Genomic DNA, 108,948 nt, shown 5'->3' on the forward strand with positions numbered 1-108,948 from the left:
GCAATGTATTTTCAGTACGTAGCCCCCCTCATGAAAGTTATTTTGAGTAAAATTTGAAGGACAAAAAAAGATGACAGCAGACAAAGCGGAAATACGAGTCCCAGACATTGTATCAGATAGATGGCTTCCCGCTGTTAACGCTTCGAGGAAGCCACACGAGCCGTGGAATCATCTTCAAAGGTATGGAAACTCATAGTCTAGCTAGTAAAAAGCCTGAAAGTGTTGCCATAAATCATCAATGCATATTGCAGTATTATTGCCCACCAGCCAACCCGATTATCTGGGACTTGTGCACTGACGCTAGCACCCGTTATTGACACTGACACCTTTGTCATAATTGAGACGGTATCTCAAGCCCTCAAGAACGCCCCGGAGGCATATCAATCACGTTGAACCCTTCTGCAAGAAGGGCCAAGAAGGTGACCAAATTCTGTGGAACGGAATTCCCTCTTCTGTGGGCTTTGCAGGCTGGTATCCCATCCAGGACAGAATTTTCCGACTGCAATGCTCCGTTGAAAGGCGACTTTGACTTCAGTTCGCTTCGCTTGTGCGGCCAGAGGCGGCTGCACAAAAATGCAATTATAATGCCGGCAGCTGGCAACTGCAACTGCCACTGCGAGTGCAACTCTTTGCATATCAAAGAGCCAGACTGGGGAGTCTGTCCCTGAGGCGATGTGTACAGAAACGGGCAAAGGCACTGGGACAGGGGCAGGGACAGGCACGGGCACGGGGACAGGCACGGGGACAGGGACAGGGAAACGTGCTCGGGGACGTTAAAGTCGTCGGATCTGTATGAGCGGAAGAAAAATTCCTGAATCAAATACCAATGTCTTCCGTTCGGTTCATTCAGTTTAGTTCCAATTTGGCCAATAAGAAATTTGCTTGAGTGGCAATATTGCATGGATCCAAGGGCGGCATTCAATGTTTTTGTGTTTGCCTCCACTCAATGCTGTCCTAATGCCCACTCGGAGCCATGTCTTGGCTAAAGGATTATTGATTCCAGTGGCCTGTTGTAAGCGGCGCACAATGGAGCCGGGCCGTCTAATCGAGTGGCTCTCGCCCACTCAAGTGGCTCGGAGATGATGAGGAAACCACAGCAACGAGGCCCAGACCACACCACACCACACCAGCCCAGACCAGTCCAGCCCAGAAGGGAAATACAAGTCACAAAATATGGAAAGGAAATCAATTTCTCCTTTTGTTTAACCCCACAAAGGTGGGTCGAGCTGTAGTGTGCAACTGAGATCCAAGACGAGCTTCTAATTGTTCCCCAGTTTGCCGCACGTCGTTGACGTTGACGTTGCCGTTGCCGTTGCCGTTGGAGGCGACATGGAGGCACAAAGAATCAATCAGAGCCACAAATCGAATCAAGGTTCAATGGAAGTCTCCCAAAAATAGACCACCAGCCCTGCCAAACGCACAGGATTTAAAAGGGGACCCAGGCTCCTCGCAACAAAGGACATAAATGAAACTGATAAGGAAATTGCATTTTCCGAGTGGCTCCGTGTACATGCCCTGACAGGCCATACCACACCATATCCAATATTGTTGTACCCGTGCACGTGGATATAGAAAAGTTAATGACTTTTGGCATTTTTCGCTGGCAAGTCAACGACCAACTGGCAAAGCCAAGAAGTAAAATCAAAAGCATCAAAAAGAAACCGCATAGCTTAAATCATAAAACAAATTTTCTCGATACTCTACTCGAATGAGTGGCGTTGCATTTTCAAAGGACTTTGTCGGCGAACATTTGTCGAAATTGCCATTAAAGGAACTCAATCTCCAAAGCCCCATGGACCATGGTTCATATTTGTTTCCCGATCCATTGGCTTTAGTAATGCCCCATATCTTAATATATGGTACATGTACGTATAGATGTTATATTGATATTATAAATGAAATCTTTAGGTATATAGTCCATCGTTCCATTGACAGACAAGTTTTTAGATGTATGTTTTTTAATATGGGATCATACATCATGTAAGACATAATGTTCCAATCTTTTGGATTCTGCTCTATAGAATTTTGAACCAATTGAAAGAAAAAGAGCAACGATACGTCGGCTCTGGTAGACGTGTAAGCCACATCCTGACAGCGGTGATTGAGTGAGTTCATCGTGGATGAAGATGTGTCCGTGGATGGGGACTGTTGAATGTAGCGGTAAAGAGTCAAGCACCTTTCGGGCGACGGGCATAAAACTTTGCCGCTGAACAGCTGAGCGCCATGCCCACCAGTGGCAGTGCATTCCAGGAGGCGCCAAGTCAAAACAAAGCGCGATGCTAAAAGATTAAAAAACGCTTAAGCAGCGCTGCCCAACACAGTAACAAAAGCAACAATATGGCAGCAATAACAGTAGCACCAACACCAGCACCAGCACAAGCACCAGCGCCAGCATGCTGCAGCAGCGGCACCAGCACGAAATTCGATACAATACACGAAGAGCTCTACCGATGAAATCACGACTAAAAAGCTACTCATTAAAGCTATTAAAGCTACTCAAAAGCTGCGACTTACCGTTTGTTATTGTGCACTGACTGTCCTATTGTTGTGTAGGTGTGAGCGAGAGAGTGCTTTGGGAGGGAGACGACTCGCTCAGAGAGGATCAAAACGGACAAGAAAAAGATAGCGCGTGTTGAGCGTGTTCCTCTGCGGCAATGTGTGTGGGCTAGAGTGACGAGGGGGCTTGGAAAATATGCAACACCAATTTGATCTATGTGGCTGCTTTCGGATCTTCAAAGAACATAAAGGTAGTGCACGATAGAGATTTCATTCTGTACGTATCATGGCCTCAGGCGCATAGATACCCGTATACCCTAGAACTTTACGCGTACCGGGTATCAGGGCGCCCTTGTAAACAACAGGCGAAGCTAACGTCGGCGCCGGCGCAGAGATGCCGCGGATAAAACGCCAAAGCGGGGCAGAGCGGATAAAAAACGTACGGATAGCAATCAACATGGGGCGGATAGGGCCAGCTGGGAACACTCGCCTCCGTTTGTGGCGGTTGCCGCACGAGAACAGCCGACGGACAGCCGATACAGAGCCGAACCGGCATCCGATGTTGGGCGAATATCCAGTGCTGCTGTCCCCGCTGCTGTTGCTGCTGCAGCGCTGCCACCGCCGAATCCGACAGAGGAAACTTTTTCGAATAAAACCAAAAAATTGGTTTGTTTTGATTCAGTCGTTGCGGGTTTTTTAAGGCGAACACAGCCAAGCCAAGAGCAGTGCAACGGAACCAAACCGAAACCAAAACTAAACCATACAGAATTCCGGCTAGATAAATAACATTTTTGAAATTTTCAAAATACTAAAAACAGGAAACTAAAACAACAAACAATCCCAAGAAACTCATCCAAAAAACCAAAAAATAACAAAAGCTGAAATATTTTTTTCGAAATTTTTCTTTCTGTGTTGCGCGTTCCGATCCGATCCGAATCCGAATCCGAATCCAAGAAAAGTGAAAGAGTGTGGCATGGCCAGAAATTGATCAGGTAAATAATGTTGCTGCTGTATAAATTCATTTCTTTCATTTGGAAGGGAAACAAATCTGGCCACAGTCCGAGCTGACAGCAAAACAATGGCAAATATTTATTGTGGCGTCTCCGACGGGCATAAACAATGCCGAAAGAGAATCCGAAGGGAAAGTTTCCCGCATTCCTGTGCGAAATCAAATAACATGATTTGTATCGTACTTCCTCCAGTCAGAGTCCAGCCCCATGAATCTCCGGCCATTTATCAAGTCGAATTGCCCCAGAAAACTCCCCGATAGGAATTGAATGAAAACGCATCGATTATGATCGAATCTGTCGCCTGAATGATTTTCAAAATGCAGAAAATACTGTGTCCCGCACCACAGAATGTGAATAGTTCCTTGCGTCCCTTCGAGCAATCGCTTGACACGATGATTTTGAATTGATTTAATTTATGCTGGAGTCATGGTCGTCGTCATTCCAAGCAAAGCTCTAAATTGGATTAAGATAATCTATGGAAAATTTGTTGTGTATTTCTCTGAAACAGGGCCAATGTGATTTAAAGCTCTTATTTGTTCTAACAAAGGGAAACTATTAAAATTATAAATTAAGAAAAAACTCCAATCAAAAATGTTCTGAATTGATTTCTGAAATCAACATTAAGTGCAGTTTATGTGGAAACTTCGTAACTATGCAAATTCTTTTGTCGACCACACTCTTCACCTTTAATATCTCTTGGTAAAGTTTAAGTACTGAAATCCTAGACAATTTTTTTGCGGCTCCTTTATTCGTCAGCCGTGGTTATTTCCGTACAAACTTTTCGAAAAAACAGCTTAGAGTAAAATGAAATAAAATAAGGAAACCAAAAAAGCAAGGAACAAAATTGATAAAGAAGAAATCATAAAAACTAAGCAACTTCTTCTAGTTGGAAACTTGTCAGGCAGTAAACTTGCACTTTGCCTTGACTTTACTAAAGCTGCTCTGGTCGTGGCTCTAGGTCTGGCTATGGTTCTGGCTCTGCCTCTGGCTCTGGTTCTGGTTCTTGGTTGACCGTTGGGGTCGTTGCGCTGCAGGAAGTTGTCCGCCGAAGAGGAAGTGAAAACTTCGGGAAGAGAACAGCCTGAAGAGTATCCAAGGTTCGTGTTGGCAGGAGATGCTCCTTTGTTGTACTGGCAACTGTCGAAAGAGCGCTTTTCATATGACAGGATGCTGGCCCGGCTTCCTTTCATATCGTTGAACATTTTAATACACCCACCTCGTAGACCCCTTGGGGCATCGATTTTTGATTCAGAAACAGCGACAATGGCTAGGACAGGGGACAGGGGACAGGGGACAGCGGGGAACGGACAGAGGACAGAGGACAACGCCAACTGGCAATTATCAGAGCCAGAACCGTGCTCAGACTGGGAGAGAGCAAACCACCAGCTGGAGCTGGGGAAACCTATTAAAATTATATTTAATGCACTTACCCGAGATGGCGATTAGGTCAACGGGCAATGGCCAGGGTCCTCGCTGCTCGTTCAGGTCGGAGCTGCGGGAAATTGGAAAATTGCTGATGCACTTGCAATGAATTAATTTGATTCGGTCGAGAATGCTCCAAGATTCGCACTTCCCATTGCAATGGTGGCATCTACTTCACATTCTCTACATATGTATGTATGTATCTCCGCTCCACACACACAGACACACACACTCATTAGTATTAATGAACAGTTAAGGCCGAAAGGGAATCGGGAAACTTCCAACACTGAAAGAGATAAATGAGGAAACTCAATTAGAGACAACTTGGCTTCCCTGTGGGATATTTAAGCCTGATACGGGAGGCCAAAGTGCGGAGAGACTCGGTGCACACAATATGTTCTTATTACAAATATTATTTCGGGAGCAACTGGGAAACGCGGTACGTTGAAGGTTTGTAGGCCCAAGCCTGGATTGGGAATCGCTTTTCAATCCATTAAATTTGGGAGCTGCCCGCTGCCTTTGTTAATTATGTACGAGTATGTAGCATTTTTTCCACATAATTAATTTGACACAAAATCGATTTCCATTTACGATGCACCCAATTGCAGATGGAATGGCATCTGAACTTCGGCATCCCATATTGAAGAGCTTATCGGCCGCCAACAGACCCTGTCCGCGGATGCGAGTAAATGACCAGTAAAGGGGCACTCGCCACCAAAACAAAAACATGAAAATCCTTTCGAGTTTTGACCTGTGGCCGGCGAAAGCACTGCCCTATGCAAACCCCAAGATATCCTTGCTAATCTGTCGACTACAGGGCTGCTGCATGATATAATGGCGGCTCAAATGTATGAAATGCGAGCAACAAAAATGAATCGGGCCAGAAGAGTATAAGTTTTAAAGCCCTAGTGGACGCCAAAGGGCTGCCTTTGGCTGACGAAAGCTCCGAAAGAGTGTACAAAAACACAGAGACCAAGAGGGAAAACCGGATGGTGGAAAATGCAACACGCACAGGGGCAAAAGTCGTGAAGGCAATGGGCGCGGGACAACCCTTTTGGGTTTTGGCCACCATCCTGTGCGCCGACCTGGTGCCCTTTGCCCCACCATCACCTCCCAGCCGTCGCATTGAACTGGCCAAAATGTTTGGGCGGGCTTCATGCGAAAGTTATTGAAAGAAAAACATTAAGAAGAGGTCTCCCACAAGCAGATTCGTAGCCACGAATGGGGCTGCCAGTTTGCGGTCGGTCAGTTGGCTTACTTTGCTCTTGGCCACTTTTTTGTGCCGGCTAAAATTTGTTTGCTGCTAGCGCTAGCTGGGCAACCAGAAAGGCTCCCCCTAATCCCAGTGAGTGTTTTTTCCAGTCTTTTCTCTTTTTTCCTTTTTTCTCTTTTTTTCGGCCGTTTCTGGGGGGGCTTCTCTTCCCTTTGGGGTCTACTTAATGGCACCTGTGGCTCCTGCTTCTGCTAATCACGATTTTAATGACTTCTTACCTTTGGCCCTTTGTTGTCCTTGATGTTGTTTATGGATGTCGGTGAAAGGTTTATCAAGCATCGCTCCCCCTCTCCGACCTGCCCACAGTAAAAGGGTTACAATTAATTTTTTAAATGCTTTACAACCGAACTTTGTCCTTGTCCTTGTTGTGTTTCTGTTTCTTGTTTTTTGCTTTCTTTTTGTTTTTTGCTTTCTTTTTGTTGCTTGTTTTTTTTCGGTTCTTTTGATTAAGTGCTAAAATTGGCATTGAAGAAGCTTGGAATGAAAGTCCATTTAGAAGGGGCCGGCTTTAGGGGTCCTCCAGACGGTTTCCACTATTATCTTAAGTGCGTCTTCCATTAGCGCGGAGAGATTTCGGATCAGGGACTTCCAAGAAAATAGTAGGGAAATCGACTCAATAAATCTTACTTTTCTGGAATATTCATTAAAGTTTGGATAATGAAATACTATACCATATGTACACACATCCAGTTGATGATCTGATCTGTCCTCATCTTGTATGTATGCCGTTAAACATATAGAAATCTGATTCCCTCGAACAGAGCCTCGAGAACGACGAAAATCTCTACCAACCAACTTCGATGATGGCCAAAATCGAAAACATAATCAACTTTTTGATCCCATTACGAGGCTGTCAGTCTCTAGACTGGCGAATGGGGATAGGGATGGGGAGACGCGTCCCCAGTGAAACATTAGACCGCTTGGGCCGTCCATCACCATCTGGCCTTCAGTAATTTAATCGCTTAAATTTAATTCCTCAGCAAACAGGCAAACCGGCAAACCGGCAAAAAAACAGGCAGAGTCCGGACGGGCAATATGTAATTTCAATAATTTATTTTGCTTTTTTTTGGGACAGTTTTTTACTCTGGCATTCCTTTTTTTTCTCCATACAAGAAATATTTCTGGTAATAGAAGACGAGAGCGGAGAGCCTGTAGGGCCAGTCAATATTGGTACAGCACATTGTTTGCTCACACTTATATGCATATGTATATATTTAACTGTATATGTGTATGTATATCGAGTATATAGACTATGCAAACGATGCTGGCCAAAAGATGAAATATGTTAAACCGACAACATATTGAATTTAGATTTAGTGTCTCCGAAAAGCAAAGCAAAGCCCCCCCAAAGCTGGCAGAGTGGTGGTCGGGGCACGTGGCGTCTAGCGTGTGGCAGGGGCAACTGTAAACAACATTGATGCTGTCATACTCGTAGGCCCCGTATTCAGGTTCAGGCTGAGGCTCAGGCTCGGGTTCATTGACACCAAAGCGAAAGCATCAGCGGAGGGGGGACCGGAGATATGTACGTAAGGAAGAGTATATATTACACAATATGTGCCCTTGAATATTCCCTTAAAGAGCATCGCTTACGAGATTATTTGCCATTAAAAAAGCACTCTTTTCGTTTTTATTAATTATATTGAGGATCTTCTTTCCATTCCATAAATCTTCTTCCGCATCGGCATCAGCGCCTCCTCCACAGCAAACTTAAAAAAAAGAAAACTCTGCCTTTGCAGTGGATGTGTTTTTCTTACCCCGTTGGGCTAATAATATCCTACAGCTTCCCCTTCCTTCACAGTTTGCGTGTGCAATATGTCCGGGGCCACATCCTTGAAGGTTAGCAATCATTATACGGCCCACTAAATGCCGATGAAAAGAAAACATCAGCCAAGTGAAGAAAAGAAATGAGTGAGGGAATTTGTTCAGCTTTCCCTTTGATGAGGCAGCCAAACAATGAATGGAAAAGTGTGGCAAGGTGAGGGATTTCAGGGCCCGAAACCCCAGAGCCCAGAGCCCAGACCCCAGACCCCAGACCCCAGAGCCCTACCCAGCATCCTGTGCCGCGTGTGGTTTCCGGCAGAGATTCCACTGGCTGACTGGCTGGCAGGCTGGCAACAGGTTGGGCTTCCTTCACAGCCTGCAACTGGGACTGGCACTGAGACCCCTCCTGGATATACGAGGATATCCTTATAGGATGCGGTTTCTGCGCTCCAGCTGAAAGAGCTACATGTGTGGCGTTGTCTCAGGGAACGTCTCGTGGATCGCACAAAGGACAAAGGAGGGCGGATTTGAATAGAAGAACTCTCGTTGATGCTTTAAATTGAGCGCAAATTTTCCCACAGCGATTCCTACGAATGAGGGCAAAGTAAAGGTCCCAGAACTAAGGATGTTGTTCTCGTTTCCCCCATTTTGTTGAATAGCGAGCGAGCTGAAATTTCGCATTAGCTCGCACAAGTGGCTTTTCTGAGTATTTTTTAATTAAAGATGGAGCTACTTTTATTCAATTGCAAAGTTATTCGATGAAATGCAAAAGGGGAATAGTCTTCCCACAGCTTGAGTAATCTTTTGTTGTCCGCAACAATTCATATTTGATTATCTCTGGCTCCTGGCCTCAGAATAATTGCCCTCACGTACTAGATATCTAGGAGAGCGCAAATAAAATCAAACATTAATTGTGGAAAGCACCTTGAGTGGCCATCGGGAGGCTGAACGAACACACATCTTTGTTCACTAAAGCAACTATTCCAATATCCTGCAACAGTTGTCAATTAAAACAGCATGTCCTTGACAATGCGCTTACAAGATTCCAATCAGAGAGGCCCGAGTGCAGAGTGCAGAGTGCATCCTGCTCATTCAGGCCAGAACAATTGTTCGAATCTACAGCTAATGAGTGCAATAAATCACAGTTTATGTGTTTTGGTTGACTTGATTGTGTATTCATGTCTATGCACAATTATTGCGAATTTAATTTATTGATAAACATTAGTCCAGTGGCTGGTGGCTCTCTGGCTCTGGTCTAGAGTCTTGTATTTTGATAGTTGATGCACTGTAATTTTCAACAAATTGAAATTGAAAGCAATCTATATATTATATACGATTCGCATAAACAATCGACAATCGCCAATCGCCGTTCCCCTAGACAGCGTATCGGGTATAGCCACCTGATTTATGGGCATAAACATACGAGTATATATACATACATATGTCTATTTTTATGCATTTATTCAGACCATAATTCATATTTGTTGGAGGGCGTCTAATTAGCACATCGTTAGACTCTGAAACGCCTTTTGTATCTCCTTTTGTCTCCCCCCGTTAATTGTGCAAATTTATTTGTAGCGAAAATTCCATTTTAAGGGGTACAGAGAGAGAAGAGCACGAGGCACTGAGACAGCATTCGATTTTTGGTGGGTATATAAACGCATTACGCATACGCACTGTGTCCATGACGGACAAATTAATTGAATCAACAATCGAATTAATCAATGTGCACCGCAACATACGCACACACACGAAACAAAATCTGCAAAAGAAATTAATGACAGAAAAAATACTGGAGGAGGAGAAAAAAAGGTGCTTGCGGCTCGGCTGGTTCTGTGTGGGCCAATCAATCAATTTTATTTAATCATTTATTTAATCAAATTTACTGATTATGCAACCGGCCACAGAAACGACTACGTATCCTCCAGATCCATTTATAGGCAGCACAGGCACCATAGGCACCATAGGCACCACTGGCAGGCGACGGCAAGTCAGCCTGACACGAACACAAATCAAATATAATAAAGTGCTTCGGTTTGGTTGGCTTTCTCCTGCCTTTTGCCTTCTGCCTTCTGCCACCTTCCAATTTCGCAGTATTCAATGCTTCTTCCCTATCTGGTCCAACCCCACAACATTACCCGCTCCTCCTCCATCTGGTTAGCCCTATTCCTATCCTTATCCCGGCCCCCGTTCAGAGCTGTGTTTTGTTTTATCGACAAGCTTGTCGTTTCGTCACCTAAAAATTGTCAATATTTCGCATTGGGGTTTCTCCCCCAAGCATTTGGCTGTTTTTGTGGGTTTGCTGTGTGCCTTTGGCATATCAACTGTCCAGGGTATCTAAAAACAGAGGAAAGGGTTCAAGTTTACATTGCCCTAAGATGGAGCAATCGAAAAGGGAAGCAGATATACATTGAAATCATTAAATGAAAGCGAAGCTTTTCGGAAATTTCCAGGGGTATTCCCAACTTCTAGTGCATTAGCCTGCTGTTTCATTTCCTTTATTTATTTTCTTGTCACTTTTCCAATCTGATGATGATGTCTTTGGCTTGTAATATGAGTATTTATGTGGCGAAGGGGAAACAGATGTGCAACATATGTGGGTTGAAGCAGCGTGAAGCGAAGTGTGAGCTGGAATTTCAATCAAACGCATTTTCGTTTCTTGTTTGTTGTCTTGCAAATAAATTTTCCTTGCTGTAAAATGGGAATTAATTGGCATTGTTTATGGCCCTGTCTCTACGCCGTTTTGTCGCCCGGCCTTTTACCCCGGGCGATGGGAAACTAAATTACACAATTTGACATGACTGCAGGCAGCTCTGTCCAGTTGGCCCCAACGCAAGCATTCAGAGATTCATTCCGGTAGTTCGTGACTCGCGGGACTCGCGGGACTCGCATGTCCTGATGGCTTGTCAGCAGTTTTAGATTTATTGATATTGGGGTTTGATTCATGCGCTCGTGTGGTGTTTGCTCATAAATTGTATGGCGCTTTCCATCGAGTTTATCAAGCCCTCAAGTGTGTGTCCTCTGGCCAATGATTTGATCAGCTCGGAACATTCGGATTCCTGAGACGCAGCTCACACACAAGTATACTCGCTTCATTTCCCGAATTTCGATGACACAATTCTTATAATCAACGCAATTAAAACACCCAGTATCTGAGCATTTCTCTTCCTAAAATCCTTGAACCTTAAACATACTTTTCCTGGTCCCCTGTAAAAAAAGAGAGGAAGAAAGAAGAAAGAAAAAGCAGTAAAGCTGTTAACATAAACAATATCCAGTTGAGATTGCTGACTGTGCGACAAAAAGCGACAACTATCAAACGGCGCTCCGCTCGTCCTGTTTATCCACCTCCCCTTCCCCTTGGGTCCAGGCCCTGGCACTGGCACTGGCACACATGGCGTATGTGTAACATTTTGCGCTTCGCTTGCTGGTTTTTTCTAACAAGCTGCTGTTTACGGACTCTTCTTACTGCCTCGACCAGACCATACCCTTTGCTATGCATATTGGCGGGAAGACTGGGGAGTTTGAGCCACCCAGAATCGTTTAAGTGTTGATGGAATCACGCAAGGATTTATGTGAACCTATCCTTTTGGGTGTCACACAGCTTTCAGCGGTATCAAATATGCCTTGAGGTTGCGGAGGGTAGGGCATATTTGTCTGGGAGCGTCGCATAATAGATGCTCATTAAAAATTGTCAGCCATCAGCCTCCCACTCAGCCCCAAGCCGCCCACTGCACAGGAACGCTAAATGAGAACGCCTTGGTGACCTTCCCGGGTGTTGATGATGGTGATGATGATGACGATGGTGTTGATGATGGTGCTGCTCTGTCAAGGTGTTAAGGTGGGCGTGTCCAGGCAACGACATTGATTTTTTGCTGCTGCTGCTGTTCCTCTGTCGACTGCTGGTCCACAGGTGTCTTGACACTAATGTGCTAATGCCATCTAGATAAACTGTGGGTAAACGGGACAAGATACAGATGTAAACTGCGGTGTGTTCTGGTTTCGGTTAGGTCAGGGACAGGGTTTAGTGTGGCACTTTAATTCGCTTCAATCGAATCCAGGCATTGCGGTGGAAGTGCATTACCAGCCGCCTTTCTTTCTTCCGCCTCCTGCTCCTCATATCGTGCCGTAGCCAGAGACCGGGCACCCAATGGCTGTTACTGAAATGCAGCAGAACATAAACATAACTTTGGCCAGGCCCTGCTGCGCAGACAAGCAGGCAAGTTTCGCTGCCAGATTCAGATTCAGCTCCAGCTCCAGCTCCAGACCGTCTCTTGGCTACTTAAAACAATGAACGCAAACTGTTCGGCTTGATTAAGGCTCAGTTGCTTCACTAATCATCATGCTGCAAACAACAAACTACGGATGCTATGTGGGCAAATAAGGAAAAAAGTTTCTGACGCTTTAAAGGAAGCAAAACATCCAGGAAATTGCTTGAAAGTTTTCTATCGACAATCCGGAATAAGCATACAGAATTGACCACGTTTTGGGGAACTATTATTGTACTTCCGATTATGATTTAATGATGATTTAAGGAGCTGATAGGATGTTATTGATTTAGTGATCTAATTTATGCGACACCAAGTTTGTTTGATTAAAGACCTAAGAAAACATTGACATGCCCTACGGTTCCCAAGAGCTGCCTACCCTCTCATTCCTCTCATGCCTCTCATTCCTTTCATACCGCTCATACGACGATGTGGAAACAAATTTCGCTTTGAGATATAAACCGTCTGTCATTAAAAACCAACGAAACCACATCTAATAAAAAATTTCCACACGCTGCCGTACAAAATAGAGATGTGTCCGTATAGATATGAGCGAATAGTAGTTGCTGCGGTGCAAAGATTGGTGTACCCCGGACAGGGCACGGGGCACAGGACCACAGGAACTAAATTATGATTGTGGAGCAGCAGTTTGGGGCCCAGGCGCACATAAACCGAGCATAAAATGTAACTCGAGTAAACAGAGATAAACGCATGTACACACTACCAGAGCCACCAGAACCACAGCCACTCAGACAATGTATTAATTTGTGTACTGCGGAGGGCGTGGAGGGAGTGGCAAGTGCGGGAAAAGTGCCAAGTTTTATGGGGGGAACGCTTCAATTATTTTTTGAGGTTTGCCCAGGATTCACCATCCAAGAATGATGTAGAATAACTTCCGACTATAAAGTACCGGCTACTGGAAGGTCTCTAAGAGTTCGTCGAAGTAAAGCTTAAACATATCTGAAACTATATAAACTTCTTGCAGCTTCAAAGATACAGATACTGTCGAAAGAATATAGATCAGGATACACTTTATAGATATAAGAACGTTTTGTTCTGTCTCCGAAATACACCAAAACACCCTTCAGCTCTACGAGTACGGGGTAGAAGTAGTTGGAATCGCACCCCCCGACAATTATGTACGCCAATTAGTTGCCCCAAAAAGATATATGTGTGTGTGTGTGTGTGTGTGGGTGGGTGTATGAAAATATATAGACTTGCCACAATTATTTAAGCTGAAGCATGTATAGGCCAGGGGATAAGAATAACGTTCAATTGGGGCACAACTGAAGGCAGTCGGAGGCGAGGGCGTGGCGATGGCGAGGGCAGGGTAGGCAATTGATTGCCATTGTTGCTGCTCTGCCTGTGGCTATGGCTGTGGCTGTGGCTGTGGCTGCGGCTGTGGCTGCTGGTGATGTTACGACCTCTTCATTGGCATATGCAGGCATTATAAAAAAGTTTATGTGCGGGTTTTATGAAAAGTAAAACTGAATTTGCATATGAGCTTGGCCTGAATGGTCCTGGTACTGGTACTGGTGCTGCTGCTGGTTCTGCTGCTGGTGCTGCTGCTGGTGCTGCTGCTGGTACTGCTGCTGGTGCTGCTGGGCTTTCTGGCAAACAGCAAAATGAAGGCTGAAATGAATGGCAGCCTCGCCGTATGACATAACATGCCATTGTCGCAGACATCCAAGCAAGCACACAAATATGTGTGCATACATATGTACATACACATGTATGAGAGTGCGGGTTACACGGTCCCACACGGACGACAAACGACAAACGACAGACGGATAGACAGCTGGCCAGACAGACAGCCTTGGCTGTGATTTGGTTTTGTTAACGTTAACGTTGTGCCAGCCTCAATTTGGCCAGAGGCTGTTACTGTTACACTTACTGCTACCCGACGCCTCTATCTCTCGTGTCTAGCTGGTGTCACATGTTCATTATTGTTGCTTTCATTGTAATTGAAGGACATTTGCTTCTCGGCTGTGACAGGTACCGAAACTACCAGGCACACACACACAGTCTCCAGTTGGAGCCTCGGAGCCGGAGTTGTCCTTGGCAAAAAGTTGGCAGCGGAATCGAGCCATACTCCTTGGCATGGCTGGTGCCTAGTGCACTGGAATCGCAACTGGAATGCATCCAACTGCTTGTCAGTTGAATGTGATTGAGTGGCGATATTTTATGGCGACTGTTTATCGTTAGGGTAGCGATCCCTACCGAGTTTTTTCTGCACAATCATTCTCTGCCCCTCTCGTCCCCCCCTGACACCTTTTCCTGGGGTCGTATGGCACACATTGCGTATACGCAACGTGGCCGCGCTGGGGTACTGGCACTGACAAGGGCTGCCTGCCCAGCCAGCAACGTATATTTCTTATAATTTATTGTGCTTTGCAACAATTCCATGTCCGCCCTGCTTTACATTCCCATTTCAGCGGGCATTATATATATGGCTGCAACAATTTTGAAGTGGCAACACGCGCCAGAAGATTTTGCTTTTGCCCAGACTGAAGCAGGACCCAGAACCAGACTCAGAGATAGATCAAGTGCGGCGCGGGATGTAGTGGAAGGTGGGAGGTGGAAGAGGCCACCGGCCATAAATATGAAAATTCTTTGAAATTATACTTTTTATTATCGCTCAAAATAACAAAAGCGACCTGAGATTTGCATTCGAGTGAGCATTCCCAACGCAAGTTTCATCCACTTGAATGCCAAGTTGTGGCATAAAAATTAATGAACTTCAAAAAGATTGCCCAGCGCCCCCCGGGAGGGAGCGACCCGACCCCGGTGCGATATGCGGGCTCGAGTGCCAGGGACAGCAATCACAGTTCGCCAGCCAGATGAGCACTGGAATTACGCTAATACCAGTCAACATCAGCCCCTCAGACAGAGCGCGGGAGGGGTGAGGATGCTACAGCACAATAAAACATTTACAAGGGGCCCAGTGGGGACGGGGGCGAGAGCTCATGAAAAACAATTGAAAGGAAACACTTGGGAGGGAAACACTCCGGAGAAAGCCAGCGACAGCCAGCGCCAGCCAGCAGCAGCGGAAGACGTGGCAAACCAGCTGAAAAATTACGCACATCGCCAAGTGGAAGGGCTGCTAAATGAGCGTGTGGCCCGCAGCAGAAGCAGCATCGTTGTTGCAACTGGCTGCACGCCGCATACTGCGTGCCGCATCCTCCAACTGGCAGCAGCCACTTAAGTGGCTACAGAAGCAATTCCGGCTGATTGCCAGCAGAGATAAGATACCGAAAATGAAAAAGCATCGCAACGAGCACAGAGCTCAAGGCAACGCATTGCAACGTGCCCGGCAACGGCTACCCAGCGCTCAAAGGTATGCTATAGTTTACAGCGGAATCTGTAAACTTGTCGGAAACGGAGTCCTGATTGCCAAGGAAAATGAGCTCACCAAGTTGGGTCATTTATTCTGCACCTACTCGAACAGATCCAAAGATATATTCCGGGAAAGAAAACCAACCCGAAACCGAAACAGGGACGCTAGACCAGACCATCCAGACTGATGTCTCCTTCTGCATTATTATTTGCTCTTGAATCATGCGCAAATAAAGTGGAACAGTTTCTCAAACAAAAGAAAAACAATAAGCTGATTTCCACAGAAAACCATTTCGTTTAGACAGCGACTGCCGGCAGACGGGGCGGCGGGGAAGAGCAGCAAAATCAACAGCATAGCTGGTCGCCCATCCCCGAAATGGTCTGTCCTTGTCTCCTCTAGGTGTAGGAGTATCTGTATCTTTGCGTTCCCTTACATGTGCCAGTATTATGGACAAATTTCAGCTGAATTGAACAACATAAATATGTAAATTTGTCTTTGCCTCTAACAAAAACACCAAAGAAAGAGAGGAGGCGGTGAAGGGGAGGTCCTGGGAATGAGGTAGAGAAACAAGTGGTGCGTAAAACTGATGACGAGACACGTTGACAATCGAGTATGGCTACAAAGACAACTTGCGAGCCATTAAAATGTACCCAGAAAAGGAAGAAACATCCATAAGAAGAATATATGAATATATATATGGTCAAGGCTCCGACTGTAGCATACCCGGTGCTGAATTTTGATAGTTATGCGATAGAGAAATAAATACGTGGAGTTCATTGAAAAGTCCACTGATGATGTGATACTCGAAAAGGAATGTGCCAGGGAAGTCTACGCGGAACAAACTAAAGTGCCTCTCAAATTCAAATAGAATATACCCGCTGTATTCTCAACGAATACAGAGTGAGATCAAAGACACTCCCAGGCCACCGTCTGTCTGGGAATAAAGTGAGAAGACTTTTGTTTGATTTTTATGATTTTATCTTAACGATGCGCTTATTAAATGAACAGATTATTCTCGCATCTGCAGTGTGGATCGATTGAGGGAGAAAGGTTGGAAGTGGATGCTTGGCCCGCCATCACGCAGCTGAAAAAAGCCTGGATCCGACAAGTAGTGCCTCCCAGCAGATCCCCTGAAATACGAGGCGTACCCTAGGCTCTTTCTCATAACATAATTCACATTTTGGTTGTCTCCTTGATAATTTCGGCGTCCGGCCCCCTTCTGGATGGTTTCGACCCATTGACAAATACAAAACTAGTACGGCCACGCCCTTGCATTGGCCAAGCAGCTGCTGGCCGAGAAACACGCCCCAAGACTTAATCAAAAGCAAGAACCAAACCGAACCGACAGCTAGGAGAAAGGAAGGGGAAAGGAAGGAAGAAAGAAATGCCCAAGCGGCCATGACAGTAAACACCTTCGGGGGCCAAGAACCCATTCCATTACAGTCGCATCTTGCCTCTTGCCTCTTGCCTCTTCCTTCCCTTTCGCCCTTGTGGCACACTTGGCCATCTCATTTATCAAGTAGCAAGCAAACAAACACGCGCCCATTGTTATTATTGGCATTATTGCAAAACAAACGATGCCACATCGGGCACGGAGCACTGGGGCACTGGGGCACTGTGGCACCGGGGGACTGGGGCCCTGGGGCCCTGGGGGACCAGCCAGATACAAATTGCTCAATTCAAAAATGTGTAATTTGGGGCTGTCACATTTGCCACGCCTCGTCAGGCCACCCCCCATTCGTTGTATCACCTCCGATTGCGTGACCAAAAACAAACGAAAGCCAAAAGAAGAAGCAAGGAAGAGTTAACAAAAGGAATCAGCGGAATCACGACTACCAAATACCTCTGTGATCAGATGGTTTTAGTCAGTGAGATAGACAACTATAATAATGGCCAGAAGTGATCCGTAGATGCATCCATAGATTCCATACAATCGGACTGTACTCTACTGAAGATCCCGAGAAGGAAAGAGAACTACAATACCCCCACAAAAACCGAGTGTGTTAGAGCAGGACCTCAGTACAGGAATGAGCCTCAAATGAGCTGGAAAGCGGGATCGAGTAAAAGGAGACACGTTCCGTGTATTCCGTTCTTGTACGCCACCTACTGCCCGGACATGCATAGTTTTTTTTGGTTGGTATTTCTTGCGTTTGAGAGAAGGCTCAGAGACATCATTAATAATGCCGGAGACAGGTCAAGTGGGCATCGGGGGACCATCTTAATATGAATAAATTAAATGTATTATTTGTGGCACTTGTTTTCGGCCCCCATCCCCGTCCCCGTCACCGTCCCCATTCCGGTCTGTTCTGCATAAAACATTAAGCACATTAAGCACCAAACGAGTTCTCAACCTCATCCTCATCCCAGCACCAACGCCCCCCAACCAGGGGTATACGGATCTGGCCCCCACTTTTGCATCAATTGAGACGTTTAACAAAAGGTCCAGCGCCGCCGTTTACCTTTTCCAGTGTGCCTGAGTATGTGTAATGAATGTATAACACGCTATGCATCTCCTCGACAGCTCCAAGCGGGCACAGTGGGCCACTCACATTGGAAATGTCCAAGGAAATTGAGTTGCCTTTCTTTTCTTTTACTTGACGTTTCTGTTCGATCTTCTTGTCGATCGCTGAATGAGTCCTATGTCGGTGAAGGGTTAATATCGCAGTATCGTTGAGGGTACTTAGTGTATTGCCTTACAGCAGCTGAATCATAGAGCTGTCCCACTCAAAATGCATATTCAGATCAGTTATCGATACGGTATGGTAACGTTTCTCACCCGCAAAAGCCTTTGAGCCACTGTGCTCGTATTTGCTGGGTCTCCCTTGTTTTTTATCTCCATCTGGTGCCGGGGGAAAGGTTTAGTTTGCGTTTTAGTACTCAATTTTGTCTATGCCATCGAGAGATGGTCGCTCATCCACGCCACACACGCAGATATATACTGTGCATGTGTGTATGTGTTTTTGGCACTGACCAGAGGAAGTAAGGCCCACTCCACTTCCGTGCGACCCTCCTACCCTTTCCCCGGGATACCCCATCTGCCCCCTCGTTGCGCCACCTTTTCTAACCCTGGCAGCGGAATTCGCCAGCTGTGCCTCTCTTTGAATGAAATTTTGTTTGATTTTTTTCTTCTAACGTTTTATTATATGTTTTTTGTAAATATATGCGAGTATTATTATTTTTGTACGAGCATTTCTTCGGCTCGTTCAGGGCTCGTTTAGACATCGTTTTGTCATTTTGTGTGCGTGTGTGCGTGTGTGTGTGTGGGTGGCCCTTAAATGTCAAACCCTTTTCAAAAATAGTCTGAAAAAGGCCACAGAATTTCGCTCGCCCGTTGCCCAGGACATTGGGGCAGTGGTGGCAACACGCATCGTAAATTTTCCGCTCGTTTTTCCCTTGCGTCTTTGTGTGGGGAGAATACGGGTGGGTGGGTATGGCCAGAGCATTGGTCAGACGAACAACAAATAAAATTGTATTATTAACACATTTGAAATGCCAAAGTAATGTTTGGTCAAACGTTGCTAATATGCCTAGCTCCCCCTCTCTGTTCCCCCCTTTGTCCAAGAACCAAGAACCAAGAACCTAGAACCTTTCATGCAAATTGTTTACCTTACTCCAGCTTTTGATCCTCCGTTCTGTGACGGCCAGCCATGTCTGCACATTAGTCTCTCAGACACGCACAGATTTCTGGACAGCCATGGACAAGGACCCTCCTCCGGCCGCACAGCATTCCGGCTGACTGGCAACAGTCATTCGTTGTGTCTCTCGGCTTGTGTCAGTCCGGCTGCCACTTTCAATCCGAAACAATGTCACCCTTTGGCCAAGAAAGTGCAATTACTTTCGTGTTGGGGAATCGCTTAGCGAAATCAAACAAAGACGGCGGACGGCGGACGCCGGACGGCAGTCAGCAGACGGCAGACAATTGTCTTCTCGAGTCTCTGATTTCAGACAGCAATTAAAGGGGAGGCTGGGTTCTGGGTTCTGGGTTCTGGGTCTAGGTTCTGGATTCTGGTGTCTTCTGTCTGCCATCTGAAAGGCAGAGTAATAGTTCTTAAAATGAAAAGTTGTCCGACAAATGAATGTCTAGAAGCTGCACAAAGGAACGAAAACATTCGTAACTTTACAGGAAAATTGTTTTCCTCCTCTCAGAATGGGGAATGCAGCATGGAATGTGCAGTGAAAGTTTTAAATTCATTACAAAGATTACTCTGTGAGAGCTGTGAGGTCCGATTTTCCATGGAGTTTACTATTATGCAAGGACTGGTTATGCATGGCGTGCGGGTAATCTGCTCTCAGGCAAATCTCCTTCCCTGGCTGTCACACATGGCGTATGAGCAACTTGTTTTCCAGGCCTGTCACATCTCCGACAGCACATAAATAGCCATAAGTCCAACGTGTGTGCCTGTGTCCAACGGAAGGGCTAACCAAAATTTGTCTGACAAGCTGACAAGAATTTTGAGCACTCTGCTCTGCTTTTACGAGTGTATACCAGAGTGTATATATTTTTTGTGATTTTTCTTTGGATAGTTCGATTAACACTTTCGGCAACTGGCTTTTTGGCCAGCTCTGGCCATGTCGTTGCGTGCGACAGGCCACATGACAGCGGCCACAAAAAGACACAGAGCATTGCACTGCCACTCCTCAGCAAAGAGCCGAACAAAGAAGCAGCACTTACGGACCCAGCCAGATCCTTCTCCCCGTTCTCTTGGGCTACACTTTGGCTGCTTGTTTTGCATGTTCACACATTGACCCTCATTTTCCGAAAGGGGATGCAGAATTTATGGCCATTTGAGTGGAGTCGGGCCGAGGTCTGAAGGTTGAGCACGCAGCTTGTGGCAATTAGCAGTACACCCCACAGGCAGCAACAGCAACAGCAGCAGCAGCAACAGCAACAGCAAAATAAAATATTCTGTTGACCTTATTTAAAATTTAATGACTTGCCTGGGAATGGGGAGGAGGAGGCGGAGAAGGAACCGAGGTTTCAGCAATTTATTTGCTCTCGGCGAACCCGAAAATAAATTAGAAATTAACCCCTTGCAGCCCATTAGTCATCGACCCCGAGTTCTCGAATTCATCAAGCGGAGGAGAGACTGACTGGGGTCCAGACGGAAAGTGAATCCGAATTTATGCACAAATTATTGGTGGGTGACGCCTGACAGGGGATACCAGAGGTCGTTGCTGTTCCACTGGCTTCCAGCTGTCTCTAAACAGGACGGTGGCGAGAGGCTCTTATCAGCCGGCAAACAGACCGACCCAGACTGGCCACTGGACAACACCATACTCGTGGTGCTTGTAGAGGACAGAGTACCCACCGGGCGTATGAGTGATGTATGAGCCCTCCAGTCCGCTGTCCGCTGTCCAGTTAATTGCAGATCCCCCGTTTCCTCCCCGCTTACGCTACTCTCAAATGCAGAAACAAGAAATGTGGAATTAAAAACAATTTTAATGCTTGTCCTCATCTCTCTCTCTCTCTCTTGATTGCAGCTCTGATTTTGTGGCCGCCAAAAAGGAAAAAACGCCAACAACTACAACAGAAAAAGCGGAAAGCGGTAAGCAGACGAAGGAACTAGACTAAAATTAAAAATTCAAGCTGAGTGGTTCAACGACTGCGAGCGAATTCGCGTCCCTTGCAAACTATCTGCATAAAATGGTTTCCATGTCGAAAGGAGATGGCGGGGGGGAAATGCATTTTGCGAGTTTATGCATGTGTACAAACCCGTGCGAGTACTTTCGGCAATCTACGAGTGGTTCATGGACAGAAGAAAGTGTGCGGAGAACCCTAATGGAAGCAGAAATTCGAATAAGAGTAATTATCAAAGGGAATGGGGCAATATGGGATATGAGGAATGTCCGATTGATTGGAGTCAACCATGACATCAAATTGAACTTTTGTTATAGGTTTAAGTATAATACTCAAAGAGTGATAGTTTTCTGTAAGTGTTTGTCCTGCTTCCAATGCAAGTCTTTTTAATTTCAACTTATCAAACGAATCGTTATGCCCAAACTCCATCATTGGCCGGCCACCCACAGAGTCGCAGCGAAAACTGGCGATGAAAGACAGATTAGTCCCCAATCGAAATTGAATCCAATTTTCATTCAATGGTTCATTCATTACTGAATAACAGATCCCGAGAGCTCTGCTGTGGCACGGGGGCAAATCAATTCAATCGAAACGATGCTCGCAATTCGATTGCAACATTTGTGCGCCGCATAAAAGAAACGAAATATATTAAATATTAATGTGTATATATTCCAGAGTACATACACATATGTAAAGTATGTTCACACACACACACACACGAATATATATATACATATATAATAACAATAAAATGAGCAGATTAAAAAAATGTTTCAGTGCAGTCACTCCAGAGGTTGCCGGCTGCTGGTTTTGCTGGCTCTGCTCGGCTCTGCTGGGTTCTGGTCAATCGTAAATCTTGGGGTCTCCCATCTTGATTGGCGTTTTGAATGCCAGTTCGCCTGTCCTCAACAATAGGCGACAGATGTGGGCGTTGCCTGGCAGAGCTACAGTGGGGGAGTGTAAGTGCGGCATGTGGCTGAACGATGGCAACAGTGTTGGACAATGAACGACCCGGCAGCGTCATGACCTCTGTTTGCTCGTCTGTCTGCTGACGAGCGGCGAGGCGAGGCGAGTCTTTCTCGATTTTAAAATGCTCCACAAGCAAGCGGCAAGTGCTGCTCTCGCAGGCATCAAGAAATTTATTTGCAACACGCGCCAGTCTGGCCCAGATAGTCCATGCCCACAGATAATCCCGCAAAAAGGCATTTAGTTGACTCTAAATGCCAAATGGTCTAAACTTATATGGGATTCCCCTCCCTCCCCGCCTCAAACAGCTCCTCTCGCACATCGCACATCCTCTCTGTGGATCAGCCATTAAAAAAGTTGCAAAACTGGGGACAAATCCCGAGCGAGTGGCACTGCCACTGCCACTGCGAGTGCTCTTCGCAATTAGCAAACGGTTTTACGAGTCCCACTAAAATTGTTCGGCATTTCGCACTGGTCATATGCAAGGAAAGTTTTCTTAAAGTTTTTGGAGTTGTTGTTGGAGCTGTCGGAGTATATGTTTGTCCTACAAAATGATGAATCCATTCATTCCGTTGTCCTGTACATATAATAGATGGAGTGCAGACACAACTTTGCTTTTGTGGCTTGTAACATTAAATGCAACGTTGAAATGCGTCGAAACCATATTATACTCGTATATGGATTGAATGCCACACTGTACATATCTGGGAATTGTGGCTTAAACTCCCAGAGAAAAAAACACCCGAGTTTCGAGTTACATGAGATTTAAATATTTCTGCCATTACATCCGAGATTCGAGAGTGGAAATATTCAAAAATAGTTTCACTTAAATATTTTGATATTCGAATTAAATATTTTTTCCACAAATTTGCTACAAATTTTTTAAACTTAATCTATACCGTAGACTATTTAATATGGGATTATAGGAATATTTATTTGAAATATTTTCAATTTTAATCTTTCAGTGTACATACGCATGGGTCATATTTGGATTAGTTCTTATGCTACTTATCGCACAACTGATGTGGGTTCCCTCTATTAGCCAATTCTCCATTCGTTCCTAATCTTTCCTGGGCGCTGCGCTTCCTCTCCGCTCCCACTGGCCTGCACACACACAAAAGTTTACAACAATTATCAGAGTTTTGCCACAATGAAGCCATAAAGCATGGGGCCACGCCAGGCCGAAACATTGTTTCAGCCAGATGAAGGCGTTGATGTTTGCCATTTGATGAATTCCCAGCACGTGCCGCAGCGAGCTGTGGCAGGGAGCGTGCCGCACCCGTCCCAGTATGCAGAGGATAGTGGGGCTCTGGTTCGGGTGGGCCAACCCAACCCCAAGGGTTGACGTGGCAGGACAGACTGGCAACAGACTATTAGGTGAACTTTTTAATGCGCAACTTTTGTGTGCTGTCAATTTGGGCCACGAACTGCGAGGGCATCTAGATGATTGCCAGCAGGCCGCGGAACAATGAAACTGCACCACTGCCCTACGAAGCTGGTGCGGTGGTGCGGTGGTGCAAGGCGTGGCTGTGCGCTATGCGGTAATTGTACCCAGTTCTCCTGGCATATTGTGCTTGTGCAGAAGCAAAAGCAATCCCTTTCGACCCAAAATATCATGAGGTTGCGGACGTACGTGGTATCGCATTGTCGAGGCACAAGTGTGGCACTCTTTCCTTGTTGGAACTGAGCGCCAGTAACGAATGGGATAAAATTGCTTCCTCCTTCGGCCTCCCTCTCATACATACTCGCACAATAGTGTCTGTGTGTCATTAATAAGGAGAGAGGAGGTGAGTGGCTGGCTGACTGGGTGGCGGGGTGGCGGGGTGGCTAGGGCTTCCCCTACCATTCTATGATTTATAGCCGTAATTAAAATCTATGCCGATGCCTCGGGGGCTGCTGCATGTGTCTCAAATAAGCCGCTAAGGCTTTTGTCAAAAGATACAAAGGCACTCGCTGCGGCTTTGGCAGGGATAGTGGTGCAGGGAGAGCTTAAAGCCAGCTGGCCAAAAGGCAAATCCTTTTATGCCGGAATTTAATTAAGGCAAATCTCACTAAACACACTTCCACGTCCACATCCGCATCCGCATCCGCCGCACACACAGATCCGTTCGGGGAACACTGAAAGCGGCCACTGACAACACCGGGAGCGGGAGCGGGAGCGGGAGCCAGGAGGCTTGGGCGAGGCCTTATTGTTCTTGGCCTTTGGACAAACATCCAAGCCAGTCCCCGCCTCCTACTGTGCTCCTGGGTCCTGGCTCCTGGCTCCCGGGTCCTGGGCTGCTGCTATCTTTCGTGTACAGCCTGCATATTTGTTGAGTTGTTGAGTGCTCGAACCGGACACGGCTAAAAAAAACCGCAACACTAACAAATAAGCTCAGGCCAATGGGTCGGGCAGTCGACCAGGGAATGCTCTGGCCTGGACTCTCCATCGATGGTCCCCGTTACATGGGAAGTCATCGAGGAGCAGGACCAGGCTACCCGCACGGTGATGCCGTGCCACAGAAACAGTTTCCCAGTTAACAGCCATACACATTCACCCACACAAGCACAAAGAGCACACACACACACACACACACTATGCGGACTGTTATATGGCCCAATAATAGAGAAATCTGTGCATATCATCGACAATAAATTGCTTGAAACTGACTGCTTTACTGCCTTTTGATATACTCCTGAAAGGGCTGCCCACACTAGTGCTCTCTGCTGTTATTCCACTCTCCAGTTGGGGCCCACACGGCGTATGGGTGATATTTATTGTCAAAGTGGAAGTCAAAAAGTGGAAGGTGTGGAGTTGCTCGAAATGCTGAGAAAATGCGTACACTGATGACGGCTCCAGGCGGCACTCGGGAGAAAGGTGATGATTAAATGGGGGACATCTCCTTCTTCCTTTTATGGCCATCATTTCATTAGGCAATGTCCAAAAAGGATGCACCTCAAAGGGAAATTTGTTCCGTGACTTACTAGAGGGAGGGAAAATGAGAGTGGGAGGACTCCATGGACTCGATTCGATGGAGTCATTTTGAATGCAAATGGATCTGTACCCACTTGGGGGGCCCGCCCTGCAAAGTCTGTCTGGCCTGACAACTGGGCTGCCTGGCAGGCAAGTTCCTAAATAGTTAATTACTTTGGCTTTTCCAACAACTTTTCAACAATAAGAACAACAACAACAACAGCAACAACAATATGAAGAATGTTGGCCAAGAAATGCTTTTGCGGCTGAGGCCTCTTGCGCCTTGGCATCTGTCAACGAACCCCGTCTCCGTGTCCGTCTCCGTCTCCGAACGGCCACTCAGGGTCAGAAACGGGGACTACTTGAAACTTTCAAAAAAGGTTTCTGGGGAGAACGACTCTGACTCTTACACTGGCCACGGCCTCGGTCTCAGCCTCGGCTTCTGCCCCGGCGCCGTAAATTACTTTTAGCTTTGTGGCGACATAAAAAATTAATAAATTTCATTTAATTGCCGCAAAAGTAACTCAAAAATCCATAGCACAGCACTGGGGAGGGGATGAAATGGTTCCAGTCGAGAGCGATAGCGATAGCGATAGCGAGAGACATCTAATTCAATTACCGTTAGCCCGGCTCTGCCCCATGCCACAATCCCCAGCGTCTCAATATAAAAACTCAATTTAATGGGTGTCAAGTTTTCGCTATGTGTGAGTTTCGGTGTCTGTGTATTAGTGCGGGTGAGAGTGTTACGTTCGAGGTCCTCCCGCGTCCCTTGAAAGCCTGTCAACAGCATTCAACGATGCGGAGCGCGTGGCAGCAGGAAGAGGAGGGGCTGGATGACCACGAACAAGAAGGAGAAAACGGTGCCAGGAATCACAAAAACAAGGGGAACAAGGACATTTCCTTTTCCACAAGAAAATTGGAGAGAGAAAAGCGCATGCCACAGCCATCGAGGAAGATCGGTGGGAGCTTGCACCACGAATCAGCCCGATCGAAGTAACGAGCTCCCTCTATATGGAGCCAGTCCAGTGTTGCTCAGTTGGAACAGTCTCCAAATTAGTCAAGTGAACTCCGGAGGCAGGATTCAAAGTCAAGCGAAGAGGCGGCGACGAAGAAACAAAGGACCCAATGGCATTTCTATAGAAATTAACAGTTCATGGACCCACATAACGTATACGTATACGTATACGTACGTCGTATAATTATGCCCACTTGGCGACAATGGCGATGGCGATGACGACGGCGGCGCTTCAATGAAGTGGAAGTGGTATCTCTGTGCAGAAGATGTGTGCGCATCATTCAACGAAATTTGTCACGATTACCAAACTCGATATACATTTCAGACGGTGCGACGACCTGCCTCAGGGAAGGCGAGAGACACTGAGACGAGAAGAGAAGGAGAAGGCCAAAGAGAGAGGCCATAAGATGAGCAAGCCAAGAGAGCATCCAGTGCGGTGAATGGGAACGTGGGGGAAGCAGGGGACGCAGGGAGGAGACACTGCCAAATGGCGTAATTGATTCACTTCGATTGATTTTGGTCAGCAGCTGCGTCTGCTGGTTAGTGACTTTTCCCACTTTCCTCCTCACTTCTGGCCATCGCACACAGCTTGCCACGTACTTCTGTGGCCTGCGACAAATGCTCATTATGAGGCATCAAACTAGTTAGGTAGTTAGGGCAACTCTGGTGATGTGTCCGGCACAGGCGTGCACAGGGCGCCGCAAAAGGAGCAAAATGGTATGGAGAACGGACGGATGCCAGAACTGTCAGAACATAGACGTGCCAGAGCCAGTTCGTGTCTGACTGAAATGAATATCAGTGTGTGCAGTGTTGACCTAGAAAGTCTTTCCTAATTGTGGAAAATTTAGAAGAAATCAAAAGCTAGAATGTATTCTCATCGCAGGGGGGCCATATCTATATCTATATATATTTATTCCGAATCATGAAAGAGTGTCCAGTGCTCAACTAAACGCCCCTGTTAGGCTCTGTGTGTGTGTGCTGGTACAGTAAACACTCCCATAGGAGGAATAAGCCAAGATTGTGGGCCAAATGATTGTCCAGCTGTGGCAGGTGTCCGTCCGTGCGACGTGTCCACCAATTTCGAGCTCCGATACGAGGCCCGTATTCATGAGAAGCAACAATTGACGCAGTCCAGGGCCACCTTTGCATCGGGGTAGACCGACTTGAGCATAGACTCTGCCTACACTAGATTCTCATAAAGTGCTTTTCTTTGGGAAGATTATCTTTCCTTCCTCGCACATTTCTGTAAGGGAAACAAAGAATCGGAATCGGAATTTCGTAAAATTCCTTCCATTTCTATTGAAGAGTATTTGGTAATCAGCAGAGGTTTCCTTTGGGCTTGATGATTATTATTTTAGCTGGTTTCGCTGGCCGCCTTCGGTTTCCAGTTCATATTTATGTGGCCACTGGGAGCTGTTTACCGAGACCTAAGTGATTTCATACGCCATAAGAAAGTGGCGGCTGCCAGACCCAGTCCCAGTCCCAGTACCAGTCGTAGGTCCTTTTCCCTTCCCGTTCCCGTTCCAGATCCTGGCTCGGTTCAGGGTTGGTCAGTTGTTGGTCGGCTGCCATGATGTGGCTGTCCAATGGATTGTTTTTTGTTTTTTGTTGTTTTTTTTTTGATTATCGTTATTATTATTCTCGTCAGTTTCACAGTTGATACTCTGCCACAGTCTCTCCCCCTGAATCTCCCTCTCCGTTTCTCTGTTCTGTTTTTTTCTGCTTTGCTCTGTTTGTTGGCCAGGTATTTATGAACAGGGCCCAGAGCTGGAGACGAGACTGAAACAACATTTAGTTCATTGCTCGCTGCCTGCCATTTTGATTCGTTTCTACTTCGCTGACATCTTTTTCATGTTTACTTTTGACTTAATTAGGGAGCAGCCTCCTCCTTCTCCTGCCCCCTGACTCGCCACTCCGACTGCCACGTGCCTCGTCTATGCCCACGCCCTCTGGTTCATTTCGACCCACAATTCGTGACAATATTTAAGGGTCTTCCATCTTCTGGCTCTTTGTTCAGCCGCTGATGCTGATGCTGTCTCTGTTCTGTTCTGTTCTGTTGTGCTCTGTTCTGCTGAAAACTTCCACGACTTATGAACTGTACCAGGAATAATAAATGAAGCGAGATATGAGAGTGTTCGACTGTGAAATACGCTTTAGACAATCCAAAAGAGCAAAGGAATAGGAACAGAAGAGTGAGAGGGAGAGGGAGAATATAATCGATGAGGAGAGGCCTGCTTTGAGGATTAATTGTTAATATTTTCATCTATTTAGAGCATGTGTTGAAGCACATTCTCAGGCTTCTTGGTATAATAGATTCCGTCGTTTTTCCTGTACTTAACTAATTCGATACAAATGAAAAGTTCTTTGTTTTCTTTACTTTCCCGTTGGACTATTAAAGGCAATTTGGAGAAGTAACATCCAGCCAAAGTTTCCACTGGACTTGTGCCAGTATCTTAAAGATATCTTTCATTTCCATTCTCCATTTTCCATTTCACACTGCCTGGGGCCAAGCGGGACACGAACAGCTACAGATAGATAAATATCTTTGCATAATTAAATCCAATTGGGCACACAACTCGAAGCTGTTGTCCGTTGGCCGTTGTGGCAGGAGAAGGAGGAGGAGGAGGAGCAGCAGAGCCGCGATGAAGTCAATCAAAAGTTGGCCAAGAGGCAGAAAAAACGGGAAATATACGGCAGAAGGCAGACAGCAGACAGCAGAGAACAGAAAGAAGAGAGAGTCCAAAAGCGAATGAAGCGCCAACGAAGGAAGACTAATTGGAAGCCGGTGCGCCAGGCATAAACTAATTAAATCAAATTATATAGATCTGTTCTCCCCCTTCCTCCGACCCCTCCACCTCCTCCTCCGCCTCCTCCGCCTCTTAAATGAGCTCCATTTCGACTCGCATTCGAGTCCCAGTCGCAGTCGCATACCATATATCATTGACAAGATCGTAAATCGCTTGGCACTGCGGGCCCGCCTGCTGCTGCTCGATGCCAGCATATCTTTTCGATATACATAGGAATATTTGTACATACATATGTATGTACGTGTATGTGCACCGTCTCAGAGGTGGAGGTCGAGGTGGAGCATGTCTTTGTTTATCCAATTCCGATTCCAATTCGGTTGCCATTCGTATTAAAATTGATTTAGTAAACCCATTGACGCAATTCAATTAGGAGAAACACTTGGACTGTTGCCACACACATGCATGCCACACATATGCATATAGAAGTGTATGCAGTGTAGAAGAGAAGGTGCCACCGTTGTCGCTCACCAGGGTCTGCATCATCATCATCATCAGAATCCTTGAAAGCATCTCTCAAAATGCTGCAAGCTTTATATTCATATTTCGCAAAATGTTCATTCATTTTGCATATGCGTCGGATGGCGGGTTAGTGGTTACTAAAGGGCATGGCATGGCATGGCAGGGCAGGGCCAGAGGTTGGCAAGACAAACACCCCAATGGCAAGCGATTGTTTATAGTGCAGGAAACTAAAACATTTTGCTTTAAGCGAGCACAGAGCGGAATGTGCAAGCGGAAATCGGATAAGAAAATGGGAGCTTGCGAGCTATGAAAGTGTACAAAAGAAATAAATTAAAGCTTAGAGTCTGGCAAAGGAGAGGAATGAGCAAGGAATGCTGGGAAGGTAAATGTTTTGATGATTAAAGGTCAGCAATGGACAATAGAATGGGAATTATGAGCAATCCTTGGAATGCAATGGACGGGGCACTGGGGCCCTTGGGCTTTGAAGGAGGATGCCGAGCTGCTGTTCAAAGAACACACATTTTACTCCCTTTACAGAGGTACATATGAAGCCCAAATAAATACTCGGAACTGCAATGTGTTGGCAGAGCCATAACTCCGGCCGTACAACGGCAGTGATTCACTGAATACCGGGCCCCCACTCCCCCAAAGGGAGCAGGAGGACAGTATGAATAGTTACAGGAGAAAAGAGTAAATAGCCATGAGGGCTCCAATTATTTTCCAGCTGAAAATGAATTTGGAAAGTAAATATATTTGTCGGGTGAAAAAGTGGGTACTCGTTTGTGATTTTTTCCAGTGACTTTTGCCTCCAGTTGTGCATCCGAATTCATATACTCAATTTCAATAAAACATTTTTGCGGCTAAATTCAGGAATCACAAACCCCAAAAAGCCCCAAAAAACTTCCATTTTGAGTTATTTATTGCTTTTGCGGCTTTCCTTTTAAGTGCCTGCAGCACTTTCAGAGCGGAATGAGGAATGGAATGTTTTAATTGAGAGAAAAAAGATGCCGGGTATGAAAAAATATCGGAATATATTCAACAATTTGCTCGCCCATAAATCGGATACATTCCACCGAAAAAGAGACCACCAGAGACCACCACCTCTCGTATAAAATGCCTGTCAAATTTGAGTGACGGACGGAGACGGACGTAGACGGACGGAGTGGGGGAAGGTGCCCGGCCCGTAATCTTTGCTGCTGTCTGCTGCTGATGGACACTATTTGTTATTAGATTTTGTGGCACGTTTGTACACAATCCTAATGACGTCATCAGTGCTAATCAGGCCACAGTGAGACATGTACAGATAGACAGATGGACAGATGGACAGATAGGGGGACAGATCCAGAGGAACGGCCAGAGCCAGGTGTACTCGTACTGGTAGTGTGATAAATGTCGGACAATCACATTTGATGGCTGGAGATCAGTTTTTCAATTTGGTTCGGCGGTAGCCCAGGAATGTTGGCAGATCATTAAACCAATTTCTGGCGCTGCTGCTCCTCCTTGGGGCTCATCCTTGGGGCTCATCCTTGTCTCCATCTGTCCAGTGTCATTGTTTAATTTTGCGTAAAATCGAACAGGTAAACAACAAGGACCTGCAAGATGACCAGCGACGGCGACAGCAACGGCGACAGCGCCGCAGTCCTGGTCATGCTGGAAACTATTTCAATTTGGTAGCCAAGTGGCTTTCCAGCACATTAAACCAGGTCCAGAGACGAGACGAGACGAGACCAGACCTGGCCACCTCCCCAAGTGGCTGCAACAAAAGCGAACGAAATTTGTGTAACATTAGCGGATTTTTCGTTGGCGCAATTTTCGTGTTTTATTTTTTTGTATCTTTTGACCGGCTGCGAGAGTGCAAGCGAGAAGGGGCCCAAAGAGCGAGAGAGGGAGTGGGGGAAAGGGATACATAAGCCCCGACCAGGGAAGGGCTGGGTGGGTTGGTGGCCTGCCTCTGGTCTAGGGCTTATCGCACAAGCTCCATAACTAGACCAGGGCAAAAAGTTTTCGGTACAAGTTTTCGGGGATTAGTTCGAGTTTGGTTATGTCCGCAGGCTTTGCCAACTTTCGAGATGTTTTCTGAAGATTAATTATGCGATCCTGCCATCAGTTTAAGCCCATTGCCCATGGCTCAATCGAAGCTCTTTCCCAAGATAATCAACGATCAAAGAGGGTCCTGGAGCAAGGGCGATCTCTCTACAGACGATGCCGCATCGCTTGGATACAACTGAATTTAAGTTTCATACAAATTATTTGTGTTTCCTGCTCTCAACTTCGTTATGGCTTAAATTTGTATCTAACTTTTTCTCGTTTATTTGTTGTTTGTGGTCTGTGTATCTGTGTGTGTGTGTGCGTGTGTGTGTGTGTGGGGAAATGTGGAAAATATACTACATTCATTTTTCCTTACGCTTGTTTGCTGTTCGGCTCTGCACTCAGAGGGCCGAACACTTTAGCCACTTTTGAATGGAGGCGGCCCAAAAGATTTAGCCTGGCTTCTATCTCTATCTATCTCTCTCTCTCTCTGGCTCTCTCTTTCTCTATCTGTACGGGTGTACAGATGTCTGTGTAGGTGGAAAAAACTCGTACATTTTCTACAAACATTTGGCAAATTGTTATAGAAAAAGCTCGCACACGCATGGGAATACACACATAAACGAGTGTGTGTGTGTGTGTGTGTGTGTCTAGTAGATGGGCATGCATGTATGTGTTTGTGAGGATAAGTTTGGTTACGAAACTCGACTACAACATATGTTAACGACGCATTTGCCTTTGGATGTCTGCTGGATGTGTTCTTCCTCAGCTTCTTCTTCGTCTACTCAAAATACCCTGTACTGGCATGTGGGCCATGATAAGCATCTCGATTTTCAGATTCGGTGGGATATTAAAAGTCTCCGATATAAGTCTCCGATAGCATCGTTGCATCTGTTCTACTGAGTATCCCTGAGTCGATCCCTTGCCAGCACCCAAAATCGTTGTTGTTTCATGGCATACCCAGCACGTGCCGCCAGCGTCTGCACAGACACACAGTGCCACAGGAGCATATCCTACTACGGGGCTCCCATTACAAACATCAAGAAGAGCCGCTCCGAACTCGACGAAATTGAAATGCTCTCGAAAGGGATAGATTCCTGAAAGAGGCTCTTGCAAACATCAGAGACTTTCGCGATGTATATTATTGGCATACTTATATTGGGTATGTATGCAGATATTGCAGCACTTACTCGTGCTCCTCTTATGGAGTGCAGGATTGGGCGCACTTTGATGGCGAATTGGACGAGTTCTTTGTAATGCCCCGCCCGAGAGGGGCATCCCTACGGGCTCGAAGTCAGAACATGCCCGCAGCGAGGTCCCTCGGGCTGCCACATCTTGTTCCGAGTTGGTAAATAGATTTGTAAACCCACCAAATTGCGTTTAGCCTGCATTGGCCCTGCACCTCCCGCCGTATTTCCCTTTTTGTGGCATTTTATAATCTCATTTTGCGGCCGAGCGAAAAGCAAGGCCGTCGCGTTAAATATTACGAGTACGACGGGTTCCATTCGTCTTTCTTTCACTCCTTGCAATGGGGCTGAATCAGTCAGATCTCGTTGAATCCGAATGAATGGGATAATTATGCGATGAAGTGCATTCAAGTGCAAAAGGGACCTAATGAAGCTGAATTGAATAATAAGTATTGAATGAGGAAGTGAATTTAAATGGAAAGCACTGCGCGTAGAATACAAAAATGAACTTGAACTGAGCTCAGTTCTGTTCTGTTCGCTGTGGAAAAGTATACGAGATGTGTTTAAGTGAAATTTCAAAGAACATTTAATGGGATTGTGGTACGAGCTTAAAGGGAAATGGGCCGCAGCCCACATGAATTCAAATAAGAATGGGAATGGACTGCAAATTGGCGACAAGCGAGAATTAAATTGCGAAAAAACATATTGAATTTAATTGGAAAATATCATTGGAAATGGGGAAACAAGTCCGTGGCTGCCAAAAGGACACAAAAGGTTAATTTTGAATAGAAATATTAGCCCATATTTTGTCAGCCTTTTCATACGCTCGTTCCACTGTACAGGTCTCCGTCTCTCCCTCTCACTCTCTCTTTCACCTGTTCTGTCCATCGCTCACCATGTCGCTGGCTCCGGTTCTGGTTGTGGTTCTGTCTCCGTCTCGGCCTCTCTGGGTGATGGCCTGTCAGCGTAGCCATTTGCATATTTTGCAGTTGCTAACTGTGAGCGTAACGGTAACTTTAGCTGTAATGGCAACACGGCGAATACTTAACCTGGCCTGAGCGCCCGGCTTTGCGATGTAAATGCGTGCCATTCGGAATAACGAACTGCATTCCACACGCACTCCCACACCCCGATAATATATATATGTATATATATATATTCAGCTGTCCTTGGCGCCTCCTTCGAGCTTTCTTTCACGCCCTGCAGTTCGTTGAACCGTGGCTGTCGGGGGGCAATTTTTGGTTTACCCGTACCTTCGTGGCCATCGCATTTGAGCGTTGGGCGTTGAGCGTTGGGCGTGGAGCGTGGAGCGAGCTTTTCCAACTTCATTTCCGGCGCAATGCTCCAAGAAGGGGCTGCCTTTTTATGGCTTACTCGGTGGCATTCAAATTGAATTGCCAATAAAACGAAAGAGCTGAAAGTACAGACAGCGCTGTGAGAAGTGGGTAAGGAGGGCTGCCACTGCAGCAGCTGTTTAAATATAACCATTCACTCGGCTCCCAGTCCGGGCTCCGCAGCTCCAGAGCCAATCCAAGCGGTGAATGATTCATTTTGGACAATTGGCCAAGGATGTGGCAGGAAGCATACAGCTTAAATGTTATATGATGGCCCAGTGGAAGGATTCATGGGCACTGATATGCGCACTTAATCAGACAATCGCAGGATCGATCAGCAGTGGTATTTCAGCTAACTTTATTTGCATTAAGTGGGCTTCGATACAATTCAGTTGATATTCTGGGAAAAACACTTCGAATCACTTTGCTCTTGCCAATCTGTTGGAGTCCTCTACTGGCTGTACTGTGCTCTTAGCCAAACAGCTTTTGCCTGATGGCAAAGTGAAATTCGGCCGTAAAGAGGAGTCTGATACGAGTAGAGCTGCTACCTTTGGAGTTGTATAAATTTTCGATTGGGATTCATTTGCCAAAGGACTGTCAGGTCGTGGCAGACATCTAATCCTTTTTATATGTTCGGTTCTGTTCGGTTCTGTTCGGTGCTTGGTGTTCAGGTGCCCCCGAAATCTAGCCGGGGTTTTTTCGGAGGATTGGGGCCAATTTGTGTGCGGCAGCTTATCACTTATCTAGGTGGCTTTCACGCGGCTCCCAGCCTCAGAGACTGGAGCGTGGACTGTGGGCCGTGGGTGGTTATGCTCTGGCATCGCCCATTAAATCCGAGGAGAGTGGCAGTGGCAGGCTTCCAGCTATAGCTTTCGCTCCAGCGATGCGTGCAGAGTGGCTACCAAAAGTTTTTGGCTCTAGGTTTGCCCCAGGAGGAGGTTGTTGGAGTGGGAGAGGGAGAGGCAGGCATATCTTAGCCAGAGGGCAGTTAGCCATTGTTGTTGATGCCTTTTTATTTTAATTCCCAAATCGAAAAAGTTTCGCTTTGGCGATTACACGAAAGCAAACTCTAAACGCTTTAAGCGATGCTCCACTTATTGCGGGCCGTGTGGCAAGGGGATCTGCCCTGGAGGGGGGCGGCTAGAAGCGTATGTGTACTCCCAATTCCACATGTCTGGGAAGTTTCTTTCTGGGTGCCGTGCTCTTGGAGCTCATGTCGCATGCCCCACTGTAGGCCCTGGGCTGGGGGTTGGGCGTGCAACCCTTAAGCGATTACAAGCGATTAAGTCTACAAGTTGGCGGCAGATTTGTCAAGCACCGTGTTGCCACAACATCTGAACAAGCCCCGCCATAACTGAGAAGAGGTGACATTAAATGCAATGCGCTCCACTATATCTTAAGCCATGGAACTGGAGGCGCTGTGGGCTGAGGGTGAGGGTGAGTGTACGCCTCCAACCCCCTTCTCAGCCATCTTGAGGGTGTGTCTGTGTGTGCGGAATGAAAATGAGCCGCATTAGATTTCCCCCAGCGAGCCGGCTAAATTTTCCACATTTTCATTTATTATTTTGGGGAATTAATTATGTGCCTGGGCCAAGGCACTGTCCTGCGTCCGCGAAGCCCCATATTAGGGGTATGCATGCCTGATGTGGCCGCTGGCTGTGAAATTTATTCATTGCACCACAAGAAAAGCAAAGAAAAGCTAAGAAAAGCGAGCAAAGGCGAGGAAAAGCGACGAAAAACCAGCACAAACAGCAGCCAAGAAAAACAAACGGAAACCATTAAAAAAAATGGTCCTTCTTGACAGAGCAATATTTAGTGGGGGGTGCAGGAAGAGAGAGTCACCAAAATGGAAAATTACTTAAGCCATTCGAAGGCACACACCACACACACACACACACATAGACAGAGCCATAGCCAGGGCCAGAGCCGGAGGGCCTCCCACTGCTCATCATACCCTTCCAAAGGGAATCATGGTTTTTGAAGAAGGAACGATCGTGCTTGAATATTCCACGCACTAAACATAATTCCACCAAATGTTTATCATAGCAAAGATGGATCTGCTTGCCTTATTTTCCTCTTCGTCTAGCCCAGGGGCATGCAGCACAGCCCCTAGTTGAGTTCCGTGTGTGTGTGTGTGTATGTGTGTGCGTGGGAGGAGCGGGCTTTAACAGCATTTTTCATATTATTTTTTGTTTTTTTACGCTGGCGCTGGTAAAAAGTACAATTAAGTGCCAGCCCTCTTGCCCGACGACGCCCCGTCTCTGGTCGTGTCCTCGAGGACATCGTTTTATTTGATCGACTTTTTCGCTGTTGTTCCTGAATGCCTGAATGCCCGGATGGATGTTGGCTTCGCCTGCAATGAAAACAAGCTCTCCACACAGGGCGTCAGCGTGTGAAAACGGGCGTGGCGTGTCCCGTCCACAGAGAGCTGTGCGAAAATAAAATCAGAATTGATGAAGAGCGAACCACCGAAGCGTGGACCACCGTTTTGCACCAGCAAATGAACATCCAATTCCTGTTTATGAGCTTCGCTTTTGATTGCTGGAGAAGTACTGAAAGTTTTCGAGGAAAATTATTTTTGTGACAGCTCCGGGAAATGGTGCAGATGAAATTTATCGGTAAAATACTTTTGCAACTTTGTCCTGGGAATCGTGAGAATAACAGACTCGTATAAATGGGTTGATTTTCATGAATCATTTACGAGTATATCCATGTAGATACCTTTTATCCACACTCCCGCTCGCTCATATGAGAGTAATATTTTCAACAGATAACAGGTAACAATGAAGTTGCTCTTTAATATACGTAAATATCTGCCATTGACCATGTGTACTTATTTATGTATGCATCACGGCAGGTAATGCCTCATTGCTGCCCATTGGGGGGCGTTGGAGGGGAGGCTTGTCCATTGTGTGGCCTTTGGGTGCCGGCGCACTAAGGGGCGTCAAAGGAAACCATACGAGCATAAATTGAAAATTCATTTGGGCAGAGATGTCCTTGAGGCGGGACCAACATCAAGAACCACTGATGTAAGGACTTGGCGGAAGGAGGAGGACTTGGAGGAGGTTGATGCGGAAGCAAAGACGGAGAGGGAGGCCGAGACAGAGACAGAGACAGAGAGAGAGAGAGAGGCCGAGGCATTTTAATGACAGTTTTAGTTCCACTAATCGCTTTATGATGATGACTCGACTATGCAAAAGTGCGAGCGCGTGCAAGAGTGTGCACGCGTGTGCCTCTTTCCCGAACAGAGACAGTACGTGTGTGTGTGTGTGTGTGCGAGACTGTACGTCTCCCGAGGCTGCTGTTTTGCTGGTGCTACTGTGGAGAGCAGTTGTTTGCAAGTAAGATTCCCATCTGGTTGTCCTAGTTAAAGTTTTCCATCATCGTCTTGCCTGCACGTGGTAATGGATCAAAGATGGCGGCTAATGGGAGGCCCCGGGAAGGCAAGAGGCAAGAGGCAGGAGGCACGAGGCACGAGACTGAAGGCTGAATGCTGAATGCTGGCCAGATACAAAATAGATCAGAGCGTGTCAAGAGCAAAAAGCTGAAGCTAACATAATTAGTGCGAGACGAGGCAATCGATATGCCAGACTTAATTAAGCGAGCTCCATCCGGCGGCAATCTGGGATTTCTTTAATGCGGCATCTGCTTAAAACTTGCCACATTCAATCAAAGTTGCAGATTAGTTCACAGATGGCGATGCAGCCATGGATTATGTGTACTAGATTGGCTATTGGGTGCACCATGGAACTTGTAATGAGTTCTGTCGTCTGTTTGGCTAAGGAGGATATTGTATCAGATCTGTATGTTCCCGCTGCCAAAGCCTCTTCATCGACATTTCTCAAAGCCAAAGGTACAGTGTGTTTGTTCACCGCCCAATTCAATTTCAGAAATGGCTTCCCTCTTAAGGCAAAAAGCTGTCAGATTGTACCCATCGCGAAACCCATTGAATCCATCAAATATTCAGAACTCTCCAATGCACTCACAATGGCCAATTGCACCGAATATCGAAGCAAGAACGAAGAGAAACGACAGACATTGGCTGGGATTTCCCTTCTGGAGAGAGGTTTCCCCAATGCTAATTGCGGCCCGGACTCTCAAACCGAAGAATATTAAAAAACCAAAAGATTTCCGCTTTGAAATGTTTCCGTTGTGGTCGTTTTGCGGCATTTGATGGCGCTGGATGGCGCACTGTTGCAGGCTACTGTGTTCGATTCCATACCATTCCGTTCCGTTCCAGTCTTCAGTCCGCTTTGCAATCTTGACTGCACGTTGCATATTCGCATCGTGGCATTTCACTCATAACTTGATTATACCGTTCCCCCAATACCGTTTTTACTGGGCAATCGAATGCAAGTTGACGTTGAATCGGTTGCAGATAATTCGATAATTTATTCCATTGCTTCCCAGTGCCTTTTTGTCTTTTTCCGACAATCTCTGAACTATTCATCACTCCTCCTCTCACTCGCACAATCCATAATGAATGGAATGGAAATTTGTTATTTAAAGTGCAAAGTTCTCCATTTGCTACGTACTTCTCGCAATCGTTTCGATAAAATGTTGTTTATTTGCTCGATTATTTCACATTTCAGTGAATCGGAATCACCTCCATCTGGTGTTTATCTGAGTTCAGCTGTGTTCATCATTTTCCGTTTTCGTTTCGATTCTTAATTCAAAATCACAATTATACTTCGATAATGGACCATTCCTCTCTGGCTTTCAGTCCCTTTTTTGTCTCCGTCGAGGCCCAAACTTTAATCGCATTAGGCATGTCGAACATGCTGCCACCATGAAATGTGCCAATGAATGAGTTTTTCGGTCTCTGCCATATTCAATTTTATTTCCGACCACGAACCATGACCCAAAACCCCAACCCCAGCCCCGGCGCCCCATTTTCTCGCTTTTCTATGTGGGTCAATGTGACCCAGAAGCACAGAAAAAAAAACACAGCCCGAAGAAATGAAAATAGAAAATGGAAAAGAGAGGAGAGAGATCTAAAAAGTTGCCTGATTCCTTGCAAGATACTTATTCGTATGTGCGGTTGTGTGTCAGCTGTCGGTCTGCGAATGCGAATGCGAAAAATAAAACCATTAAAAAGGCAGCATAAACATGACATAAACATGCGAAATGCTCTGTTATTAGTTTGGCTCTGAGATCATGGTCGAAAGGGCCCTGTCCGACACAATGTTTACGGCCAAAGTTGCGGTCTCTTTGCGCAAAGGATGATGGCTCCCAGATAACTGGCAAATCGGTTACTAAAATAACACAATCATAATGATAACATAACGAGCATACTTGATTCGAATGCTGCAAACGCAACGCAAATTAGCCAATTATTTAGAGATTAATATCTGAACTAATATTTGATGATGATTAGGGGAATCTCTGGACCAATTTGCATACTCATTTGACTCATTTGTAGGAGTATGCCGGAGGCATTGCGACTTTGATGGTGGGAACCCAACATCCAGGACAGCACACTGGCCAATAAGTCCCCGTTTGTATGCGGTTTAAATGACAAATGCTTAAGAATTTATCAACTTTATCAACGATTATATATACTCGTATGTATTAGAAATATTCCTCATTTTCGACTTATGGCTTGGTTAATTGTAGAAGACTTAGCTTGGAACTGGAAAGATGCATCGGTAGCAGCTGCCTCCAATTCCAGAGACTTCAAGTAAGTCATCAGAACAGTGGGGTAATATTTGGTTTGAGTTTGGAGGCTTTTATCACTGAATGTTATGGCTCGCTTTTCTGTGTTCTGTGTTCGATTGAAGTGACAATTCTAGGATAGATTATATTGAAGGGATGTCCACTGCACTTTAATGCAGACAAAAAAGAAGTAATCGAAGCGGAGCAGCTATCGGAATAATCAAAATCACATAAACGATTCAAATTCATTTGTTGTTAAGCCCAGACCTGACTTTGATTGCATTGCAATAAATTACTTACTTGGACTGTTCCGAACCTTTTAGCAAATCGAAATCGAAATCGATGAAACAAATTGCAGCTGGACTGGCTCTCTATTTTCGGCTTGTCGTACTCGAAGGCTCCCCGTTTGCCAAGTGGAAACGATTTTGGGCATATTTTTATAATGCCAAAGTTTGACCATTAAGCAAGTTGGCCGCCCCACCCCCACCCCCACAAAACGCGGGGCAAGCAGGTCAATGGGAATACTTATCCGTAATACAGTCCATCCCCCAAGGCGAAACTTTCCCGATGAACTTTTATTTGTGTGCAAAACTAAAAAATGTATTTCTCTTTCAGGCAAGCACAACGAATCGGGAGTGGAGCCCAACTCCGGCCGAGTGGGGGGCAGGACAAGTCCAGGAAGAGCCAATAACATAGCCATCCTCCAGCTCCGGCTCCATCGTCGCTCCATCAGAGTCATGTCCGAGTGGGCATGGGCGGCGATCAAGGGGTGCTAATTGAATTGCAGGAAATGTCAACGGCAGTCACGAAAACCGTCGCCGCCGCCGCTGCGGCCGTGCTGGGGTCCAGCATGGACAATAACTCTGCCTATTCGTACGATATATCCGCAACGGACGTGCTCTATCAGTGGAGTGCCAATGCGGCGGCAGCCGCCGCCGGCGGGGCACGTATCGCCCACACCATGCCGCCCTCAGTGGCGACCCTGCCCCCAGCCACGAATCACGGCTCCATGCATCAGTCCGTGCCGCTTCCCGGAATCGGACAACGCCTCGCTCCCAACGAGACGCAGTTCGGACTGCTCGACTACGGGATGAGCAGCATGAACGACAGCCTGGACTACGCCTCCTACCAGCAGCAGATGGGCGAGGACGGGCAGTGCCGGCAGATGGACGCCAACGTGAGCTACTGGAACCTCACCTGCGACTCGCCCCTGGACTACGCCCTGCCTCTATACGGCTACTGCATGCCCTTCCTGCTGATAATCACCATCATATCGAACACCCTGATCGTCCTAGTCCTCAGCAAGAAGAGCATGGCCACGCCGACAAACTTTGTGCTCATGGGTAAGTAGGGGATCTGGAGATCCGGAGTGCTTAAAATGTAGTACAATTCCCCATCCTCTTCGCATTGCAATCGAAGTTCAATCGTTCTACATGCACTCTGCACCTGCAACCGGCAATGCAACTTGGGCTTGGGCTCCCTTCAAGGCCACTTCGGTGAGATGTGGTGGGGCCTTGGCCTCTGCCTTGACACTCGTTCCCTTACCATTGTCTTGGTGCTCCTCCTTCCCCTTCCCCTTCCCCTTCCCCGTCCCCTTCCCGTTCCCCTTCCCCTTCCGTTTGTTTCGCTTTCGCTTTTATGATTATTATTTATTTTTATTCCATGTCATTTCATGCCCACAGAGTCCCGGCACGTCGCCGCCCCCTTTTGGCGCTTAATGTGCCACAATGTTAAATCAGGCAGAAGTTTTGTGAGATTTCAAAATAGCTGGCAGTGTGCGTGCCTCGCCATCGGTTCCCCAAGCCCCCATTCGACACAGTCCCATTCCCAGTCCCAGTTCCAGTCTCACTCCCGACCCACATCGCGTAATGCTGAGATATTCTAATAGCGTGTGTAATGCTAATGGCTGCTGGCTGGCTGCTGGCTGTCTGGTTTGGGTGGTGCTCTCTGTGTGTGGTATTTGCCACTGATTTATGAAAAGTCGCTACTGGAGCGGCGCTACTCGAAGGCGGGAGGCGGTAGCCGGGAAGCCTGGAAGGAGGCCTGCGAATGAGTGACTGTAAGTGGCTTACACGAGTACTCGAGAGTAAATCCCATCGAAACATTCGATCCGATTTGAGCCTGCAGAGTGTCAGGGCTGTCGGGAGTTTACATTTTAAATTATTCGTGCACCGGCAATGGGTTAGGCACGTTTAAGTGACACCAACACCAACACCAGCTCCCCCTTATCCTCCTGCTCCTCCTACTCGTTCCGGACTCGTGTCAGGAGCAGGCCAAGGCTAATCGCATTCGCTTGGGGTTCGTTCGGGTTCGACGTCAAATGACAGCAGTCCAAACATGAAATGAACTCTGCGCGTTCCAGCAATAAAAAGCGGTAGCTTCGAAGCCTTGGACACCCTAGAATATCCCTACTATATAAAGGATAAAGTCCGACTATGGATGGAAATTCGATCCAGTTTAATGGGCTTCCTCCATAAAAGCTATGAGGGCTAATGTATGCTATAGTGACCAGTGGCCAATCCACAATAAACGTCCACTTTTATTCGCTGGGGAACATCCTTTTAAAGAGTAAATCACTGGCCTGGCTGCTTCTAGCTGTAACCAAAATGGAAACACAAATGAGCACAGACACTGTGACACACAGAACACGACACAGTTCGTCCGTCTGGCAGTCTGTCCGTCCCGTCCCGCCCCGTCCCGTCCTGTCAGTCCAGTCAGTGCACAAAGGTCAGGTCATCGGTGTGAAGTCAGTTAAATACTCCGGTTCAAATGTCACTGGGCCAGCAGCAGAACTGCCAGTATAGGCAGAACAGCCATGGCTGCCGATAGATCCAATGGATATTAAGACCGAGGAAGTTCTGTGGATGGATTGGGTCTACTCAGAGTGGAAGGAACGTACCTGAAATTTCAATGAATTATCTTATTGGATTATTTATAAATATTTAATTGGAAAACCATTCTACCCAGTCAAATAATCAAAGCAAGTCGGCTTAAAAGTTGTAATTTCCAAATGAAAAATAATTATTTGCAAATTCAAATAGCACACAAAATCATAGGCTGGGAGGTGCAGTACATAATAAATAATTGATTGACCTATCATGGCCAGCGGATCGATTAGGGGTCCCGAATGTCGGACTGCAGATGCGACCGGCATTTGCACAGACAAAATCAACATCAACATCAACATCAAAATCAAAATATCAACATAAACCTCAACGATGCTGTAATGACCAATCGCCAACAATCTGAAATGATTTGCATAGCCATTACCATAATTTCTAATTCCGATTTGAACTTTATTTCTCGCCCTGTTTAGGCATGGCTATATGCGATATGCTGACGGTTATATTCCCGGCACCGGGACTCTGGTATATGTACACATTTGGCAATCATTATAAGCCTCTGCATCCGGTCTCCATGTGTCTGGCCTACAGCATTTTCAACGAGGTGAGTAAACAATGTAGCTATCCTTCTCTCTCTCTCTCTCTCTCTCTCTCTATCTATGTTGGTCTCTGTCTGTTGCTTGGGCACCATCTCCTTCTTTTTGTTTGCCAGAAACTAATTGCCAAGGCTGGCCACAGTGGAATGAGCGGAAACTGTTTGTTTTGGCTTCTGGCCACGTTTCATCCCACTCCATGCCACTTCTCACCACTCCACACTACTCTACTCTGCTCTGCTCTGCTCTACTCTACTCTCTCTCCGATCCACTCCACTACACTCAGCAGCACACTTCATTCCAATGTTCCCCTGGCTTGGAGGCGACGCTCATTGACCTAAATAAAATGCTTCGCTGAAGCTTTTTGTGTCTCCATCTCGCTACACCTTGGTTTCGGTCTCCCTCTTGGTCCTTTGTTTCTGGCTGATGTATGAGGCAATGTTTTGTGCTTTGTAGTTCTGCTGTTTCACTTTCACCCACTCCCAGCCCCCATTCTGTTCACGTTATCGTTATCGTTATCACATTTGATGCTACGTTACTTTCGCAGCTCTCACCCTTCGGTGTGCTTGTGTCATTTCTGTCAGCATAATGAAAGAATGAAAAACGCTGCTAGTGCCACTTGCCATTGCCACCTGCTGCCCCCTTATCCGAACAGTCCATCTAGCCCCTTACACCACCATCCCGCTGGCTCATTCATTCAGCCATTCACAACACTTATTCATTCGTGAGCTTTTTTCCACCATTACCATGCAGACTTCTGCCCCTTGCACGTTTTCCTTGATTAATCAACATTTTCAATTTATGGCACTCGCTGAGGGGGGTGCCGAGGGTTGGCAAAGGGGGGGTGGGGCAGCTGATGGGCTGAGGCGGGGTAGGAGAAAAGCAAAACTGTTTACTCACTTCAATGGAGTAGTGTCAAGCTGATAAAATGCCCTTACTTTCGCCCTTACTCCTAACCCCTCCCACCACACCCTAAGCCGCGTACCCTTGATCGCACTCTGCGGCACAGTGGGTCAATGGAGCCAGGAAAATGGTAAGAAAATAGCTGTATTTTTGAGCAGATTCAGAATATAATGGAAAATGTATGATTAATCGGGATCTGCCAGTAGCAGCTCCGTTTGTGATATGCCTTTATCTGGAAATAGTCTGCAATTGCTTGCAACATTTTGTGGATCATTGCGAACCACTGTACCGGTCTGTTGTTGTTGCTGTAGTTGCTACGTGCTGCTGGTGGACTCTCAGGGGATTTGTAGCAGCTAAATTCCATGCTGTGCCCCTGCCCTGCTCCAGAATGCTCTAGATGGATGGCTGAATGGGTGGATGATGGTGGTTGGGGTGGGCTGGGCGCTCATACGATTGTTGGGGATGAGATGGCCGGTGGGGGGGGGGGGAGCGTAAACGGGTAGAACAAAGTCGTTTGGCATTGCGACTAGGACTATCTCTGCGTATGACTGCCATAAAATTCAACTCACATCCAACGAAGCTCCACTCCTCGTTCGGTAATAACCGCCAGGCGGCCATTGCAGGCTGAGAGTTGAAGATTTCATTTCGTTTCTTCGGGAATTTATATGCTCCAGCTATCTCTCTTTCTCCATCTTTCTCTCTCTGTCCCTCTCTGGCTCTCCCTGTCTCCCTTTCGCTCGTCTCCCTTTGAGTGGCGCGCATAATGGCCATGTTAATGTAACGAGGCAGGACGGCGGATGGGGCTAAACCATTTCATTGTAAAATACTCGTACAACGCACACACACACACATAAGGAAAGAGAGGACCGCAGTCCGGAGTTTATCTGTCCGTGTCCGTGTCCGTGTAATTGCAGTACAGTCAGACACATAAACCGGATTAGGCCACAGATTGTGCATTATATGGCTAAGCTCAATGTCAAACACACACACAGACACACACTCAGTGGCAGAGAGGCAGAGGGCCAGCACTGAATGCGGTTGAGGCAGATGGAATGTGGCAAAACACCTGACTGAGCACCTGTCTGCCGCAGAGCCTCACTCATTATGGTCCATAAATGGAGCAGACACCTGTCCAAGTGGAGGCCGTGGCTGCCGAAATGGCCATCCAATGGTGGGGCAGGGATGCCAGGTGCCGGCTAATGCAACCAAATGCCACACGCAGAGATGCTCTCCTGGCAACTGGAATTATCTGCTTGTGCAGAGAACGGTCTTTGGCCACACTCGAGACGAGAGCTCCTCTGGCCAGGGAAAATTCGCGGTCAAGGCAATCGCTTCTGCTGCTTTTGTGTGCCCAAGGGCAATCCTGATGCCACCCTTTCTGGGTCCTATGTGAACACACATACATACCTTGTGCATGCTCGTAAATCTGTTTCATTATGTACAAGTTATCATTTAATAGGAAACCCATTTTATATTCCTCTGCCAAGCGATCTGGGAGGAGCAGAGAGTGAGATACAAGACCCACCTCTTTTGCAATTTTTCTTCGATTCCGCTCCTCGATTCCTCCTGAAAGTATGCCATAAAAATGATCATATTTGGAACCTGAATTGATAATATCTTTAAAGGATATATCCCATGATTGATGAGGAAATTACTTGCGGCATCTACTTCAGTACAACCTTCCCCACTTTACTTGTTCTTCCTGTTCTAAATATGCATCTGCATTCAAAAAGCACTGACATGTTGATGGAAGAATGGGCTTTCTGCCTCTCTTGAGAAGTATCTCGTATCTTAAGTGATGTATGCTCCCAAAAGTATGCTAATAAAATCACTGCTCCAACAAAGCCTAAATATTAACACAAACCCACCCAAATGCATTGCCATATATTATATTGTATATTGATCTGATCCACGGAGCTTTCACCATTGACTAACGATTCGGGTTTTGTTCTTTTTGTGTGCTTACAGATTATGCCAGCCATGTGCCACACCATCTCCGTGTGGCTAACCCTGGCCCTGGCCGTGCAAAGGTAAATATGCAATTAGGCTAATAAAAGTGAAGCCAGACGCCCACACCTCTACCGGACCATGGACATGGTTAAGCTGTAACTGAATAAATGCCTACTGACTACACACTGACTGAACTGACTGACTGACTCACTGACTGCCTGACTGCCTGACTGACTGACTGACTCGTTGACTTGTCAATGGTGGCAATAAATCAGTTTTTGTGTCGTCGTCGTCGTCGCATTCTGGGGAAAAATAAAATGTCAATGCCTCGTCGCCTTGGGCATACAAATTATGCCGAGTGGAAGTGAGTGCGCGGGAGAGCAGGCAAACAAACAAATGGCTTCACCTTGGCCTGGTCCTGCTCCCGCTCCTTATGTCGCAGGCTGATGCTTCCACAGGCAACGCTGCGTATGAGTAATGCGAGTTATACATTGAGCCGGCAGCTGACAGCCAAGACATCACACAGACATCCCAGACAGCTCGGAGAACAGACAATCAATCGATTGATGGGAAATTCCCTGTTCCCTGTTCCCGCTGCCTCCGAAACCAACTGTCATTTGGGGGCGCACACACAGAAGGAGGGTGGGGCTGCCGTATACCATATTGAAAGGGTCTTTAAAATCAAATTGGCCCGCTACTCAGGCTGACCCATGGGGCCATAAATAAGCCAACTAATGCACAAACAGACGACCGTCGCACAAGAGCCTCTAAATATTTTATGGAACAAAACAATATAGCCACCGAAAAAGAGATCCCATTCAACAGTGGGACAGTGCAGAAAAAAAACAGTGAAGGGGAAACAATAAACTAATTTCAAATAGGCAACATAAATTTCAAGTCATCTCCAGGACCCGTCCCCCGCGAGTGTGTGTGTGTGTGTGTGTGTGTGTGTGTAAGAGTATAAAATATTCCTTTCAAGAGCCCGTCTCCCACACCAATAAAAGAAGGAAAAAAATCCAACTTACATTCGAGAACCGAAGCTTCGAATACCCTTTGAATACATATTTTGCATAAAATGCACATAAATTTAAGGTGAAGACGAACAACAGATCGTTCATTTGGAAGCTGTTTGATATAGTACTGAAATTTAGATGTGGAGAATCCTCTAAGCACACTGTAAGGTCTCCCACGCTTCAATAGCTGTAAAACATAGCGATAGGATCGCAGAAAATATAACTTATGAGCTGTCTGCGCCAAAAAAGAGCTGTCAAAGTTTTTAGATATCCCACTTTTTAATGAAAGATGTCATGAGAGATTCGCTTACTACTCGTATATGGGGAATTAATCCTCTAGCTCGCGAGAGATGCTTTAAGGAAGGGTATGGCAAGAGGGCGAAACTGTGACACACAGGAAAGTCGGCCAACGCATTGTTCTATTAACTCATGTGTAGGATCATAAATTTTACAGCCTGGCAAATAAATTTGCCAACGGCAGGCCAACATTGTGGAGTGGAGCGCTGAAAAAATTCTATGAGAATAGTCATAAATATTTGCGCCATTATGCGACTTTGGGCCGCTTTCAAGTGGTCGCCAGTGAAGAGGGAACTATGGGTCGCCAAATAGCTAAATAATATACGAGTAGATCTCAAAGCGGTACGGGAGGTACAGCCATGGGTTTGGTTGGGAGCGGGGCGGTGGGGGGGGGACAGCATCGTCTCTCGCCAGGACGCTCTCTAAAATGCGTTGAAAATTGCCGGAGGACAAATATCGCGATGAAAACATTCAACATTTATTGTTATTACTGTTTTTGTTGTTGTCAACTTATTGTATTTCAAGTGTTTTTATGGCCTTTGTCGTGGGTATAGTAGGACAATGGGAGAGGCGATGGGTGCGAGTGTGGGTGAGTGTGTGGTGGGAACCTGGTACCGAGTACCGGGTACCCGAGTACGGGGTACCCGGTTGGATAATGCTTTCAAGTGCCTCGAATGAACTGACTGAGTGAGTGAGTGACGCTCTCCATAAAAATTTCATATTGCACACATTTTTATTATACACAAATTTTTTCCCTTCCCTTCCTTTTATTTTATTTTTGTTTTTGTTTTTTGTTTGTTGTACATAAACTCTCAGCATTGGCATACTTTTTGAGTGGTGGTGCTGGAAAATCCATTGAAGCAACTGTGCATTGGGGAAGGTCCTTCTCCTTCCCATCGATTGAACCCATTCAAGGGTTCAAGCATATACAATTTTAGCTATGAAAAACGAGAAGGCTGGAATGCGTTTGATAAGCCTAACGGGATAAATCAATCAACATTTCTAGTGGATTTGATTGAATCTGCTGTCTGATGAGGGAAGGGGTTTCATTGCAGAGGAACCAACCCTCAAGGAAGAATTCATTATACTGTTTCCACAGATAGTTTTCCCAAATGCACCTTGTTGTTTCCTTAAGCTGCTTTCCAATCGGAATTCCAACTTGATTTCACATCTCATTTAATCGCTCTCGAAGGCCCATTGAGGCTTCAACGGAAATTCCTCCACTTAGCATATCTTGTCCAACCCGGGGATCCCGGAAAGCGGATCCTGGACTCCGGTTGCCGGATGCCGGATGCCGGACATTGACTGTCTAGAAAGATGTTCGCCTTGATTGATTTATTGTCTCGTTAATGGGAGGTGTAAGGGTTGAGAGAAGGGATTGCTTCGGCTCGGCTCGGCTCGGTTTGGTTGGGGCAGCCTTTTTGGCCAAATTAACTAAATGGTTAAGAGAGAGAGAGCAACAACAAGGAAGAGCGGCAGAAAGAATAACATAGGCCAGCTCAATGTTATTCATTTATTAATATCAATTCCATTTAGGGCTAAACGCCAGGCAATCGTTTCGTCCTGCGTCCTTTGTTCGGATTTCCATTGCCGTTGCCGTTGTCGTTGTCGTTGCCGTTGCCATTGCCATTGCTTTCAACTTTAATGAAATCCCCGCTTGACAAAGGTTCAATGAAAGATTGATTGAAAAACATTTTCAAGTGCCGGCGCAATGGGCGTGGCCATAATTATGCGCATAAATTAGGCCAAAGCCGAGGACCTTGAGCATCCTCCTTCTGCCCCCTCTGCCCCCATCTCTGAGCATCAAAGTTCGTTCGCTTCTCTGAGACTCTGATTCGGTGGTTGGGTGGAAGACGCGGGGCTAAGTATTCTGTCCTAGAGGGCCTGTTCTGGCCAACTATAAAACGGCATAAAAGTCGCCAAGAAACTTTTCGTCAAATCTCCCACAGGGAACGACTTCAGGCTCAGCCGGAGATGGCTGCGAAATTGACACTGAGCGATGCGAAGCGATTGGGATGGAGACGGTGATGGTGATGGTGGTGGCGATGGCGATGGTGATGGGGGCCCTTGACAAATTACTCAAATTATGAAATTATAGGGCACCAACTTGATTAGCTTTTCAGATTGCCTTTGATTGCTTCTTTCCCCAATCGCAAATGGCTCTCCCCCTCCTCCTTCTCCACCCTGCCCCCTCCGTCCAAAGGCTGTCGAGAATTTGGCTAATTCGTTGTCACCACATTGCGATCGTAAATTCGCACCTGGGAAATTGGTTTATCCTCGGTTGACGTTGCCCTGGCTATAAAATTACATTAGGAAAATGCGCTCAGACGCACAGGCCGTCGTGCCCGTTGTCAGGCCTTAATGTCGCAATATGGCCAAAAGATGGAGCCCGATTGGAGGAGGCTCGGATTGTATTGTATCTTTAAACAAGAGCGACAGTTAGGGCCTGCCAGATTAAGTCCAATGAATGGCGTTTGATGCTCGTATATTTTCCGCTTTTGCAGCAATTCCATTTCGCAGATATCCAGTGGAGCACTCGACGCTTGGTCTCTGATTTGTGTTGGGTTTTTAATGGGTTTTCCAATGATTCGCCATTAAACACTCAAGGGAATCCATCATAGAGTCTGATGGCGGCTTAAACATGGTTGGTCACCCCGCAAAGTGCTTTGAAATGTTTGATGAAGTGCCTGCTCAAAGAGATGGCAGCCAACACTGCACTCTTGAATAAATGAAAACAATTTCGCAGAAAAACAGACTCTATGGAAACGTTTTTCAAACGTTTATATATTATATATTAATGGACAGACACACACCCGACTGCACAGTACAATAAAATGCCTACGACCAAAGACTTCTCTGACACCTGCCCCTCTCTCTGTCTCTCTCTATCTCTCTCTCTCTCTCTCTCTCTCGCAGATATATCTACGTGTGCCACGCCCCCATGGCCCGCACCTGGTGCACTATGCCGCGGGTGAAGCGCTGCACGGTGTACATCGCACTGCTGGCGTTCCTGCACCAGCTGCCACGATTCTTCGACCGCACCTTTCTGCCCCTTCAGATCGAGTGGAACGGAAACGAGACGGAGGTGTGTCACCTGGAGACGTCGATGTGGGTGCACGAGTACATCGGCATGGACCTGTACTACACGAGCTACTACCTGTTCCGGGTGCTGTTCGTGCACCTGCTGCCGTGCATCATCCTGGTGACGCTCAACATCCTGCTGTTCGCGGCGATGCGGCAGGCCCAGGAGCGGCGGAAGCTGCTGTTCCGCGAGAACCGCAAGAAGGAGTGCAAGAAGCTGCGCGAGTCCAACTGCACCACGCTGATGCTGATCGTGGTGGTGACCGTGTTCCTCATCGCCGAGATACCCATTGCCGTGGTCACGGCCATGCACATCGTGAGCTCGCTGATCATCGAGTTCCTCGACTACGGCATCGCCAACATCTTCATCATGCTGACCAACTTCTTCCTGGTGGTGAGCTACCCGATCAACTTTGGCATCTACTGCGGCATGTCGCGCCAGTTCCGCGAGACCTTCAAGGAGATATTCCTCGGCCGCATCATCGCCAAGAAGGACAGCTCCTCCAAGTACTCGATCGTCAATGGACCCCGCACCTGCACCAATACCAACGAGACGGTCCTATAGTAATTGGTGATGTTGGTGCCGCGGCGTGGCAGCAGCGATCAGCATCGCACCACCGCCGTCCGCACCGCCGGCCATGCCACAGACCGCCACAGTGGGCACTGTGGCGCAGGCGGTACGCCGCAGCACCAACATCTGCTCCAGCACTACCAGCAGCGACGAGTGAGCACAATGGACATCATAACCGAGGAGCGCAATGTCTAAACAGATGGCCATCGCATCCAAAGCCAAAGCCCTCGGCTTCACGACGAGAACGTATTACACACACATACATATGTAGTTTCCCTTCCATTAGTCTGGGAGATCTGGGTCTAGACGAGCCCGACGACACCGAACGAACACTCACAAATCTCAAAGGCTAATCGAAAGAAAACAACATTTTGTGGATCTTCAGATTTGCCGATTCACACCAAGATCCAATCACCCGAATACCCGAAAAAATATACAATGCATATAAAAATAATCGAATAGTCGAATAGGCGAATAGTCGAATAGTCGATGTTATAACTCCAGTTGCAGTTCCCCCAAATAGAGCCCCAATAGAGTCTCTCGACTTCAGATCTGTGTGTGTTTATTGTGTGTTGATGTTAATGTTGATCTTAATGTTGATGTCTCATACTCGTACTCTGCATTGATGTTCAGGTTAAGTCAATATATCGTTCTGTACACGCGTTAGCGTTAACCAACCCAGTGTCTAGGTTTAAGGAGGAAGAGAAGGAAGGGACTACCGTACCGTATGGGAGATGGGAGATGGGAGGTGGTAGATGGAAGATGGAAGGGACTTGAGAGGTGATAGCTGAGATAGCCCAGAGCAGGCGTAACGTAATGATTACAATAAACTTAAGATCAAATAATTAGGCTACGTTCAGAATTATCTACAGGAAACCCACAGAGAACCCCAGAACTATCAGAAAACTGAAGAAAATCAAATAATCATTAACAAATAAAATCTAATTTAAGTGTCTACTGAATATTGAAACGAGGCTTAAGCGAAGTGAACCCTTTATTTTTGGCGCAACTTTTTGTGCGACATTTGTGAAGTATTTTTGTAATTTCGGATCATCCTTGGGTGAGAAGGCTAATCGTAAGGACATGGACACAAATGGCACTCGTTTAAATCCGTAAACCTTTGAGCCCCAGAGTTTACCGATTTGAATGAAATCCAGAACATAACACTACACAACAAAACACCGAGCAGAATAGAACACAGAACACGCGGAGCAGAGCAGAGCAGAGCAGAGCCCCATCAGTCATAACGAATTTCCAGTTGGTCTACTCGTATATATTGCAGTAGGATCTAAGTTTTTTTTGCTAGGATTAGGGAACCAGAATAAACCATAACGATTCAATGTTGATATGTGTACAAGTATTTTACAATTAAAATTACAATTACAATTACGATTACGATTACAATTGCAGTTTCCAGTTTAAAAGTTTTTAGGTGTATGTTGAAAACTAGATGATTAAGCCAGCAGCAAAGCAAACCAACTAAAATTAAAACTAAAACTAAAACCAAAACTAAAACTAAAAGCAGACACAGAAGTATAAACAAAACACTACGAGTTCTCGTGTAACCATAACTAAAAATTGTCTGTCTGAATGGAATGTGTTAACTACTTATACTACATACATACATACTATATATTCTGTATATGTACATACTATATATATACTTTGTGACAGACAGCAGCTGCGCTCGGGTTTCATTTCATCTGATTACTCGTACAGTTCTCGGACTCTTTTTTGTACATACACACGGGTACATGCATAATTTGTATATTTATTTTGATGGTGCATCCAATATTGAATGAATAAACGATTTAAATGTCAGACAACCTCTATTGCTTTTCGGTTTTATTCCAGTCCTACGCCCAGTTACATTGAAACTAAAATACTCCCATCCCATACTCCAGAACCGTGTCTCATGGGCGGATCTAGGAACTAAAAGGGCATACTAAAAGGTATATTTTCACTATCAGTAGTGCTAGCAACAGGCTGGGAATCCCCAAATTACTTGGCCCTGCATTGGCACCGAATCGGGGTTAATACAGCTGACAGCGCGTCCTTGAACCACGCCGCACCGACTTACAGCCATAGGCCTGACGGAAGGGATCGAAGCTGGCCATGGCGTCGTTGACGCGCTTCCTGTCGCTGCCGTGCTCCTCGCTGTCCTCCAGGTTCCTGTCGTCCGAGCAGAAGAACTGGGCAAAGTTGAAGAAGAAGAGCTGCTTCTGGGCTGGAGTGCACCGGCCAGGCCCGCCCCCCGCCTCGAAGTAGGCACCGTAGGCCAGATCGAGGCCATTCAGATCGGCGAACTTCTCGTCGGCGATGAAAATGCCGTGACGTCGATGCAGGCACAATACCTGCGACAAGAACCGCCGACTCGTGAGCATTGATAAGCTTTTGGACCTGTTGGGCTGACCGAAGGCATCGAAGTGCACATCGACGGGTGCAAAGCCGTGGGAGAGCTCGTGCCCCAGTATGAAGCCCAGGGAGCTGTAGGTGAGTACCTGGCGCTGCTCAGGCCGGTAGAGCGGCGCCTCCAGCAATGAGAGCGGCACGAGCAGCGCATTTCCCATGGGCATAAAAAAGGGCGAGGCATAGCTCCCGTAGCCGTGCACTTTGACCGGGTGCAGGTCGTACTTGGTGGCTGGATTCTCCGCCTGCCCCCGGGAGTGCTCCATCACGGCCAGCAGGTTGCCAAAGTAGTCGGTGGCGTTGATCCGGAGCTGCTTGTAGTGCTGCTCCACGCGCTCCTCCACAGACTCCACGGCCTCCGCGCTTGGAAGGATACTCAGCCGCAGGCTCATCCTCTCCAGCTTCTCGAGCAAGAAGCGCTGTGTGGCCGCCGAGAACTTGTTGCGATTGGCCTTCAGCCTCAGGCCAAATCGCTGCTTCAGCTCTCCGAACAGGCTCTGCAGCGTGCCATTGGCCTGCAGGCGGGGGTGGTGCTGCTCCACCAGCCAGACGGCGGCGTGGGTGATGAACAGGCGGCCCTGGGCAGCGCACTCCAGGCGGGTGAAGCTCCACGGCGCCCGCTCGCCATCGCGGTGCAGGGAACGAAGCAGCAGGTAGTGAAGGAGAAAGCGAGGGGGCTGGTTGGCCAGGTATTGCGACAGATGTGTAACGTAGGACAGGCCCGTCTCGAAGGTGGGCCACGGCAGCATCCAGTATGCCGGAACCGGAAACAGCGTACCCGCATTGTAGGTCGTCGTATCCGGTAGCCAACCCAGAGCGTCTTTTTCGACCTTGGCGGTGATCGCCTCCTCTAGTTCCTTCACCTTTGGCCACACCTTATCTGGGGTCTCCTCGGGGGCGGGAAGCCTGCGCCAGAGCTGGTCGAACTGCTCCCGGCTCAAGGGCTGGTGCAAGCTCGCGTTTCGGTCGCCCTCCGCCGAGGGCCGTAAAATAAGCTGCGCCCAAACGGTGGCCAGATTGCTGTCGGTTACCTCTAGAAGGACGTCGGTCTGGAATAGAGCCGTCAGGGCGACGGCCAGCTCGTTGCCATCCACTTCGGCCATCCCGCAAAGCTTCAGCACAAACTCCGCCGAGGGCGTCGCCTCGAGTGGGGTCCGGCAGGCGGTGTAGTAGTCCCGCAGCATTCGCACAAAGCGGGGCTCCTTGGCTGCTGGGGGCGGTGGCTGGTCCAGCAGCTTGGCCAGCTTCCCGTGGTACACATGGTCCAGCTGTTCGAGGAGACTGCGGTACGGCCGACCCTGGTGCGTCCACATCCAGTTGCCGCAGGCATACTCATAGAAGTCTTTACAGGGATCGGCCAGACGGTTCATGTGTCGCCTCAAAGAGCTGGGCAGCTGGGCCCGCCTGCACAGGCACGGGCTCGGGAAGGAGAGGATTGCCGTCGTCATCAGCAGCAGCTGCACATCGACACGCATCTTGACCGAGACTCGCTCTCAAACTGAGCCGATTGTTTGCGCTACACTTTCGAGAGCCAATCCACGGACAGGTCATGTTCGGGGTTATCTGTAGATCAAACAAACGTGCTGGGTCTGTGGGCCCGGGGAAGCCCTGCCCACATGGGAGAGACTGCTGTTTTGGCGAAATCAAGATCACTGATCGACCGAGTGGTCATCGTCAGAGAGGAATCTGATTATTGCCAGCTTCCAGCTCTTTCGGAGCTTTTTTGAACACTAGACTGATCGGACGGATTATGAATCGGGTAAAAATAATAACAACATTTATTACGCGACGTATGAAGATGAGGCTTTAAGAGAATAGGGTACAGGTGTCGGGAATCGATATCGAAAGTAGGTAGAGATATAAATAGAGATGCATCTAACCAGTAGATTTGGCTACAAAACGGTCGAGAGCTGTAATACTTCAAGAATTGATTAATTAGTATATGTCTGTATAAGTCATAAGTCATAAAAGGCTGCAAATATTCTCCCGCACAATAATTGGCAAACAGTTATGAATCGGCCTCGTATGTCACACAGTTGTACCGACAGATGTACATGTACAATACACTTGTATTTGCCCCCCCTCCCCCCTTGTATTTCGAAAACTGTGAGCGGAACTACTTCTAAGCCGAGCTATGTGTACGAACATGAACAAAACAATCATGGCCGGTTCTTTTCCGCTTATTTTTGCATAGCGTTTTGGAAAAGTTAGCTGCTGAAATTTGCAGCTGCAAAGTGGAAAAACACTTTGAATGCTTTCTGCATTTGATAACTCGAAACTTTTCAGCGACACTAACATGTGGAATATGAAACTTTAGCTCTCAGGAAAAGTGTTGAAAATGGCCGGAGACGGCCGGAGATGTCTGCGGGGGATGGCTGGGGCTGACTGCAATGGAAAATGTGGCACAAATAAGGCTGCGACACTTTCTCATTTATTTTTAATGCATTTTGCCAAAATTGTTGCAGCTCCACTCCCATCCTCATCCCAGAAGAATAGAGGGGGGAATAGCGGGGTGACTGCACTCGAAAGTTTTCATCAAAGTTTCATCAAAAAACTCTCGCCATACGTGTGTGGCTTTTTGCCACAAATCTGGTAAAATTTTGGAGGCTGTTGAGTCTGGAGCACGGGACCCCGAGGGAGCCAGGTTTCTTGGCCTTGGCTTGGATGAGATGGCAGCAATTTATAATGCCTGCAGGAGAAAATGGCTGAGGGGAGGGCGGGTCAAAATGAGTGTAATATGTGGGAGAAACAACACCAAAGAATGTACAATTTTAAGCCTTTTTTTTGGGAGGGGACAGGCTGTAGGCAGAAGAAAAGGCTGCACAAGCCTCATTTATTTCACTCAAAATTGATTGACGCCCTCCAACGCACACACACACATACGCATGAGTAGATACACACACACACTCGTCTGCGGGCATCACGAGAATGGAGAAGAGAAGAGGAGACAATGAGAGGGCAACAGATAATCAATCAGAATGCTGCTTATTGGCTTTTCAAAATGCGTCTAACAAAATAAATAAAAGTCAAAGCGACAATGTGGCATGTTATGCTATGCCCCAGTCCATCTCCCCGTCCCTGCCTCTGCCTTTGCCCTGGGCCCACATCAACCACGAATCATTTGCTGGAATCCCCTCCCCAGCTGTTGTCTGGTCCAGGGCCCAGGGAGCAAGAACAACAACCAGTCAACTTCAATCCGATTGGGGGCCGATACCCACTTGGTCTGTTGGTCTGTTGGTCCACTGCCCGGCCCGTCCTAATGCCAATTTAATACTGTGTGTGGCTTATGCCTGTCTATATCTCTTGCTCCCCATCTTCCACCCCATTCTTCCCCCCGTGTGGATCCGTGCGTACGGGTATGTGTTTGGTTTTGTGCTAAGCCCTCTCATAAGACCCAAATATCGGCAGATGTACTCGTATATCGCACTCGTAATCAAAGGAAATTAGGTATATCAGTTCCTAGGCTTTTTGCCGTCTTGATGCCGGCTGTTTTCAGCATTAGCTAATTTAATTTACATCCCATCGAAGAATTCAAAAGTGGCTTGAAGTCGCTGAATCAAGGGAAAACCAAGCCAACCTTCAGATTTCAGCAAAGCAATGCTGAATCATTGGCTTGTGAAGGGAGCCTTAGATTCCTGTCCATAAATCGAATATGCAATCATATGACTGAGGACCTGACCTGGTCGTTGACTGGAAGGGAGGCTACGCCTTTTCCGTTTATTCCGGGAAAAAGTTCTGTACTTGAACATTTCGGAGATTCAGAGTCCTCCCCTCTGTCCCTCTGTCCTTCTGGAAACCACATCTGCTCTGCGGTCTCCTGATTGTCTGTTGATTTACAATTAATTGTCGCCATTCTTGCGTTGACCTCACATTAAATATTTCACACGCTATACAGAACTTAATTTGTTATAAATACAAACCGCATAACTGCGAAACACGGACCACTGGAACTAGTGCCAAAACATTATAGCCAACACATGTGCAAGCGAGTATATTTTTGTGAAAATTAAAAGCGAAAACTGTTCGAAATGGATCTTTGCAAAGTTTTTAAACGGAGTTTGAACGTGTTCAAAAAAATACCATGTGGATCCGACCAAGATTCAGACGAGTTACGGGAGAGGCACCGACCAAGGGGCATGCTCCCCATTCCGGAATTGTTCATTTTTCATTTTTAATTTAAATAAATGCGGCCGGCTACTATTGCTGGTGTTGGTTCTACTGTGGGTGCCTTTATTAAGGCTCTACGTTCATTTGTCAGTGGTTTGTCTGAGCATTTTTGCGGGTAGTCGGTAGTCGGTTGTCGGTTGTCGGGTTTTATGTTTAATTGCGAAAGAAATGTGCCATTTGCCCGTTGTTTTAGGCATTCCGTTTTAGTTTATGTTTATGTTTATGGTTTGCCCATTTTGTAATTTAGTAATTTTCACCGAGGGCCAGCCAGGGCCGAACTAGCAAAATGGGGAATGTTTTCAAGGGCCAAAGTAGAGTGATGAGGATTGTCTGGTAGATTACGAGCAAGTCTCTTATTTTTTTCGCAATTAAGTTTTAAATGTCTTTTCTACCAAAAAACGAGTGTCCCCCTCTGTCACCCATGCCGTTTATTGTGCTCCAGACTCGAATCAATTTTCCGCTTTTATTGTTAATGATTAATTTCGATTGGGGGAAAGTGCAATCATGGTGGCGATAACTGCCCGTCATCCATCATTCTTAAATAGTCCAGCCATGACAATCGAGTATTCTGGCCGGGTGTCAGGCCGTGCAGTGACTCTGCAGATTGCACCTCCCCTCCCTGTAACGTGTACGTGTACCACTCCAGAGCCACCCAACAACCACCTCTGTTGCCAAGTGGCAAATTATGAACTTGGGGCTTGGGGTTTGGGGTTTGGGGTTTCATTGGTTCATAAATTAAGGACTCCATTCGCATGCATGGAGCTCGCGAGGGTGCGGACACCACCACCCCACCCAACCGCAGGGGTTCCGACGCGGCGGCCATTAGCCTTAGCCTGGCCTGCCCCTTAGCTGTAGCTGTAGCTGTCCCTATATGGCATACCGCACGCAACTCAGGAATGTCCAGCTGTCGAAATGGACACTCACGGACGGACACTCACACTGCCGGACATCTGTCACGAGCCCACAATCAAAGGTGTTCCTAATTTATGAATCAACGCAATTAGCTTTAATAACGTGCTGCTGCCGCTGTCGCTGCTGCTGTGCCTCGCCGCAGTCCAAAATTAGCTAAACATATGCGAATAGGGGCGTGGGAGTGGGAGTGGGCGTGGGAGTGGGAGTGGGAGGGGACGGTTGACTCAACATTTTGCCTTTATTCGCATTCATTAAGTTGGACCGAAATGACAAACGGTTTCGGGCAAGTGTCCAACAGTTGGAGATGATTGCCAAACATTTGGAACCGCACAAAATCAAATCGAAGTGGTATCGGAATTGGGTTGCCCTGAACCCCATATAAAAATGGTAGAGCGATGGGGAAGGGCACGGAAAATACAGAAGAAAACAAAGGAGGAAATTTCTAAGTCGAAACTAGGGATATGCTGGATCCTAATCTTATTCTCAGTGTATTCTGAGCTGCCCACTACGAGATTGTTCGCAGTGTTGGCTTCCGTAGCATTCCCTTAGAGTTACCGTTCGTTGTTGTCCACTGCCCGTCCTATTGCTGTGCATGATGGATCTTGTCCACTGTCTGTCCCATTGCTGTGTAGGTGTGAGGGAGGCAGACTACCCGTTCAGAGAGAAGAAGAAGAGAGCGCGCGCTGACAGTGTTCCTCTGCGGCAGATGTGTGTGTGCTAGAAAGAGAAGGAGCCACACGGTAACCACAACGCTCTGATAGTAGCTCAGTGATTGGAGTTGTCGTACAGTTGCCTCGCGGAGTCACTCGCTGTTTGACGTGCTGCAATGGAAAAAGATCGGAATTCTAATAAAAACCAACCAAAGAGGTAGGAGTTAGACAACAATTAACAGCAACAAATCAATGGGAAACATAACCCACCTTCATACGTACGAGTATGTGTGCAAAAGTGGAAAACATCTTGCGGTAAGACGACTACATATGTAATTTGATGAAAACCCAGAAATAGCTTGGATAACCCGAACCACTTTCATACATTTCTTTGGCCCTGAAGACGCATCCCACACCGGAATGCCACTGGGGCTCTAGGGAGGAGCCACCGCCTGAGCACTTGGGTGTGAAGCTACCTTTAGCTGGCAAGTAATCGCAGTGTCTCGACCACAGCCGGATTTGTTTGATTCGTATTTGGTTTGATTAAGAGAACGGAGCGTTTTAATTAACGCAGCCATGGCAATGGCAAGTACAACAGAAACAAGAAGTTTCAGCATTTTCCGGCGACTTGTACAAGTTGCCAGGAAAGTCATTCGAGCCCTACCCCCTGCCACAGCCACGGCCACAGGCACGGCCACAGCTCCTCGCGACAAGTTCGTGCTGATGATGATTGTTGTTTCCAGTGTTTCAAAGATGTTGCAAGTAATTTGCAAAACTTTTGCCTGTTGCCCGGACACCGTGGCGTATGTGTAATGTGTGTAATTCAATAACTTTCTGCTCGAAATGAAAACCAAAACACAATGCCTCGAGGCTCGAGTGCTGTGTTAGGAGTAAACAATAAACATATATACTATATTCATTTTGCCCAGCGACTTGAATATGCAATTTCAGTCAATTTACCCTGCCATCTATCAATTAGATTAGTGCTTGATGAAAAGTTAGGTCCGCTTTCCACGATTCAAGCAACTTGGCCAAATAGAAACGAACTCCCATCGACTGCGAGCCCCCACACAATTGTAATTTGAGTTGTTATTACTTTCTGGGGCTCCATCTCCAACCACAGCCCCACAGTTCCACCCGTTGTCTGGGGCGATGCAAAGACCGGTGCAAACAAAAAAGCAACGGCGGTCATTAGTGGGGATTTCCATGGGGGCTCTCCGTATCTTGTCAGTTGGGGCGGCGAAGACATTGTACAGTTAATGATACCTGGAACTCGACAGAAATAGAAACACGGAATCGAGACAAATGTCCCACAGCCCCACAGTATCTATAGCCTGAAGAACATGAAGGAGAGCTTTAGACTCCCACCAGGTTCGTCGAACCGAGCAGCATTGAGTACCCACAAACGGCACTTGTGGCACACAGAGATGTGTAAACACAGAGATTGTTGTATTCAACAGTAGCACTCGAATAAGATCCGCAAGCCGGGACCTTTTAATCGAGGCTATTAGCATTCGATTCGGACAAGCTCTGAAGCTATTAAATCCGATGGTTCAATAACTGAAGGTATCGATCTAGTATCGACTAGGAAACGAGACACTTGGCGACGTTTTTGTACAATTTGTCTTTTGGTTAAAGTTTGAAATGTTTTCAGTTTATTACTCAAATTAAGGATATACAAAAAAATGTTTGGTGGTCGGGATACATAGGGATGTACATATATTGTATGCATGGACCAGAGCTTATCAGGACCTGCGTGCGCGCCCTTAGGCGGACAAAGTGGGGGGGCGGGGGCGAGGAGTGGTTATCCTGGGGCGTCTGGTGGTTGTCGGCAGGTTAATGCAGGGCCGCTGCTTGTCGCCCACCTGCATGTCTCCGCAGCGACGCTTGGCCGTGCGCAGCCAGTCTGAAAGGATAGTTTTTCGTTGTTTTATGGACTCTTAAGGATAAAATAATATTGGGGGGCGTGTATTAGTGTACTCACTGTTGCGGGGCTGGCTGTGGCAGTTCTGGTTGCGGAGCTGGCAGGTGTTGGCCAGGATCTTGCAGTCCCTATTGTTGCGACTCCGGACGCAGATCTCCTGCCTGGGCTGGGTCCTCCTGCAGACCACGGGGCGTGCGGGGCAGGGCGCCCAGCAGGGCCGCCTGTTGGCCGCGCCGACGGCGCGCACGGTCCTGCAGTCAATGTCGCGTGTGTGCCTGATATCGGCAGGCTTGGCCTCGCGATTCGCCTGGATCAATTCGCAGATGTTGTTGAAGCGCTGGCAGTCGCCCCGCGGTGTCCTGCCACAGACCCTGGGGCTGGTGCGGGAGCAGACCGCAGGCGGGGAGCAGGGCCATGGACGACCGATGATCGGAGGAAGGGTGCTGATGGATCGTCTTGTGGTCGTCCTTGGTGTGACGGTAGTGAGGCCGCTAGCCAGGCAGATGAGGGCCACTCCTGTGAGGGGAGGAGGGGAGGAAAAGAGACTCTTAAATCATCCTGTGGTGGATCCTTGAGGCACTCTATCCTTACCAAAGATCAGTGTCAGTTGTTGGCTGCGCATTTTGCTTGTCTCTCGCGGATGGCTTGGCTGTGCTGAAGGAGCTGTTGGTTCTGATACTCTTTGGCCCAACCGCCCTGCCTATTTATACTAGCAGTAAAGGCAATGCCAACAATTACCTGGAAGAGAACTCCCAACAATTCTCTGCGGCACGCGTCAGCTCTGCTTTTGTTCAGCGTTCAAGCTCGTCAAGGCATTGACCCGATCGAAATGGCCAGAGAGACAGCTGTTGCATAACTGGAGCATCAGCATTCGGTCAGCGATACAGGGAAAAGTTCTGTTCCATGAGAGTCTAGAATGGTTGAAAAATGTATGATCCAGACAGCTCTAGGGAAAGAAATACTCCCGCTCCAGAGCTGTTTCCACTGGCACAAAAATGTAGGAGCTGCCACGAGAAACCCCCACCGAATCGTGTGATTGGGTGTCAGATTTCGCACGTTATAGGAATCCCATTTAACGCGTGCAACAACAGCCACAGTGCAAACAACAAAACAGATGCCAGATGGCAGGTGGCAGGTGGGTGCAACGGGATCAGGCGATCGATGGGGCTATAAATAGGCAAGTTCGCCAGCAAATAGGCATCAATCAGCATCTAGCAGTTGATTAAACAGAAGATCCGCTCATCAATCAATCGCATCATGTCCAAGCTCAGCATTTGCCTCCTGCTCGTCGTCCTGGTGGTGGCCATTGAGGCCGATGGCGACGGTCGCCGCCCCTGCGAAGGCCGCTGCACCATCCGGGACCTGAGCAGCCCCAGGCTCCTCTGCGTACGGGATCGCCGCACCAACACCTGCACCAAGCTACGGCCCTGCCGCCTTCGCGAGCTGAACTGCCGCCGCCGCGACTCTGGCCTGGCACCGCTCAAGGAGTCCTGCACGACCCGATGCCGCAATATCCTGGGCGGCAGCGGCGTCAGCGGCCAGTGCGCCAAGCGGATCCGCACCCAGTCCGGGTCCACGGACTCCAAGAGGGTGCGCGATTGTCGCCAACGTCGTTGCATCGATGACAAGATCGCCGGCTGCTGGAAGAATGCCCAGGGAGCCTGCATCGTGCAGACCCGCTGCGAGGCAAGCCGCAAGAACTGCGTCAACCCGTCCAACCAATGGAGCCGCACTAGTGAGTGGCGTTGCCGTGGCAATGTCCAGGGTGGCGGAGCACGCAGGTGCCGCTCACGGCCCATCATCATCAAGGATTAGACGCTCACTCCAATCCAAAATGCAACTGAAACCGCAACGACCAACGAAAATCTCGAAAATAACTTATATTTCTCACTCCCTTCCCACTAATTGTCTTTGAAACTGAAAATACCCATAAATTTCGTCGAAAATCCATCAACTTTCTCGAACTATTCCAATTAGTTTTTGTTCGACGACGCCGAATCCTATTAGTGCAGTGATTAAAACTTTTTGAAATCTATAGGTGTCATTCGTTATTCTTAGCTATTCCAATTATAAATGCCCAAGCAGGCTTCTGTGTTGGTACAGCTGGGTCTTTGGATGCCTAAAATGCTGTACAATACCCAAAACTGAACCCTGAATTCAATGGGGAATGTACTGCTACTGGTACTGGCCTCTTTGACTAGTAAGTGTAATTACATATGTGTTAATCATAACCAGCAATCTGCAGCTGTAGCTTAGACCTTTCGCCACTGCCGATGTTAAGTGGCTCCACGTCCCCATCCTCCCACTGGATTACTCGCGACCTTTGCTCTGGCCTTTTCCAAATGCAGTTGTAAATATTTAAATGGAATTAGACATTTGCTGTATTGGCTGTGTCTGCAGTGGCCATGTGTGCCAGTGTGTGTGTGTGGCTGGCGTTATTTAATTTCACGCTCGGCGTGCACAACCCCCAACCCGTCGCCGCCACGGACCACCGCCTGGTGAGGGTGAGGGTGAGGATGAGGGTGAAGGTTAGGTTGAGTGGCATGTGGCACTGCAGCATTCTGCTGTAATTCAGTTAGAGTCCAGTTAGTTGCTAATGTTTTCTAATTTGATTAAGCCCTCCACATACACGTGTACGGGCTGGCATAGCACTCTGTCTGTGGCAGCCACCGTGGCAGAATATAGCACAAAATTTGCATTTCAGCATAAAGTGGCAAGTGCAATTTTCATACTAACACCGGTGGCAGGACGAGGTGGCTCGGGCTGGAAGGGCTGGCTGGCTGGCAGCCGGGGCCGGGACAGTTGACAGCCCCAGACCGGGACTGAGGTTGCATCTCGCTGCCTGCCTCACAGCCGGCTGTCCTTCTTTATGGCCATTCCGCGGCCAGAGCAGCAGCAGGTGATACGACAACAAAGCTGCAGCAAAGCAAACTCCCACGGCCGCCAACACCCAGACACAAAGAATAACAATGTGTGGGCGTGGGTGTGGGTGTGGCGCGGTGGGTCTGTGCATCTGTGGATCTGTGGGCAACGCGTGGCGCGTGTACTTAAGCGAGGATAAGAGCCGGATCCGGGGCAACCACTGTGCCCTCCCCCGCCCTAGAGTGGTTAGCACAAAGCGGGACTTCTCGTGTTTCACGTAGCGTAAGCCGGCCAAATGTCGCTGCGGCACTTGCAACACAGTAGTGAGAAAAATAGGCAGGGCTGGGGCTGGGGCTGGGGCTGGGGCTGGGGCTGGGGACCGTGAAAGTGCCTGACACATTATGATGGCGATGGCGATGGCGATGGCGATGTGAGTCAAGTGGCAGTGTCAGGCGAGTCGCGTTTCCCATGGCTATACTCAGACGATACCCCGGTATCGGTGGGTAGCATTTAAGTTTGACTTTTTCGCACGCATAGGAGCCATGTAAACGCTTCGTTACTTGTAAATAAAATCTATATCAGAGCCTTTAGTCACAAAACATTTTGCTCGAAGCGTGGGTGTTGGATAAACCCAATATATTTATTTTGAAATTCGATGGTATGTTCGCCATGGGATAAGAACCTGTAGAAGCTCGTAAAACTGTGCTATCCGTGGCCATTTATGGTGCTCCTGTACTAAGCTTTCGACACGCACTGTGCGCAAATAACTCAATTAAAATGCTCTTTTCATGCCAGAGACCGACCTCCCATGACCTATAGCTGTCGGGGGAATCCCATGGCCCATGCCTAAGGAAGGCTTTGGCATACATTTAACCCCATCGCCGGAGAAAGTGCAAATTTGTTCACACAAAGCTGAAACGATGGCCAGAGGGCGCACATTACCGGGGACCGGGGGGCGGGGGGAAGACATCAGTGGCAAAGGGACACAGGAAGGACCCAGGCTAGAACTGCATACCAATGCCAGATAGCGACAGAAAGTGTCCCTCCGCATGTCTAGACGCCCTAGATGGAGGATATACGATACGATGCGATGCGATACAGTGTATCCCTCAGACATGCATGAACACACACTCGTACATGCACAATTATAAAGTGCTGCTGCGAACGGAAATTGGGGGCCCAACAAAGCAGTATCGTTGCCCAAAATGTGCCACCGAAGGAGAGGCAGGAGGCATGAGGCATGAGGCATGAGGCAGGAGGCAGGAGAGATGGCGGCTCCGATCCCGGATAGTGCTTACAATTTAATTTCCTAGCGACAGAGACACTGCAAACGGACTGCAGGATGCTCGAAAACTACGTCCGCTGATTGCGCCACGGAAATGAAATTAGATGGGAGCGAAGAAGAAGGACCTGAAAAGTATGCCTAATCAGCAGGAGGATGCCGTTGCCGTTTTCGTTGCCGTTGCCGTTGCCGTTGCCGTCGGCCAAGGCCACGTAATGAGTCGGTAATGAAAAGTTGTATGTGACCCGACTGGAGAAACTTGGCGCTGACAAATTGTTGTAAAATGTAATTACTTGCAAATGAGTTTTGGGACAGCAGCCAAGATCATTAGGCAAATTAAGAAGCTTCCCAATGGAGTCCCAACTATGCAATGCTGTCCCATGCATACATATATCAGGCAGTCAGAGACTGGCAACTTGCAGACACTTTTGATTCTGGCATCAGCCTGGCACTCAGCCGAATTCGCCGAAACATTCCAATTCCGCACAAAAATCTGTAATAGGATATGACGTGAATGAATCGAAGGTCGCGAGGTATTGGTATTTACGCATTGACTTAATCGGGCTCATCGAACTGGAAACTCTGGCCAAGTTCATCCGAGAGACCCTGAATAGTAAAAATCATTTGCATTAAATTCCAGTCCAGGATTAATTCAAGCGACAATCAGCGCAGCGCCCCCACAGTATCGGCCACACGTGGCACTGATGGCCCTTCGGTCATGGTTTCAGCCTCAAATGGCGGTGGTGATCCGATCCATGGAATATACCCTAAATTACAACAGCAATTATAGTTCGCGTAGGTATGTGCTCCCAATGGTAGACCATTCTAGGGTACGCTGAGAGAGCTCTTCCCCACAATCGTGCAATCACTTGCGCTTATCACTTATCAAGCAGTAGAGAAACTCCTTCCAGTCTGCTGACCAAATAACAGGATAGAAAGAGATAGTCTGCTAACCCTTTCAAATACCTGTAGAACTCGCTTTGCATACAGGGTATCTGCAGTGCGATAAGCTTAGTATTCTTCCTCTATATGTCGTAATTTTTTATTCAGTTGCCCGCCGCCTATCAAAATGTCAAATGTGGGCCGTAATACTCTCCGATAGTTCTCCCATTTGGTTCTCTTAATTGGATTTATTACGAATATTGGAGCATTCGCAGGCAACGGGAATGAAAATTGATGATGAAAAAACGTCGAGCTGTGTTGTGAAAACAAACAAAACTCATTTTCATATGCAAAGAGTGTCCCTTTCCCTTTCCATCTCCATCTCGATTTCCATTTCCCTGGGCGTTCTCCGTACCCCTTCCCCGGCCCTTGGGCGTGCGTGCATCCGCATATATTTAAAACTTTTTTACACAATTCTTTGTTTATTTATTTAGTTGTGTCCGTGTTTGTCTTCTCTCTTTCTGCCTCAGAAAACCAAAACAAAGCAACAAAAAAACAAAAACAAAACCAAAAGACAAAACAAAGCAAAACAAAACGCCACGAAAACAGAAGAACAACACAATATTTTGCATAATTTTTTAATTTACTTTTCGGGCTAAAAATAGCGTGTTAACAAAAAAAAACGACCTCAGAAATGCGGATCGGGATTGTTTTTATGCTTTTGAAATCGATGCTTAAATGGAAAGCGGGCAAGGCAGGGTGGGGCAAGGGAGGGGGTCTACGAAAACGAAGGAGGCCACTCCGTACACTGGGGAAAAAACATGGAAGGTAGGAGAAGCGAGCAGCACAGATCTCAAGTTCAGGATGTCATTGAATTTTTGTGTGTAAGGATGCCTCTGGGGCTCCTGTCCTTGGGATCCTTAGAAATTTACTTTCATTTTCCAAGCCTGTTCCGTTGATCGAGTTTTGTTCATTGCAATACCACTACCTCTCTGGGGAATCTTTTACCATATATTTTCTATTACTCATCTACGAAGGCTATCGTTTTCTTCCGTGTTCCGACTCCACCTCATTTCCCTGTCGTTTTTGGGCCAGGCTTTTTATAAGCAAGACAAATGGTTGCCACTGCAGCAGAAAGGAACTGCAACCGGGCCAAAGACACAAATTGACATTAGCCCGGGAGCAGGAAGAACCCGTAGAGCCCGAAGCGTGACTCAAAGCCAGAGCAGGGACGAGACCCGGAGCTGGAGATGGAAGCGAAGACGAAATAGGGGCAGACTAACAGATGGAGTGTGCTGGAGCTGGGGACGGGGACGGGGACGGGGCGATCCCTTAGTGGCAAGTCATAAATGTCAGGGGCTCCTTAGGCGTGGCCAGGACCCGGACCCGGACGGATTCGGGTTCCTCAAGACATACACACGGGTAAGGGTACGGCTTCGAGCATATTCAGCTGACAAATAACTGAAAATGTGATTGATGACGGCCCTGACACGCTGACACATATAAATGCCCGCAAATGGAGCACGAGACGCTGCCGCTGACGTGTCGCACAGTCTCACAGTCCCATATACTCGTAGGGCTACGGGATAGATCCGGATTCCGGAGCACATATCCTCCAGCCATCGCTTTTGTTTTTGCACTGGGAGTGCGTGATTTTTGTGCCCGCATCATTACTCAACATTCTAAGTGCTTTTGGGAATAGGACTGGGGATTGGGGACTATGGACTATGGACTATGGACTGGGACCTGCGATTCGTCCTGGGGCTGGGGCTCTCAGTTTAACCTACGATTATTGCCATTCATTGCCGAGACTAAAGTATGTCAACAATCTTCTTATCCACATCCCCGTCCACATCATCATCTCCATTCCCATTCCCATTCCCATTGCTGGTTAAACTGCTCCTTAGTGGAGTGGGGAGAGGGGAGAATGGAGAATGGAGAGTGGAGAGAGAGACAACTTTGTTGGATACCTTCGCTAAATGAATGCAATTTGTAGTCCAAGAACGTTGGGCCCCGGGCTTTCATTTACATTAAGTAATTACCTGGAAAGAGCGGGCGCTTTCAGTGGGGAAATGCGGCTGCCACTTTTTTACCCTGGTTGCGGCTCCGGCTCAGGCTCAGGCTCTGGCCCCATACCGCAGGCTGTTTCAACAGCTTGATGGGAGTTTGTAAAGATAATGTGAAGTGATTCAAGTGTCTATGCTTTAAAGGCAAATCTAGTTCACTTCTGAAGCCTGAAGCTTGAAGCGGGCTCCCACTAGAGGTCCCTCTATACAGCTCTTTTGCCATTTTGCCATCGGGTCATGGCTATAATTAGATACGTACAGATGTATGTAGGTTGGAAGTCGAATTAGCTTGGAAGAAGTATGTATGTGGTACTTGTGTGTATGTGTGATAGGTATTTGCCATTAAAATAAGTTGACTTATGTGTGTCATGGCATGGGCTTAAGGGGCTCTTTATCTCCCTCCCTCCTCACGGCTCATCTTCATTCAGCTCAAGTAGTCCTCCCACCACCACCACCGTTTCGAAGCACTCCCAAAAAAACAACGTGTACAAATTGCCAGCAATTTTTGAAACATGACCGTACCAGCCCCCGCACCCGCACCCGCACCCGCAGCCGAGCCTCAACCCGAGCCCCACCCACACTCACACATATCAACCCCTCTTGTAGTCCATCACCCCCTGGACCCCTCTCTCATCCATTCCGGACCCCAGCCCTCCTACCAGACATCCCCAGAGCAATAGAAACACTTCAAAACTGATGACACTGTCAATTTAGATGGCAGCGGTCCTCTACGGCACATATGTGGCACGAGTATACTACTATCCCATCGTGATCACAGCGCTCCGCTTCCCACTCGCAGACAGATGATGAACCTCTCACTCTCGTAGGGCACCACCTCCGAGCGCACCGCCCACTATGGCCCATCTACGCCCCCAAAGATGGTTACTCTGTGATGCATTGCAATGACATTTTCATGCTTTATCTGCGGCATAAATTGATGTTTCCCCCACCACGCCTGCTGTCAGCCAACCACCCACACTTGGTGGGGTCCCTACCCCCATTCTTGCCATCCTCTGGCCACAATGTTGTTGTTCGACATAAAAATGCAGTCAATTCTCTTGACAAATTTTACTTTTATTACACGCTTTGTTGATGGGACTTTGTGTACATGACATTTGCACATCATCGATGTCCGTGAATATACGAGTATGTGTGTGTGTGTGTGTGTGTGAGTGTGTGAGTGTCAGTGAGTGCTGACAACATTGGGAAACAAGAGCCAAATCATGAAGACTTTCTGCATCGACATCCAAACTTTGCACATGACTTGGCCAGAGCTTGTTCATTCATTGAAATTGGTGAATTTTTGTGCCAGAAAAATAGTATTTAAAGAAACCATCACGGACTTTATGGCCATTCATAGGGTGTTGCCAAGCCCCAAATGTGAGATAGCTCAAGTTACGAGGATTTCCTCCTCTGAATAATTTGTACAGCTACTATAATTACAGATATCTTTGGAGATGATGCCTCTTGGTGTTTAGATTAATAATAATAAGCTTCAACTATATAGGAAAGCTCTCGGATTTCTATGTCATACTTTTATGCGCTGCAGAAAATGATTTGAGACGAGACGTTCTGTTCGTTCGCTTTTGAATTCAATTCCATTTGCCGTGCGCTTTCCATTCGTCTCCGGCTGAAAGGCAATCGATTACGGCGTAGACGCGGCTCATTGTTGCTCGCTCGCTCGCGCCCACCCGCCCAATCGCCCAGTCGCTCAGTCGTCACCTGATTAGCATAATTTGATGTGTGAGCCAAGGACAGGAGTGCCAACAGCAGGCCCAAGGAACTGCTGGAGCTGGGGAGTGGCTAAGGGGGGCCGCGTTTTCAATCTTGCCAGAAAATTGTTCGATTTTCAACACGAGAACATTTTTGAATCAGCGCCATTGCCATTGCCATCGTCGTCGTCGTCGTCGTCGTCGACGACATGTCATCATCAGCACAAGCGCCACGCGACAACTTCATTTTGTGGGGCCTCGGGCCTTCCTCCCGCCTCCCGCCGCACGCCTCCGGGAATAACGGCAAAGACAGCCCCGGGATCGACATCGACGTTGGCAAGTGACAGTTGAGAAGCCGCGCAGGAATAACTTTAAAACTGAAAAGATGTGCTATTGAACTCAGAGTTAAACAAAGACCTTCCCGGAGCAATTTCACCAGAGATTCTCCATTGCAAGATGTTGAATCTTCTAAAGTATTAAGTATAAAATGTAAATCTCTATCAACTCTTTTTTGGAACCCCGGCCCAACTGCCGGGGGCTCGATCCAATGTCCAATGAGTTTCTTAGGAATTGGAGGTGTCAATGTGAATGTTGATTGATGAACAGGCTCCAGCCCCACAGCCCCAACCTGTTTTACGTAGCACCTCCAGCACCGCGACTCTGAACGACATATGGGCGCTGTCGTCTGCCCTGTCAACGCAATGCCAACGACCATCTTCCCAGTAAGAAAGCGTGACTGGATGAGGTCTGTGGATGACCCTTTAAAACACATTTAAGACATGCGAGCGCCATTAAAGCCGCGCAGGAAGTTGTCGGCGAGCAGAACCATTAAATTTGATATACGACAATAAGCGTGGATAATGCGTTAAAGGAGCTCAAGCAGAAGCCAGAAGGGGAGTCAGACACAGTCCCGCACGAAAGAAAATGAAGATGAAACCGGGCCAAGCAGCGTCGTACAGTCAAAGCCATAAATTAATGGCCCCACCAGCGACAGCAAACTAAATAGAATGAGCCAAGTCGGACAGTCAGACAAGATGGGCGGACCCGGTCTCAAAGTGAAAAGAAATGCAGGTAAAGTGCATTTCCAGCCAACGTGTAGGTCAGCGGTAAGACCCCCTGCCGTGCACCGATAGCACAGTGGGGCAAAGCCATGTGAAACCAAGTAGATCTGCCAATGCCTGATGGTGGAGAATGATGAGAATATACCTTGCATTGACTACTTTCGGAATGGGTCCTTGTAGGACGAAACTCAAATCCCTCTCATTAGGAGTTGTTCTCAATCCTCTGCCGAGTAGCTCCCAAGTATCACCCAAAAAGCTTCCACTGTTCCACTGTTGCCTGATTATTCTGGTTCTTCTTGGCCTCCTCCTCCAACCCTCACTTAAGCTCCTTTCCGACTGCACTGCCTTAAGCCAAGAGCTGGAGCCAAAACCAAAGCCAAACGGAATCGGGCAGTTCAATAATAGAAATAGCCACGGCTTAAGCCTTTAAGTTGCCAATTACAATGAAAATTGATTTTATTTCGCTCTTTCTCGCTGTTGGTATTTGGTATTTCTTTTCTCCCTCTGAATCTCTTCCACTTCTTTTTTATTTGGGCATTGTTTTGGTTCAGTCTGGCCCCCAGTCCCAGCCCCAGTCCCAGTCCTCTCCTGAGCCACTCCTGGACCTCCAACTCCCCCGTTACTGGGCTTTTATGAAAGACACAGATGGCTGGGCATCGTTCCAGGGCTCCCCCCGAATGATGTTCTCGCTGCTGCTGATGCTTCTGCTGCTTCTGCTTCTTCTGCTGCTGCTTTTGTTTCGATGTCTGCTGCTGCTGCTGCTGGGTTGTCTGCTGGCAAAGTGCCGAATGTACATAATGCCAGTGGATTAGGGCTTAGTTTATCAGCGTTTCCACTGCCAATGTCAAGGTCAAGCTCATAAGCGCGTATGACAACAGCATTAAGCTTTGCTCTGTTTGCGTGTCCCCGTCGGTGTCTGTATGCGTGTTCACTGTATAGTGTACAGTGTACAGTGTCTGCGTCTGTGTGTGTGTGTGCCTGCTTTAGCATTGGAAATAAATTTGATATTAGCCACTTTAGTGGGCCGCTTGCAGTCGCCAGCTGTTGAGCTATTAACATACAATTATGCCAAAATGCCAATCAAATGCAGACAGCACCGGACAGAGCCGAACGTGTTGGCAGCAGCCCCCGCAACGGCCCCCGGGGACTATCTGAGGACTACTACTGGCTGGCCTTGTCCTTGGCCCTGGCCATTTATCATGGTAATAGGCAAACGCGTGCTAGAATCGTTGTTTTGATTTAACGATCCCGTTTTGCTGCAATCAAAGTATCTCAGACGCACACTCAACCCCGCGTGTGGACACTGGACACTAGACAGTAGACACTGGACAGTGGACACTGGACTGCTCACTTGTCTGAGCAGCCAATAAAAAAGTAAAGATACCCCAGACGGGAAAGAAATTGAAATGTTCTCATCAGCTAGCCGAAGCCTGCATATGCTTCAAGGATCTCGATCTCCATCCCTAAGTGGGTGTTTTCCTGAGCTGGAATACTGGCTGTATACCCACGTAGCTTGTTAGCAAAAGCTCGAACTTCATTGAGATTTTATCCAACTTTGCGAATCTATGGTTTATTCGCTTGTTGGAATATTAACCATAAAAGAAGTCATCTTTATCTCTATCGTTACATCTTTTACCACATACCGGATCTTCGGATCATTAGGGATTACCCAACTCGATGGCCAGCCACGCAGACTCTTTGGACTTTGAAAGGGTACACCCGCGTCGAGACGTCGAAATCTTCTTATTTACTTAATGTGCAAGTGGCAATAAAACTTTCGCTTGCCGCGTGCAGGGTCTGTGCCTGTGTCTGTGTCTGCCACAACGGCAGCGTCTGCGCCAGCGTCGCTGCAGATGCGGCAAATAAAGTGCTAAGCAGTTTTTTATGATTATGACGAAAGGCTTTTTGGGGGTAGCCATTGCCGTAGTCGTAGCACGTGTCTGTGGGCTTGAATCTGTGCGCCAGTGTTTGTCCTCGCCTCTGAATGGCTGTTTGGGTTGCTGTGGCTGTGGCTGTGGCTGTGGCTGCTGTTGCGGTGCCCTAAAGTATGCCACAATATGATGTGCCATGCGAGACACTTCGCCGACATTGTGTGTGGCTCAAAGCGCAGCATCGATTCATGGCTCATTCCGCGGTGACTGCACTTAATCGTAGTGCCTCCTGGAGAATCCACAGCAGCAGCTTACTCGAGTTGATAGATGCATAGATGCAGCCTGCAGTTCTCACTACAGTGTGTCCCTTTGTAGCGACTTAAGGCAAAGTCCATTATAATGCAAACATTCAATGGCTTGGAAGGCGTGTGGGTGGGGGTGTGGCTGTGGCTATGGAGTGAGATATGGCGAAGGCCCAACATTAACTAATTGTGTGATTCGAGCTGTTTGCACTCCGATGTTATTGAATTCCCTCAAAGATAGAGTTAAGAGGGCTGATATTTTCCAAAGGAATTTGCTTAAAAGGAAAACTATTTACTTGACAAATCTCAATTACAAATATCGAAGTCTGCTTTTGAACAGAGTTTTTCCCCTAGCTAAAGGCTTAAGCTCCTTAGCTCTTATTTTCCAGAAATGTCAAGTATTTTGGAGAATTTAATCGTCCATCGACTGTAAATTGTAGCGCAATATAAGAATAAAATCGCTCCGCTAGTGGGTAAAAACGAGCTATTAGGTAGCTCTGGGTAGGTTAGGTTTCCCGCTATCCAGCATTGCACCCACTCCCTCCGAATTGAGAGAGTCTCCAGGACATCCCATACGCATACAATCCGTTGGAATATCTGATTGCTTATCTGTGATGTGCTCTGGCAAATTGAAAACTCTTAATATAATTTGTAATTGGATCACAAAACATCGTTTGCCGGGTCGGTCGTGCAGAGACGGGAAGCAGGGAGCAGGGAGCAGGGAGCAGGAGAAAACTGCCAGTTGGCATAACTGATAATTTGATTACTATATGCAGCAGGATGCTGCTGCAGTGTGTGCCTGGGGCAGGGGTGGAGCTTGAGTGGGGGCTTGAGTGGGGGTCTGAGTGAGGGAGGGCGAGGGTCGAGTCATGAGCTTGGGTTTCCTCTGCTGCTTCCAACTTGTCTGCCTTGGGTGCCGTACTCGCAGATACTCGTATCTCGCTGCCAATTTTCCCCCCTCTGTGCATGTGTGCATCTATGTGATAACATCCTTGAATGTATGCGAGTTTTGTACTTACTCTGTGAAGAAAATTGTTGCTCAAGTCATTTTTGCTCTTCTTATTTAGGAAATTGTGTAATTGCATTGCGAAAAGGGAGACAGATGCAGAGACAGTGAGACAGAGAGAGAGAGAGAGAGTGACAGCTGCCAGCATGCTATGCGGGAGGTCTGAAGGATAGTTGGATTGATGATTCCGCCTCTTGTTGCATTATTCATTGAATTCATTAAGCAGCGGACTCCCCGCCAGCAAATCACACTCAAATCAAATTAATGACTCTGATGAAGCGCCTTTGACTGGATCTGCATTTGCATTCGCATTCGCAAACCCACTCCCCTATCATTTCCATTCCCATTCGATTACCGCCAGCTCCACTTATCCATTCACATTCCCATGCACTGCATATCCACATCCACTCCCACTTCAGCCCCCAGCCATTTTCGCAGAGAAAAGCGATCCAAGAGAACACCTGCCGAACAGACGGCAACGGCATCGAAATGGAAGCTCACTTTGCGGATTATCATTACAAATGGATGGTCATGTCGGCCCCAATAACGTTTAGTCATCAAAAAACTATCAAACTTCGCCGCCGATTCGTGACTGCGGATGGGGGGTTTACGTTTTTATGGTGAAGACGTTCTGTAAGCTGCAAAATTCAAATTTCATAGCCTGACAAAGGGGACAAAGGGAACAAAGGGAAGGACCATCTTTAATGTGAAATGTGAAGTGTGAAGGAAAATCTGTGCGAGCTATTGCCAGTCGTTTGCTGCCAGATCAGATTCCGGAGAGCAGCGCACACATCTCTGCATTTCCGCATGTCGCATGGATGTTACTTTTGCAATCCAATCCCCAAGCTGCCGCAGCTGGACCTGGCCGCCAAGAAGGATCCTTGCTGCAGCCAGTCATCTTGCAGGTGTGACACCCTCGATCAATCGCAGCGCGTGACTTTCGATATCCCTCTTCAGCCAAACTCAAGAAAGGCGCCATCAGTCAGCCGGCTCTCCATTTAGCCTGAATAACATATATCACCAGCGCAGCATTGACTCGTTTAATAACTGAAAATCCCCAAAACCAAAAAATCACAACGCAATCAAGGACATGCAAGCTGCATAGCAAGCAGGACAGATGTCTGCTGGGTCTCCGCTACTATTTCGTGCACTGAGAGAAAGTGTGTGCTTCCACTGGAGGGCGCTTAAAATGCTTCCATCTATCTAAGACCCCATTTTCATTCGTTTATTAAAATCTATCATTTATTGGTAAATCGAGTTCTGATTCTTGGTGGCGTTTCCCCGAGTGCATCCCGAATAGATTCCGCATCTCACATGCAAACGTGAATTCCCCCTGGCTTTTTTGACTACGTGGCAGCGGTCTACGTGACCGTCCACTCCTCCACTCCGCCACTCTGGCGGTCTGCCACTCCGACTTGCACTGTCAGATCGACTTGGCGTTGGACTTGGACGCAATCTATGCTGGCACGCTCACAATTGAAAATATATTTTCTCGCTCGTTACCTGGCCCCTGGAGGAGCGCCCCGGGGGAGGGCATAACACTTCCTGGGCTCATGGCAGACAACTTTTCAGAGCAGGGCCAACTACAAGCTCACTGAGCACTTACATAAGTGCCAAATATCGCCTTGGAGTAACAACAGTCGTAAATCCTGGCGATGCAGCTTGCACCGGACGGCGGACGTGGCAGTTCCCAGTCAGCCATATCGCAAAATAAATTCATCAAAAATCACGCTGAGAAAATTGCTTGCTGGAAAATGTGCGAACGCAGCCGAATCAACGAGGAAGAAGATACAGATTACAGAACCTGGAGGAGCAGTAGATAGAGATAGCATGAGGAAAAGCGGAAATACAGGAAGATGCCAGCAGTAGATACAAAAGGGAGGGGACTCGGTGCTCGGAGTCAGTGGGTTGGGTGGACAGGGCCAATAAAATGCCAATTAAATTGATTTGAAACTCAACATTTTTGAAATTGATTGAGACAGGAGAGACCTACGTACATATAGACGAGTACTGCATCGATCTATCGCGCCAATGCCATTAATGAGCTGTGCCCCCCGCCCCTTGCAGCTCTCGACCTGGTGGGCCAGCAATTGATTGATTGATTGATTGATGGATTGATTGGCGGCAAAAGTAATCGGACAAAACGGGGAGCAATTCATTAGCATAAATAACACGAAGGCGGCGTAAGAGGAACCGAACTTCGAATGCCCTTTCCTCAGAGTTTCGATATTTAAAAGATTTGAAAGTAATTTTTGTTATTCTCTGCCTTTTCTCTATAAGAAATCATTTCAAAAGAGGCTTGCATCAAATGACCGCAACCTCCTACTGCATGAAAATAATGACACTATGTATTTTATGTCACTATCAATGTGCTGAAATACATTCTCTTACATTGATGGAAGGAAGACGGATTTAACGAGAGTTATTATTCAGTTTTCATGCAATACTCGTATCCTTAAGAGATGCAAACCAGACCAGAGACAGATAGTCGTGCAAATACTCGTCGGGGATGGAAATGGAATGGCATCCTGTTGCAGTTGGTCCATTTGATTGATGACGATGGCACTTGAGTGCACACGATAATCATTTATAAGGCGCATAAATGTTTGCTGCGACTTTGTTGTCATTCGTTCTTGATGGGGGTTTTCTGGGTCTGGGTCTGGGGTCTGAGGTCTGAGGTCTGAGTTCTGGGCGGGACAGCCCTGGGCAGATGGCGGCTGTCGACTGTCGGCTGTCGGCCACACCATGCGCACAATTCACAGAGGAATGAAAAAAATCACATAAAAAACAACATTAAGATGGAGCAGCCGAGGGAGAGGAAAAACTCAGATTCAAATTCACTTGGCAGATATGCTGAGGTCGTTGGAATTATGCTGAGAACTGTCTTACAGGGGTTTCTCCGAGGGCTGCTGTCTTACGGAGGTTTCTTCAGGGGGCTGCTGGTCGTGTCAGCTGCAGAGTCTGGCCACTGGATCGTCCTGACTGTCAGTGCACGAAATTTGCATTCGAATGGAGTGTGAAGTGCGTGTATTTGACAGATACCAAGCTGCCAGTTCTTTGTTGTTTTATGTCTTCGATGCCCGTCTCTGGCAAAACTGACTCTCGTACTCTTCCTATCGCCTTGAGAAATGACTTCCACAGCTGGTCGAATAGTATAATTAATTATCTCCTCAGAGAAGGAGCCAGAGCCAGCGAAAGATTCCCAACTTTCTACTTTCTTTCGACACTATCTATCCACTAATTGGGCAAGCCAGAACCAGAGTTTATCCATTCTGCGGCAATGAGGAAGTTTGTCATCGCTTAAGCGCAGGGAAAACCCCATCATCATGGTCCTGGCCATGTCTCCTGGTTCCTGCCAAAGCAAACAAAAACACGCTGATGCAGCAGTTGCCAATTACTGCGACTGCTTTTCTAATTAGATGCACTCCCCCAGACCCCACCCAGACCCCACCCATACCCCTACTGCGATGCATGGCATGCGTGGAAGCCCATAGTAGGGGCATCACACTCAGGGCATTTCGAGTTGCATGCAAGCGAGAGCTCAGTCATGTGCATGAATCATGGACTGGAAAAAACTTCCATACATTATTCGAATTAGCAAAATCAAATTTCGGTTGCGTTTTGTTCGATTTTGAAAAAGACCCACCACTTGGCTCTCAAGATGGGATCGAAGGTTAATTGGGTCATGTTCCAAATGGTCCACGGTGATGTCCGCTTGAGGGACTGAAAGGAGAGCGCTCTCCCGGCTCTCACAATGGTACAGTCGATGTAATCAACATTGTTTCCATTCCATTCCCATTCCCTCTCCGATTCCCTCGCCCATTCCCAGTCACACGATTCCCTGGAGTGGACACCATTCGCATCAGCCCCACTGCGCATTCACGTTCTCGATTATGATTTCTTGTTTATCGCTGAGTGAATCGCGTTCCACTCCAAAAGCAATAAGAGGACCCACATCTATTTTTAGAATGCGCTTCGTTCAAACAAGCTTTTCATGGATTTCCATGCCGTTTTTTCTTTCATGTTCGTATTACCCGCGACAGGCCGCTCTTTTCTGTGCAGTTCTCTGATAAATTGCTCAAGTGCATTTTGTTTGAGTCGGCATTAGACAATCATTCGCTTTGAGTCCGCCTCCAGCTCAATTTTCGCTGTGATTATGTTTTATGTTCACACTTTGCTTTCTGTCATTTCCTGTCTGTTGTTCTGCCTAGTTCCATTTCCGCCCAGAAGACCTCTGGTTACAGTGCAAATCTCTGGATTGGACCGGGTGTGGGTATGCCGTTCCTTCTCTATTTCTGACGTTTCTCTTCCCATTTGTCTCCTGCCATGCCGCATCTGAATTTGACGGCAAGCAATTGTCCCTGCGGCCTTGGGCGGAATGAGTGGACCACCCAGCCACCCAGCCACCCACCTCTCAACCCGTAATCTTTCCATTGAACCATCACGAACCGGGCACCCATTCCCCCCTCCCCATTCACCCATATGAATCAATTAATATAACTTGATTTTCTGTCACGTAGGAATGTGTTTCGATCTGCCCTACTTTCCTCGGGGTTATCAACGAACTGCGAGGAAGTTGAACATGTGCCAGAGACAGAAATAGATGTATACCTGCGGTCAAAGTAGGTCAAAGGAATCTACCAGCAACTCTATAGATATATCCATATCTCTGCTGGGGTCAAACTACCCACGATATCAGAAGAATTGATTGCGGAATAAAATCGTATGTATCGTCGGGGAATGGAAATCTATTATACATACATATGTGCTGTTTTCAGCCACAATGTACCCCATGAAATTGGTCAAGATTGAGGAAGGGTATGCACTGTTCGCTGCTTTCAACTCACATCTTCGGGGCCTGCCTCTCTGTTTGTGCTTTTGTGTGACGTGTGGCATGAATCACGCTGCAAGTGCATTTCATTTGGATTTTCTCATTTGCTTAAGCACTGTGGCCTCACATCACCAGATCCACCAACAGCGTTGCGGGGGATTACGTACTTGGTTTCTCAATCAATTAACGAACAGCTACGATAACACTAAGCGATCGGACAGCGGCTCTCCCACCCACCCGCTCTCTTACTCTCTCTCTCTCTCTACTTTAATGATAAGGTCGCACCCGCATATGAATCGAATTGGGTTGAATAGATAGAGTTGAGTTCAGATATTATCGCTCAACAGAGCGAAACCGTCATTGCACAGTGGGACGACTATGAGTGGTGAGAGGGAGGCCTCCTCCAGTGAGTGAGTCACGCCTCTGCTGCTTACATCACCCAGGGGGAGACCAGTCAAGGAGTCGCAAAAACAGTAGCCATGCATGCAAAATAATTACCCCACCCTATTATAATAAACTTTACACAATTCTGAATACACAAACACAATGAGCGTCCGTTGATGGAGATCCAGTGGCAGAGCCACCAGCTGATTTTCGGTACCATTTCAGCAGAGATTGGCCCACTGTGCCATATGGTTTGGCTCTCAGTTGGGCTGGAGAGCGCTCTCCCGCCCGCTCAAGACCTTCATGGTGCTCTGCCTCTGGGCTCTCTCACTCAACGCTCCCCCACTCGGGGCTCTCTCTCTCTCTCTCTCGCTCTCGCTCACATTTGTAGTTTTTGTTATGGCATTTTTTCCGACGTCGCGTCGTCCAGCACACAAAATCGTTCTGAGTGCCGTTCAGTGGCGTTCTGTGCGTGCCCGTGAGCGCGCAATGTGAAAATATTTTCGCCGGGCTGTCGTCGTTGAAACCTTATCGAGTTGCTATTTCGTTTCGTTGTCGATTTTGTGCCTTTGCTGGAATGTCCATTATGTCCGCCAGCCAGGACTACGATCGGAAGTATGTGCGCAGCATGGGGGGCATCTGCAAGATCGCCTGCATGGTAAGTTCCGTTCCACTTCCATCCAACAGATTGGCCCCACTCTAAAGCTCTCTCTCTGTATGTCTCTCTCTCTCTCTGTCTCTCCCTCCAGCTGAGCAGCTTCATCGGCTTCCTGTTCATTCTGTGCGGCCCGGTGCGAGTGAGCAACTTTCGGGGCAGCTTCTACTTGGTCGTGGCGGCGGTGGGATTCACGGCCACACTGGCGCTGCTGCTTGCCCGCTACCTGCGTCTGTGGCAACGTTATTTCAGTCGATGCGACTCAACGGTCTGGTCTCTCGGTGTCCACTCCACGCTGGCGGTGTCGTACTTTGTTGCCTCCGGCCTGGTGCTCTCTCTGGACATTGGGGCCTATACGGCAGCAGCGGTAAGCCCCCAGCACCCCAGTGCAAGGTGTATTTACAGTCTCTGTATGCGACTGTGGCTAGAGTGCCCCATTTGGCTCAAATACACTTTGCCTCTGTGATTTCCAAAGCCTATTCCGACGCTAAAGTCCACCTCCTTCTCTCTGTTGCAGTTCTTTGGTTTGACGGCCTTCAGCATCAATGGCCTGGAGGCTTATGCCCACTATCGACGCAGCCGTCAACGCGAGGTGGCCACCCAAACAGTGTAGCCCCCTCGCCACCAAAAGCTTTGATCGCTCTTAGTACTTTAAGCCCGCTCTCATTGGAGGAGTCTGGAGAGACTGCCGCAAAAAAAAAAGAAAAGAAAAAGAGCAAGGTGTGTTAGTGCAAGGTGGGGTTTTGGCAGTCTGCCTCCTCGAGACGTGCGCCACTCTCTCGTGCTGTCTCGTGCAGGTGTGAGCCCGCTCTGCGAATGCCTCACCTTTTACTCACACACTGTGAGAGCAAGAGTCAGTGCTAATTTGAGTGCCACACTGCTCTTTTGTTTGCATTCAAGTCTGTTAGTTAAGTGTACAAAAGTGAAGATACATGCTGTTGCCCGAACAGTTATTCGATTATGTTATCTAATAGTCGCTAGAATGTAGGTCAAGCATAGAACATTAAGAAGAAGGAGGAGAAGAAAGAGAACGGAGCCAGAGTCGCAGCCAAAGTCTAACTTAAGCTTCAGATAAACGGACAAAGTGGAAAGAAAAGCAAAAGAATCAAAGAGAGGATGGGAGTACACGGTTAGAGAGCAGAGGTTAAGCGGATGATAGAAAGAGAGAGAGACAGAGAGCAAATGCCAAAGAGATAAATCTTGTCATACCCTTGCAGAGGTTCCTTTGATTTTGAAGAAATTCTTTCAAACTATCACTATATACTAAACCGGTATTCGGTATTCGGTATCAACAGCCAAATTGTTTCCGTCGGTTAACTGCCCCGAAGAAACCCTTATTTTATTCTAGACGCTAAGATCGGAGCGCCCTACCATATGTTTATCCAAAATCAATCAACACTTCGCGTTGTTTTACATAATTCAACCAAATAACATACAATCTGATCAGCATTTCAAATAGCCCCCATTGTAATCAACGAACTGAAAGGCTTTGGGCCCGAAGATACAATTTTTCGTTTGTGTTTTGGCTTTGTGTCTGCATCTTGTCATCCTATACTTGTCCTCTTTCTTCTGATAACTGGTTCGCAAGGCAGAATAATATTTAATTTTTTTTTTTTATTACTCTAGACGTTGTTTATAGCTAGTTCTTGTTTAAGTCAGTCACAAATACCGCTTACAGTACAAGCGAGTAGCACTATTTACTACCACGAAATCTGTTCTTTTGTATATACATATGTATGTCTGACGCACCAAAACTCTTTATATTTTTATACAAATTTCACAAAACAAGCTTAAGATTTGTGAAAGAAATCCATATGTCTGTGAATAACTATATACAATAAACGCAATGACTTCTTCGAGTATGAATGTAATTTAAAGAAGATTCCTTTTTAACGGTTCGCTAGTAGTATAAGAACCTTATATACTTTGTGGCTTCAGACGGTAGACAGTAATGATCTAGCGACCGATTTGGCCATCTATACTATAATGACTGATTGGTGAGTAATTTCCATCTCTCCCCTGCAGCGTGGGACCTATTTTATTGTGGGAACTATTAATATTGTGTACATATGTATCTTATAGCAGATCAGAAGAAGCAAAGAAACTAGACGATTCTCTGTTTTTATTTATTACTTCTTTTATTACTAACAGTCTCAGATATATGTCTAGCCGTCATTGTACTTTAAAAGGGTATACCTACAAATAGAGAGTCCCATGATTAGCTCAACAGAATATTGCCATCTGCCATTCACTCTCTTTCACATCACACCTTGGTGGAACCTTTCTGGGGCATGATGGGCGGGTGGGTAGTGTCCTGTCGCTGGGGCTGGCACTTCACTCGAGCGCGACTCTTATCTATTTCTGTTTTTGTTCGGTAAGCTGTTGCCATTGTTGGCTTTTAAAATCTTTCTGTGTGCTCTCGTGGCCCCGCCAAGCTCTCACCCAAAACCCACTCTGAAAACATAAATTCACCTTGGTGTTTTCTTTTGCAGCGGTGCTTTCTTTGTTAGTGTTATTATTATTGTTTACTCTGCGGCTGTGGCTGTGGCAGTGGTTGTGGCAGTGGTTGTGGTTGTGGCTGCCGGCACATTATTATTACTTTTGTTGCCAGTTTGATGAAGTTTTCGCCCCGATTCTTGTCTATTTTCGGGGCGATTTATTCATAAATTGCTGGTGCTCGCGCTGTTCGCTTTTGCTGATGGCCCTGGTGGAACATAAGCAAATTTTCGGCACTCTGCTGAGTATATTTAACAATCTAATGAAGTGCGCAATGTATTCATGAATCTGACACCCCAAGCTCATTCCAAAACTGGCAGCTTGCAAATCAAATTAGGACCAACGAATGCCAGAAACTTCGCACACGCCGGGCGGAGGCCCTTCGAATGTGGCCCACATGTCGTATGATTAATTTCAATCGATTTAACGTCAGAGTTGAGGCACGAACCCGTTCACTCATCGTACGTACTGAAACTGCATTAGGCAGCCCGGCAGTGCAGTGCAGTGCAGTGCATGGCCGTGGTCTGGCCGTAGGCCCTGTGTTGCCACGGCACTAACGGACTACTCCACATCTCGGACGCCCATCCGTCAGTCTTTGAGCTAAATGGTCATTTAATTATTTCTTTGCTGGCAGCTCTTAGCACTTCCAATACTCCGACATAATGTGCCATAATTCCTTGGTACTCCTCCCCTCGGATCCCTGGCAGCGACTCCTTGGCCATGCAAGTCACGTACAATGAAATTAATTAGTCTTGTTTGCCAGCTAGTCGGCCTCCTCATGACGGAGTGGCAGTCCGCAGTCGACAGTTGGTAGTCGGCAGTCGGTAGTCGGTAGCCGGTAGCCGGCTCCCGCAATGATTGAAGTGCAATCATGTGGGATAAGTAGGTATTGAATTGGCGGCAGTTCTGTGGCCTCTACTTTTGAAGCCTCTTCCTTGGAGATTCGTGCGCGCAGAGGCGCACAGATGACGACTGGAGTTCCTGTTGTGGAATGATTTATGTAATTGGAAAAGGGTCTAGTCTGCCATCTACCATCATCAGCGCTTCTGAGTGTTGCTTAATATTAAGAAATGGAAACGTTTTCGATTCGTTAGCTCCTACCTGGCGGCAATTCATCTGCTGCTCAGATACCCAATGAATTCTTTATCATAGGACTAAACATCTTAAAATTTAATCGACTTTCCGTTTATCTTCCCTCGATTTTGCCCATGGCTGCTTACTTTATTCGCTCAAGAGTTCGCTTAGGATTGGTTTCCACGGACATCTTTGCTTATTTATATTATTCTTATATCATTCCTATTTTGCCCCCGGCTTAATTAGCTGTCGACAGATCTGAGATACAACTTCAGTGGAGACATGACAAAGCGGAAAACGAATAAAGTCCTCAAAGTCGGCGGCCATAATGGCGAAACGAGGTCAAACAGCTTTTAGCCAAAAATAATTTATAATTATGTGCGCCGCTGGCAGTGGGTGCTGCTGAAAGCTAAAATCGGAAAAGGTGGCGGCGCCTTTAATTAATGAAATCATTTTCAGATCGAACACGCATTTAATCAAAGTCAGTCCCAAGGAGAAGGGAAGCAGTGCCAAGGGGATATCGGAGCAAGCCGGTTGCCTATGCAATTTGTCTAGCCGTGCCCCATCTCATTCCAGTAATCCTAACCCATCCCATTTCCTTCAATTTCATTCTGTTCCGGAGCGGATCCCTCGTGTTGCGGCTCCTGAAGTGACGCCCTGAAGTGTGTGTGGGGAAAACCCTGGCCACAGGAATGCAAATGCTTGGGAAACGAAAGAATCCTGGCTGTCTTTTTCTCTTCAGCATTCGGCATTTAATCTTGAGGAGCGGAGCCCGTAATTGTCGCACATCCCTTGGCCGTGCCCCTACTCCCGGATCCTTGTTCTCGGCTCCAGTCCGCCCTCGGGCCACTCTGCGCTAATTTGAAATGGAAAATTAATTGCACAAATTGCTTGCAATTTATATTTTTGCCACACAAAAGGCGACTCAGTGCCCCGCGCACTGCCGGCGACTCAGTTTTTGACGCTTTCGCTTATTATTGCTTAAATGGCCAATTGATGTTCCTAATTAGGGCAACGGCCCAAAAGCGAAGAGCAAAGAACGAATTGGGAACGAAAGAAAATCCCCGGAAAAACAATGAAGAGGAAGACCGCAGGCCCGAAGACACAGGGGAATATTTGTAAAGAGCTCTGGGCATCCTAGTACTTAATGGCAGCTCCCCTCGAAATGGGTCTTGTTATGAATTGGTTATCCCTGGCAATCATTTAAAGATACTCGTACAAGATGTTCCGCCAGCAATAATGAACAACCTTAAACGGAGAAAATTTACATTGTAAATATATAGATACAATTTCTTACCCTGATTTGAATGTGCTCTTGTACTATATCAATTTGATTCTCAAAACACCCCAAAATCAGCAAGGTATATCAATATATTCATTCCGAATCATTGATACACAGTCCAACGATGGAAGGATGGTTCCAATCTGTTATAGTAAACACAGTAAAGTTCGGAACATTGAAAACCTATCTATCAATCATGTAACAAAATTAACTTCTTCATATTCATTTTCTTTCTTCATGCTTAATTTCGAGACCTGGAATGACGCTGCGAAAATATCCCAACGAAATAATTTTTTTCTTTGAAATCATTTCAGAACCAGAAACGATTTTAGAAGCTATGTATGTATGTTGGACGCTTTATAAATTTCAATTGAATAAAGGAATCTACTTGGAAAATTTTAAATTTGCGCAGTTCCTTTGAGCTTTAATAGTTTTAAATAGTTGTGCCACAAACCGAATCGTACCCGATTTCCCCCCGCCAGACGGAGTGCTGTCCAAGAATTACTGAGGCGAATTCTAGACAGACCAAGACCTTTCTCAGAAGACAGAAGCGGTCCCCTTGCAAGATCCGAACCTAACCAGCCATCGTCTTCCTTCGACCTGGCCATTGAAAACAAGCACTTTGACTATGGCAGACCAGAGAAAGGCCACGCGGGCTTCAGATTAAAGATAGATATAGTTGTTGTTAGGCTTAAGATAGATACAAATGTTTTCCACTTATTTATTCATTAATACTAATCTAAGTTTTGATGAATAAAATGATTGAAAAATTATCCTTACAAACACTCTGGAAAATATGACTTGGTGGGGTGGTTTGAATCCATACCAAAGGATTTTTCCAATTACAGGAACATATGGAACGGCCAGATATATGACTGGAGAAAATATACTTGTCATTGGTGCAAGATAAGGACTCCATCACATCATTGATGTTATTCCAATCGCAGGTAGCCATCGCACGTTCCGATCGGACAAGAAATGGCGGATTTATGCCATAACAAAACTATTACAACAACCACATCCGGTTATTACAACAAGAACCACTTTCTATTTGGTGGCACTCGAAACCGAGATTTTTCGGTCTTCAGATTTTCTGATACCAGGCGAACAGAAAGCAGAAGAAGGCCACCGGTTTCTTTTTTCATTTTTCAAGTTTTAACGTCCCTAAAAGTATGCAACGATTTTTCGCAGTCGCTGAAGTTGCTTGTTGTTGAATTCTCGATCTGGTATCTCAGATCGAAAATTTCTAGTTTTTGACCATTTGACGTCAGATCTCTTTTGCATTATTTCGTTGGATATATTTATGGGCCGATCGGGGCGGGACAAGTCTTTTCGTGATCTTCGCGATCGGGAGAGTCCTACAAATCGACTGCCATAAAGAAGACAGAGATAAAGCGTACAGAAAAAAACAGTATTATAATGATATGCAAATCCGCATCTTCGGGTGGCTATATCTCTGACATATAGAGCCAGATCGGTGAAGGACTTACTTTCCCAGGATCGCGAGGATTCAGGCTGTCGATCGGCATCAAAATCTCGACTTCGAAAATGCGGCCGATTTTTTGAAAATTTAATGATGGTTACATCATGATTTTTTGCGAAAATCGTGAAAAAGTGAATGTCCTTTTTTCTGATGGCAGTCGATTGGCAGGACTCTGCCGATCACGAAACGGCATGCCACGCCCCGATCGGCTGCCGTATTGCAGAGATATAGCTTACAGAAAAACCCAGTATCTTTAAGATATGAATATCCGAATCTTCGGAAGGCTATATCTCTGACAAATTGGGCCAGATCGGTGAGGGACCTACATTCCCAGGACCGTGGGGATCCAGACTGTGGATCGGCATCAAAATCTCGACTTCGAAAATGAGGCCGATTTTTTGAAAATTTAATGATGGTTACATCATGATTTTTTGCGAAAATCGTGAAAAAGTGAATGTCCTTTTTTCTGATGGCAGTCGATTGGCAGGACTCTGCCGATCACGAAACGGCATGCCACGCCCCGATCGGCTGCCGTATTGCAGAGATATAGCTTACAGAAAAACCCAGTATCTTTAAGATATGAATATCCGAATCTTCGGAGGGCTATATCTCTGACAAATTGGGCCAGATCGGTGACGGACCTACATTCCCAGGACCGTGGGGATCCAGACTGTCGATCGGCATCAAAATCTCGATTTCGAAAATGAGGCCGATTTTTTGAAAATTTAATGATGGTTACATCATGATTTTTTGCGAAAATCGTGAAAAAGTGAATGTCCTTTTTTCTGATGGCAGTCGATTGGCAGGACTCTGCCGATCACGAAACGGCATGCCACGCCCCGATCGGCTGCCGTATTGCAGAGATATAGCTTACAGAAAAACCCAGTATCTTTAAGATATGAATATCCGAATCTTCGGAGGGCTATATCTCTGACAAATTGGGCCAGATCGGTGACGGACCTACATTCCCAGGACCGTGGGGATCCAGACTGCCGATCGGCATCAAAATCTCGATTTCGAAAATGAGGCCGATTTTTTGAAAATTTAATGATGGTTACATCATGATTTTTTGCGAAAATCGTGAAAAAGTGAATGTCCTTTTTTCTGATGGCAGTCGATTGGCAGGACTCTGCCGATCACGAAACGGCATGCCACGCCCCGATCGGCTGCCGTATTGCAGAGATATAGCTTACAGAAAAACCCAGTATCTTTAAGATATGAATATCCGAATCTTCGGAAGGCTATATCTCTGACAAATTGGGCCTGATCGTCCTTTTTTCTGATGGCAGTCGATTGGCAGGACTCTGCCGATCACGAAACGGCATGCCACGCCCCGATCGGCTGCCGTATTGCAGAGATATAGCTTACAGAAAAACCCAGTATCTTTAAGATATGAATATCCGAATCTTCGGAAGGCTATATCTCTGACAAATTGGGCCTGATCGTCCTTTTTTCTGATGGCAGTCAATTGGCAGGACTCTGCCGATCACGAAACGGCATGCCACGCCCCGATCGGCTGCCGTATTGCAGAGATATAGCTTACAGAAAAACCCAGTATCTTTAAGATATGAATATCCGAATCTTCGGAGGGCTATATCTCTGACAAATTGGGCCAGATCGGTGAGGGACCTACATTCCCAGGACCGTGGGGATCCAGACTGTCGATCGGCATCAAAATCTCGATTTCGAAAATGAGGCCGATTTTTTGAAAATTTAATGATGGTTACATCATGATTTTTTGCGAAAATCGTGAAAAAGTGAATGTCCTTTTTTCTGATGGCAGTCGATTGGCAGGACTCTGCCGATCACGAAACGGCATGCCACGCCCCGATCGGCTGCCGTATTGCAGAGATATAGCTTACAGAAAAACCCAGTATCTTTAAGATATGAATATCCGAATCTTCGGAGGGCTATATCTCTGACAAATTGGGCCAGATCGGTGAGGGAATTACATTCCCAGGACCATGGGGATCCAGACTGTCGATCGGCATCAAAATCTCGACTTCGAAAATGAGGCCGATTTTTTGAAAATTTAATGATGGTTACATCATGATTTTTTGCGAAAATCGTGAAAAAGTGAATGTCCTTTTTTCTGATGGCAGTCGATTGGCAGGACTCTGCCGATCACGAAACGGCATGCCACGCCCCGATCGGCTGCCGTATTGCAGAGATATAGCTTACAGAAAAACCCAGTATCTTTAAGATATGAATATCCGAATCTTCGGAAGGCTATATCTCTGACAAATTGGGCCTGATCGTCCTTTTTTCTGATGGCAGTCAATTGGCAGGACTCTGCCGATCACGAAACGGCATGCCACGCCCCGATCGGCTGCCGTATTGCAGAGATATAGCTTACAGAAAAACCCAGTATCTTTAAGATATGAATATCCGAATCTTCGGAAGGCTATATCTCTGACAAATTGGGCCTGATCGTCCTTTTTTCTGATGGCAGTCAATTGGCAGGACTCTGCCGATCACGAAACGGCATGCCACGCCCCGATCGGCTGCCGTATTGCAGAGATATAGCTTACAGAAAAACCCAGTATCTTTAAGATATGAATATCCGAATCTTCGGAGGGCTATATCTCTGACAAACTGGGCCAGATCGGTGACGGACCTACATTCCCAGGACCGTGGGGATCCAGACTGTCGATCGGCATCAAAATCTCGATTTCGAAAATGAGGCCGATTTTTTGAAAATTTAATGATGGTTACATCATGATTTTTTGCGAAAATCGTGAAAAAGTGAATGTCCTTTTTTCTGATGGCAGTCGATTGGCAGGACTCTGCCGATCACGAAACGGCATGCCACGCCCCGATCGGCTGCCGTATTGCAGAGATATAGCTTACAGAAAAACCCAGTATCTTTAAGATATGAATATCCGAATCTTCGGAAGGCTATATCTCTGACAAATTGGGCCTGATCGTCCTTTTTTCTGATGGCAGTCAATTGGCAGGACTCTGCCGATCACGAAACGGCATGCCACGCCCCGATCGGCTGCCGTATTGCAGAGATATAGCTTACAGAAAAACCCAGTATCTTTAAGATATGAATATCCGAATCTTCGGAGGGCTATATCTCTGACAAATTGGGCCAGATCGGTGAGGGAATTACATTCCCAGGACCATGGGGATCCAGACTGTCGATCGGCATCAAAATCTCGACTTCGAAAATGAGGCCGATTTTTTGAAAATTTAATGATGGTTACATCATGATTTTTTGCGAAAATCGTGAAAAAGTGAATGTCCTTTTTTCTGATGGCAGTCGATTGGCAGGACTCTGCCGATCACGAAACGGCATGCCACGCCCCGATCGGCTGCCGTATTGCAGAGATATAGCTTACAGAAAAACCCAGTATCTTTAAGATATGAATATCCGAATCTTCGGAAGGCTATATCTCTGACAAATTGGGCCTGATCGTCCTTTTTTCTGATGGCAGTCAATTGGCAGGACTCTGCCGATCACGAAACGGCATGCCACGCCCCGATCGGCTGCCGTATTGCAGAGATATAGCTTACAGAAAAACCCAGTATCTTTAAGATATGAATATCCGAATCTTCGGAAGGCTATATCTCTGACAAATTGGGCCTGATCGTCCTTTTTTCTGATGGCAGTCAATTGGCAGGACTCTGCCGATCACGAAACGGCATGCCACGCCCCGATCGGCTGCCGTATTGCAGAGATATAGCTTACAGAAAAACCCAGTATCTTTAAGATATGAATATCCGAATCTTCGGAGGGCTATATCTCTGACAAACTGGGCCAGATCGGTGAGGGACCTACATTCCCAGGACCGTGGGGATCCAGACTGTCGATCGGCATCAAAATCTCGATTTCGAAAATGAGGCCGATTTTTTGAAAATTTAATGATGGTTACATCATGATTTTTTGCGAAAATCGTGAAAAAGTGAATGTCCTTTTTTCTGATGGCAGTCGATTGGCAGGACTCTGCCGATCACGAAACGGCATGCCACGCCCCGATCGGCTGCCGTATTGCAGAGATATAGCTTACAGAAAAACCCAGTATCTTTAAGATATGAATATCCGAATCTTCGGAGGGCTATATCTCTGACAAATTGGGCCAGATCGGTGAGGGAATTACATTCCCAGGACCATGGGGATCCAGACTGTCGATCGGCATCAAAATCTCGACTTCGAAAATGAGGCCGATTTTTTGAAAATTTAATGATGGTTACATCATGATTTTTTGCGAAAATCGTGAAAAAGTGAATGTCCTTTTTTCTGATGGCAGTCGATTGGCAGGACTCTGCCGATCACGAAACGGCATGCCACGCCCCGATCGGCTGCCGTATTGCAGAGATATAGCTTACAGAAAAACCCAGTATCTTTAAGATATGAATATCCGAATCTTCGGAGGGCTATATCTCTGACAAATTGGGCCAGATCGGTGAAGGACTTACTTTCCCAGGACCGTGGGGATCCAGACTGTCGATCGGCATCAAAATCTCGACTTCGAAAATGAGGCCGATTTTTTGAAAATTTAATGATGGTTGTTACATCATGATTTTTTGCGAAAATCGTGAAAAAGTGAATGTCCTTTTTTCTGATGGAAGTCGATTGGCAGGACTCTGCCGATCACGAAACGGCATGCCACGCCCCGATCGGCTGCCGTATTGCAGAGATATAGCTTACAGAAAAACCCAGTATCTTTAAGATATGAATATCCGAATCTTTGGAAGGCTATATCTCTGACAAATTGGGCCAGATCGGTGAGGGATCTACTTTCCCAGGACCGTGGGGATCCAGACTGTCGATCGGCATCAAAATCTCGACTTCGAAAATGAGGCCGATTTTTTGAAAATTTAATGATGGTTATTACATCATGATTTTTTGCGAAAATCGTGAAAAAGTGAATGTCCTTTTTTCTGATGGAAGTCGATTGGCAGGACTCTGCCGATCACGAAACGGCATGCCACGCCCCGATCGGCTGCCGTATTGCAGAGATATAGCTTACAGAAAAACCCAGTATCTTTAAGATATGAATATCCGAATCTTCGGAAGGCTATATCTCTGACAAATTGGGCCTGATCGTCCTTTTTTCTGATGGCAGTCGATTGGCAGGACTCTGCCGATCACGAAACGGCATGCCACGCCCCGATCGGCTGCCGTATTGCAGAGATATAGCTTACAGAAAAACCCAGTATCTTTAAGATATGAATATCCGAATCTTCGGAAGGCTATATCTCTGACAAATTGGGCCTGATTGTCCTTTTTTCTGATGGCAGTCGATTGGCAGGACTCTGCCGATCACGAAACGGCATGCCACGCCCCGATCGGCTGCCGTATTGCAGAGATATAGCTTACAGAAAAACCCAGTATCTTTAAGATATGAATATCCGAATCTTCGGAAGGCTATATCTCTGACAAATTGGGCCAGATCGGTGAAGGACTTACTTTCCCAGGATCGCGAGGATTCAGGCTGTCGATCGGCATCAAAATCTCGACTTCGAAAATGCGGCCGATTTTTTGAAAATTTAATGATGGTTACATCATGATTTTTTGCGAAAATCGTGAAAAAGTGAATGTCCTTTTTTCTGATGGCAGTCGATTGGCAGGACTCTGCCGATCACGAAACGGCATGCCACGCCCCGATCGGCTGCCGTATTGCAGAGATATAGCTTACAGAAAAACCCAGTATCTTTAAGATATGAATATCCGAATCTTCGGAAGGCTATATCTCTGACAAACTGGGCCAGATCGGTGAGGGACCTACATTCCCAGGACCGTGGGGATCCAGACTGTCGATCGGCATCAAAATCTCGACTTCGAAAATGATCACGAAACGGCATGCCACGCCCCGATCGGCTGCCGTATTGCAGAGATATAGCTTACAGAAAAACCCAGTATCTTTAAGATATGAATATCCGAATCTTCGGAAGGCTATATCTCTGACAAATTGGGCCAGATCGGTGAGGGACCTACATTCCCAGGACCGTGGGGATCCAGACTGTGGATCGGCATTAAAATCTCGACTTCGAAAATGAGGCCGATTTTTTGAAAATTTAATGATGGTTACATCATGATTTTTTGCGAAAATCGTGAAAAAGTGAATGTCCTTTTTTCTGATGGCAGTCAATTGGCAAGAGTCTGCCGAGCAGGAAAGGGCATGCCACGCCCCGATCGGCTGCCGTATTGCAGAGATATAGCTTACAGAAAAACCCAGTATCTTTAAGATATGAATATCCGAATCTTTGGAAGGCTATATCTCTGACAAATTGGGCCAGATCGGTGAAGGACTTACTTTCCCAGGATCGCGAGGATTCAGGCTGTCGATCGGCATCAAAATCTCGACTTCGAAAATGCGGCCGATTTTTTGAAAATTTAATGATGGTTACATCATGATTTTTTGCGAAAATCGTGAAAAAGTGAATGTCCTTTTTTCTGATGGCAGTCGATTGGCAGGACTCTGCCGATCACGAAACGGCATGCCACGCCCCGATCGGCTGCCGTATTGCAGAGATATAGCTTACAGAAAAACCCAGTATCTTTAAGATATGAATATCCGAATCTTCGGAAGGCTATATCTCTGACAAATTGGGCCAGATCGGTGAAGGACTTACTTTCCCAGGATCGCGAGGATTCAGGCTGTCGATCGGCATCAAAATCTCGACTTCGAAAATGCGGCCGATTTTTTGAAAATTTAATGATGGTTACATCATGATTTTTTGCGAAAATCGTGAAAAAGTGAATGTCCTTTTTTCTGATGGCAGTCGATTGGCAGGACTCTGCCGATCACGAAACGGCATGCCACGCCCCGATCGGCTGCCGTATTGCAGAGATATAGCTTACAGAAAAACCCAGTATCTTTAAGATATGAATATCCGAATCTTTGGAAGGCTATATCTCTGACAAATTGGGCCTGATCGTCCTTTTTTCTGATGGAAGTCGATTGGCAGGACTCTGCCGATCACGAAACGGCATGCCACGCCCCGATCGGCTGCCGTATTGCAGAGATATAGCTTACAGAAAAACCCAGTATCTTTAAGATATGAATATCCGAATCTTCGGAGGGCTATATCTCTGACAAATTGGGCCAGATCGGTGAGGGACCTATATTCCCAGGACCGTGGGGATCCAGACTGTCGATCGGCATCAAAGTCTCGACTTCGAAAATGATCACGAAACGGCATGCCACGCCCCGATCGGCTGCCGTATTGCAGAGATATAGCTTACAGAAAAACCCAGTATCTTTAAGATATGAATATCCGAATCTTCGGAAGGCTATATCTCTGACAAATTGGGCCAGATCGGTGAGGGACCTACATTCCCAGGACCGTGGGGATCCAGACTGTGGATCGGCATCAAAATCTCGACTTCGAAAATGAGGCCGATTTTTTGAAAATTTAATGATGGTTACATCATGATTTTTTGCGAAAATCGTGAAAAAGTGAATGTCCTTTTTTCTGATGGCAGTCGATTGGCAGGACTCTGCCGATCACGAAACGGCATGCTACGCCCCGATCGGCTGCCGTATTGCAGAGATATAGCTTACAGAAAAACCCAGTATCTTTAAGATATGAATATCCGAATCTTCGGAAGGCTATATCTCTGACAAACTGGGCCAGATCGGTGAGGGACCTACATTCCCAGGACCGTGGGGATCCAGACTGTCGATCGGCATCAAAATCTCGACTTCGAAAATGAGGCCGATTTTTTGAAAATTTAATGATGGTTACATCATGATTTTTTGCGAAAATCGTGAAAAAGTGAATGTCCTTTTTTCTGATGGCAGTCGATTGGCAGGACTCTGCCGATCACGAAACGGCATGCCACGCCCCGATCGGCTGCCGTATTGCAGAGATATAGCTTACAGAAAAACCCAGTATCTTTAAGATATGAATATCCGAATCTTCGGAGGGCTATATCTCTGACAAATTGGGCCAGATCGGTGAGGGACCTATATTCCCAGGACCGTGGGGATCCAGACTGTCGATCGGCATCAAAATCTCGACTTCGAAAATGCGGCCGATTTTTTGAAAATTTAATGATGGTTACATCATGATTTTTTGCGAAAATCGTGAAAAAGTGAATGTCCTTTTTTCTGATGGCAGTCGATTGGCAGGACTCTGCCGATCACGAAACGGCATGCCACGCCCCGATCGGCTGCCGTATTGCAGAGATATAGCTTACAGAAAAACCCAGTATCTTTAAGATATGAATATCCGAATCTTTGGAAGGCTATATCTCTGACAAATTGGGCCTGATCGTCCTTTTTTCTGATGGAAGTCGATTGGCAGGACTCTGCCGATCACGAAACGGCATGCCACGCCCCGATCGGCTGCCGTATTGCAGAGATATAGCTTACAGAAAAACCCAGTATCTTTAAGATATGAATATCCGAATCTTCGGAGGGCTATATCTCTGACAAATTGGGCCAGATCGGTGAGGGACCTATATTCCCAGGACCGTGGGGATCCAGACTGTCGATCGGCATCAAAGTCTCGACTTCGAAAATGATCACGAAACGGCATGCCACGCCCCGATCGGCTGCCGTATTGCAGAGATATAGCTTACAGAAAAACCCAGTATCTTTAAGATATGAATATCCGAATCTTCGGAAGGCTATATCTCTGACAAATTGGGCCAGATCGGTGAGGGACCTACATTCCCAGGACCGTGGGGATCCAGACTGTGGATCGGCATCAAAATCTCGACTTCGAAAATGAGGCCGATTTTTTGAAAATTTAATGATGGTTACATCATGATTTTTTGCGAAAATCGTGAAAAAGTGAATGTCCTTTTTTCTGATGGCAGTCGATTGGCAGGACTCTGCCGATCACGAAACGGCATGCTACGCCCCGATCGGCTGCCGTATTGCAGAGATATAGCTTACAGAAAAACCCAGTATCTTTAAGATATGAATATCCGAATCTTCGGAAGGCTATATCTCTGACAAACTGGGCCAGATCGGTGAGGGACCTACATTCCCAGGACCGTGGGGATCCAGACTGTCGATCGGCATCAAAATCTCGACTTCGAAAATGAGGCCGATTTTTTGAAAATTTAATGATGGTTACATCATGATTTTTTGCGAAAATCGTGAAAAAGTGAATGTCCTTTTTTCTGATGGCAGTCGATTGGCAGGACTCTGCCGATCACGAAACGGCATGCCACGCCCCGATCGGCTGCCGTATTGCAGAGATATAGCTTACAGAAAAACCCAGTATCTTTAAGATATGAATATCCGAATCTTCGGAAGGCTATATCTCTGACAAATTGGGCCAGATCGGTGAGGGACCTACATTCCCAGGACCGTGGGGATTCAGGCTGTCGATCGGCATCAAAATCTCGACTTCGAAAATGCGGCCGATTTTTTGAAAATTTAATGATGGTTACATCATGATTTTTTGCGAAAATCGTGAAAAAGTGAATGTCCTTTTTTCTGATGGCAGTCGATTGGCAGGACTCTGCCGATCACGAAACGGCATGCTACGCCCCGATCGGCTGCCGTATTGCAGAGATATAGCTTACAGAAAAACCCAGTATCTTTAAGATATGAATATCCGAATCTTCGGAAGGCTATATCTCTGACAAACTGGGCCAGATCGGTGAGGGACCTACATTCCCAGGACCGTGGGGATCCAGACTGTCGATCGGCATCAAAATCTCGACTTCGAAAATGAGGCCGATTTTTTGAAAATTTAATGATGGTTACATCATGATTTTTTGCGAAAATCGTGAAAAAGTGAATGTCCTTTTTTCTGATGGCAGTCGATTGGCAGGACTCTGCCGATCACGAAACGGCATGCTACGCCCCGATCGGCTGCCGTATTGCAGAGATATAGCTTACAGAAAAACCCAGTATCTTTAAGATATGAATATCCGAATCTTCGGAAGGCTATATCTCTGACAAACTGGGCCAGATCGGTGAGGGACCTACATTCCCAGGACCGTGGGGATCCAGACTGTCGATCGGCATCAAAATCTCGACTTCGAAAATGAGGCCGATTTTTTGAAAATTTAATGATGGTTACATCATGATTTTTTGCGAAAATCGTGAAAAAGTGAATGTCCTTTTTTCTGATGGCAGTCGATTGGCAGGACTCTGCCGATCACGAAACGGCATGCCACGCCCCGATCGGCTGCCGTATTGCAGAGATATAGCTTACAGAAAAACCCAGTATCTTTAAGATATGAATATCCGAATCTTTGGAAGGCTATATCTCTGACAAATTGGGCCTGATCGTCCTTTTTTCTGATGGAAGTCGATTGGCAGGACTCTGCCGATCACGAAACGGCATGCCACGCCCCGATCGGCTGCCGTATTGCAGAGATATAGCTTACAGAAAAACCCAGTATCTTTAAGATATGAATATCCGAATCTTCGGAGGGCTATATCTCTGACAAATTGGGCCAGATCGGTGAGGGACCTATATTCCCAGGACCGTGGGGATCCAGACTGTCGATCGGCATCAAAGTCTCGACTTCGAAAATGATCACGAAACGGCATGCCACGCCCCGATCGGCTGCCGTATTGCAGAGATATAGCTTACAGAAAAACCCAGTATCTTTAAGATATGAATATCCGAATCTTCGGAAGGCTATATCTCTGACAAATTGGGCCAGATCGGTGAGGGACCTACATTCCCAGGACCGTGGGGATCCAGACTGTCGATCGGCATCAAAATCTCGACTTCGAAAATGAGGCCGATTTTTTGAAAATTTAATGATGTAACCATCATGATTTTTTGCGAAAATCGTGAAAAAGTTAATGTCCTTTTTTCTGATGGCAGTCAATTTGCAGGACTCTCCCCATCACGAAAAGAGTTGCCACGTCCCAATCGGCTGCCGCATTGCAGAGATATAGCGTACAGAAAAAACGAGTATTACAAAGAAATGCAAATCCTAATCTTCGGAAGGCTAGGGGCTCGTACAATTTTTTAAAAAACAGCGGCCTTCTGCTGCTTTCTGTTCGCCTGGTATCAGCAAATCTGAAAACCGAAAAACCGGATTCGAGTGCCACCAAATGGAAAGTGGTTCTTGTTGTAATAACCGGATGTGGTTGTTGTAATAATTTTGTTATGGCATAAATCCGCCATTTCTTGTCCGATCGGATCGAGCGATGGCTCAGGTGGGCGTCTATCACTGGTCCCTGCTGCAGTGGAAGGGACACGATATTGTCGACTCAGCGACACAGCAGCGGCATCATGGCTATGGCCCGCAACAGGACAGCCAGCGGCTGCCACGGTCCAGTCCTTCCGAGCGGCCATGGCAGTGGCTGTACCAGGCCAGGTCGCCCAGGCCAAAGGCCACAGCCGATGTCAGCCGGTCAAGCGCCTGGAGTGAACAGCACACCTCGAGCACACACTCGCTCATATGAACCGGAAGACCAGAAGGGTGAAGCCGCGGTGTCTGCTGGCACGCAAGAGGTATTCCTGGCCTCCTGACGAGGCGACCTGCGAAAATGAAAGGATGAGTTAAATAAAGTAAATTAATAAATAATAACTTAATAACTTTTCTGGCGGTGTAGCAGGAGGATATCGCGGCATAGCAGTCTGTAGCCTGAGAGGGTCTCGGCCAATCGAGCTTAGGGAATAAAGGAAAACTTACCCGGTAAAAGCCGATGAGGTAAATATTGCCACAGGAGGGAAGACGATGCACCTGCGAAGCACGTACTTCGCTGAAGTGAATGCTTTGGAGAATCTGCAAATGGCCGAAGAAGATATACCCGTTGACATTCTTGATATTCCTGAGCCTTAAAGTTGTTTATGTACCTTCTGATAATAAGTGTTATTAACTGCCTCGTTGGCCTTAGTTCCAGCATAGTTATAGACAGTGCCATTACATATCAGAAACAGTTCGTTTGCTCCTGACCTGACCTCGGGTCGTGCGGTTTCTGTATCTGGTATAAAACTAAACCAAATGAATTCTTCTGCAGTGCAGAATCAATTGATGTTGCAGGCACCCGGAGGCGCGGAGATAATTAAATCGAAACAACCAGTAAAATGTGGAATTTTACTATGCCCCAAACAAGTGCGCTTAAAGCACGTCCAGGTTGTGCGTGGGGTGGGGCAGTGCGTATACGTGGCAGAGCAGACTTCTGTTGCATCCATAGCCCACGCGAGGACGGGCATACAGAAAAGTTCAATTCCATTTTCCCTTCGGTTTGTCCCTGCTCCATAACCAGCGGCTTTTGCGGGATTCTGACTACCGACCGACTGGCAAATACCCGGAATGGGTGGAGGTGGCGCCAGGAAAGCATCAAGGCCGACCACCTGTCATAGGCAACACAGGCTTTTATGGAGCCTATACCTAGAACAGTGAGTGAGACTAACGGTTCACCGGTTCACAAACTGAAATCGCCAGATGTTCGGTAAGCAAAGACTGTTTTCACATAATTAAATACTGTTAATATACATATTTTTCATATTGTTCTCTATTTTTTATGTATTTCTTTTGTACCCTGACTCTCAATAAATATATATTTGGTAATAAACACATTTATTTTTCTGGCTTTGTGACTGCTTACAGGTCTTACAGGTCCAAAAAAAAACCAGGATGCCTTCATATGACTGCCGCGACAAAGACCACGTCGTTCGGAATGACCTAATCCTGGCTGAGAGTCAAGAACAGGGCCTTCCTCATGCAGGTGTGTGCCCCTTTGGAGCATCTTATCTCTGTTGATAGTGTAGTAACCATAACTAGTGAACAATCTGTTCACTATGAAAGGTCACACATGACTCACTAACAGACGGCGGGGTAAGACTCGAGCAGCGCCTTCTAGCCATCGTGTTTACTTTTTGCTGGTTGAAAAACTTGCTATTTACACATGAAAGGTTCTTGTATAGACTATAAATACAAGTAAATTTCATGTAGTATACGCAGCAGAATGTAGAATTCATGTAAAGTTATTTTATTACCTAAAATTGCATTGCCGTGTCGGAGAACTGCCACCACTAACGATCTGTTATCGCGCAGTCTATCGAAGAACATTCATCTCAATTTCGGAACAAAACACAAAAGCTGTGGAACCTAATCCCGAACCTTTCAGGACCTCTAGCTGCTGCTGACTGCCTCCAACGGTGCCCCATACATGTGGTTGGTGCTCCCCATCAAAGCCACTTCTCGTTGGGCCGCCAGGATAGTCCACCCAACAGGACCTCTCATTAAAAATAGCTGAGTTATGTTACTGAATTAAGAGCTGGGGCTCCTCGTAGCTTTTGCCCGCCCATTTAAAATAGCTGAATTATCTTACTAAATTAAGTAGTATACTAAATACAGAAAATCTATCTTAATTATATTTCACTTTTATAGCCCAACCACGAGGGAGAAAAAACGGATCGCTTCTGGTGTACGCATTGGTTAACTGGATAAACTGCAAGATGTCGGCCACATTTGAGGAAAGGAGCACTCCACGAAACTCGAAATACGAGCTATTAACTTTGCTTAAGCTGAGTGGGGTTGAAGATTGGGCCAAATTCAACGCCAATAGCTTTCTCAGATGAAGGACTTCATTGTTATATAACTCCCCCCGTTCTTTGGGACGCGTGCCCGTCGTTATCTGCGAAATATGGTGCTTCCATGTATCCCTGTCGAAAGTGGTCTCGTACATTTTGGCCCATCTATTCGCCACGTCCCTGTACATGGTGACCATGTTGTTTCGCATGTGGGCTACGTCCCACAGGACTGGGAAGTAGTTGGATACCTACTACAGGGGCCGCTAATTGGCCCTGCCCTGCGTGACGCCCACCACGTTCCGGGCTAAGCCGAGGTTGAGAATCGAAGTAACACGAACGAGATTCATTTATTTTTGATACTAGAGCTTTTTATTTTCCATATTCTTCTTCGATTTATTTCAGTTGTTCAGTCAGCCATTGGTAACATACAGTTCCTAATATCTAAGAAAGCGATCATCCTTTACTATATTTTACAGCATACTATTTATGGCATGGTATGCTGGTATTTTCTTTAATGTGCTATAGTTTACTTCCATAGTATCTAGAGTCCATAGGGTTCATAGATTTAAAGCAAAGTATCGAAAATCCATCCTCCTTGCCAACGCCAACATGGATGATGTTGCAGCGAATTACTCCCTCATACTCCTTATACTCAACATCTCCTCATCTATCTCCTCATAGTGCTCCTCCTCATATCCCTTCTTGGGAGCCAGAAGTGCATTCTGAGCTACCGCATCTGACTTGAGCTGCATTGGCTGTGCTTTTCCACTGCAAGGGCCTTCCTTCCTAATGCGTTACACCGTAGAGAGTTTGAACCCCCTTTGATACAGTCTTCGATCAAGAGAAGGGCTCCTAAAGGGTGCACGCTTTGGTGGAAATTATCACCAGTGTTTTTTGTGCTCTGTATTTTCCAGCAAGGAAGCATCCTCGTACTTCTGGTGCTTATACTCAGAAGAAACAAAAGAGGAAAACCAACTTAATATTCTAGCAAAATTTAATTACTTCCCTCCACGATCTCCACGCGGCAACCCAATCCAAGCCAATTCCATGGAAACTTGAAAGACGCAAGAAATGATAATGAGTAATTACGAATAAAGTGATTCATAATTCCCCAGTTTATGTTCATCAATCGCAGGTTGATGCTCTTTCCGGCCGATTTGCTACATTTTATGAGCTCCGACCATTCACACCCATTCATTTCAGACATACTGCTCGTTAGGTCTGCAATCAGCTCGTTTCGCCAGTGTTTGGATGCGATATTGATTGATTTTATGGTTTATGGGGTACTCAATGGTCCCTCAAACGGAGTGGGATGGCGAGCGGCTATCGGCTTTCGGGCCAACAAATTTGTGGAAAAACTATTGCTCATCTTATTTGAACGGATCCAGAGATTGGGAGATGGATCGGCATCGCCATCGGCATCGGCATCGGAATGACATCATCTTCCACGTCGGCATTGTGAATGAAATCAATCGCATGAATGACCTAATAAAATACAGCAATAAATTCCATGAATCAACTACAGTGGAAAATTGCAGTCTATAAAATTCCCAATGCACGGGCCCCCCGCTGCATAGCCCGCACCACATCACATGAGTGTCGCCGGGTGAAAGGGTGAGAGCACGGACTCGGACTCGGACGCGGACGTGGACTCGGACTCGGACTGGGGCACATGGCAACGCTGCATTTCATCAGAAACAGACGCGGTGTCGCCAGCCGCCAGCCTCCAGCGGAGGCACAATCGCCAACATCATCACCCCCAATCAAACCCTATCCGCAACCCAATCCCTATACCCATTCTCATCCCCATACTCCACACATTCTCAATTAGACGCTTAGCATCGGCAACGGCATCGGCATCGGCATCGAGTGACGTTGACGCTATGTTAATTAATCAATGGAAAATGCCGTTTCTCTCTTAATCACTCTTAAATGGTTTGACACCCACCCAACCCAACCACATAGACAAACACTCGCCCACCCAACGCCCACCACCCACCACCCAACACCCACCACCTAGCCAACAGCCAAACCATCGCTGATTGTCTGTGAGTTACGCATATTCGGAAATTGAAATTTGTTTAAATCATAAGAACCATGTGATCTTTGATCCGATCCGATCCGCAGCAAAAAAAAGCTGGTTCAATAATTATATTCTTCATTTTCAGAGCAAAGACACAGAATGCAGAATGCTTCTGCATATTTGAAAACCACATTGCAGGAAATACTTACGTTGAACTCTATTTATTGAATCAATCACCTCAGCCTCAACCTCAGTGGATACGGTGGGTGGCCCCACCAATCCATCGATTACGCATCGGTTCCTGCGGTTTTAGTAGTTTTATTTTTGGCTTAATTCGCCAATGTTTGTTTGTTAATTGCCCGCGGCGTTGGCTTCCTCGGCAACGACGCTCTCGACGGATAATTGGGGGGAATATAACAATTTCGGGCAGATTACTCATACGCCCGGTTGTCCACTTTGCTGTTACAAGCTTGTAAAGCGCCAGGGGCCAAACGAGTTTGGGTCTGGCTCACTACTTTTACGTACTCATACTCGTACCCTCCGACTCGATCGTTTCCTCCTGCCCATGCTTTTTTATGCGTTTTTGATGATGTGTGATATATGGACACGCAATGAAATGGCAAACGGCAGCAGAGCCACAATTATTATGCAAATGCGACGTTTTATTTTACGAGCCATAAAAAAAAGAGACATGGCAGAAACATTGTGTGTAGGCAAATAGAAATGGCAGGCAAATTAATTGAAGCTAATTACAAGACAGCATCCAGGAGGTAGAGGTGGAGGTGGAGAAGGAGGAGGGGGAGGCGGAGGCCAAGATTACGACCACTTGGACCACACGTGCTGCTGGAACTGATGACGGAGATGAAGCCAAAGCTGTAGCTCGGTCTCTGGCTGGGGCTAGGGCTGGGGCTAAGGCTGTGGGCACCCGGAAGATGATGCGGCAGATTTGCTGCTGCCGACAGATAGTTGGCCCTGCGTTGATTAAAGCAAGTTGCAACAATAAATGCAGTTTCATTGAAGTTAATCAGCCAAGGCAGTCGCTGAACTCGCCTCCAGCCACCAGCCTCCAGTCGAACAAAAAAACTACACAAATTAAGACGAAGTGAAGGCTATCTGCGCAGCTCGAAGATACAGATACCCTTGCGGATCGATTGCTCAAAATATCGCCCAATATCTTATGATTCAATTCTATATTAGGCTATAACTTTGAGGAGGAGAAGCTATATTCCCATTTTCCATACTTCAGAGTGATGCTATCTTTACAGGCAATAAATAGAAAGATCTTTCAGATATATTGGGATATGAGAAACTAATTTTTAACGAAAAATCATTATACTCTTTGAGAGGGTATTACAAATTGAATGAGGCGTGCGAATGAGATGGTTTGCGGGGCGGAGGGGACTTGAAAGAGGGAAAGTAGGGGTACTCTTGCAGGGTCAATCTTTAGCATATCTTTTGTTCGAACTGTAAGCGGTTGTTTTTCATTTGATTGGAATTTATCGCTCGCCGCTTGCATATTTATGCTCTTGTCAAGCAAACCACATCTGCCAGGCCCCCACCGAACCACCAGCCAGCACCACCCAGCACCAGGCAGCACCACCCGAGGGAACTGCGACTGCATTAAGATGAGACAGACCGATAATGACATTTGTACCCGTCCTCCTCGCTGTATTGTCTGCCATTTGAATTGGAATTGAAATGACTTTGCTGCAATGTCGTTGAACAGTCGAGCCCCGGATCGAGGGCCAATAAATAAAGTCACATTTGCAACTGGGCGCCGTCAAAGAGCAGAAGAAGATGATGGTGAGCAATGGGATCGATGGGGCAAAAATAGATGGTGACAGCGAAAGAAGCTTTCCATAAATTCGCAGTAAGTATGCCTTCAGGTTTCCTGGAAAACCGAAACACCCAATTTGGCTGATGGCTGATGGGAAACCCATTGTTTTCCGAATGAATCAAGCTGAATAAAAAGAACATAGTTCGCGAGCAGGCGGGAAAGGGAAAGCCCAGAGAAAGTCTAGAGGCTTTGAGTATAAAGAGCCAATAGAGCCAAATCTTAGCTCAATTACGAGTGCAATGGATGGCTTAACTTTATTTTATATTCCAATAAGGCAATGCCTACTCTTTGCGTATGATTTGTAGCCGAAAAGGCGACAATTAGTAGGCTGTGGAATCGATTAAAAGCAGATTTTTGAGCACCAAAAATGTGCTAGAAAAATATTGTGTGAAATATTCAGTTCACATTTATTTTTCAGTGGGTCGAAAAGCAAATGAAAAATACACAAAATACAATTTTTTTTGTTTGACATTTTAAAATGGGTAAGTGTAAATATTCCAATGATATAAATCCAATAATAATGTTTGCAAAAAGCTTCCCAGTTTGCTCACCTGGGAATGCCACTACCACCACAGTTAAATGATTTATAATAACGTTGGGTTTCCATAATGGAAACCCCTATCCTACACTCCTACTCATGGCCACATTTGTTTAATCGTTTCTTAAACATGGGTAAGTAAAAATATATCCCGATGAAATAAATATAATGATAATTATTGCAAAAATTTCCTCAGCATCCCCTACTTATGGCGGAATTTGTTTAATCGTTTCTTAAACATGCGTAAGTGAAAATAAATATAATGCAATAAATATAATGATAATCATTGCAATATTTCCTCAGAATACTGCTCGCTTCCAATAGCCCGCTACCAAATGCTACACTAAACTACCGCACCTATTGCGGTACCAAGTCTAGGATATTCGGTGTCTTCCACAGAGACGACTACATCTTCATTTGCGGCTGGACCGCAATGATAGAGGATACAATACAACTTTAATGAAATGAGCCCACGTTCTTGTTATCAATAAATAAAATAGCATTTACTTTGAAGTATTTCTCTATGGGTTTGAGGGATGAGATGTTCCGAAACTAAATGTCCTATGTCGATGACATATGTATGTTTCCATAGCTACTGAATCTAAGGCTATTCGTTATCCAACAGACATCGTTCTCCAGAAGCTTTCTCTGCGTTTGTGTTGTTGCTAGCGAGGGGTTCGGTTCAGTGCTCGAGGGTTCATCGTAACTCATAGAATCCTCACCCATCCGGTGGGACATGCCTTTCTTGCACTTTTTGAACTTGTCCGATGGCATGAATGGAATTTCTTTGAGCCCCGTGCAACCCATAAATGTTTTGTTGACCCCCAAAGTGGCAAAATGCATTCTAAAAATATGAAAATATGCAGAAGGAAAACGGTGCTAATGGCCTTAAGTGCACCACGATCTGTGGCCGATCGATCTTTGGCTTTCCGCACCGCCACATTTCCACTCTGCCACTTTTCCACCGGTGCAGCGCGCTCGCTGACGGCGACTGGCGGCGTACGTGCGCTCGTGCTTGGACAGAGCTGTCCCACTTGAGGCCACTGTACTTTGCTTTTTCCCATTGTGTCAATTAGAAAACTATCAGCGGCAAATCGGTGATTGGTGATCGTTGATCGTTGATCGGTGGTCCGTGGTCGGTGGGAGCCGGTGGGACGGCTGACAGCAGCATTTGGCCAAGTGCCGATTGGTCATAATTTATGCAGCGATGCAAATATTTTCACTAGGGGACGATCAATCCACTCCAAGCCGATCCGATCCGATCCATCCGTCCATCTATCTATCCATCCATCCCAGTCGGACTATCGATCACCCGGCCACAGGCGACCGAGGCGGACCAACCCCGAGAAATGTCAAATAAATAACCCAAACAGGCAATAAAAATACAAGACGGAGCGGAGCGGAGCAGGAGGCCAAGGAGGAGCCCTCGAGTGGAGGTGCAAATGTGGGCACTTTAATGAAAACAATAAATCTTCATCACATCACATCTCAGCGAATCGATTCGAATCGAATTGAAACGGAGAACGGAGACGCAGAGCAATCAAGTGCCCAGAGGCGTGGGAGCGTGGGGGATTTTTGACTGACTCCATTTTCAAAATGAGAATATATGACAAGAAGCAAAGGGTAGAGGACATCACTGGTACTCTGTTTAAGCGATTCTGTTTAGATCAGACTGTCTGATCGGTGGATAAATGATATGGATATGCTATATATACACAGGGATTCGTACAGAAAAAGCGGGACTGAATCCGACACGACTTGAACTCCCCTCTGGTCCCTCCTCCATTGCATTTTCTTTGCACTACGCATCTGCAACAGTTGATTATTTATTGAGATAGAAGTGCACTTGTAAACTTACACAAAACGAAGCTCGTCAATTTATGGAGCTCTCGACACCCCGGATACCTACCCCACTCCGCCGCTCCACCTTCACCGCCCCTCTGTCACCAGAGGGCAGGAAAATTGAAACGGAAGCACAAATTTTGATTAATTGAAATGGAAATACAAAACAAAAAAGAAAGAGATACAAAAACAAAACAAAAGTAAAATCCAGAGAGCCAGAGGTGTGGGCGTTGGAGGGGCAGGCACTCACGTAATTGGTCCCAGGGTGGGTGTGTCCATCTCCGCCAGCGGAGCAGATCAGCAGAAGCTGCCAGAGGGGCAGCATTGGCGTCATCGCCCCGCCACTGACGCCAAAATAGCCGAAGGGGAGGGGGATGGGGAGGAGGAGTAGGAGGAGGCTGTTGTCTGTGCGGCCGCTTCTGTTCGATTTTTGAGTTGTCAGCCAACGATTATGCAATTTATTTTCATAAGTACGGGACCCCATCTCCCCACCCCATCCCCATCCCCATCCGCATCCACCATCAATCCCCAACGCCATCCCCAGAGCGATGAATGTGCCCGCCAAGGTCGCACAGTCGAATGCAAATCCATCGATATTCATTCCGGCATTCATCGCTGGGTCGTTTGTCAGTCGAGGGGCAGTAGAGAATCTCTCTCTAATTGAAGAGACCTGAGTTATGTACCGACCATTATCGTCGCTTATCGATGAGATCACTTCCCTTCCCAATAGTGGCGGAGATACCGATCTCCGCTGCGGGCTTGCCTCGCGGGCGTTATCGATACAAACCGATAGCCGCTAAGCGATCACACCTCACACCTCATGCTGGGTTTCGGGGTATCCAGTATCCACCACACACGTGATTTTCATGTTTTCGCTGACTTATTTATCGTTTGTTGATGGAAATGCGGGTGTGGTCACGGTCCCAGTCCCAGTCCCGCCCTAACCCCCGGGCACGCGCCCACACATCCCAGATGGGAGGGGGTGGAGAGAGTGGGCAGGGGAACGGCGAGATGGCGACAATTGGCATTCACCGTCGCAATTAATCATCATCACCGTCCGATTGACAAACAAACCAGAAATAAATCAAAATCAAAATCAAGACCATAAACGACAAAGGCAGCAAATTGCATCGGCCGAGCCGCCATATACCCGTACTCGTACTCGTACTCGCACTTAGAACCCATGCCACAACATCGAAACAATTCATCAAATATGCGCACTCAAATAAGTAAATCAATCAATGGTTATGGCTATGGCTATGGTTCCCTCGGCCCTGGCTCTGGCTCTGGCTCTGGTCCCTGGCCGCTCTGGTATTCCACTTCCAGAGAACGTGGATGGCCCGTCGTAATCCTGGACGGGGTGCAACGGGGCAAGCAAGTGCAACAAGTCCTGCCACCACCAGATGACGCACGTTTCGCGGCACCGAGGAAAAACCCGACCCGGGCATGATTCCCGAAAAATAAGAAAAAGAGAGACCAACACAATAACCGATTGTTGTCCATTATTGTTGGAACATGATGATCTAGAAACGGCGAGGTTCTCCTCGCATTATTCTCACGCATCCGCTGCGACCATATGGGTTGAATCTGGCGGAAATTCCCAGTGACAGGTAGAGCAGGTCGATGTCGATCCAGGTCCAGGTCCTGGTCCAGGTCCCGGCCTCGGCCTCGGATCCGAGCACGGACTCGGATTTGGCTATCGCGGCGGCTCGCAACGCCCGCCAAGAAGCCAATTTAAATAAGCAGCATAAACAAAAGCGACAACGTTTTATGACCACCTCACTCGTGGTCCTTTTTCGGTCCCTGGCTCGGGTCTATGTCCGTGGCCGTGTCCTTGCACAAGGTCCCGATGTTGCGCCAAGCCAACCGCACAGGTTCGCCCGCCTGCCAGTGGCTGGGCTTTTCCCACGCCGACCGACGACCGACGACCGACATTGCCCATCGCTTATCTGCGCCCCTTTTATGAGGCTGCATCTGTTTTCGCACTTTCTGTTTCGCCTGATTCGGTTTTATGTGGTGGGAATTTCCGTATTCCCATCCTACCTGTTCGACTGTCTGTCTGTCTGTCTGTCCGTGTGTCCTGAACTCTGAACTCCCACCGAGCTTCTGAGGAGGTTTCCATATAACTGATTGAATACTTGATATAATAAGAATTCCAACGATCTGCGCGGAGATCATATAGGTTTTTTTGGGTTGGATACAAAGTCACAAAATTCAACGGGTTCAATTCAATTCTTCCACAAGGGTTTGTTGCGGGATCAATTGGGATCTAGGGTTAGAGATCATAAAAAATCAAAATCCCTTGGATTTGAATTGCATTTTGGGATGACTTCAACGGAAGGCATAAAAAAGTACATCTTATAGGTATATTACCACCGTTCGATGCAATTCCATCAGCTCTCTCTATTTTGGGGATCACTTTATCCCACAACAAGGGACAATCTTTTCAAACACATGCTATTTGGCTTGGCTTTGCCTCTGATCCCCCAAACAGACGCAGATCTTGTCATGTTTTTCGTTACCTGAACTATGGAAAATTCGATCTGGAATGCGTAGATGATTTGGCTGATCTACCGATTGATATAATCTCTTTTGTCTATAAAACAGCCCACACCAAGATTCAATCGAAATCCCCGAGAGATCGAGAGACCGATCGGACTTTTATGATCGATACCAAGTCCATGTCCATGTCGATGTCAGTCATCCATTTGTGTTGTGTGTTGGCTTCTAATGCCTTAAACCCAAATCCATTTCAGCCTTTGACCATATAATCCAACAGATACATCATACGTATATGGCACTTGAAAGCACCCCGTCTGCATGCCAATCCCCATCCCCACCCCCACCTCTGCGATCGCACTTGTCGCTGGCGCTGGCGCTGCCGATGGCGCCGGCGCCGTCAGGGTCGTCAATTTTGAGCGACATCTCGTATTGGTAGCGAAATACGAATACTCGTACGATACAGGCACACAAATGTACACATAGTATACAAAAAGCCCGAAAATCAAACAAGGGAATTATTTTGGTGGGGGGAGGGTCGAAACTATAGGCGCCAGACGGGCATTAAAAAAGAAACAAAACCAAAACGAAACGAAACGAAACCAAAGAAATAAGAGGAAGGAAGCCAGGGACAGAGACAGGAATTGGCAGAGGGAAGCGGGATCTGGAATGGGGATGGGAA

The 108,948-nt window shown here is 46.8% G+C and overlaps 5 protein-coding genes and 1 long non-coding RNA gene across 6 annotated transcripts; 4 read left to right on the plus strand and 2 right to left on the minus strand.

The window, feature by feature from the left end:
- The first annotated feature begins 3,212 nt into the window (after positions 1 to 3,212).
- On the plus strand, positions 3,213 to 52,618 carry SPR (Sex peptide receptor). The gene is made up of 6 exons (XM_015185888.2): positions 3,213 to 3,488; positions 21,046 to 21,110; positions 40,162 to 40,889; positions 42,863 to 42,993; positions 45,854 to 45,915; positions 50,062 to 52,618. Exons 3-6 carry the CDS (start codon positions 40,298 to 40,300, stop codon positions 50,789 to 50,791), a joined length of 1,515 nt encoding a protein of 504 aa, XP_015041374.2. The 5' UTR covers positions 3,213 to 3,488; positions 21,046 to 21,110; positions 40,162 to 40,297; the 3' UTR covers positions 50,792 to 52,618.
- Positions 52,614 to 54,715, minus strand: frma (fra mauro). The gene has a single exon (XM_001355674.3). It carries the CDS (start codon positions 54,679 to 54,681, stop codon positions 52,831 to 52,833), a length of 1,851 nt encoding a protein of 616 aa, XP_001355710.2. The 5' UTR covers positions 54,682 to 54,715; the 3' UTR covers positions 52,614 to 52,830.
- Positions 54,716 to 60,640: 5,925 nt separating this feature from the next.
- On the minus strand, positions 60,641 to 61,554 carry LOC4815495 (uncharacterized). The gene is made up of 3 exons (XM_001355673.3): positions 61,451 to 61,554; positions 60,920 to 61,375; positions 60,641 to 60,841 (listed from the first exon to the last, which is right to left on the minus strand). The coding sequence occupies exons 1-3, from the start codon at positions 61,479 to 61,481 to the stop codon at positions 60,702 to 60,704; spliced, it is 627 nt and encodes a 208-aa protein (XP_001355709.2). The 5' UTR covers positions 61,482 to 61,554; the 3' UTR covers positions 60,641 to 60,701.
- A 507-nt stretch (positions 61,555 to 62,061) lies between these two features.
- On the plus strand, positions 62,062 to 62,894 carry LOC4815708 (uncharacterized). Its single transcript, XM_001355672.3, has one exon. The coding sequence runs from the start codon at positions 62,117 to 62,119 to the stop codon at positions 62,672 to 62,674; it is 558 nt and encodes a 185-aa protein (XP_001355708.2). The 5' UTR covers positions 62,062 to 62,116; the 3' UTR covers positions 62,675 to 62,894.
- Positions 62,895 to 79,561: 16,667 nt separating this feature from the next.
- On the plus strand, positions 79,562 to 81,639 carry LOC4815707 (uncharacterized). Its single transcript, XM_001355671.4, has 3 exons — positions 79,562 to 79,776; positions 79,868 to 80,140; positions 80,291 to 81,639. The coding sequence occupies exons 1-3, from the start codon at positions 79,696 to 79,698 to the stop codon at positions 80,384 to 80,386; spliced, it is 450 nt and encodes a 149-aa protein (XP_001355707.2). The 5' UTR covers positions 79,562 to 79,695; the 3' UTR covers positions 80,387 to 81,639.
- Positions 81,640 to 103,683: 22,044 nt separating this feature from the next.
- Positions 103,684 to 104,413, plus strand: LOC26532330 (uncharacterized). The gene is made up of 4 exons (XR_004470349.1): positions 103,684 to 103,869; positions 103,922 to 104,059; positions 104,122 to 104,168; positions 104,229 to 104,413. It is a non-coding gene; the product is annotated as an uncharacterized lncRNA (long non-coding RNA).
- Positions 104,414 to 108,948: the final 4,535 nt, after the last annotated feature.

This window comes from Drosophila pseudoobscura, chromosome X (genome assembly GCF_009870125.1).
Source record: "Drosophila pseudoobscura strain MV-25-SWS-2005 chromosome X, UCI_Dpse_MV25, whole genome shotgun sequence".
In the NCBI taxonomy this organism is placed as follows: domain Eukaryota; kingdom Metazoa; phylum Arthropoda; class Insecta; order Diptera; family Drosophilidae; genus Drosophila; species Drosophila pseudoobscura.

What these genes read in the sequence shown, in the direction of transcription:
- SPR (XM_015185888.2), top strand. Translation starts at nt 40,298, where the DNA reads ATGGGCGGCGATCAAGGGGTGCTAATTGAATTGCAGGAAATGTCAACG. An exon ending in GACAAACTTTGTGCTCATGG is followed by an intron (nt 40,890 to 42,862) that starts GTAAGTAGGGGA and finishes CGCCCTGTTTAG; the next exon opens with GCATGGCTATATGCGATATG. An exon ending in CCTACAGCATTTTCAACGAG is followed by an intron (nt 42,994 to 45,853) that starts GTGAGTAAACAA and finishes GTGTGCTTACAG; the next exon opens with ATTATGCCAGCCATGTGCCA.
- frma (XM_001355674.3), bottom strand. Translation starts at nt 54,681, where the DNA reads ATGCGTGTCGATGTGCAGCTGCTGCTGATGACGACGGCAATCCTCTCC.
- LOC4815708 (XM_001355672.3), top strand. Translation starts at nt 62,117, where the DNA reads ATGTCCAAGCTCAGCATTTGCCTCCTGCTCGTCGTCCTGGTGGTGGCC.
- LOC4815495 (XM_001355673.3), bottom strand. Translation starts at nt 61,481, where the DNA reads ATGCGCAGCCAACAACTGACACTGATCTTTG. An exon ending in ACAACTGACACTGATCTTTG is followed by an intron (nt 61,376 to 61,450) that starts GTAAGGATAGAG and finishes CTCCCCTCACAG; the next exon opens with GAGTGGCCCTCATCTGCCTG. An exon ending in CCACAGCCAGCCCCGCAACA is followed by an intron (nt 60,842 to 60,919) that starts GTGAGTACACTA and finishes CTATCCTTTCAG; the next exon opens with ACTGGCTGCGCACGGCCAAG.
- LOC4815707 (XM_001355671.4), top strand. Translation starts at nt 79,696, where the DNA reads ATGTCCATTATGTCCGCCAGCCAGGACTACGATCGGAAGTATGTGCGC. An exon ending in TCTGCAAGATCGCCTGCATG is followed by an intron (nt 79,777 to 79,867) that starts GTAAGTTCCGTT and finishes CTCTCCCTCCAG; the next exon opens with CTGAGCAGCTTCATCGGCTT. An exon ending in GGGCCTATACGGCAGCAGCG is followed by an intron (nt 80,141 to 80,290) that starts GTAAGCCCCCAG and finishes TCTCTGTTGCAG; the next exon opens with TTCTTTGGTTTGACGGCCTT.